At 55.1% G+C, this 128,352-nt stretch overlaps 9 protein-coding genes across 10 annotated transcripts; 5 read left to right on the forward strand and 4 right to left on the reverse strand.

Moving 5' to 3' along the window:
* Positions 1–5,914: 5,914 nt before the first annotated feature.
* Positions 5,915–27,607, reverse strand: IQGAP3 (IQ motif containing GTPase activating protein 3). Its single transcript, XM_054292736.1, has 38 exons — positions 27,583–27,607; positions 26,480–26,567; positions 25,774–25,930; positions 25,038–25,115; positions 24,784–24,860; positions 24,589–24,656; positions 24,230–24,343; positions 23,177–23,355; positions 22,444–22,522; positions 22,020–22,183; positions 21,328–21,415; positions 21,043–21,206; positions 20,094–20,254; positions 19,751–19,875; positions 19,176–19,336; positions 18,402–18,492; positions 18,159–18,322; positions 17,915–18,046; positions 16,700–16,870; positions 16,128–16,211; positions 15,609–15,680; positions 14,951–15,020; positions 14,433–14,641; positions 13,180–13,332; positions 12,531–12,694; positions 11,824–12,048; positions 11,600–11,740; positions 11,045–11,129; positions 9,991–10,223; positions 9,779–9,911; positions 9,392–9,494; positions 9,105–9,246; positions 8,881–8,968; positions 8,051–8,263; positions 7,784–7,950; positions 7,527–7,628; positions 7,071–7,179; positions 5,915–6,028 (listed from the first exon to the last, which is right to left on the reverse strand). Exons 1-38 carry the CDS (start codon positions 27,605–27,607, stop codon positions 5,915–5,917), a joined length of 4,893 nt encoding a protein of 1,630 aa, XP_054148711.1.
* A 305-nt stretch (positions 27,608–27,912) lies between these two features.
* On the forward strand, positions 27,913–34,364 carry TTC24 (tetratricopeptide repeat domain 24). The gene is made up of 12 exons (XM_054292690.1): positions 27,913–28,058; positions 30,352–31,043; positions 31,116–31,328; positions 32,151–32,279; positions 32,371–32,492; positions 32,573–32,674; positions 32,772–32,842; positions 32,940–33,004; positions 33,111–33,243; positions 33,467–33,525; positions 33,601–33,643; positions 34,265–34,364. Exons 1-12 carry the CDS (start codon positions 27,913–27,915, stop codon positions 34,362–34,364), a joined length of 1,875 nt encoding a protein of 624 aa, XP_054148665.1.
* Positions 34,365–34,886: 522 nt separating this feature from the next.
* On the forward strand, positions 34,887–36,938 carry NAXE (NAD(P)HX epimerase). The gene is made up of 6 exons (XM_054292739.1): positions 34,887–35,068; positions 35,289–35,397; positions 35,778–35,888; positions 36,016–36,129; positions 36,215–36,362; positions 36,443–36,938. The coding sequence occupies exons 1-6, from the start codon at positions 34,887–34,889 to the stop codon at positions 36,643–36,645; spliced, it is 867 nt and encodes a 288-aa protein (XP_054148714.1). The 3' UTR covers positions 36,646–36,938.
* A 77-nt stretch (positions 36,939–37,015) lies between these two features.
* LOC128948144 (G patch domain-containing protein 4) lies at positions 37,016–39,928 on the reverse strand. Its single transcript, XM_054292737.1, has 7 exons — positions 39,807–39,928; positions 38,803–38,876; positions 38,631–38,723; positions 38,345–38,452; positions 38,152–38,252; positions 38,008–38,058; positions 37,016–37,912 (listed from the first exon to the last, which is right to left on the reverse strand). The coding sequence occupies exons 1-7, from the start codon at positions 39,880–39,882 to the stop codon at positions 37,228–37,230; spliced, it is 1,188 nt and encodes a 395-aa protein (XP_054148712.1). The 5' UTR covers positions 39,883–39,928; the 3' UTR covers positions 37,016–37,227.
* Positions 39,929–43,809: 3,881 nt separating this feature from the next.
* Positions 43,810–56,774, reverse strand: UBQLN4 (ubiquilin 4). Of its 2 annotated transcripts, XM_054292776.1 has the most exons (11): positions 56,621–56,774; positions 54,360–54,511; positions 52,051–52,256; positions 51,494–51,756; positions 49,859–50,017; positions 48,986–49,211; positions 48,510–48,649; positions 47,996–48,079; positions 47,307–47,422; positions 46,561–46,738; positions 43,810–45,021 (listed from the first exon to the last, which is right to left on the reverse strand). In XM_054292776.1, the coding sequence occupies exons 1-11, from the start codon at positions 56,771–56,773 to the stop codon at positions 44,869–44,871; spliced, it is 1,830 nt and encodes a 609-aa protein (XP_054148751.1). In that variant the 5' UTR covers position 56,774; the 3' UTR covers positions 43,810–44,868. The 2 variants fall into 2 exon arrangements, with proteins under 2 accessions (XP_054148751.1, XP_054148752.1); XM_054292777.1 differs by lacking the exon at positions 47,996–48,079.
* Positions 56,775–57,169: 395 nt separating this feature from the next.
* On the forward strand, positions 57,170–59,267 carry LAMTOR2 (late endosomal/lysosomal adaptor, MAPK and MTOR activator 2). Its single transcript, XM_054292778.1, has 4 exons — positions 57,170–57,268; positions 58,435–58,597; positions 58,713–58,802; positions 59,056–59,267. Exons 1-4 carry the CDS (start codon positions 57,201–57,203, stop codon positions 59,110–59,112), a joined length of 378 nt encoding a protein of 125 aa, XP_054148753.1. The 5' UTR covers positions 57,170–57,200; the 3' UTR covers positions 59,113–59,267.
* A 2,059-nt stretch (positions 59,268–61,326) lies between these two features.
* On the forward strand, positions 61,327–65,199 carry RAB25 (RAB25, member RAS oncogene family). Its single transcript, XM_054292744.1, has 5 exons — positions 61,327–61,366; positions 62,608–62,803; positions 62,913–63,106; positions 63,767–63,847; positions 65,069–65,199. Exons 1-5 carry the CDS (start codon positions 61,327–61,329, stop codon positions 65,197–65,199), a joined length of 642 nt encoding a protein of 213 aa, XP_054148719.1.
* Positions 65,200–66,615: 1,416 nt separating this feature from the next.
* Positions 66,616–75,222, forward strand: LOC128948095 (ras-related protein Rab-11A-like). The gene is made up of 6 exons (XM_054292691.1): positions 66,616–66,655; positions 71,221–71,342; positions 72,424–72,497; positions 73,346–73,539; positions 74,392–74,472; positions 75,083–75,222. The coding sequence occupies exons 1-6, from the start codon at positions 66,616–66,618 to the stop codon at positions 75,220–75,222; spliced, it is 651 nt and encodes a 216-aa protein (XP_054148666.1).
* Positions 75,223–89,275: 14,053 nt separating this feature from the next.
* Positions 89,276–103,170, reverse strand: MEX3A (mex-3 RNA binding family member A). The gene is made up of 2 exons (XM_054292775.1): positions 102,702–103,170; positions 89,276–90,384 (listed from the first exon to the last, which is right to left on the reverse strand). The coding sequence occupies exons 1-2, from the start codon at positions 103,168–103,170 to the stop codon at positions 89,279–89,281; spliced, it is 1,575 nt and encodes a 524-aa protein (XP_054148750.1). The 3' UTR covers positions 89,276–89,278.
* Between the last annotated feature and the right edge of the window lie 25,182 nt (positions 103,171–128,352).

A 128,352-nucleotide genomic window follows, 5' to 3' on the forward strand; every position in this document is an offset into this window, starting at 1 on the left:
CCAGCCCTTTCCTGGGTCCCCGGCCTGCATGGAGCACGTTCCCAGAGCCCAGCAGTGGGAATTTGTGTTTATTTGCACTATAACAATGACCCCAGGACTTGGAGGAGAATGAGTCAGCTTCCAGTTCAGGGCAGGATTCCTCATCAGGCCTGTCTGTTAAAAAAATCACCATTTGGAGATGCAGCAATTAAACAATCCAATTAAACTGGCACTTCTGACCAGTGAAAGGCTGAAACCTTTTAGTGCCAGGCAGAGCCTCCAAACCACTGAAATCCCTCCCCAAACCCCAGGATCTGCAGGCTCTGGGTGGATGGCAATGCCCACAGCCCTGAGGAGCCCCTGCACTCATCCCTGCAGCCCCCAAAGGGTTAACCCTCATCTCTGGAGCTGCTCAGAGCTTTGCTGGCTCCCAGGGGCACAGCCCTCACCCAGCCCTGATTTTAGGACAAATCCCTCTCTGGGATTTCAGCATTCCTATATTCCAATGTATTCCAATATTCCAACAGCCCTGTATTCCTGTGTTCAATATTCTAACATTCCTATATTGCAATATTCCTGTATTTCAATATTCCTAGTTTTCAATATTCCTGGATTTCAATATTCCAACAGCCCTGTTTTCCTAAATTCCAACATTCCTAAATTTCAGCATTCCTATATTCCAATATATCCCAATATATTCCAACATCTTCCAATATATCCCAATATATCCCAATATATCCCAATATATCCCAATATATTCCAATATTCCAACAGCCCTGTTTTCCTAGATTCCAACATTCCTAAATTTCAGCATTCCTGTATCCCAATATATCCCAATATATCCCAATATATTCCACTATATCCCCATATATTCCAATATATTCCAATATTCCAATATATTCCAACATATTCCAACAGCCCTGTATTCCTGTGTCCAATATTCCAACATTCCCATTTCCTAACAGTCCTGTATTCCTATATTGCAATATTCCTATATTTCAATAATCCTGTGTTTCAATATTCCTAGATTCCAATATTCCAACAGCCCTGTTTTCCTAAATTCCAACATTCCTAAATTTCAGCATTCCTGTGTCCCAATATATCCCAATATATTCCAACATCTTCCAATATATCCCAATATATCCCAATATATCCCAATATATTCCAATATTCCAACAGCCCTGTTTTCCTAAATTCCAACATTCCTAAATTTCAGCATTCCTGTATCCCAATATATCCCAATATATCCCAATATATTCCACTATATCCCCATATATTCCAATATATTCCAATATTCCAATATATTCCAACATATTCCAACAGCCCTGTATTCCTGTGTCCAATATTCCAACATTCCCATTTCCTAACAGTCCTGTATTCCTATATTGCAATATTCCTATATTTCAACAATCCCGTGTTTCAATATTCCTAGATTTCAATATTCCTAGATTTCAAGATTCCAACAACCCTGTTTTCCTAAATTCCAACATTCTTAAATTTCAGCATTCCTATATTCCAATATATTCCAACATATTCCAACAGCCTTGTATTATTATGTTCAATGTTCCAACCAGAATATTGAACCAGAACCCACCCCAGACCATGGGACGGGAACCAGAACCCACCCCAGGCTCTGGGATGTGAACCCACACTCACCCCAGACCATGGGATGGGAACCAGAACCCACCCCAGGCCATGGGATGTGAACCAGAATCCAACCAGAACCCACCCCAGACCATGGGATGTGAACCCACACCCACCCCAGATACTGGGATGTGAACTCACACTCATCCCAGACCATGGGATGTGAACCAGAACCCACCCCAGGCCATGGGATGTGAACCAGAACCCACCCCAGGCTCTCCAGGAGTGCAGGAGCTGAGCTGGGCCCCAAATGTGACCCCACAAATGCCCTGCCCAGCCTCACCCAGCAGCCCATGCCCAGCTCCTCACCATGCTGTGCTGGTACCCACCGTGCTGCAGCCTGGCATCCCTTGCCAGCGTTGCCACAGCAACCACAGAAACACAACAAACACCAACAACACACAGCAGACAGTCGGCAAACATTCCCTTCTTATTTTCTCCTTGCTTTGCTTTGTGCTTTTTCCCCCTCTCCCACAAGGAAGCTGCTGCCATCAGAAGGGAACAGCAGAGTTATCCCTCAGAGCAGCCTGTGCCAGCCGTGGGGCAGAGGTCCTGGACACCCTGGGGTTTGTAGGGACACCCTGGGGTTTGTAGGGACACCCTGGGGTTTGTAGGGACATTCTGGGGTTTGTAGGGACACTCTGGGCTGCAGGACTCCAACCAAACCAGCCTGGTGAGATGTGAAAGGCTGAATGCCTTTGCTGTACCCAAATTTCCTCTCCCTCTCACACATCTCTCCACATGCACCTACTTACACACACAGAGTTTTCTTAACCCTCCCTCTGTCACAGGCACGTTTTATGGAAAATCCTTTCCTTAGGATTTTTCCTTCTGAGAATCTGAGAGGCCTCAGGAACAAAATGTAAACAATGGTTATCTGCTGCTGTGGAATGCAACAGGTGCATCTGGGATTGGTCTCATGGGGTTGCTTCTAATTAATGGCCAAACACAGTCCAACTGGCTCAGACTCTGTCTGAGACACAAACCTTTGTTATCATTCCATTATTTTTCTGTTCTTAGCCAGCCTTCTGATGAAATCCTTTCTTCTATTCTTTTAGTATAGTTTTAATATAATATATATCATAAAATAATAAACCAAGCCTTCTGAAACATGGAGTCAGATCCTCAACTCTTCCTTCAACCTGAGACCCCTGTGAACACCGTCACACTCCCTCATTCCTTTTCTTTTTTTTAACTTTATTTTTTTTCCCCAAAGTCCACCCATCTGGCAGGTCCTTTGTGCTCCTGGAGGCAATTCTGGCAGTGAGTGAGGAGGGAGCAGGAGCAAGGCTGGAGTTGCTGAGGGACCTGGGGAGGTGGCACCTTCAGCACAGCCCTGGGGACGCTGTGTCACAGCTGGGTGTGCAAGGGGTTAATGCAAGCACAGTGATGCCCTTTGGGGGCATTAATGCAAGCACAGTGATGCCCTGTGCCATGCAGGGAGTGCTGGTGGTGCCTGGGTGCTGGACAGGATGTGCTGGGGATGGTCCAGGTGAAACAAAACCTCCCTGTGCCCACAGAGGGACAGGACACAGGGCAATGGTTTCCCACTGCCAGAGGGCAAGGTTAGATGGGATTTTGGTAGGAAATTCTTCCCTGTGCGGGGGCTGAGGCCCTGGCACAGGTGCCCAGAGCAGCTGGGGCATCCTTGGGAGTGTCCAAGGCCAGGTTGGATGGGGTTTGGAGCACCATGGGATGGTGGGAGGTGTCCCTGCCCTTGGCAGGGGTGGCACTGGATGGGCTTGAAGGTCCCTTTGAACCAAACCATTGTGGGATTCTCTGGTATGAAACACGAACCCCAGAGGGAGCCAAATTTTCTCCTTTTCCCCAATAACCACCTCAGGATGGTGTCAGCTTGGGGCAGGAGCTGCTTTTCCTCACAGATCCCTTTCTGTGCCCCAGGGCTCAGCAGGGGCTGTGCTGGAGCTCCTGCACCTCCAACCCTCAGCCCTGGGGGATCCATCCTTGGAGCTGGGGCCACCCTGAGCCTCTGCAGCCACTCACAGGGCTGTGCTCACCCAGCACTGAGTGCTTCTCTCCCCAGCTTGCAATGACATCTAGTGGAGCTCAGCCAGCCAGGCCTCCTCCAGCACTCCCAGGCATTCATTTTCCCCTCCCAGCTCCTCTCCAAAGCGTGTGGGCAGCAGGCAAGAGGTGGCAACCTGATTCTGAGTCATGGCTGGCCACAGCACGACTTCCCAGGAGCCAAAAACAAAAAAATAAAAATCACATTTTCCACAGCAACACCGAGTCCCCTGCAGCCCATGCTGCAACCGTGCTTAGTGAATAGCTGGGATTGGTGTTATGAGGTGGAGTTCTTTACCTCAGGGTTCCCCTCCATCCCCAAAGCACCCCAAAAAAGGGGGTTCAGCTGGCCAAATGCTGCTGGTGCAAAGCCAGTGGCTGCTTGGCTGCTGAGGGAGGAGGCTGGCAGCAGCAAACCACAGCCAGAGACGTGCTGGATCCTCCTCTAAAGGCAAGCAGGGAAAAAAAAAATAAACAAATATGGTAAGCAGAAGATAAAAACCCACGTGGTAATGGGAATTGTGCAGCAGCAACTTCCCCAGGATCCTGTCCCTGCAGATGGTGCAGCATCCAACAGGTTAATGGCAGCCTGGTCCTATTTTAAACACAGCAAAGTGCTGCAGCTTGATCCCACTTCATTCCTGTAGAGATATAATCATAGTCTTTAGGAGACGTAATCATAGTATTTATTTAAGAATTAAGTGTGTCTGAAAGTGGCCTAAATTCCCTTCAGTGCAAGAGCTGAGCTGGTGCCTCAGCACCTGACTCTGCACTGCTGGGAGGAGCTGCTCCCTGGCCAGGGGCTGCAGGAAATGTCAGCAGCCTCAAACACCCTCAAACAAAGGGAGAGGAGCACAGGGAAATGATCATCCAGAGAAATCCTGCATTTCCTGATACATCTTTATTTTTACTTCTGATACGTCTTTATTTACATCTTTACAAGCAGAGGCAGCACAGCAGCAATCCAGCGTGGATGGGGATAGAAAAAGCACAGTTCGAGGCATTTCTATTAGAGGAGGGAAAATAAAACACATAAAAACCTCACAAACAAACATCACTTTCCAAAGACAAAACAGAGCTTGGATGTCAACAGATCAGGTACCCCTGAGCTGCCCCAAGGTCCCATGGCAGTTATTGAGCAGAGAGGGAGATTCCAATTCCCAAAAAAACTTCCTCTGCAGAGCAGCTTTGGGAATCCAGCATGGATGGGGATAGAATAAGCACAGTTTGAGGCATTTTTGTGAGAAGAGGGAAAGAAAAAAACACATAAAAACCTCACAAACAAACATGACTTTCCAAAGACAAGACAGAGCTTGGATGTCAATAGATCAGGTACCCCTGAGCTGCCCCAAGGTCCCATGGCAGTTACTACAGCATTTTACAAACCAACACTTCACATGTGTAAACCTTTGCATAAAATTAAAATTTTTCTGTTGAACCTCAATGTACCAGAGAAGAGCTCACAGGTGTCTTCACAAGCAGTTATTGCCTCTCTGTTCTGGCCTCTCATTAACCCTCCATATAAAACCTGATTCTGACATTTCCCAAGCCTTAGTGTGAGGAAGAAATATATTTATATAAGAAATATATATATATATATCTATATTTATGTATATCTATCCATATCTAGATATATATGGATATTAAAAAATATATATATATTTCTTATATAAATATATTTCTATATTCATATATAAATATAGATATGGATAGATATCCACATCTATATTTATATATATGTATCCATACATATAGATATGGATACATATATATAAATATAGATATATATCTATATATCAATATATAGATCTAGATATCAATATATACAGAGATAGATCGATAGACAGACAGATAGATAGATAGATAGATAGACAGATAGATATATTAGATATATAGATAAATAAGATACCTTTATTATCTCAGTAAAAGCTGTGTAGTGTCCAGAAATACAGAGTGGGCAGCTGGCTGTTGGCAACACAGGAATTAAACAGCCAAAACACCCAGATAAAATAGATTTTAAAAGCAACACGTGCTGCAGAAGCTTTGGCAGGTGCATCCTCCTGCAGGGAGGTTGGGCACTGGTTCAGTACCAAGCTCAGGGTGCCCATGGCTGGGGCTGGGCCCTGAGTTCCTCATTCAGGCACTGAATCCATGCAGGAAAGCTCCATGGCCAGCAGCAGCTCCCCTGCCCTGGCACCACCAACCCTGAGGTCTCTTTGGCAGGTTTTTATTGCCCCCCTTCCCTCCAGCCCCACCCCTGACCCTGTTATTTCTTGAAGAACTTCTTGTTGAGGAGGAAGATGAGCAGGTTGACGTTGACCTTGGCCTTGTGGAACATCTTCATGACCGCTACACCCTCGTACTGCAGCTGCAGCAGGTCCTGTGGGAGAGGGGGCTGTCACTGGCACTGTGCCCTGCCAGGGAAGCCCTGCTGGGTGCCCAGCCCGGGCACAGGGAGCTGGGTTGGTGTCAGAACCCAGGAAACTCCTCTGGCTGCCCTGGAGGGCTCCAGACCCTGCCAGGGGGCCCAGAGACCTTAGCATGAAGCCAAAGACCCCTGTGCCTTTGATTTTAACCCATGGAGAAAATCACCAACTTTATGTGAAGATTTACAAGCCAGCAGAGTTTAAGTAGAATGATAGTTAGATTGTCACAGGGTGAAAAATTAAAACTTTGGGGTTTTTAGAATGGGGGTTCAGATGCCAAGATGGAGGGATTTGGGTGTGCCTTGTCCTTCTTCTTTCTTCTTCTTGGCCTCCATTTTCTGCTGTGATGCTGACACTTCTGGATTGGTTTAGAGTAGAAACTCACTGTCTAACATAGGTGATAGGTATTGGGAAATTATTGTGAATTATTGGGAAATTATTGTGAGCCAACCACAGCTTCCAATTGTAGTAGAATCCACCCCACTCGCCAACTTTGAAAGCTGATCCTCTCTAATATCATCCTAATCATTAGGAAGCTATGAACCAGAATTAGCCTTTTAAACTAAAGAAAGAGGGCTCTCCCCTTCCTTAATGGTATGCCTCAACTAAACCCTAGCCCCTGATTTTTTATCATGTACACGTAGTTTTAAGTATAAAAAGATTAACTCCACCCTGAGGGCAGTCAGTGTGCCACAACCTGACCTGCCAGACAGACCTCAGCAGGCCAGGAAAAGAATGTTAGAGATAACAGAGAATAAACAACCTTGAAAACCACAGCCAAAGAATCCTGACTCCTCCTTCAGTCTCAGGGCTGGGAAAAAGAGACTTTGTGACACCTTGGGGGTCATCTCAACCACATAAACCCCAAGAGGGCAGGGCTCCACATGGGCTCCAAGTCCCCACAAGAGCTGCAGGTGTGGGGACAGCAGCCAGCCCCACATGCCCTGGCTGTCCCCATCCCTGTGAGCCCCAGGGGCTGCAGGACAGGTTTCCCACCTGGTAGTGCAGCTGGAAGTCCTCCATGTCGATCCCCATGAATTTGGCTTTCACCTGGAACCTCCCTGATTCCTCACAGGGGATGATGTCAAAAACCACGTTCTTGAGCCTGAGAAGACAGAGCCACTCACTGCCAAAAGCTTTAACACAGCCAGGGAGCAGCTCACCCACGCAGTGCATCAGCACAGCAGCCAGACCAGATCCACAGCCCAAACCCCACTGCAAATCCCAACTTTCCTACACAAAACTTGTCCCACATGGCAGGACAACAGTGGCCCACGTGCATCCTCCTCCTCCTCAGTTATTTTCCTCTACCTGCCCAAATTTTCATAGAATCATGGAATATCCTTAATCAGAAGGGACCCACAAGGATCTCTGAGTGCATCAAGTCCAGCTCCTGGCCCTGCACTGAATAACCCCAAGCAGGAGCTCCTCCCCTGGGGCAGGGTCACTCACTGGCTGGGTGGCAGGTCCTGGATCTCCAGCAGCACCCCCTTGTCCCACAGCTGGGCTGCTGTGTAGTGCAGGGATGGCAGCTTCTTGCTCTTCCCACTGCCCCTGGAAGAGAAGGGAGCACATGCTGAGAGCTCACCTCTGGCCATCTGTGACCCCTTGGATCCCCAACATCTCCAGGACTCACAACAACCAGAGAGCAATGAAAACAAATGACATTTTTCTTTAAAAAATTGCTGATTTTTGGTAAGGAACCTCACTTGTTGCTGGCTGCCAAGTTGTCAAGGCAGGTCTTGATGTACTGATCGTAGTAATCAATTTGCTCCTCATAAAACAGAGTCTTGGCATCGAGGCCCTCCAGGGTGTGCCTCAGCTTCAGGAGCTCCCTGCGCCGCTGCTGCCGGTGCCGCCGCTGGTTCCGGATGTCCTGCAGGAAACAGCAGCGCCAGAAAACCAATGTTTGTCATGAGCAACTTAACCAGAGCAGCATCTCTGGGCGTTTAGGGGTGATTCCCAGCTCAGCACACCTTGGCCAGCTCATCAATGAGCTCCTGGTAGTGGTTGGCAGAGCGCACCAGCCCCAGGCTCTCCAAGCGCCGCAGGTTGCGGATGACCTTGCGCTTCTTCTCCTCCATGGAGAGCTGGCTGTTGGCAGCCAGGCAGGGGTGGTGCTTCAGCTGGGCAGAGGGCTGGGCATCCCACAGAGCTCGCTGGCACACCAGGTGCTCATGGGCAGCTTCCTAAAGATGAGAAAGGGTCAGCCTGGAACACAGCTGGAATGGGGTACAGAGATGGAACAAGCGAACTCTGCGGGATTAACATTCTCTGAACCTGAGAGAAGCAGAGGAAGGAATGATCAAAACAATTCTTATCTCATTTGCTGTGCCTGTGTTGTGCCAAAGTGGAATGCAATATGGAGGTTGTTTACCCAAAGTGATGGTGTTTTGTTTTTCTTGACCAATCTCTGCAAACTGTGTCCTGACAGTCACACGATTTTGTGCAGTTGAGTGCTTGTGCAGTTTCAGCTTAGAATAGTGTAGTGGAGTGTAGTCTATAGTGTAGAATAATACAGTATAATTAAGTAATTAATTAGCCTTCTGATATCATGGAGTCAGATTAATCATTTCTCCCTGCCACAGGGGTCACCTTGAATTTACCATAGAACTCCTTCACCCACACTTTGATGTGGCCCACAACAGGTGATTTTTCTGAAAAAACAGAGTCCAGGCACTGCTGGATCACAAGAGCAGTGGCCAAACCTCTGAGAGGAGCAGGGCAGCTTTTTGCTGAGAACTTTTTCACCCTTTGCCCACCAAGTTTTTCAGTTCATCCCTAGCAGCAGCCTCACACTTCCCACCTCATGCTCTGAGGCTGGTGTCCACAAGATGTCTGGGAGGGAATCTCCTGCTTGGCACTGGATCAAATCCACCAGCATCTGCTTGGTGCTAGAGACCAGAGGGAGATGTGAGCAATCTGCTCCAGACCATCACCCTCCACCCAATATTCAGTTGCCTCCCAAGGGTTTTTTGCCCTCCTTGAGCATCCCAGTACCCTCCTGATGCCCCCAGAGCCCATCCTCACCTCAGCAGCAGGCTCCTCGTGTCACTCTCCTCGCTGCTGGCCACTGGCACCAGCTTGTTGGTGAGGGTGAGGGAGATCTCTGTTCTGCTGAGCTGGGAGAGCTGCTCAGCACTGCTGTCCCCCAGGCTGCCAACACTGTCCCCTGTGAGGGCACAGAGAGCCCTGCTAGCTGTGTTGGGCTCTAGAGGGCTGGCTTTCCATGCCCAAAGCAATCCAGCTCAAGCTTTGTGCAAGGAAAGGGTGCCCATGTCCACCCTCCTCCCATCAGATCCCAGAATCCAACCTACCAAGAAGGGACTGGACTGTAGGGAGCTCATCAAGATCCTCCAGGAGCTCGTGCAAGGGGTCACTGGGGTGTGATGTGATGGAGTCTTGGTGCTCCAGCAGGAGCTGGACAGTGCAAGGGATGAATCAGTGGCAAAGGAGGATGCAAATGGAGAGTGAGGGAGGGCCACCATTCACACCCAAGAGGGGATGGAGAAGATCTGAGGTTTGCAAAAGGACAAACCTGCAGAATCTAGGTTATTTCCTTGCTTAGGAGAGAATAAAAGGGTCAGGAAGAGAGAAGCTGTGCCAGGGGTGGAATACAGAAGAAGAATGGGAGGAAACCCAGCAGAAAGCTCAGGGGGTGGGAGCAGAGGAAACAGAGCTTGCCATGAGCTTTATGCCCTGACCTTGTGTGTGTTGATGAGCTCCCCCACGGTGATGTAGATGACTGGTTTGGCCACTGCCACCATCTCTGAGTACTCATCCATGTTAAACCTCTCCTCAGGCTCAGGGACACAGCAGGCAGCAGAGATGAACCTCCTGCAGGGACAGACCCCTTTGCTCAGCCCCAAACCCCTACCACGGGCTCCAAGCCACCCTCCCACCCCATCACCACCACCTGAACTTGCTGTGGGTGTGCTCCAGGTACTGGTTGAGCCCGCAGAGGTGGGCACTGTCCCCTTGGAAGGCCTTGTGGGCAGCAGCGTGCTGCAGCACCTTGGCGATGGCGCCCAGGCTGCGGCGCTGCTCGGGGCGCAGGGCCACCCCCGCTGACATGTCCACGATGTCAAAGCCATCAGGGGCCACCACTGCTGGGTTCATGAAGCGGTAGTAGAGCAGGTTCCCCACAATCTAGGATGGAGACAGGCTGGGGAGCATTTGGGTTAAGGCTCAAGAGAGGTGACACCTCAGCAGGGAAGTGTCGCAGACATCTTTTATAAAAATTCTTTCCTTAGGATTTTTCCTCCTGAGAAGCTGAGAGACCTCAGGAACAAAATGGAAACAATGGTTTTCTGCTGCTGTGGAATGCAACAGGTGCATCTGTGATTGGTCTCATGGGGTTGTTTCTAATTAATGGCCAATCAGAGTCAGCTGGCATAGACAGAGAGCCCCCGAGCCACAAACCTTTGTTATCATTCTTTGCTATTCTATTCTTGGCTAGCCTTCTGATGAAACCTTTTCTTCTATTCTTTTAGTATAGTTTTATTATAATATATATCATAAAATAATACATCAAGCCTTCTGAAACATGGAGTCAGATCCTCATCTCACCCCCAATCTGAAAACCCCTGTGGAACACGGTCACAGGGAAGGACGTTTCATCCTTGGTTACGGCCCAAGGAGGTGACCCCCCAGCAGGGAAGGATGTTTAATCCTTGGTTAGGGCCCAAGGAGGTGACACCCCAGCTGGGAAGGATGTTTAATCCTTGGTTAGGGCCCAAGGAGGTGACACCCCAGCTGGGAAGGATGTTTAATCCTTGCTCTGCATGGTAGGACCCTCCTGGAAAAGATGACAGTGCAGGGAAAAGCCCACCCTTGGCATTTCCTTAGTGGCTCAAGGAAAATGTTGACCTGGAGGTGTTTTTAAGTCAAGAGAAGACCTTTTGTGGTCCTTCATGTACAGATACAGCTGAGCCCCACCCAACCATGCAGGTGCCCCAGCCCCACGGTACCTTATCAACCTCCTCTGCTGGGGCCTTGGGGAATTTCTCCACCAAGGACATCCTCAGGATTTTGGCCATGTAGCGCATCCCATAGCTGAGGAGAGGTAGGGAGAGGACCATCAGCATGTGAGTCCACCCTGATGACCCAGTCCTACTATCCATCATCCAGGAAGCAGCAAACCCCCAGCCCTGGGGTGATGGAGAAGCCCACAGGTAGGATTGGCACCTACAGCACCCATCAGCTGCTTCCCCCCACCCTGCTGCCAATCCAGGCATCTCTGGAGGAGGCCTTCATCCTCTGAGATCACCACAAAGCTGGCATGCATCTCAATGTCAGCAGTAAACTGCCCAGAAACAGAGCAGAAAAACAAAAAACAAGCCAGCCCACGAGGTGCTGCTGATATTTGGGGCTGCCCTTGCTGGCAGTGCAGTAACTCAGTCCTGCAGCAGCAGAGGGGCCAGTAAGCCCCCCCATAATCCAACCTCCTTTCTAAGGCCTTGCTGGAGACACCTGAGAGCCCAGAGCACTCCTGGGGTGGGCACAGAAACCACGGGGATACTCACGGGATCTTGTCCACAGAAGAGGTGATGGCAGAGACAAACTTGTCTGTTACTGCCAGGAGATTGCGGATGGAAATGTCCAACCTCCTTTGGACCTCGGGGTGGCTGAGAGCCTGCTCAGGGCTCACCTCATAGGGCAGCTTGCTGTGAAGGGAGCACAGGACCCCATCACCATCTCAATGCCCACACCCTGTGGCCGAGCCAAGCCTTCCTCCCCAGGCTCTGACCTTCTGTGCCCACTCTGCGACTCAGTCTGGTTGATCCAGGCCTTGTAGATGTCCACGGGGTCAGTGTTGATGCTGAGGGTCCTGTCCTGCAGCACCTCCTGCACGGGGCCAGCCAGGATGTGCCTCAGGGCGCTCTGCCCGGGCAGGTTGCGGTAGAAGCCGACCAGCAGCCGGATCACCGTGGCATTGCCCGTCAGGATGTCATGAACGTGGTCCACCTTGGACCTGGGGACAGAGGGGATGAGGGGATGGAGCAGTGTTTGGGGGTTCTCCAAGCAGGAGGCAGCAGAGATAACAGCATCCAAACTGATGCAGTTCAGCCTTTCCCTGGGCAGGACACACACCTGATCTCCTCCTGCCTTTCCCACAGCAGGACACACACCTGATCTCCTCCTGCCTTTCCCAAAGCAGGGCACTCACCTGATCTCCTCCTACCTTTCCCCATTCCCTGGGCAGGACACTCACCTGATCTCCTCCTGCCTTTCCCTGGGCAGGACACTCACCTGATCCCCTCCTGCCTTTCCCACAGCAGGACACTCACCTGATCTCCTCCTGTCTTTCATTATTCCCACAGCAGGACACACACCTGATCTCCTCCTGTCTTTCATTATTCCCACAGCAGGACACACACCTGATCTCCTCCTGCCTTTCCCACAGCAGGACACCCACCTGATCTCCTCCTGCCTTTCCCTGGGCAGGACACCCACCTGATCTCCTCCTGCAGTGCCACTTTGAAGAGCTGCAGCAGCAGATAAGCCTCCCGTGGGCTGGAAGCATAGTTGTAAAGAGTAAAGATCACCGACTCCATGAATTTGGTGGATTTGTTCTGGGGCATCTGGAAGATCAGCCTGGCCAAGTACACTGGCTGTGTCTGCAGGGAGGAGGGACACCAAGCTAGCTCAGGTGGGGTAGCCAGGGGCCAGGTGCCTGCACTGCCCCTCCAGCTGTGGGGGACACAGCAGAGCCCCCCAGTGTAGCTATGACATTTTCTGAAAAATCCTTTCCTTAGGATTTTTTCTTCTGAGAGGCCTCAGGAACAAAATGTAAACAATGATTATCTGCTGCTGTGGAATGCAACAGGTGGATTTGTGATTGGTCTCATGTGGTTGTTTCTAATTAATGGTCAATCACAGTCCAGCTATCCAGACTGTCTCAGTCAGTCACAAGCCTTTGTTATCATTCTTTTTCTATTCTTAGCCAGCCTTCTGATGAAATCCTTTTTTCTATTCTTTTAGTATAGTTTTAATATAATATTTATAATAAAATAATAAATCAGCCTTCTGAAACATGGAGTCAGATCCTCATCTCTTCCCTCATCCCAAGACCCCTGTGAACACCACCACACCCCAGCCCCACCTGCAGCAGGTAGAAGAGGTGCTGATAGGCCTCCAGCTTCTGCCTCTTCTCCTTGCTGAGTGTCTTGAGGCCCTTCTGCTTGTCCATGGACATCATCTCTGAGAGTTGCTCCTTGTTCTTCTTGGTCAGCTTCTTGCTGTGGGACACCACCTCCTGTGGGGGGAGAGCAGCACTGGGGTCTGCCTGAGGCTCTGGCATTCTGACCAGCTTCTGGGAGAGCCAGAGGCACCCTAGGGTGGAGGGACAGAATGTAGGAGAATAGTGCAGAAGGCAATCTCAGCCCTGAGTGAGAACACAGGAAATTCCTCTGGCTGCCCTGGATGGCTCAAACCCCTGCCAGGGGGCTCAGAGACCCTGGCACAGAGCCCAAGACCCCTGTGCCTTTGATGTTGACCCATGGAAAAACATACCAATCTTATATGAAGAATTACAAGTCAAGATTGTTTAAGTAGACTAATAGTTAGTTTATCACAGGGTGAAAAATAGATTTTTTGGAGTTTTTAGAATGGGGGTTCAGGAGGCAAGATGGAGAAATCTCAAGTGTGTCCAGCCTTTCTCCTTCTTCTTCTTCTTAGCCTCCATCTTCTGGTGTGATGGTGGCATTTTTTGATTGGTTTAAGGTAGAAGTTCACTGTTTAACATAGGTTATAGGTATTGGGAAGTAATTGTAAATATTGTACACGTAGTTTTTAGGATAAAAAGATAACACTGCCCCAAAGATGGCCAGTGTGCCTCTGTCTGACCTGCTGAACAGACCTCAGTGGGTCAGAGAAAGAATTTTATAGATAAGAAATAATAAACAACCTTGAGAACGAGAACAAAAGATTCCTGACTCCTTCTTTGACTAGCAGGCTGGGAAAAGAGACTTGTACCCATCTCAGAGTCACTGTGAGCAGCAGAGATTCTGACACCTGAGGAGTTGCAGCTGTACTAATCACCAAAGATTAGGAACAGGCCTGCCCTTAATAGTCTACAGCTGTGACCAAGAAGAAGAAGAGTGCTACAGAAGAGTGGGTTGGTTGGTTGAGAAGGGAGTTGGAGTTTGTTGGTTGTGATGTGAGGAAGAAGGAGTCAGTGCTGCAAGGAGCTGCCCATGAGAAATCACCACGGAACTTTTGGAATAAAATGACAACACCCTAGTGCTCCCCAACCACTCCAACTGCTTAAAAAGTGAAGCAGAGACAAGCCCAAGCTGTGATGCCATGGAGGGCAGGCTGGCTTGAGGCAGCCAAGTCCTCCCCCTCTCTCTGTACCTGCAGAGTGATCCTGTTCTTGACCAGCAGCCCAATCTTGATGTCCATGAGGTCCAGGTCGCTCTCCAGCTGCCGGCTGGCACGGATCCTCTTCACCACCTCCTCCTGCAGCCTCAGCACCTCTGACTCCTCCCAGAAGTCGTGCTGGCTCTGCTCCAGCAGGTGGATGAAGCGCCGGACGATGCTCAGGGGTGGGCTCTTGGTGTGGACTGCAGCAATGCCCAGTAGGGCCATGAATAATTTCCCCCACCACAGACCCTCAGACACCCCATCCTCCTCCCCAAAAAGCATCTCCTTGCAGCACCAGGGCATGGGACAGCACCCAGCCACATTGCAAAAACTCCAGGAAGTTTTGGGGCAGATGGGCAGTAATCAAGGACCATCAAGGCTCTGTCATGCTGTCCTTGCCAAGGGGCCACCAGCAGCCCTGCTCATAACTGCTTCCCCCTTTTGGAGGCAGAGTCCCCTTCCCAATTAGCCATCACACTCAGAGCAGCAATGAGCAGGCACACACTTACCCAGCAGCCTGTAATCCCCACGGGCCTTGTTGGCTCGCACAAAAGCCTGGATTTTAATTACAGCTTTAATCTGCCAAGACAAACAAGAGGGTGGGAGGTGTTTTTCCATAGGGTCCCTAACACACATGGGGAGTGAAGGAGTGCTGGGCAAGCACATTGCTGCCTGGTCCCACTGCCAGGAATGTCTTAAGGCCTGGGATGAGGGTCTTGACAAATCAGGAGAGATTTTGGGATTCTGTCCTTCTCAGTGGTCATTCCCCTCCACTCACTGTATATCAGAAGCTGCAGCAACTCCAGGAGTGCAACTTCACTTCCTACAGCTGACACCCTCCCCTTTCCTCCCCCAAAAATTCGTTCCCCTTTTAATGGGCATCTTGAAGTCGTTGTTGCTTTTTGATGGAACTGGAGTGGTTTTGCTCTCCTCACACTTCACAAAACCTGAGAGTTTGGCTTCCAGACCCACCAGGTACCTATTCCTTCCCATCTGTCCCCCCTGCCAGGATGAATCAGTTCTTCCAGCTGCACTGAGAGCACTCAGGGACAGGGATCCAACTGCTCCAGATCATCCCCCTACATCCACACCAACAGAGTTCCAGGAGCTGTTTGACTCCCATCCCATCCCCATCCCATCCCATCCCATCCCCATCCCATCCCTTACATTCTGCCTGAAGTAGCGCAGCCTCTCCTGGTACTTCCTCCGTGCCTGCCACATCCTCACAGCTGCCTGGATCTGGGAGAGATGTTCAAACATTTGGATTCTGGATCATGAGAACTTCCAGGGGAGGTTTAGGTGGGATATTAAGGATAATTTCTTCGTAGAAGGGGTGGTCAGGCATTGGCACAGGCTGCCCAGCAATGTGGTGGGTTCACCATCCTGGGAGGGATTTAACACCCATAGGGATGTGGCACTTGGGGACACGGTTAGTGGTGGCCTTGGCAGTGCTGAGATGGACTCAGTGATATTCAAGGGCTTTTCCAGCCTCAGTGAGCCCATGGTAACAATTCTATTGTATGATTTTTTTCTCCCCTGTGCATTCACACACTACCCTGGCCCAGCTGCCACAATCCCCCCTGGCTCCTCTGCGCTGGGCAGGGGTAGATGCCACCCTCACAAGCTGAACAAGCAGGTGACAATGCCCAACATGGGAACAAAGGCTGAAGAAAGAATCCTCCAAACCTTGATTGCAGCCTCTGTGTTGGATTTCAGGTAGTGCAGCCTGTCCAGGTAAGCTCTGCGCTGCCTGTACCCCCTCCAGCAAGCCTGGGCACAAGAAAACACCTGAGTGAGGTCACTGTGACTCCATTGGTTTTTCAGGGAGCACATGAAGAAAGAGAATAACACAGCATGGGGAAAGAGGAAAGCAGCAGCCATTGTGAGAGGAACAAGCCCCTCACTGCTCCCTGCAGCACCTCAGGGGTCCTGGCAGTAAAACCAGAGAGCAGCAAGGACTGACCCCTCTCTACACCAGGTAGAGAGACCTGGGTGAGATCATTGTGACTGCATTGGTTTTTCAGGGAGCACACAAGAAAAGAGAATAACACAGCATGGGGAAAGAGGAAAGCAGCACCCAAAGCAGCCACAGTGAGAGGAACAAGCCTCTCACTGCTCCCTGCAGCACCTCAGGGGTCCTGGCAGTAAAACCAGAGAGCAACAAGAGCTGGTCCCTCCCAGGGCTGCGAGGCGCTGCGAGCAGCTGCCCCTGCTTTGTGTGGCTGTGCTGAGAGCAGGGACAGCCCTGGCTGTGTCACCTGGATCCTGATGGCAGCTGGCCTCTGCTCCTGCAGGACGTGGCGCCGTGCCGCGAGCTGGCGCCGAACGAGGAACCCGCGGAGCCGCGCCTGCAGCTTCACCACCAGCGCCACCCTGGATGCCCACAGGCGCTCCCGCTCGTGGGCCAGCGTCACTCGGGTGATGACAGACTGCAAGGACACCAGGCAGCACCAGCTCAGTGCCAGCGCTGCCCACCTGTAGCCAGGATATTTTCTGAAAAATCCTTTCCTTAGGATTTTTGCTCCTGAGGAGCTGAGAGGCCTCAGGAACAAAATGTAAACAATTTATTGCTGCTGTGGAATGCAACAGGGGGATCTGGGATTGGTCTCATGTGGTTGTTTCTAATTAATGGCCAAACACAGCCCAGTTGTCCAGACTGTCTCAGTCAGTCACAAGCCTTTGTTATCATTCTTTTTCTATTCTTAGCCAGCCTTCTGATGAAATCCTTTCTTCTATTCTTTTAGTATAGTTTTAGTATATTATATATCATAAAATAATAAATCAAGCCTTCTGAAACATGGAGTCAACATTCTTATCTCTTCCCTCATCCTAAGACCTCTGCGAACACCATCACACTCCCTCATTCCTTTTTTTTTTAACTTTTTTTTTTTTTCCCCAAAGTCCACCCATCTGGCAGGTCCTTTGTGCTCCTGGAGGCAATTCTGGCAGTGAGTGAGGAGGGAGCAGGAGCAAGGCTGGAGTTGCTGAGGGACCTGGGGAGGTGGCACCTTCAGCACAGCCCTGGGGACGCTGTGTCACAGCTGGGTGTGCAAGGGGTTAATGCAAGCACAGTGATGCCCTTTGGGGGCATTAATGCAAGCACAGTGATGCCCTGTGCCACGCAGGGAGTGCTGGTGGTGCCTGGGTGCTGGACAGGATGTGCTGGGGATGGTCCAGGTGAAACAAAACCTCCCTGTGCCCACAGAGTCACAGGACACAGGGCAATGGCTTCCCACTGCCAGCAGGCAGGGATGGATGGGATATTGGGAAGAAATTCTTCCCTGTGAGGGTGGGGAGGTCCTGGCACAGGTGCCCAGAGCAGCTGGGGCATCCTTGGAAGTGTCCAAGGCGAGGTTGGATGGGGTTTGGAGCACCATGGGATGGTGGAACATGTCATCTCTTCCCTCATCCTAAGATGAGGTGTTTGCATCCCTGCAAACACCATCACACCCACCCAGCCCATCCTGCCATACCTGCATCTCCTCCCTGCTCAGGTGTGTGGTGTGGAAGCTGCCATGGCGTGGGCACTGCCAGCTGCCCTCCAAGGTCTGCAGGTTCAGGTAGAACTCGGCCCCATCCAGCAGCCTGTGCCTGACCCAGCACGGCTTCATGCTCCCTGCGTGCCAGGATGGATGGGAGCTGCTGCAGGGTGCTGCTCCCCCAGAACACCCTGGCCAGGGGTAGGGGAGGTTTTGCAGCCCCCAGGGTTTTACCTGCTCGTCCCTTGGTGGCCATCAGAGCCCCCAGCTGCTCCTGGTAGGGTTCAGCACAGGCACTCACCACCCCATGCAGGGCCACGTCAGGGTTGCACAGCACCCTCAGAGTCTGTGATGCCTTCCCTTCCTTGATGGCCTGGTTGATGGCAGCTATGCCCAGAGCCACTGTGGGAGCAGAGGGGCTCACATCAGCCCCTTCTTGGCCCCCAGCCTCCAGCAGCACCCACATGGGGAGAGCACTCACTCCTCCTGGCTGCCACTGTGTCCTGGTTGGCCTGGCAGACCCCTTCCTGGATTTCTTCCCAGCAAAGAGCAGCTCCACTGTCCTGTGTGGCCTGGGAGATGGGGGAGATGGGCTCTGGTGAGCTGGGCACCTCCTGCTTTGATAATAGTAATAGTCATAGTAGTAGTAATAATAATAATAATAAATAATGATGTGTAAATATAATAGTAAATATATACTAATATAAAATATAATAATAATATAACAATGATGATAATAAAATGAAATATAATGATAAAATATAATATAATATAATAATGCAATATAATAACTAATAAATAAATATAATAATTAATATCTATATATATTATAATCAATAATAATAGGAATTATGTAATATAATAACTACAATAACTAATATATAAATATAATAATATATAAATATATAATGATATGTAAATCTAATAATAAATATATAATCATAAACTATAATGATATAACAATGATAATAATAAAATGAAATATAATAATAAAGTATAATAATGTAGTATAATAATGTAATATAATAGTAACTAAGAAATAAATATAATAATAATTAATATCTAGATATATTATAATCTATAAATATAATAGTAAATAATGATAATGATAATAATAATAATAATAATAATAATAATAATATCAATAATAATAACCCCAGGGGGAGTTATTTCACAGTCTTGTGACCAAGGCACAGTCCCAGGGGGATGCCATGCTGCCATGGAGGGTCCCCACAGCTGATGACCCCCGCCCCACCTGGATTTTCTGCCTCCGTGCCCGGACCAGGACGCTGTGGTAGCGCGGGGCGGTGGGGAGGGCGACATTGGGCAGGGCTGGCACCAGCAGCAGCGCCGCCAGTGTCACCTCAGGGTCCTCCTGCAGCAGCGCCTCGTTCAGCAGCCTGAGCGCACGGACACCTGCGGGCAGGGAAGGGAGGACACACCTTTCAACCCCTCCGATCTCCGCCTTTCAACCCCTCTGATCTCCGCCTTTCAACCCCTCTGATCCCCGCCTTTCAACCCCTCCGATCTCTGCCTTTCAACCCCTCTGATCTCCGCCTTTCAACCCCTCCGATCTCCGCCTTTCAACCCCTCCGATCTCCGCCTTTCAACCCCTCCGATCCCCGCCTTTCAACCCCTCTGATCCCCGCCTTTCAACCCCTCTGATCCCCGCCTTTCAACCCCTCCGATCTCCAGGCGCCCAGGGAGTCATAGCCCAGGGTGGTGTGAGATTCTCCCGGTGGCTTATCGGGGATGGAATCCCAGTGCAGCCTCCCTCCCAGGATATCTGCCACCCCCTGCATGCCCAAACTCTGTGTGGGCAGCACTTACGGTCGTTTTCATCCTGCACTGCTGAGTTGGTGTTGTTGATGCTGTTCTGAATGTCGTTCCAGCTCAGGAACTCGGCTCCTGCTTTCCTCGACTGTACTTTCAGCTGCAGCAAGTCATCAAAGTACCTGCAGGAGAGAAACGAGGCAATGACCTGAAGCATTCCAAGCAGGGCTCAGTGCACTCCAAGGAGGGCTTGGTGCATTCTGAGCAGATCCTTCAGAGGGGAGAGGCAAGGCACAGGACAGGGAGGCTGCTGGAATAAGCCACAAAAAGCCCAGGCACCGTGACCAGCCCTTTCCACAAGATTTCTTCACCCCAACCCCTAACACAGAGCCCAACTCACCGCTGTGCATTTGCATCCTCAACTCCTGAGAGGCCCAGGGCAGGGCTGACCAGGCTGCTCCAGAGCCTGCTGGGGTTCCTGGCATCCAGGGCTTGGTTAACCAGTGCCACAGCTGAGAGCATCTCCACAGCCACAAACAGCTCCTCCTGTGCCAACTCACCCTGCACAGGGCAGGCAGAGACACTGAACCCCCATAACCTCCTCCTCCTCCAGGCCCAGCTTCCCCAGGGGAGCAGCAGCAAAGGAAGCACCCCAGACCCAGCAAGGGACCACCCACCCACTGTCCAGGGCACCCATGGCCCATCCCTGGGTGTCACAGACGTCTTTTATGAAAAGTCCTTTCCTTAGGATTTTTCCTCCTGAGAAGCTGGGAGGCCTCAGGAACAAAATGTAAACAATGTTTATCTACTGCTGTGGGATGCAACAGGTGGATCTGTGATTGGTCTCATGTGGTTGTTTGTAATTAATGGCCAATCACAGTCAGCTGGCTTAGACAGAGTCTGAGCCACAAGCCTTTGTCATTCATTCTTTCTTTTCCTATTCTTAGCCAGCCTTCTGATGAAATCCTTTCTTCTGTTCTTTTAGTATAGTTTTAATGTAATATATATGATAAAACAATAAATCAAGCCTTCTGAAACATGGAGTCAGATCCCCATCTCTTCCCTCATCCTCGGACCCCTGTGAACACGGTCACAGCTGGGGTGCCTCACCCAAGGGTGCTGGCTCTGCAGCAGGGCAGCTGCTGCTGGTACAGGGGGGCAGCAGGGCTGTGCACATCAGGCAGTTGGGCTGCAGGGTCCAGCAGAGCTTCCAAAGCTTTTCCACCTCCTCGTCCCTCCAGGCCCAGCTTCCCCAGGGGAGCAGCAGCAAAGGAAGCACCCCAGACCCAGCAAGGGACGACCCTACCCACTGTCCAGGGCACCCATGGCCCATCCCTGGGGTGTCTCACCCGTGGGTGCTGGCTCTGCAGCAGGGCCAGCTGCTGCTGGTACAGAGGGGCAGCAGGGCTGTGCACATCAGGCAGTTGGGCTGCAGGGTCCAGCAGAGCTTCCAAGGTTTTGGCTGGCATCCCTTGGCGGACAGCAGCGTTGATCCGGCTGACAGCCTGCAGCACTGAGGGACACACAGGGGGCTGGCACAGGGGGGCTGTGCCCTGCCTCAGGGCCAGGCTGCCAGCATGCCCAGCAGCTCCTGGGCAGCAGAAGCTGCAGTAAGAGTTCACGCAGGCACTCACTGGCTCGCTCCTTCTCGTCCCTCCGGTTGGCTGTGAGGATCCCTGCCTGCACCTCCTCCTGCTCCAGCAGCTCCAGGTAGCCCAGCTCCTGCAGCAGGCAGAGAGGGCTGTCAGCTCTCACAGCTCACCATGCTTGTGCTCACAGAGCAGCCATGCTCAGACCCCTGGCAGAAAGCTGCCAACTCCCCAGCCCATGTGTCGCAGACATCTTTTCATTAAAAATCCTTTCTTAGGATTTTTTCTTCCTGAGAAGCTGAGAGGCCCCAGGGACAAAATGTAAACAGTGATTATCTGCTGCTGTGGAATGCAACAGGTGCATCTCTGATTGGTCTCATGTGGTTGTTTCTAATTAATGGCCAATCACAGCCCAGCTGACTCAGACAGAGAATCTGAGGCAGCTGCCTTTGTTATCATTCTTTTTTTTTTCTATTCTTAGCTTAGCTAGCCCTCTGAGATGAAACTTTTCCTCCTATTCTTTTAGTGTAGTTTTAATGTAATATATATCATAAAATAATAAATCAAGCCTCTGTAACAGAGTCAAATCTACATCTCTTCCCTCATCCTAAGACCCCTGTGACCACCGTCACACCCAGGAACCTCCCTCTTCCTGGGGAGCACAGGCTGCCCCCCAGCACCAGCACCCTGCACCCCAGGTCCTGCCAGGCCCTACCAGTGCTCCTGCCAGCCCCTACCAGTGCCTTCTCCTCCCTGTCCGTGCTGAGCTGCTCCAGGTAGAGCTCGAGGTTGTCACGCTTGACGCAGCGCAGGGCCAGGCTGGGCTCCTGCAGTGCACAGTGCAGTGCCAGCACATCCTGTCTCTCCAGGGCATTGTCCACCTCTTCCAGGGCTCCACGCACTGCAAGAGGCCAGTTCACCCCAGAGGTGAGCAGGTAAATCATCCCACAGGGCTGCAAGGCAGCTATGGCTAAAGCCTGCATACCCGTCATTTTAATTTCTCCTTGGAAATGCACACCCAGCCCTTCTCCCCACTAGGTCTGAGGCTGGCCTGAGCAGACTTCTTTCTGCTATGCCCACCACTCTCCCCATGCCCAGGGCTACCATGGTCCCACCATAAGCCCTGGAGAACCCCCAGAGGGAAGGCCCAGCTTTGCTCACCATTCACTTTGTTGATGCTGCCTTGGATTTCAGCCTGGGTCAGACACCAGTCGTAGACATCCTCTCCTTCAGGGATCACCTGTGGGCACTGGACAGGGACTCCCCAGCTTGAGCTTTCTGCCCAAGCACACCCCACCATGCACAGTGGGGTCCCCTGCAGATGCCTGGGCTCATTTCCCAACCCCAGCCCCTGGGTGAACTTGTCACAGACATGTTTTATGAAAAATCCTTTCTTTAAGATTTTTCTCCTGAGAAGCTGGGAGGCCTCAGGAACAAAATGTAAACAATGGTTATCTGCTGCTGTGGAATGCAACAGGTGCATCTGTGATTGGTCTCATGTGCTTCTTTCTAATTAATGGCCAATCAGTCAGCCTTTGTTATCATTCTTTCTTTTTCTATTCTTAGCCAGCCTTCTGATGAAATCCTTTCTTCTGTTCTTCTAGTATAGTTTTAATGTAATACATATCATAAAATAACAAATCAAGCCTTCTGAAACATGGAGTCAGATCCTCATCTCTTCCCTCATCCTCAGACCCCTGTGAACACCGTCACATGAACCAGCCCCCAAAGAGGAAACATCTCCTGCTGAGATGATTCTGCTCAGCACAAGGGCTCCCAGGCTGTGTTTCAGCCAGCAAGCCCTATGGTCTCTGGCCAAGGGACCCCTCCTCATCAGCAAAGGGGCTGCTCCTCTCCCATCCACCCCAGAGCCCCCTGTGCCCCCCTCACTCACCCTGTTCCTGGCACTGCTGCCCTTCTCCAGCTTGGCCTGGTGCAGCACCTCCTGGTAGGCACCTGCCAGCTCCTGGCGCAGCCCCACCAGCATGGCGTGGGGGTTCTGCAGGGTCTCCATGGTCTGGGCCACCACCCCTCGCTCCACAGCCTCGTTGATGGCCAGCACAGCAGCGTGGACTGCAGGTGGGGCAGGGAGGGACACAGAGGGTGAGATGGGACACAGAGGGGCAGGAGGGACCCTCTGCTTTATCCCTGCACGCAGTGGGACAAGACATTCCACAGGCAATGGTGGGAACCCACCCTTTCTGGGACCCAGCTGGAGTTCTCACCACCTGAGAAGTCTCACAGAAATCCAGGGAATGCAGAACTGCCTAGCAATGGCTGTGCCAGCACCTGCAGCCTTGTGCCAGGCTCAGAGAGAACAACCAGGTGCCTCCCACTGCATCCCAGATCACCATCACCTCCCAGGGCACCCCCTCCCAGTTTGCTGGCCCCAAATTTGGCATTCAGTTTGTCACCGTCATATTTTCTGGAAAAATCCCCTTGCCCAGGATTCTTCTCCTGGGAAGCTCAGAAGCCTCAGAGAAAAAGGGAAACAACATTATCTCATTTGCTTCTCCTGTGTTTTGCTGTTTTGGAATGTGTTTGGAGATTGTTTATCCAACAGGTGGTTGTTTCATTGGTATCATGTGAATTGTTTTGATTTAATGACCAATTAAGGTCAAGCTGTGTTGGGACTCTGGAAGGAGTCACGAGTTTTCATTATTATCTTTCTAGCCTTCTCTCTGTATCCTTTAGTATAGTTTAGTATAGTATATATATATTTATATATATATATATATTTATATATGTATTAAAAATATTTTTTAGCTTTTGAAAATACAATACAATATAGTATCATAAAATACTAAATTAGCTTTCTAAGAACACGGAGTCAGATTCATCATTCCTTCCTTCATCTGGGAACCCCAAAAATACAAGATTCGGTAGCTGAGCCAAAATCCTGCTACAGGGTGACACCCAGCCCTGCTCCCCACCAGGCACCCATCACCTGCTGCTTCATCCACGGAGAGCTCGTTGGCCAGAATGCCTCCAATCTTGCTGAAGGCAGGCAGCTGCAGCCCATACTTCTCCAGCTCCCGCTTCATGTTGTTGATCTCCTCCTCTGGAGCAGAGCAGAGGCAGCGCAGCTCAGCACCAGCCCCACAGCCCAGTGCTGGAGCAGGGGCAGCCAGCAGAGCCCCCACTCCCCTGCCAGACCAAGAGGGGTGCAGAAAACCCCCACACTGGGGTGAGCATCCCTGAGGCAGCTTTGGCAAAAGGCATCCAAGGCTTTCACTCCACGGGACCCCAGAGCACTGGTGGCAAACCCCCCTTGGCAAGTCCCAGCCCAGGTGTCCCTGCACATACCTGTGAAGTTCACTTTCCCATACAAGTCCTGGATCAGAGGAGCCAGCCCCAGCTTGAAGAGGTAGAAGCTGAAATACAAACCTACATGGTGACATCCCTCCTGACGCTTCTGTGTCACCTGAGGCTGACAGGTGACACCACCAAAGGGCTGATGAGCATGAACACGCTCCATGAGAGCCAGGCCAGGGCACCCACCTGAGTGCATGGATGCAGTAGACCACCCGGGGCATGTTCTTCTTGTCATAGATGTCAGTGGTCTCTGGGTGGAAGATCTGCCAGCAAGACAGAGACACATCAGGGACAATGGCAGCGAGACAGTCCCCAGGGTTGGCTGGTGTCAAAGAGTGAGGGCAAAGACAAAGCCCCCCTGCCATATCAGCACACCCCAGCAGTGCCACAAGGCAAAGGCCAGTGCCCCTAGGCTGGGGAGAGCAGAGGGGAGGCGTTACCGAGGGAAGCCCCACGTGGCTCATGGCATCACGCCAGTGGTTGATGTTATCCGTGTGCCGAAAGTGCAGCCCGGCTGTCTGGAAGAGAGGAGCTGAGGTCAGGCTGAACCCCACTTTCCCCATCCCTGGGGTCCCCCTTGCCCCCAGAGCAACCCAGCCAAGGCAGGAGGTCAAAGGCAGAGGCAATGCCTGTGATCCCCAGCTCAGGGACCCCATTGCAGCCCCCCTTACAGAGCAGTCCCTCAGTGACTGCTGTCTGACGCAGACATCTTTTATGAAAAATCCTTTCTTTAAGATTTTTTCCTCCTGAGTAGCTGAGAGGCCTCAGGAACAAAATGTAAACAATGGTTATCTGCTGCTGTGGGATGCAACAGGTGCATCTGGGATTGGCCCATATTGGATGTTTGTAATTAATGGCCAATCACAGCCCAGGTGGCTCGGACAGAGAGCCTGAGTCACAAACCTTTGTTATCATTCCTTCTTGTTCTATTCTTAGCCAGCCTTCTGATGAAATCCTTTCTTCTATTCTTTTAGGATAGTTTTAATGTAATATATATTATAAAATAACAAATCAAGCCTTCGGAAACATGGAGTCAGATCCTCATCTCTTCCCTCATCCTAAGACCCCTGTGAACACCGTCATAGCTGTCAGCGAGTCCCTCCTCACCCTGCACTCACCAGAGAGGGAAAGTAACCCTAAGAGCTACTACACCTTCCTCTGGTGCCACAGCCTTACCTTGTACCGTGTCTGTTCAGGGTCGTAGATCTTCTTCAGTGGCACAACAGCAGGGGCAAAGCAGTGGCCCAGCTTGGCCAGGAGGACCCCGTTGCGCAGGGTCTCCTCCAGCTCCGTGGGTGGGGGCAGCTCCTCACCCAGACAGGCTTCCATCCAGCTGCCAGGGCAGGGACAGGGCATGGCAGAGACCCCCAGAGAAAAGCACCCAAAGGACATTCCCCTCACAACTCCATTCCAATAAATCCCCCCTGGCAGGGGAGCTCAGCCCTCAGGCTTTTGCTGCTGGGTGGTTTTCAGTTTGGGTGGAGGGCTGAGTGTCCCCCCACAAAAAACCACAACCCCCCAACCAGCTTTGAGGAGCCATAAAGCCACAGGATCCAAGCAGCATTCTGCAGGATAAGCCCCAGGACAGGATTCCCTGGTTCATTTCCATGAAAATCCCATCACACCTCACTGAGTTTCATCACCCAAAACCCACTGGGCTCACTCAGGATCTCAGAACAGCCCTAAAATTCAACATAACCCTAAATCCTGCCTTGAAGGGGAACAACTTCCCTCAGCTGCTCCCTAAAAACTCTGGATTCCCCTAAGAAACTTTTGCTTTTCAAAAGCTAAGCTGCTCCCCACCCATTCCCCCCATCCCTCCCCTTACCACCCCTTTTCCCCCCAAAACGTGAGCTCGAGGATCTCCCCAAAGCAGCCCCACCGCTTGGCTTCCTCCAGGTGACACAGGTACTGGTAGGCCACGTTCTGCCTCCTCTGTTCGTCCATCTCATCGGCAGTCAGGCGCTCACCTGGGCACAAAGGAGGTCTCCCATCAGAGCCCCCTGCTCAGGGAGGCTTTTTGAAGCCCCCATGGCCACTGAAACTATGATTTGGGAAAGGGAGTCAGGCTTTGCGTGCAGTAGCCTCTCAGAGGCGCCGTGGGAGTGGCACCAACGTCACAGTCCTGGCAGTGGAAGGGAAGTTTCCAATTTCCCTTTTTCCCAAATAACGGCCATCAGAGCTGGCACTGGAGTGGGGGAGGGCACAGAGCAAGCATTCAAGGGAACACAGCTACAGGTTTGGGGTCCTTTTACCCTGCTGCTGGTGCTGGAGGCACCCATGACTTCTGGGGGGCACCCGGCTGCCTCCCAACAAACTATCCCTCAAAATATGGCACCCCCCGTTTGTCCCCAGGGCCTGGCACCTTGCCACCGCCATCACTCTACCCACATGTGTTCCCCCTCAACCCCCTGCACCCCTAAATCCGACTGATCCCCCCATCCCTCTGCACAGCCAGAGTCCCTGCCCCCATGTGCACCCCACAGCTGGCCACACATCCCCCTACCCCCCCAGCCTTACCTGTCCCCCATCCCTTGCCCCCCAGCCTTACCTGTCCCCACATTCCCCTGCACCCCAAACCCGCCTGTTCCCCCATCCCCTGCCCCCCCAGTCTTACCTGTCCCCCCACATTTCCCTGCACCCCAAACCCTCCTGTTCCCCACATCCCCTGCCCCCCCCACCCACCCTTACCTGTCCCCACATCCCACTGCCCCCCCAGTCCTACCTGTCCCCTCACATTCCCTTACACCCCAGGCTTGTTGGTTCCCCTATCCCCAACCCCCAACCTTACCTGTCCCCCCACATTCCCCTGCACCCCAAACCCGCCTGTTCCCCCTTCCCTTGTCCCCCCAGCCTTACCTGTTTTCCCCCAGCTCGCTGTACCCCAGCCTTGTCCCCCTCCCGTCCCCTGCGCCCCGGACATTCCCGCTCCTTTCATCCTTGTGCCTCTCAGCCCGCCGGTGCCCCCCGCTGCCGGTCACTCACAGCGCCCCGGCCCCGCTCCCTCCATGGCCGCGGTGGCTGCGGTGGCTCCGCCCGAGGTTTGAATCTCCCGCCGCCCACGTGGCTGCGCGCGGGGCCTGCCGGGCAGCGGGACACCGGGACACCGGGGCACGGGACACGGGACATCGGGGAGCGGGATACCGGGACATCGGGGCACGGGACACTGGGACAGCGGGGAAGGGCGGCACCGGGACACCGGGACCCCGAACCCCGGGAAAGCGGGACACGGGGACCGCGGGACCCCGACACACCGGGGGACGGCGGCATTAGGATCCCGGGACAGCGGAGCACGGGGACTCCGGGACCCCGAACATGGGAAAATGGGACCCCGGGATAGGGGGACAGCGGGGCTCCGGGGAGCAGCGGCACTGGGACCCCGGGATAGCGGGCCACGGAGACCCCGGGACCCCGAACCCCGGGAAAGCGGGACACGGGGACCGCGGGACACCGGGACACCAGTGAACGGCGGCACTGGGACCCCGGGGACAGCGAGGCACGGGGACTCCGGGACCCCGAACCCCGAGAAAGCGGGACACGGGGACACCGGAGGGGGAGAGCGTGGGACACATACGGGGGAGCTCAGGGAGCACTAGGGCACCGGGAGAGTGGGGAGCAGGACACCGGTGTCGTCCTGATTTTTTAAGATTTTCTAAGCTTTCTAAGCCTTCTGATGTTTACATTCTTTTAAGGAACTTTCTCACAGACTTTCTGTAAATAACTCATTGTTTTGCATTCTTTAAGGAGGAGGAGAAATTTGATGGACTGTTGGTTTGTCCAGTGTCATTGGAGGGGTGGCACTGTCACCCTCCAACTCACTGTCGCTTTTGGAAACCTATAAATGTTGGAGTCAGAAATGAAAAATCCCTTTTTACCTTGAAAAGAGCAGTGTGTCCAAGTCGTTTCTAATTAATGACCAATCACAGTCTAGCTCGGTGAGTCACAGGATTTTGTTATTCTTTTTCTATTCTTAGCTGGCCTTCTGATGAAATCCTTTCTTCTATTCTTTTAGTATAGTTTTAATATTTTATATATATATATATATATATATATATATATATATATATAAAAATAAAATAATAAATCAAGCCTTCTGAAACATGGAGTCAGATTCTCGTCTCTTCCCTGGTCTTGGGACCCCTGTGAACACCACCACAGTCCACCACACAGTTTTCCCATCCCTCCATCCCTCACAGGGCTCACACTGGCACTGCTGCACCGAGTTGCCATGGCACTGCACGCCACGCTGGTGACAGGGCTGAAACTGGAGCCAGCGGGGCCATTGTGGGATGTGCTTTCCCAGGAACAGGGCTGGCTTTGTCCCAGCCTGTGCCACCGCCTGCCACGCTCCTGTCTCAGAACTGTGACCTGCTCCAGGCACCTTTCCAGGCAGCCCAAGCTCGGAGGTGCCTCAGACATCCTCCATCCCTGCAGCAGAGGGCCCTGGCTGGTGGCAGAAACGCAGCTGCGGCGCTGGGGATGCCTCATCTCTCTGCTCCCTGCTCTCAGCACCCTTTGCACCTGAAGAGAAAACAGTGAGTGCAACCCGTTATCCTGCCTCCCAAAAAGGCACCCCAGCAACATCCCACTCCATGCTGTGGTGTCCCTCCTCCTCCTCCCCCAGTGACCTCTTTCCTCTCTCATGGCTACCAAGGTTTGTGGGGTCCTCCATGGAAAGGCCTTTTTCCTTCCTGAAACTTAATAGCAAACGGGCTACAAGCCATCCCTAATTTTCATAAATAATATAAAATAATGCTGCTCACTTGAAGTGCTGGACCATGCTGGCTTGGCTGCCTAAGCACCTCTCTCTCTTGCAGGCAGGCTGCTGCCCCTGCCCATGGATTTGGAAGAGGCTGCTGAGCTGGAAGTGCAGCCCACAATCCCCACACACCCCACAGCCCCCACACACCCCATTGCCCCCATAGTCCCCACAGCCCCCACACACCCCATTGCCCCCACACACTCCTCTGCCCTCACACACCCCACTGTCCCCTCTGACCCCACACACCCCACTGCCCTCTCTCTCTCCACACACCCCATTGCCCCCTCTGTCCTCACAGCCCCCACACACCCTACTGCCTCCTCTGCCCCCTCTTCCCCCACACACCCCACTGCCCCCACACACCCTACACTCCCCTCTGTCCCCACAGCCCCCACACACCCCATTGCCCCCATAGTCCCCACAGCCCCCACACACCCCACTGTCCCCACACACCCCACAGCCCTCACACACCCCATTGCCCCCATAGTCCCCACAGCCCCCACACACCCCATTGCCCCCACACACTCCTCTGCCCTCACACACCCCACTGTCCCCTCTGACCCCACACACCCCACTGCCCTCTCTCTCTCCACACACCCCATTGCCCCCTCTGTCCTCAAAGCCCCCACACACCCTACTGCCTCCTCTGCCCCCTCTTCCCCCACACACCCCACTGCCCCCACACACCCTACACTCCCCTCTGTTCCCACTGCCCCCACACACCCCTCTGCCCCCTCTGTCCCCACTGCCCCCACATACCCCTCTGCCCCCTCTGTCCCCACACACCCTACTGTCCCCTCTGTCCCTACTGCCCCCACAGCCCCCACACACCCCACTGTCCCCTCTGACCCCACAGCCCCCACACACCCCTCTTCCCCCACACACACCTCTGCCCCCTCTGTCCCCACACACCCTTCTGTCCCCTCTGTCCCTACTGCCCCCACAGCTCCCACACACCCCACTGTTCCCACCACCCCCGCAGCCCCCTCCAGCTGCAAGAAGAGCCAGAAGAAGAAGAAGAAGGCGGCTGAGGCCAGGGCAGGCGCTCAGGAGGGAGGGGATGAGGCGGCAGGGCGGGTGGGCGCCATCGAGGCCCTCACACGGGCCGGACACCGGGCGCTGGCCCTGGGCGCGGCGCGGGAGGCAGTGGGGTGCTTCAGGAAAGCCCTGCTCCTCTCCAGGGACACAGCGAGCCCCCGGCTCCACAGGGCTTGTGCCTTCAACCTGGGAGCTGCCTACGTGGAGACTGGGAAGCCCAAAAAGGGCTTTGAGTTCCTCCTCCAGTCCCAGCCCTCAGAGGCGGAGAGCGGGGACCACTCAGGGAGCCTTTATTTCAGCGTCGGGGCGGCTCACGAAGGGCTCCAGGATTTTCCAAAGGCTCTGGAGTGTTTTGAGCAAGTCTCCGGGCACGCCGGTGCTGCTCAGGCTGGCAGCCGAGCGGGGACCTGCGTGCAGATGGGCTGCTGCTACCTGGGCATGCGGGAGCCGGCGCGGGCCGCGCGGTGCTTCCTGGACGCGGCGCAGGCCTACGCGGCGGCGGAGAGCCCCGGGGCCGCGGCCGTGGCTCTGAGCAGGGCGAGCGGCTCCATGCTGCAGAGCCGGCGGTTCCGGGCCGCGGACATCGCCGGCGTCCTCGCCCGGTGCCGCTCGCTCTGCGAATCCATCCCCGACCCGGCCCTGCGAGGTAACGCCGCGCCCTCCCCTTTCAGGGCCCTGCGCGGCAGCTCCCACGCCTGCTTTTCCTCTCTGCCCTCAGGGAAACTCTACAGCGACATCGGGCTCGGCTACTCGCAGCTGCACATCTTCTCCCTGGCTGCCGAGAGCTTCGAGCGGGCGCTGGGGCTGTGCGGCGGGGAGCGGGACCGGCAGCGGGAGGCGGCGCTGCTGCAGAACCTGGGCGCGGCCCTCAACGCCCTGCGCAGCTTCGGCACCGCGCTGGGCTGGCACCGGCGAGCGGCCGCGCTGCACGGTACCTAACACACACCGGTAACTCACACACACCAGTACCGCACACCGGTACCGGGCACCGGTACCTCACACACACCGGTACCTCGCACTGGTAACGGGCACCGGTACTGCACATCGGTACCCCAAACCGGTACCTCACACACACCGGTACCTCACACTGGTACTGTAGACCGGTACCTCACACACACTGGTACCTCGCACTGGTAACGGGCACGGGTACTGCACACCGGTACCCCACACCGGGACCTCACACCTGTACCTCACACTGGTACCTGGCACTGGTACCTCACACCAGTACCGCACACCGATACCTCACACCGGTACCACACACCTGTACCTCACACCAGTACCCCACACCAGTACCTCACACCGGTACCCCACACCGGTACCCCAGACCTGTACCTCACACCGGTACCCCACACTGGTACCCCACACCTATACTTCACACATATACCTTATACTAGTACCTCACATCAGTACCCCACACCGGTACCCCACACCTGTACCTCACACCTATAGCTCACACCAGTACCTCACATCAGTACCCCACACTGATACCACACAGTGGTACCCCATACTGGTACCTCACACCAGTACCTCACACTGGTACCCCAGTACCGCACACTGGTACCTCACACCAGTACCCCATACTGGTATCCCACACCAGTACCTCACATCGGTACCCCACACCGGTACCCCACACCAGTACCCCACACCGGTACCCCACACCAGTACCTCACATCAGTACCCCACACCGGTACCCCACACCTCCATCCCTGCCCTTGGCTGTGCCAGACAGCTCAGCATAAAATTCCCATTCCAGGTGCTCTGGGGAACTGCAGGGCTCAGGGGCAGAGCTTTGGGAACCTGGCGTTCGCCTGCAGCCAGCTGGGGAAGCACGGGGATGCTGCCGAGAGCTACCTGCACGCCCTGCAGGCCTTCAGGGACTCGGGTGAGGGCAGGCACATCCCACAGCCCAGCGGGCTCAGGCTGGGCAATGCTGCCTGCTGGGGATCTCAGCTGAGCAGCCCTTTGCCTCCCAGGGGACTTGCAGGGGCAGTGGCAAGCGTGTGAGGGGCTGGGTGCAGCGTATTTGCACCTGGGACATCCCCAGAAAGCCATCGAGCACTATCAGGAGGCCCTGGTTTTGCTTTCCCGCTGTCAGGTAAGGCATGATGGGGCACTGGCCTCAGCCCAGGGTGCACACACTTAGCCCATCACACATTCGGGTTCTCTCCATCACAGGACAGCCCCAGAGCTGCCCACAAACGGGTGGTGCACAAGCTCACAGATGCCATCCAGCACCGACTCCACCTCAGCCACCTCTCCTACCCTAACCCAGGCCTGGTGAGCATCAGCCTGGGCATGGCACGCTCTGGAGGGCTGGGAACTGGGACCCCAGTAGGGCTTTGCTGGGCACATTAACACATGTTCGTCCCATCAGGAGCCCAGCCAGCTGCGGTTTTGCTCCACACTGCCCCGTGCCAGTAGGACACAGCTCCAGGGGAGCAAGGTGTGAGTAGCAAAGCTGCCATCCTCTCTCTCTCCTTCCTCTGGAATGAGTTTCCAGATCAACCAGGAGACAAGCCTTCCTTCACTCCATGTCCTTCAGGGGGAAAGCCCAGGCTGAGGACGAGCTGTACTGGTGTGCACCAGGAGCACATCCCAGGTATTCAGGTGAGAGGCTGCAAATTAAACATGGGGTTGAGCCATCAGGCAGTTCCTGGTGGAGCTGAGTCTTTGGCACAGTCTGATACTGTGCTCTTGTCTGTTTGTCCTGGAGGCACAAGAGTGGCCCTGACTGGTGGTCTCTCACTGGAGCCTTGCAACCCAAGTGGCCTCCTGGGCACCTCTGGGGAGGATGATGATGGTCCCAGCTCAGCTCCAGGGTATCACAGTGAGCCCCAGGCTAACAGGTGGGTGGGCAAGGGGGAGGCACCTCAGTACAGCCCCTGGAACCCAAATACCTCTGCAGCACAAGGGACCTCTCCTGTTTAACAGTGAAAACCCAGAGATTTTTAGATACATAATTCTGGGAGTGTGTTTGGGGTCATTCCAGCTGGATCCTGGGGGGGATCCAGCCATGATGTGACAGGGGAGCTGTCCAGAAGCCCCACATGAGGTTCACTTGTCTCTCAGCACGAGGACCACCAGCCCCCTGCCCCCGGCCAAGCTGCCCCATGCCAGCCTCCAGCTCCGTAAGTACCACAGACCACCAGAACATCAATTCTGCAGTGAGCCCAGGCCTGAGGGTCTCACACTGCATCCCACAGGGCACCAAAAACACCAAACCCTCCATCAGAGGCCTCCAGAGAGGTAGGTGATGCCTTGGGGGAGTGGGCAAGGGAGGCTTGGGCTCCAGAGGGGAGGAGGGTTCATGAGTGGAACCTCATGAACCCAGCAGAGCTGTTTCTTGGAATGGACATGATCCCAAGCCAAAAGTCACAGGGGCTGGGGATATTGGTACCTCATAGCCCACACCAAAACCATACCCTATGGATGGGACAGCAGATCTAAGGGTGGTTTCCAGTCCCCTGGTATGAACCTCTTGCCCATTCCTGCCTTCCAGTGCTTAAAGAGGCTCCAACAGAGCTGGAGAGGGACTTTGGACAAGGGCTGGAGGTACAGGACAAGGGGCAATGGCTTCCCACTGCCAGAGGGCAGCGTTGGATGGGATATAGGAAAGGAACTCTTCCCTGTGAGGGTGGGGAGGCCCTGGCACAGAGAAGCTGTGCCTGCCTCATCCCTGGAAGCGTTCCAGGCAAGGTTGGACAGGGATTGCAGCAACCTGAGACAATGGAAGGTGTCCCTGCCCATGGGAGATGGGCTTTAAGATCCCTTCCCACCCAAACCAGTCAGTGACTCCGTGATTTGATTATTCCATTTTGCATCCTGCTGGACACCCTCACTCCCCATTACGCCTCCATGACCTTGCAGCCGTGACAATGACCCCGCTGCTACTGCTGCCGGCTGCTGGTCCCGCCGGGGACCCCGCACGGCCACCAGGACTCTGTCCCTCGTCTGTAGCCTCGTGTGACCGGGAGGACACCAGGGAAACGCCGCTTCTCGGGGGGCTGTGCAGGCCCAAACCGGAGGGGAGGGTGGGCCGTTCAGCCAACACGGTTCTGACCCCGCTCTGTTTCTGCCATCCTTTGTATGTCACGGGGAGGAAAGGAAGGGGCTAGGGGATCGCGGAGAGCCGGTGGGGCCTGGGGGAACGGCGGAGAGCCGGCAGGGCTGGGGGATCGCGGAGAGCCGGTGGGGCCTGAAGGGACCTGGAGAGCCGGCGGGGCTGGGGGAACGGCGGAGAGCCGGCAAGGACTGAAGGGAGCCGGAGTGCCGACGGGGCTGGGGGAACGGCGGAGTGGCGGCAGCGACTGGAGGAACCGCCGAGTCCCGGCGGGGCCTGCAGGAAGCGCGGCCTCTCCGCGGCTCCTCCCCGGGCCGTGAAGGGCGCTCCGCCCCGGGGCGGCCCCGCGCCTGCTCCGTGGAGCTCCGGCCGTGCTGGGCTGTACCGGGCTGTGTCCGCTCCGGGGCTGTACCGGGCCGTGCCCGCCGCATGCCGGGCCCGCGGGCGCTGCTGGGCCTGGGGCTGCTGGTGGCGGCGGCGCGGGCGGGCGGGCGGTGCGGGGAGCGCGGCTGGAGCTGGGGTTTGGACCGGGAGCGGTGCCGGTGCCTGCCCCGCCGCGCCATGCACGTCCCCAGCCCGGGGGCCGGCCCGAAGGGGCTCCGCTTCCTCGGGTAGGAGGAGGGAGGGAGGCGGGAGAGGAGGCGGGCGGGCCCCGGGGGCGCCGGGCCGGGGTACGGGCGGGCTGAGGAGGGGTCGGGGATGGGGTGCGGGTGTACACGGGGGCTCGGCTCTGTGTGTCCCCCCCGGTCATGCAAAGGCGAGGGGATCACAGCCCCCAGGCTGGGCCTGGCCGGGTTTTGGGGTACCCAGCGGTGCCGTGTCCCACCCTAGGCAGGAGGAGGCCCAGGCTATCGACCAGGAGCTCTTCACTGAGTACAAGTTCAGCGTGGATCAGCTGATGGAGCTGGCGGGGCTGAGCTGTGCCACTGCCATTGCCAAGGTGGGGGTCCTGGGGGGCAGAAGGGGGTCCTGGCACTGTGGGCTGAGCTGTGCCATTGCCAGCAGCGAGGTGGGGATCCTGGCATTGTGGGCTGAGCTGTGCCACTGCCAGGGTGGGTGCCCAGGAGGTGGGTGGAGGTCCTGGGAGAGAGTTCCAGCACTACAGGCTGAGTGCTATCCCCACCACCATCCTGGGGGTCCTAGCATTGTGTACCAATCTGTGCCACCACCAAGATGGGCACCAGGGAGGCAGATGGTGATCCTGGGAATCATCCCAGTGCCATGGGCAGGCCAGTCCAAAGTTGGGGGACTTGCAAATCCTGGCTCCATGGTGTGAGCCCACTTCCCCATCCTAACCCTGTGCCTCTTGCCCCCCATCAGGCCTACCCACCCAGCTCCTTCACCACGAGCCAGCCTGCTGTGCTGGTGGTCTGCGGGCCAGGGAACAACGGCGGTGATGGGCTGGTCTGTGCCAGGCACCTGAAGATGTTTGTGAGTCTTGCACAGGATCCCCGTGAGGGTGCTGGTCCTGTGCACCCCTGTGGGCTCCAGGGTCCCACTCCTCTGGCTGCTGCTGGTGCCAGAGTGGGATTAGTTCAGGTTCCTTCTGCTCTTGCAGGGCTACCAGCCGACTGTGTACTACCCCAAGCGCTCCAGCAAGCCCCTCTTTGAAGGTTTGACCACCCAGTGCAACAAGATGGATATTCCCTTCCTCCCCGAGTTCCCAGCTGAGGTGAGGAGCAGCCCCCAGCTTGGCAGCACCTGCCCCTGGAGCTGTGGCCAGGACTGCTCCTCACCTGCCACCATCCCCACCGCAGGCTGAGTTCATTGATGAGCTCTACGGCCTGGTGGTGGATGCCATTTTCGGCTTCAGCTTCACGGGAGCGGTGCGGGAGCCCTTTGGCAGCATCCTGAGCACTCTGGAGCGTGTCACGGTGCCCATTGCCAGCATTGACATCCCCTCAGGTGAGTTGTGGCTGCACCTGCTGCAGGATGGTGCCCAGCCAGGGTGCTCCCAGCTCCAGCCTGGCCGTGGCTCGTTGCAGGCTGGGATGTGGAGAAGGGGAAGGCAGACGGCCTCCAGCCCGACATGCTCATCTCCCTGACGGCGCCCAAGAAGGCAGCGATGCATTTCACAGGCCGGTACCACTTCCTTGGGGGCAGGTTTGTGCCCCCTGCGCTGCAGGAGAAATACAGCCTGAACCTGCCGGAGTACCCTGGCACAGACTGCGTCCTGCAGCTCACCTAGAGCTGGCCCAGAGGGGCTGGGGGCCAGGCCTGGCTTCAGCACTGCACACCAGGGCCAAATTCTGCCCAAGCTCTGCCAGGAGGGTGCTCAGCACCTCACTGGGCTCTGGTGTGAGCCTGCAGGATGGAAAAGCCCAGCAGGTGGGAGTGGTGAGGGGCTGCTCTCTTTGGGGCTGCTGCCTAATGCAAGTGCTGCAGGTGTAAGGTGATCTGGGGTTCTGCCACTCATGGCACCACTCACGCTTTGGGATAAGCTGATCACAATAAAGATTTATTCATGCCCTTGAAAAAATACTTTAGTACTCTGCAGGGTACTCCTTGTGTCCTTCTGTGACAGGCCCATGATAAATGGGTCCCTGCCCCAGAGCCTGGGGGGAACCAGGGTCACTCCTGAAGGTTCAGGTGGTGAAGTCAAGCTTGATCCAGCTCCAGACCAACTTGTCCTAGCTCAGCATCCCCAGGCAGCTGGGCCACAGTGCTGGGCTCCGTCTGGAACGAGCTCAGAGCAGCCCATGGCACCCACCAGCACCAGGATCAGGACCCTTACAGCCAGGTGGGACTGCATGGCAGCCATGTCACTGGCTCACTCTGGCTCCTTCTTCCTCTTCTTCTTCTTCCTCTTCTTTGTAGGGCTGTGTCCCAAGTTTGGCTCATCTGTCTCTTGTAGAGGTACATCTGTTTCAGCTGGCTCTTCTTCATCCTCCTCTTCCTGCTTCTTCTTCTTCCTCTTCTTTGTAGGGCTGTGTCCCAACTTTGGCTCATCTGTCTCTGTTTCAGCTGGCTCTTCTTTGTCCTCCTCTTCCTGCTTCTTCTTCTTTTTCTTTTTTCTCCTCTTTGCAGCCTTCCCATCCTCTTCCACCACCTCTTCTTCTGTGCTTAGCTCTGGTTTCTTCCTCCTCTTCATGACCTTCCCCTCCTCTCCTGATACCTCTTCTCCACACGGCTCCGTGATCACCTTCTTCTTCCTCTTCTTTCTCATGACCTCCTCCTCTCCTGTCACCTCCTCTTCTCTGCTTGGCCCCTGCTTCTTTTTCTTCTTCTTCACAACCTTTTCTTCTTCCAACACCTCCTCCTCTTCTGTGTTTGGTTCCTGGCTCTGTGGCACCTCAGCTCTATCCCTGGACCGTTTCCTTTTCTTCTTTTTGCCCTGGCTGCTCTCTGGGGGCTCCTGCTGCTGCTCCCGTTGCCGGTACGTGGCCAGGAAGGCTCGTTCCTGCTCCTCCAGGCGTGCCAGCTTGGCACTCATGGTCAGGCCGTGCCGGGCACCCCTGCAATGACCACAGGCAGTGAAGTTCCCCAACAGGAAGGTGTTCCCCAGCCCAGGCTGCGAGGAGGGGGCAGCCCTGGCCCCCCAGGCACTCACTTGTGTGCTGTGCGGCCCCCGCACGCCTGCACCAGCTCCTCGTCCGTCAGCCTGGGGACACAGACAGGAGCTGTCACCCCAACATCTGTGGGGAACACAGCTCCTCCTTTCAGGCCTCGTCCCTCCCCGTGAGCCCAGCCTCACCTCCTGACCGAAGAGAGGTCCAGCTTCTCCTCCTCCTCCTCCTGACTGCTCTCAGAGCTGGCTGGCACTGACTCCTCCCCACAGGCTGTGAGCGTGGCTGACTGCAGCACAGAACAGAGGGACTGTGAGAAAGGGGGACAAGGAAAACGGGGTTCTGGGGCCACAGCAGCCCAAAGCTCCTGGGGACAGTCACCTTCACAAAGCGGCCGTACAGCAGGCTCCCGCTGCTGCCAGCCTTGCGTGGCTTCTTATTGCTGATGCTGCCTCCCTGCTCAGAAAGTGCCTTCACAGAGATGCCATCCTGGGAGAGAGAAGGCAAAGCCTTGGAAATGATCTGTCCAAGCTGCACCTTTCCACCACAACAGCCCCTGTGCAAGGTGCTGCTTCCTGACAGGGCCTGTGGGATACGGTGGCACTACAAGAGTGACCAAAGGAACCCAAACACCCTCCAACCCTGCCTTCAACCCCATCCCTCCAACCTGCCCGGCCTGCACAGCGATGTTGGCAGCCGCCTTGTTGAAGACGTGGTCCCACCAGTGGAAGGTGAAGGGCTCTGCCGCGTCGTGTCCCACCTGCGGGGTGCAGAGAGCTGCCGGAATGGCTGCACCGGGCAGCGGCACCGGGCGGGGCAGGGCGGGGATCGGGACTCACCCCGGCCGTGTCGCATTTCACCTTCACCCGGATGGCCTCGGCGATGCCGTCCTCCCGCCTGCCCAGCCCCTGCCCTGCACACAAGGCAGCGTCACCCCCGCACGGCCCGGGACACCGGGGGCACCGGGGCTGCAGGACCCCGAGAGTGGGGAGAGGTCCAGACTGGGTGCTGCAGGGAGGGGGGCGGGCTCTGGGACCATTGGGGTCTGGGGTGAGGACCGGGGGGCTGCAGGGTCCCGGGGCTCTGGGGACCATTGGGGTCTGGGGTGAGGACCGGGGGCTGCAGGGTCCCGGGGCTCTGGAGTGGGGACTGGGGTCTGAAGGGTCCCGGGGCTTGGGGAACCATTGGGGTCTGGGGTGGGGACTGGGGGCTGCAGGTCCCGGGGATCTGGGGACAGGACTGGGATCTGCAGGGTCCCGGGTCTCTGGGGACCACTGGGGTCCGGGGTAGGGACCGGGGGGCTGCAGGGTCCCGGGGCTCTGGGACCATTGGGGTCTGGGGTGGGGACGGGGGGCTGCAGGTCCCGGGGATCTGGGGACAGGACTGGGATCTGCAGGGTCCCGGGGCTCTGGGGACCATTGGGGTCTGGGGTGGGGACCGGGGGCTGCAGGGTCCCGGGGCTCTGGGGTGGGGACTGGGGTCTGAAGGGTCCCGGGGCTCTGGGACCATTGAGGTCTGGGGTGGGGACGGGGGGCTGCAGGTCCCGGGGATCTGGGACCATTGGGGTCTGGAAGGTCTGCAGGGTCCTGGGGCTCTGGGAACGGGACCAGGGTCTGCTGGGGTCTGCAGGGTCCCGGGGCTCTGGGGACGGGACTGGGAGGGTCCTGGGGCTTGGGGATAGCTGGGGCCCGGAGGGAGCTGGGGAAGATGGGGCTTGGGGGGCACTGGGGACAGGGGGCTCTGGGGGGGATCGGAGTCTGGGGGAGCCGGGGGCGCTCAGGGGGTCCCGGGGCTTGGGGCGGGACAGGCCGGACCGCGGTGCGGGGACCCCGCCCGGCCCCACCTCGGCGCCAGCCGTGCCGCCTCAGCTGGGTCTCGGCGAACAGCATCCCGCGGCCCGGCGGCTCCGCGGCGCTCATGGCCCGGGGGGTCTGGGGGATCCCGGAGGGTCCCGGGGGGAGTTCCGGTGTGGGTCTCGGTGTGTCCCGGGAGTCCCGGGGAGGGTCCTGGTGTGGGTCCCGGTGTGTCCCGATGACTCCCGGTGCGGGTCCCGGCGGGTCCCGGTACCGCCGCACGCGGCCGGGGCGGAGTCACGGCCGCGCCGCCCGGGAAGGGCTGTGCGCATGCGCGAGGGGCGGGGCGGAGATGCGTCGAGAGTGGGGCGGGGCAGAGGGACAGGGACAGGGGGACAGGGGGACAGGGGGACAGGGATAGGGGACAGAGGGACAGGGGGACACACGGACATGGAGACAGGGATAGGAACAGGGGGACAGGGATAGGGATATGAGGACAGGGATAAGGACAGGGACATGGGGACATAGGGACAGGGATAGGGACAGGGGGATATGGGGAAATGGGGACAGGCATAGGGATGGGGGACATGGGGATAGGGATATGGGGACAGGGGGACACATGGACATAGGGACATGGGGATGGGAGCGCACAGACATGGTGACAGGGATAAGGACAAGGGAACATACGGACATGGCAGCAGGGATAGGGACATGGGGATGGGGGTGCATGGACACAGGGATAGGGATATGGGGACAGGGATATAGGGACAGGGAGACACACGGACGTGGGGACAGGGATAGGGACATGGGGATAGGGGGACACATGGACACGGGGACACAGGGGACATGGCGACATGAGACATGAACATGGAGGTGTGGGATACACAGGACAGGGATACACAGGCATGGGGACACACGGACACGGGGACATGGGGGAACACACGGGCGTGCACGCACAAACAAAACCATGCACACACGTGTGCACACAGACCCGTACCCACAGCTGCAGCCATGTCACACACAGGCACATGCACACACACACAGAGCTGACCTGTGCACAGACAGACAGACAGACAGACACACACACACAGAGCTGACCTGTGCACAGACAGACAGACAGACACACACACACAGAGCTGACCTGTGCACAGACAGACAGACACACACACCACACACACACACACAGAGCTGACCTATGCACAGACAGACAGACAGACACACACACACACAGAGCTGACCTGTGCACAGACAGACAGACAGACACACACACACACACAGAGCTGACCTGTGCACAGACAGACAGACAGACACACACACACACAGAGCTGACCTGTGCACAGACAGACAGACAGACACACACACACAGCTGACCTATACACAGACAGACAGACAGACACACACACACACAGAGCTGACCTGTGCACAGACAGACAGACAGACACACACAGACACACACACACACACAGAGCTGACCTGTACACAGACAGACAGACAGACACACACACAGAGCTGACCTGTACACAGACAGACACACAGACATACACACACACAGAGCTGACCTGTGCACAGACAGACAGACAGACACACACACACACACAGAGCTGACCTGTGCACAGACAGACAGACACACACACACACACAGAGCTGACCTGTACACACACACACACACACACACACAGACACACACAGACACACACACACACACACACACACACAGAGCTGACCTGTGCACAGACAGACACACAGACACACACAGACACACACACACACACAGACATTTTTGAGGTTTGATTTCAAAGTTGGAAGTGTTGCACCGGGACATTGTGGGGAAAGGCTGTGGATCCCCTCCAGGAAAAGGGGGAGGAATGAAGTACTGTTATATCCTTGACAGCAAAAATCTCTCCCAATCAATCAGCTGGATTTGCCACTGCCTGCTGCAGAAATTGCTTCATCCATTATGCTTTAAAATAATTAATTCTATGTATCAGAGGAAAATGAGAGGAAACAGTCAGTGGGAACACCTTGGGGCAGTTCCTTGGGGAAGGAGGGATATGGGAGCGAGGAAGTGCAGTGGTTCCTTTGGAAGTGGGCCTTTGAACAGCACATTACCAGGGATTAGGGAAAGCTCTGGAGGGGATTAAGATTTCACTCAAAGGCTCCTTCCCACCAGCCTTCAAAGCTCCTTTTCCTCCAGAGCCTGGGAAGGATCTGCACCCTGTGGGTACCAAAGATCAGACCCAGCTGCATCCACCTCCCAGCCCTGTCCCAGTGATCCCAGGCTCGCTGTCCCTCCCCTGAGGAGGCTGCAGGCCCAGGAGCGTTTGAGAATCCCAGAAAGGTTTGGGATCCCAACTCTCCTTCCTGCACAGAGCAGAGCAGCAAAGCCCCTGGCAGCAGCGTGGGACGGGCAGCTCTGCTGGGGAGGTGGCACTGGATGGGCACCAGAGGCTGCCCTGGGTCTCTATTCCAGCATCTTGGGCTGGCAGCAGGGCAGGAATGATCCCAAAGTGGCACAAGAGCAGATGGTACAATGTGGAGAGACAGGAAAAATCTGTTTTCCCACTTAACCAAGGACTGGACAGCCTTTGTGGCCTTTCAGGAGTTAAAGAGAACTTGCTAAAATGATGGACCAACTCTTTTTATATGGACAGATAATGATGACCCGAGGGGAAATGATTTTAAACCAAAAGAGGAAAGATTTACGCTGGATATTGGGAAGGAATTGTTCCCTGTGAGGGTGGGCAGGCCCTGGCACAGAGCAGCTGTGGCTGCCCCATCCCTGGCAGTGCCCAAGGCCAGGTTGGACAGGGCTTGGAGAAACCTGGGATGGTGGAAGCTGCCCCCATGGCAGGGTGTGGGGTGAGATGAGCTATGAGGGCTCTTCCCACCCAAACCTTTCTGGGCTTCTCAGACTCCTGTGGATTCCCCTCAGTGCTTCACAGCACACACTGCAGAAGGGTTTTTCCACCATGCAGGGACTTGTTCCAGCCAGCTCTGGAGTCACCAACCTGCTCCAGCCCTCCAAGGCCCTGTTCCAGCACACACACACAGATCCCTTGCACTGTGTCACTGACACCACCATGTCACACCTTGCTGACACACTGAGGGGGTGCAAGGACCATTTCTGCCTGGCCAGAAACACAATTTTGCTCCTCGGGGATTCAAACTCACTCAGGGCTAGATCCCCACTGCTTGTGACCCTGTGCATCCTCCCTTCCCTGCTTGCTCGCTCCATCCATCCATCCATCCATCCATCCATCCATCCATCCATCCATCCATCCATCCATCCCTTACCAGAGCTGGCTTGTGCAGGTTTTAGGGCTATCAAGTGACCCTGAAGAGGTCCCAAGGCTCACATAGGCACTTTCAGGAGCCTGTTTTGCATTTGGGAAGCATTTGGGAAGAGCATTTACATTTGGGAAGAGCTCTGACCCTTCCAGTGCCAGCTGGGACCTCCAGCCCCATCCCTACACAGCTCTGTGCAAACTTCCCACGTCTGAGCAGAGGCTGCACAAAGCACTGCACACATTTGTGCACAGCCTCCAGAAGAGGCTGAAGCTGCTTTCTAAATCCTCCTCCAAGGGATGGCAGCCTCATTAGGATGCACACACAGAGGCAGGAGTGTTCCCAGCCCCGTGTTTTCTCCACCAGCAGCACCACCCACACTCTCAGCAACACCAACACCCATGGATGATCCCAGTTCCAGCTGGGTGCAGCAGGTTTTACAGGTATGCAGCAAACCTCCTGTTCCCTCTCTGCCCAATCCTCCCACACTGAAAGAAACTCTAAACTCTCAAATAACACCGACTCCCAGCTCTCAACAGCTGCTAATTACCAATCCTGATTCAAAGGGAGCTTCCAAAGCAGCACTTTAGGGCCAGTGTTGCATTCCTGAAGTGTCAGAGGGTTCCTGGCCAGGAGGGAGGGGGTGATTCCCCCGTGCCTGCACCGAGCTGAGCTCGGGGGAACAGGACAGCACAGATTCATCCCAAGTGACTGGGAAGTGGCCCAGCTGAGCCAAAGGCAGGCAAGGATGAGACAGGGATGCAGGGAGACAGATGGTTGTGCGCATTTATTTTCCTCTTGATAAAAATGGTGTATGCAAATTACACAGCCATGGAGGCTCCTGGGAAACACCACCCTGCTGGTCCTGGGGAGGCTCTTGGACAGTCTGAACATTCAAACACACCAGAATGGAAGGGGGGGTGGAGGATGGATCTAAACTGGGAGGAACATGAACTTCCAACATTTTCCAGTGAAGCGAAAAGACCGTTAGCTTATTTTTCCATTTCCTTTTTAGTTTTTTCACACTTGTACAAATGAACCCACTGAGCACAGGAGGCGATGCCCCTGGACACCTCTGACCAGGAACCACACGACTTGGGCAGAAACACACCTTCCAAACACCTTCCTCTGCACAGCACCTTCAACTCAAGCTCAAGAACAGCACACCTGGTCACTGCACACCCCTGGGTTCCATTACACCACCCCCAGCCTGTAAAGAGGCCACACTTCAAATGCAGGTTTCTCACCCAATAACCCTCTACCAGGAGATTGGAGGCACCTGTGAGTGAGGGACACGGGCTCGGTTCATCCCAGGAAACATTAAGACAAATGACATCAGAAATTCTCAGGTAATTTCAATTTTTTCTTTTGATCCATTCCCAATAAGACACTGAGAGAAATAACCAATCCCCAAACTTGGCTCAATTTTTTTAAATATTTGCCTGAAAGGAGGGCTAGGGGAAGGAATCATGTACAGTTAAAATCAAGCTACTCAAAACACAATCATTCAGGTAAGTAACTAGAAGTATCGCCTCTACCATCTAGAGAGAGAGAGAAGAGTGTCTGAGACAGGGCATATTTAGGAAAAAATACACATCTGAAGTCTCTGTGGCCACGATGAGAACTGGAATCCACATACAAGCCAGTTAAAGAGCATTTCAACATGAAATCTTAACTTAGTAGGAAGGTCAGGGTTAAGCTGTATCTTTTTGTTTTAAATACATGGACAGCTGTCAGATATGAAAATGATGGCGGGCTTTCCGGAAAGATCCCCTGTGCATGTGTATGGATGCGTGTGCTGACGTCTGTGGGGCAGCAGGACAGAGCTTAGGAAGGCTGGGAGCCCAGCAGTCTCTCGATAGCTGCGTTGATGTCCCCGCCGGTGGCGATGAGCGCCTGCAGGTTGGCCTCGCGGTTGATGAAGCCCATGGCATTGAGCTGCTCCAGCTGCTGTTGGAATCGCACTTCGGGACTCTGCGCCTGCGGGGGGAAGGACACGGAGCCTGGGGTCAGGGAGAACACAGAGAGCGCACTCAGAGCACACTCAGAGCCTGGAGTTAGAGAGCAAAGAGCCTGGAGTTAGAGAGCGCACTCAGAGCACACTCAGAGCCTGGAGTTAGAGAGCACTCAGAGCACACACAGAGCACACTCAGAGCCTGGAGTCAGAGAGCACTCAGAGCACACACAGAGCACACACACAGACTGGAGTCAGCACACACAGAGCCTGGGGTTAGAGAGAACACACAGAGCCTGGAGTCACAGAGCACACAGAGAGCACACTCAGAGCCTGGGGTCAGAGAGCACACACAGAGCACACTCAGAGCACACAGAGCCTGGGGTCAGGGAGAACACACAGAGCACACACAGAGCCTGGAGTCACAGAGCACACACAGAGCCTGGAGTCAGAGAGAACACACAGAGCACACACAGACCGGGAGTCAGAGAGCACATTCAGAGCCTGGAGTCACAGAACACACAGAGAGCACACTCAGAGCCTGGGGTCAGAGAGCACACACAGAGCACACTCAGAGCACACAGAGCCTGGGGTCAGGGAGAACACACAGAGCACACACAGAGCCTGGAGTCACAGAGCACACACAGAGCCTGGAGTCAGAGAGAACACAGAGCACACTCAGAGCACACAGAGCCTGGGGTCAGAGAGAACACACAGAGCACACTCAGAGACTGGGGTTAGAGAGCAAAGAGCCTGGAGTTAGAGAGAACACAGAGAACACACAGAGCACACACAGAGCACACAGAGTCTGGGGTCAGAGAGCACACACAGAGCACACACAAAGCACACTCAGAGCTTGGAGTTAGAGAGAACACACAGAGCACACTCAGAGCACACAGAGCCTGGGGTTAGAGAGCAAAGAGCCTGGAGTCAGAAAGAACACACAGAGCACACTCAGAGCACACATGGACCCTGCAGTAACAGAGCACACACAGAGCCTGGAGTCAGAGAGAACACACAGAGCACACACAGACCGGGAGTCAGAGAGCACATTCAGAGCCTGGAGTCACAGAGCACACTCAGAGCACACACAGAGCACACACAGAGCCTGGGGTCAGAGAGCACACACAGAGCACACTCAGAGCACACAGAGCCTGGAGTCAGAGAGCACAAACAGAGCACACACAGAGCCTGGAGTCAGAGCACACACAGCATCCCAACACGGGCCCTGCCAACAGCCCATGCAGGAACCCCAAGCTCAGCTTCAGGGTCATGTGGGACAGTCTCCACGTCCCCTTGGGATGTGGCACAGCAGCCACACCAGAGTCAGTCCTGGTTTAGTACCAACAGTGGCAGCAGCGCAGGCAGAAGGATCCCCAGCATGCAGAACTTAAACCTCTTAAAGGTTCAACACCCCAAAGAGTCAGCCAGACCCCAACACCAAACCTGGCCTAGAGCACCAGAGCCACAAGAGACTGTTGGGGACCACATGCCCTGAGTGGGGTGAGGTGGGGACCCCCCTGGAGACCTCCCTGGCCATGCCAGCACCCCCGGGTGTTACGTACTTGAGAGCTTCCTCCGGCCAGCAGCTGGATCATCTGCTGCATGAGCTGCTGCTGAGGGTTCCCACCCCCAGCTGGAGAGGCACTGGCCGGCGTCGAAGCAGAGGGAACGGGGTTCTCCGGGATTGTGCTTCCTCCTGTGGAGGACGGGGGCATCCGGGGCATGCCGAAGGAGCCAAGGCTGCAGAGGAAGGCAGGGCATGATCAGGGTGACACTGGCACTGGGCACCCCCCAGAGTGGGGCAGCCAGCAGGAACAACCCTCACTGAAGGCCCTGCTACAGGGCAGCTCTGCAAACTGAACCAGCTGCACCCATGTTCTGGTCACACATAGCACTGGGAGTGAGCAGAAGCCTCTAGAGAACTGTTGTGACAGTACGCAGAGAGCTGAGGACTGCCAGTAGATCAGCCTGCCCCAGCACACCCACCCAGCCTTGTGTCTGTGTCTGTCCATCTCATACTGTTCTCCAGAGATAAAGCTCTTGAGTTCAGTCCACACTAAATGCCGCAGACAAAGGATGGGGGAAGGACCAAGTGCATTTCAAACCTTTTCTCCAAAAGCAAAGGGTCAATGATTTCCCAGTGAAGGACAATCAAGCAGCAAGTGCTAATTAGCTCGCTCAGAGGGGCCTGCAGGCACAGCCCAGCACACCATGACAGACTGCCCTAGGCAGATCTCCTGGATGAATGCAGAGCCAGCTCTGCCTGCTGGGGCTGGGCACAGCAGTTCTGCTCTGGAGCGCTCCATACCTTGGCACTAATCCGGGCGCCTCCGTCTGCAGCGTCTGGAGCCCCTGCTGGATCTGGAGCAGGGCCTGCATGGCGCGGGGGTTGGTGAGGATGGACAGCGAGTCCGGGTTCTGCATCTGGGGGGCAAGGCAGAGACAACACGGTACCAACCAGTGAGAGCTCAGGCAGCCAGAGCTCCAGCACTGCCACACCTGGGCTGGCACCAAGCTGCGCCTCCTGCCCACAGCCAGGGCTGCCCTTCGTGTCTGGATCCTCCTCTGAGGCTCCATTCTGCAGGGCTTGCCTGCAGGGACACGCACAGAGCTCACAGCAGGTTCCTAAATGAACTGGGTGAGTCAGATTGGAACTGGGGACACTGTTGGATTCTGATTTACCTGAGAACCAGCTGCTCTAGCACAATTAACTGCGTCATTTTTGTAAACTCAACACAGGGGTTCCAAGTAGCTTAACAAGCCTAAACTGGAGTCCACCTTTCAATAATTCAGATGTGTTAAAATTCAGATTACCTTTTCTAACCATGTTCTTCCTCTTTGTCTCCCCTGTGCAACCCCTTCCTTGCTCAGCCCAGCCTCCCAAGCCCACATGCTTCCTCCTAGTGCACTGAACCAAGATCCTGCCTGTGCCACAGTGGGGGAGAAGCTCTGGAGCCAGGGGCTGAGGGCAGCACAGGGCCAGCCAGAGGCCTTTACCTGCTGCAAGAAGACAGGGAGCTGAAGGCGGAGCTGTTCTTGAAGCTGTGGATTCCCAGCAAAGAGGGGGACATTTACCATGATCTAGCAAGAGACAGCACATGTAGGTAGGGTCAGAGGGTTGCTGCCACTTGCTGTTAAACCCTATGCAACTAAGCCATGAAGAACAGGTCACTCCTGGGGCCCCTGACTCCCTCCCTGGGCTTTAAACATGCTGCCCTGCTATGGGGGAATCAACATGGGACAGCTCAAGTTCTGACAGCAGTGTTGAACAGAAAAAGAGAAGGGCCATTCCCATGTCGCTCTGAGAGCCACCTCTTGTGCCAGGGGCTCTGCAAAACACACAGGGCTCAGAGCTGGGGCTGCCTTCAGGCTATTGAGAAATACAACCAGACTGTGTATTCACTCTGCTCCAGGGTCTGCAGGAGGAACCAGTCTGACTCCAGAGCAGACTGACACCTCACACTGAGCTCATGGCCTGCCTGGCAACAGCGGGCAGCTGCAACACTTTTACCTGTGCTGCAAAGTCCGGGTTCTGGGCAAGAGTTTGCATCATGCTCCGCATGTAAGGGGCAGAGATCATATTCTGCATCAACTGGGGGTTTTCAGAAATCTGCTGCAGGAGTCCTTGCATCTCTGGGCTGTTGAACATGCCTGCAAGGGGAAGGGAAGACAAAGGAAAACATCTGATGAGCCTGAGCACCACTGCACTGCCTGAAACACAATGTGACAGGTGACAGCACTGCCTGTACTCCATCCCCTAGCCAGCAGCAAACAGGGCTGTGGACAGCCATGGCAGTGCCCTGCTGGCCACTCTCCTGCTCCTGAGAGCTTCAGGGACAGCAGAGTTCCCAAAGGAACCGTCCAACAAGTGCATCAGAATAATTCACTGGTGGGTAACAGCCACAGACAGGGCTCAAATGCCAGAGGAACCAGCCCTCCAAGGAAGCCTGGGTGACCTGCTCAGCCAGCAGCACCCCCCTTACGTACCAGCACCGATGCTGGCAGCATTCAGCCCAAAGGGGTTGGACACAGTTGGGGTGCCCTGGGTGGTTGCTGAGCCCGTGCTCCCTTCACTGCTGGGTGCCTGACTCTGGGAAGCAGGGGGTGTGGGGCTCCAGGGGTTTGGCAATGGCTCTCTGTTCTCCGTCCGCAAAGGCTGAGAGCTCGAGCTGTCAGAATTCCCCGTCAAGGAAGAGAAAGGATTGCTGCCAAACTAGGGAGAAAAAAAAAAAAAAAAAAGAAACAGATGGAATCAGTTAGTCCCAGCAGACCAACCCCAGCACTGAGCGAGCCAGGGAACAGCAGATCATATTCAGCCAAGTCCAGAATTTGCTCAACATGTGCCATGATCCGCCTCCTGAGAAATTTGCAATCCACAACACACCTCACTCACAAAAAGACCAGGCTCAGGAGTGGCCACAGCCTCAGATTCAGCTCCCAAATGCAGGGCTTCAAAATGCCCTTGTAAAAGCAGCACCCGGACACAGCAGTAGGTATTGCTGGACTGGAGCATGCCTGCACAGCCCTCTGCAGCCAGGCCTGTGCTCCCTCCTCCTGCACCACCAGCCAGCTGGATCCGAGCCAGCTCCGTACTGAAGGCATCAGGCTCCAGCTAATCCAGGGAGCAGAGGGCTGGGCTAACAGTGACAGGGCCTGCCTATCAGTCAGGCTGCTGGGGGACTGCAGGAGCCAGAGCAGGTCTCTCCTCTGACACCCCAACCCATGTCACAAGAGGTATTGCTCCATGTCCTCCAGCCAGTGCCTGCCTGGAGTGGAGCCACGCTGCGGAAAAACTGCCCCATCAGCAGAGGGGACAGAGAAAGACCCCCTAAAGACCCCCTTCCCACACTACAGCCATACCTGCTCCCTGGCTGCACTAAACATGGGCTCCTGGATGTCCGTGTACATCCGGCGCAGGGCGTTGTACCCTCCTGGAATGCTCTCGAGGTTACTCAAAGCACGGTCCTGGTTCCGCATCATCTCCTGCATCATGGCAGGGTTCCGAGCCAACTCCATCGTCTGCGAGGAGGAGGAAAAGGGGGAAAGCTCAAGCTCCTCTCCCAGGAGAGAGAGGGGATAATTAAATCAAATTTGCAGGCAGAGTGCAGAGAGATCATTTCTACAAGCAGAGAGACCAGGGATCCAGGCTCCTCCCCAGCCCTGCTCCATTACAGCGACTTGATGAGAGCTGGGGTGAGAGAAGGATGAGAATCTTGTTTGATGATCAGAAGGTTGGATTTATTGATATATAATACATTATAACTATACTAAAAAGAATAAGGAGAGAAGTTTTAGAGGCTGCTAAGCTAAGAATAGAATAGAAAAGAGTTTATAACAAAGTTTTGTGTCTAGGGAATCTTTTTCTGAGCTTGCTCTTGTGATTGGTTTTTAATTGTACACATGGAACATGAACCAATCACAGGTGCATCTTATTGCATTTTACAGTAGCTGATAATTGTTTACATTCTCTTTCTGGGGCATCAGCTTCTCAGAAGATGAACAAGTTTTAAAGAAAGAATTTTAAAGAAAAAATGTCTGCGACACTGCTCAGCTCTCTTCCTTCTCAGCCTCAGTTCAGCTTGATGAAATTGTTCTGTTCCTAAGCAGCATCAGGACACCCAACACCCATATGTTCCCACTCACACTGCATGGACTACATACAACAACTGGGAAGATGGATCCTGCCACCCTCTCCAGACTTTGATGGGTCTCCCCTGCACAAAAAATATCCAGGTCTCATTTAAAGAACTGCTCAAGCACAGATTATTCACAACTTAGCCCTGCAGCTCTGGAATTTCATGTATGGCCAGCACAGCTGAAAGCAGAATGACTGAGAAGCAGATGGGAATGAGGCCTGTTCAGCACAACCCTCTTGACAAGCCTCCCCAGTAAACAGCAGAGTCCTCTTAATGACTATTAACATTAATGACTATTAACACCCAGATTCTCACTGATCCCTTAGGATTCCCTTCCAATGAACCTTTGGTCTTCCAGCCAGTCCTTTTGGACATAGGCCAACTCTGCTCAGGGAAAAGTGACAGCCCTCTGGGATCCCAGCCTACACTAATGCTCCCCACTGATACAAGTAGTGAAACATTCACTGTACAGCTCTGGAGTCTCTACATAATCTGTCAAAAGAACTAGAGAGAAACAAAGAACTTTTGCAGTAGCTTCACTTCTCCAGCACTGTTTTACTCCCATTCCTGAATCACAATACAGTGGCCTTGCTAGGAAAATCCCAGCATCCCTTTTTTTCCCAATACACCATGGATTCAATAACTCTGGAAGGAAGAAGAGTTGCAAGGATGTGGGTTGAGCATTTAGTATTCACATAACTCAAGACCACCATCTGTTTGTGGGGAGCTCACAGCAGGAAGGAAGAGATCTCCAAAACCACTGCTCTGCCATTCCCACTCCTCCTCTGCAGTGCAGACACTGATGTTAGTCCACAAAGACTCTCCTCAACACTCTTTACTGAGCCCTGGTGTGACTCACCTGCCTCATGAGCTCTGGGTTATTGAGCATGTGGCTTATCTCTGGATTTCGCTCCATGAGCTGCTGCATCTGGGGATTGGCCATGATCATCTGCCTCATGAGGTCAGGGTTAGACATCATGTTCTGCACCAAGGGATTCTCCATGATCTGGGAAAGCATCTCTGGGTTGGACATCAGCTGCCGCTGCATCTGCTGCTGGAGCTCCATGAAGTTGGCAGAGCCCATGCCAAGGTTGCCCAGCCCAGTGATGCCACCGAAGCCAGCTGGAGAGGGAACGACACAGGGGAAGAGAGGCATGAGTCAGGAACTGGCAGAGAGGACAGGCACAGCACTGCCTCCCCACAGATCCAGGGGTACCCTGTGTTCCTACAGCAGCCAGCTCTGAGTAAGGACACCCCTACACACACACACACTTCACCAAGTGGCATTACCCTGAGCAGAGACAGGGGTGTGCCATGGGAGTGACTCAGCAAAACCCACGGCAACAACAGGGGCCAAGAACCCCAACTCCTTGGTCTAACCCTAGACAATTCTTCCTTCTCCCAGTGCCCACTTACACAGGATGGATGCAGCACTGTTGGGGCCTCCATCTCCAGGCCCTCCCACGCTCCCTGAGCCGCTGCTCCGTCTGCTGCCGCTCCCTGCGTCCGGGCCAGCACTGCTGGATGTGGAGGGCTGAGATGGGGCAGCAGGAGAAGAAGGGCTTGCATTGGGGGCAGAAGCAGCATTGGGGGCAGAAGCAGCAGATGTTGAATCTTGGACCCTGCAAAGGATAAAAGGTATTAAACTGCTGGTACTGGGGAAAGGGAAGGGGAGTGCTGTGTGGGGACACAGGGTGTGCACCCCACAGTGAGCAGGCCCCAGCACAGCAGCCAGCCCAGCTTGCACCCCGTGTCTGCCTGCACTGCTGCACAGCTGTGCTCCCAGATGCCTTCCATCTGCTGGGATCTGCCTCCCTCCTGAAGCACTGCAGCCCCTGACATGTCCTGGCCCACGCACAGCTCCTGGATGGGTCTTACCCTGAGTTGTCTCCAGCTCCTCCTTGAATCCCACTGAACTATTTACTGCGGCCATATCCTTGAGCAAGGAGCGTGCTCCAAACAGCAAAATCCTTCTGCTGCTCCCACAGAAACCACAGGAGGTTACAGCAGGGCTAGTGCATGGGGTAAACAACAATGTTCACTTCTGAATATTCCTAGCAGTGCTTCTGGGGCAAAAAGAAGCATCAGCATTACTGTACAAAGAGGGAAACTGAAGCACGGGGCAGCCAGCACCTGTCTCACAAAGCCATGGAATGTTTCTGGCCAGCTTGGCTCCAAATTCTCAGCTCTGCCACTGGCTGCACCTTGATGCAAAGCTCCTGCTCCAACACAATTGTCTGGAGCTTCTTTAAACCCACCCACACAGACACTGTGCTGTAACCACCATGCAGCAAGTGCAGGACATCAGCTTTGCTGAACGCACCAACCCAGGTTAGTACCTCCTTACCACAGTTATCCTCAAGAGTGTGTTACAGGAATTTGGAAGAGAACATTTAAAGATTTTCTGAAGCCCCTGCAGTGACAACAGTGAGCCCTGGACTAGTGTTGAAGAGCTTTCATTAAATTAGACCACAAAATTCACTTTACCCACCTCAATAATGCTGTTATGCCTCTGACAATAATACCAATGATTTCCTGATTTTTTTTTCCCCCAAACCAATAATTATTCCTTTTCTCTATCTCCCTTTCTTTTTCACTCTTCTAGAACTTGAAAAATCAATGCTGAAGGTCCCTGTCCACTGTCCAGACAGACCTGACTGCTGCTGAAAACCAGTGGCCACTGAGAGAGGCAAAGAGTGGGGAAACAAAGCAAATGGGAAGCTGAATAAGAAAGGAAGAAGGAAGCCAGAGAAAGGGCACTTGGTTTCTCTGTAATGTCTTCAGTAAGGACTTTTCTAGAACTATTAGCAGGAGAAAAATGAGCAGCCCAGGGCAGCTCTGATTCCCTCTTTGAAATGATTTACCAATACCACATTTATAGTGGAAACAGCAGAAACAGCACCGGGCTCTCAGGCTACCTGGAGAGGCAGAATCCAAGGAGAGGCTGCAGAATCTGGCAGCAAACTTCCTTGTGTTTGTGAAAAAAACAAGTGGAATAAAAAAAAAAAGAGGGAAAAAACCCGTCTTGATTAATGCAGCTCCCCCAGGGGATAGAAGATCTGCACAGGGACACAGCCCTGGGAGCTGGGGCTCACTGTGGCCAGAGCCTGAGGCATGGCTCTGAAGGTCCTTCAAGATCAATGAAATGTGGCTGCAACTAAAGCACAGCAGCTGTTCCCAAACCCTTCCATGCCCACCACCCCTCTGGAAAGTGCTGGGAAGAGCTAAACCTGCAGGAGCCTGAGGTCAGCCCCGTGTCCTGCTCTCAGTGTGAGGTCTGTGGTGCCCCTGAGCCACATCCTGAGCACAGGGAATGCACCCACATGAGTGAACCCCACAGTGCCCTGTGCCTGCCCCAGCCTGGGCAGCTGTGCCTGCAGGGCATGTGTGCCCCTGTGGCACCTCTCAGAGCCTGAGGAGGTGACAGAAAACCCAGGTACTAACACAAATTCACTGCGAAAGTAATTCCTTTTATCAGCAACTTTTCTCAGAACTCTTGCAGGTTTGCCAGAACCAGCATCCATTTCTGATGGGTTCTTCCAACACAGACACACACATTTAATGTTAAAGGACCAGCCCCTCCAGGTACCTGCCGTACACCATCACAGCTGTGCCATCCATGGACAGGTTAGTGACAAACCCCACTGCTGGGGCAGGGAAAAATCATCACAATCAGTAATTCCCACCCCCATTTGAGCCCAGCCTCCCCAAGACCAAGCTCTTACTTCTGCGGAGTCTTAATGACCAAGTGAACAGTGAGCCCATCTTTGATCCCATGTTGATTCAACGTGTCTCCATCCTTCAGGATCTTCCCAGCAAAGATCAGAACCAGCTGATCCTGTTTGGCTTTAAACCGTCTAGAAATCTCTTCTTTGAACTGAAAAACAAACAGCATTTTTCAGGCAAAGGATTGGTACCAGGAACACAAAGCTCCAGGGCTCACATGTAGTCTAGGAAAAACCCTCAGAGCCCATGAAGGTACCACACATTCACCAGCTGTTGATGATGTCTGAGGTGTTAATGAAAACCAAACCAAAGCAAAGACAAGCTCTGAAATCACAAATTATGGAGAAAATCTCAGAAAAAACAGAGCCATTCCCTCAGAAGAGGCTGAAGGCTTCCAAAGCCAGACCAATTTGCTTCAGGCCTAACCCAAACACATCTTTTATGCTGAATGACTGAACTGGTTTCATGTGCTCATCTGATTTTTTTTTTTCCTAAGGAAAGCCAAACTCTGATTTAATACAGGACAGAGCTCTATGGAAAAGGCAATAATCCTTTATCAGCCAATGGAAATAAACTAGGTCTTCTCCAATTCCTATTTCTGCAACTGAATTCCCTGTGAGCATGCCACAGAGCATGGACACCTCATCCTTACTGTGTGCTGGGATTTACACCTGCAAACAAGACTCTCACTGCTGGCCCTGCCAGGGCATCCCCAGATGGATTGGGAGGAAATAAAGCCTTGCACTTGGAAAACACAAACTAAGGGGAATTCAGAGGGGAAGGCCAGGATGGAGAGTGAAACACACGCTGGTTACAGAGGGGAAGGGAATTTGATGAAAACACAAAACTAAAGGGAATTCAGAGGGGAAGGCCAGGATGGAGAGTGGAACACATGCTGGTTTCAGAGCTCTCAGCCTTCACAACTCTAAAATCAAGGCTGGGCACAGCACAGCCCTGGCCCCAGATCACCCTGTCTGTTCTCCCCCCACATACCCTGCCTGTTCTCTCCGCACATACCCTGTCTGTTCTCTCCCCACATACCCTGTCTGTCCTCTCCCCACATACCCTGTCTGTCCTCTCCCCACATCCCCTGCCTGTTCTCTCCCCACATCTCCTGCCTGTTCTCTCCCCACATCTCCTGTCTGTCCTCTCCCCACACACCCTGTCTGTCCTCTCCCCACACACCCTGTCTGTTCTCTCCCCACCCCACACCTCCCTTACCAAGGGATTCTTTCCCGAGGGAAAGGATCAGGAGGGCCACACGTGCCCAGCTCCTGCCCACAGCATGAACTGCTGCCCAGAGCTCCCTGCCAGGCCCTTCACACGCCGACCTCGTGCCCTACGCCCGAGCGAAGCGCCAGCCAGCCCAACGCAGAGCCCATGACACCTTGTCCCAGTGGGCATCGCCGCTTCCTCAACGCCAGGAGCGGCCCTAGAGCCCGCCCCTGCCAATGGCAGCCTTTGCTAAGCGCAGTTCTCGGCATTCCCGGCCCTCTCCCGCTCCCTAGCAGGTGCACAACACCCCCCAGCCCACCCGATGTTTCCTTTCCTCCACCTCATTCAACGCTGGCCCCAAACATCTCCCCGGCTCCTCGCCTGGAGAATTTCCCTCCAGAGAAGCGCAGATGCACGCCAGGACCCCCAGATATCCCCCGGGGCAGCCCCCCACGCTCTGCCCACAACCCCAGCACCTTTCCCACCCCTCCGCCCAGGGAACGCTCTCCCCCGCAGCGCAGCGCAGCCCAGCCCAGCCCAGCCCACGGGCCGAGCCCCCAGACCCCACCCGGTCCTTCCCACTGCCACCGCCCCCAAAGCCGCTCTCCGAGCCCCTCACTAATTGTGGTTCCCACACCTACGACCCCTCCCACAGGTGAGCCCCCCAAACCACCTCCAGACCCCGCCAAAGGCCTCCAGCACCTGCCCTCCTTCAGATCTCCCCGCTCCCTCCCACCCTGGCTCCAGCAAGGCCCAAAGGCCGGGGCTGCCCCGAAAAGCCCCCGAACGCAGCCCCAGCCCTGATCCGGCTCTCCAAGAGGCCTCCCGGACCCTCTGACCGCCTCCCAGCCCACAGCACCCTTCCCCCGCTCCTCAGGCACGCCCGAAATTCCTCCCCGGCCCCAAAAACTCAGGTTCCTTCCCAAAATCCCTTCACGGCACCCCCGGATCCCTCAGCCCCCGCGGAGCAGCCGCCCCCGCCCCTCAGCACCCGCGGCAGCGCCCCCCAGGCCTCTCCGCCTCCCCGGCCTGCCGCCGCCCCCACCTCGCGCACGGAGGCGCCATCCGCGATAACGATCTCCTCCTTGTCCTTGGGGGTCTTCACGGTTACGCGGATGAGCGCCCCGCCGGGCCCCGCCTGGCCTTCCCCGCCAGACCCGGGGCCGCCGCCGCCGCCGCCGCCACTCGGCTCCGCCATCTTCGCCGCCCGCCGCCAGCCCGGGCCACCGCCACCACAGAGAGCCGGGAGCGGCGCCACAGCACCGCCTGGGGCCGGGACAGCGCCTCCCGGCGGCGCGGAGGAACAGCGGCAGCGCGGGGCGCGGAGGCGGAACGGGAGCGGAAAGAGGCGGCCGGAGGCTGGGGAGGGGGTGCTGCCCGCCGGTGTCCCCACCGACCTCCCCTTTCACCGACCCCATCCCCGCTTCCCGCGGTCACCGAGGCCCCGCGCCTGCCCCGCGCTCCCTTCTGCTGCCGAGGCCTCTCTGGAGTCCCGGTGCCCACGGGGACAGCGGCGGGGCCGGGCGGGACTACAGCCCCCAGAATGCTGCGGGCCCGGCGCGGCCCCGTGACGGCGCGGCCCGGCGCGGCCGCACCCCCGCCCCGCGGTGCCGGCGGCGGCGGCCATGCTGCGGCCCAAGGCCCTGACGCAGGTGCTCAGCCAGGCCAACACCGGCGGCGTCCAGAGCACGCTGTGAGTGCGGGGGGCCGGGCGGGGGGCGCCTTTCCCCGAGCGGGCACCGCGGGCACCGGGCGCTCCGTGATGCGGGGTGACGCCCCTGAGGGGAGATGCTTTCCCTGCCCGGGAATGGTTCCCTCGTACCGACCCCGGCGCATACTGCCGCTGTCCGTGCCCCAGGGGATGCTGCTCCTGCCCGGAGATGCTGCCTGCCATTCCCCTGTCCCTGCCCCAGACCCCGTCCGTGCTCCTGCCCGTGTCCCTGAACCTGCCTCGGCCGTGCTGCCCCTGTCCCTGCACCGGGGGATGCTGCCTGCTCCTGCCCTGGGAATGCTGTCCGTGCCCAAGGATGCTGCCTGCTTTTCCCCAGCCCCTGCCCCTGCCCTTGCCTGATGATGCTCCTTTCCCTTGCCCCTGCCCGGGGATGCTCCTGCCCCTGTCCCTGCACTGGGGGATGCTCCTGCCCCTGCCCTGGGAATGCTGCCCCTGCCCAAGGATGCTGCCTACTTTTCCCCTGCCCAGGGATGCTCCTTGCCCTTGCTCCTGCCCCTGCCCAGGGATGCTCCTTGCCTTTGCTCCTGCCCCTGCCCAGGGATGCTCCTTTCCCTTGCTCCTGCCCAGGCATACTCCATTCCCTTGCTCCTGTTCCTGCCTGGGGTTGCTCCTGGCCCTTGCTCCTTTCCCTTGCTCCTGCCCCTGCCCAGGGATGTTCCTTGCCCTTGTCCCTGTCCCTGCCCAGCATTGCTCCTTGCCCTTGCTCCTGCCTAGGGATGCTCGCTGTGCCTGCCTGGGGAAGGCAAGAGGCCCTTCCAGGAGCAAGAATGAGACTGAGACCACGCACCCTGCATGGAGCTGGGCTGCAGATGGTGCTGGCACTGTGCACAGTGTGTGGGGCTCCCGGTGCCTGGTGCACAGTGCAAGGGCCACGCACAGAGCTGGGGCTGTGCACAGTGTTTGTCCCCTGTGGCAGGTCCTGCTGCTTCACCAGACAGATCCCGCACTGCCCTGCTGGGGCCTGGGGACACTGCAGAACTTTCTAGCTTTGAAGCCCCCAGACCCCTGCAGAGTGGGAGTGTGTTGGGAGCAGTGCTTGGGACTGGTGGGGAGGGTTTGTTCTTCCCCTGGTGCTGAAAGGGTTCTGGTGTTAGAGGCATCAGTTTGCCCTGCTGTGTCCTTGCCAGGCTGCTGAACAACGAGGGCTCCTTGCTTGCCTACTCTGGCTATGGGGACACTGATGCCAGGGTCACTGCAGCCATCGCCAGCAACATCTGGGTGGCCTACGACAAAAACGGGCACCAGGCCTTCAATGAGGACAACCTGAAATTCATCCTCATGGACTGCATGGTATGTGGGGCTGGAGCCCGCCCTGCCCTCCCTGGGGCCGTGCCCGTGGTGCCAGGGCCCTGCTGGGGCTCCAGGCCGAGCTGGGGTGCCATGGGTGCTGTTTTTCTCTGGGCAGGAGGGGCGAGTGGCCATCACACGGGTGGCAAACCTGCTGCTCTGCATGTACGCCAAGGAGACGGTCGGGTTTGGGATGCTGAAAGCCAAGGTAAGGGCTGGGGAGGCTGCAGGGCTGCATCCCTGCTTAGATGTGGGAAAGAGCTGTTGAAGTGCATTGGGATGGAAGGGCTGGAGGAAGCTGGGACACTCTTTGCACCTTGCAGAAACTCCTCTGTCTCCCTCCCCACCCTGTGACTCCTTTTTAAGGTTCTAAACTGAAATATAAATTACAATAAACAAGCGAGCAGTGGGCACACGTGTTGCAAAACCCACCTGAGCGTGTCTCATGCCATTCTCTGCAGGCACAGGCACTGGTGCAGTACCTGGAGGAGCCACTCACACAGGTGGCTGCATCGTGAGAGGCAGTGGAGAGCTCTGACAGCATCACCATCACCACCGTGGGTTGGGCACGAGTGGCCCCGTGGGCATCACAGAGCTCCAGTGTGGTCTGAAAAATAATGTGGCAGGAATCCAGAATCTGGGGTGAATAAAGTGTGTTTGATGCTTGTGTCCATTGTGTCTGTTGTTGGGGGAGCTGAGGGGTAACACAGCCAGACTGGGCTGTCTTGGTTTCAAAGGACAGGTTTGTCTAAGGAATGCAGGAGCTTCTTCTGAAAAGGAAAATGTAACCCACTCCCCCCCTTTTTTTTCCAAATTGCTATAAATTTTAAATTAAGGGGCACTTAGGCAAAAAATATGGGAGCAGGGAATAACAGTTCCCTTTAATAGGGAAGAAAATAAAAAGTAAACAGTGCAGTAAACTAAAACAACACTGACCGAGGCAGAACACCACCTGACACCCTGTGGGTCAGGGTGTTGGCAGCAGTCCCATTGGAATTGTGGCTGCAGCCCTCCTGAAGTGCCAGGTGTGGTTCTGTTGGAGCAGGGATCCTGTAGAGAAGGTGTAGGCTTCCTCTAAAGATCCAGGGGAAGAGAGCAGCTATTCCTCTGGGGAAATCCAGCGGAGAAAAGCCCTGCTGGTGTTCCAGAATCTCCACTTTATATCTGGGTAGAATGCTTGGCTTTCCCCTCTGGGCTCACATCTCACACTGGGATGCTGTAGTTCTTATCAGTCATGCAGTGATATTCAATAGCCTGTTATCAGCAGATGTCTCCCCAGTTGTGGAAGAGATAAGGAACACTGCCCACTTAACAGAAGACAACTGCCACACAGATGGGAAGTGGAATACAATTTGCTTGACAATCCAGGACACTGGGCAGTGTTTGGGAGGTGCCCATCATTGCCCTGGGGAAAGACAAGAGGTTGCAAGGGGCTGTTGTCAAAGGAGAGGGGCTCCAACAGAGCCGAGCCCCGGCACAGCCCTGCTGGTCACCCTGGGATAGCTGAGGGTGCTGGGGGCTCCTTCCCATCCCGATTTCCCTGCCTTTCACACGATGGCAGCAGAGGCGAGGGAACATTCGGAGCGGCGGGAGCCGGGCTGGGCGGGGGTTCTGCTCCTGGCACAGCTGCCCTCGCTGCCATCCCACCCCTACCCCACAGTGCCCCGCTGTGCCTTTGCTGCCATCGCTGCCCCCGATGCCATCGCCGTCCCCTCGCCGTGATGCCCCCCGTGTCCTGCCCTCGCACCCTCCCTGTCACTACGGGACACGAAATGACACGACGCGCACACACTGCTGTTCTCAAGGCCAAAAAGGGACGTTTATTTTCTGACTCCAACATTTACAGATTTCCAAAAGCGACAGTGGATTGGAGGGTGACAGTGCCACCTCTCCAACGACACCGGGCAATGCAACAGTCCGTCGAATTTCTCCTCCTCCATAAAAGAATGCAAAACAATGAGTTACTCACAGAAAGTGAGAAAGTTCGTTACAAGAATGTAAACATCAGAAGGCTTGGAAAATCTTAAAAAATCAGGGCGACACTCTCCCTGCCGCGCTGCCCGTGATGCCCTCTGTGTCCTGTGCGGGCTGCCCGTGCTGTCGGTGCTGCCCTCGTACCCTCCGTACCCACGGTGCCCGTGCTGTCGGTGCTGCCCGTGATGCCCTCCGTGCCCATGGTGTTGGTGCTGCCCTCGTACTCTCCATGCCCACACTGCCCGTGCTGTCGATGCTGCCCTCCATGCCCATGCTGCCCGTTCTGTTGGTGCGGCCCTCGCTGCCCGGGCTGTCGGTGCTGCCCTCACACCCTCCGTGCCCTCGCTGCCCCAGCCTGCCCGCTCTGCCCTCGCACCCTCCGTGCCCACGCTGTCCGTGCTGCCGGTGCTGCCCTGGCCGCCCCAGCCTGCCCGCACTCGGATCGGTCCCTGGCTCCTCCTCCCGCCGCCCCGTGACGGTCCCAGGGGTGACATTACCTGCCCAACCTGCGCTGCGACACCCGGTCCCACCCCTTGAGTCAAGCGGCCGCGCTGTCGCCAGCTCGGCCTCTCCCTGCCCGCTGTCCCGGACCCTCCGCTGCCCCGGACCCCCCTCTCGCTCCCGGCACAGAGGAACCTCCGGTGGCTCCGTGCGCTCCCTCGGTGCCTCCGCCCCGCCGGGTGCTCGGGGCTCGGCAGAGGGAAGGAGGAAAGGCACAGGCAGGGCGGCCCTGCAGGGCGGGCGGCGGCCGGGGCGACATGGGCAGCGCCGAGGAGGATTATAACTTTGTCTTCAAGGGTGAGTCCTGCGCTCCATGGGATCCTCCCTTCCTCAGAAGGAGGGGAGCAGGAATCCAGGGGTTGCGGGGAGGGAACGAGGGTGCTCTTAACCCAGGGTGGCTGTGCCCTGAGCTGGCACCGTGTTGATGGTTCCCTGCAGCTGTGGTGGGCACCGGGAGCTACGGAGGTTGAGGGCACTGGGGGGCAGGCAGTGAGGGCAGCCAGGGCTGGTGAGCAGCAGAAAGGTCCACAGAGACCCAGGGAGATCTGCACTCACCCCAAGGCTGAAGGTGTGCAGTGCCAGGCAAATTGCTGTTATGGGATAGGGGGGGTGTGAAAGCTGGGGCTGAGTGTATGAGACAAATGCCATGAGAGCCTGTAAGCCCTGAGACAAGTGGGCATTGAAAAGTCATTTTCTGCAGCGACCTGGGCAGTGGCACATGCACAGGACATGGGGGTCAAAGCTGAGCTGGAGTAATGTGGGCACAGCCTCACACCTCCCATGCTGAGCTCCTTGGGCCCACCTGGTCACTGCCAGGTGCTGTTGGCTGGACTCTGCTTGGGCTCAGTGCCCCCTTTGGGCGAGTGGGGACAGACAGGCTCTGGTGTGCCACCTGTCCTGGGTGCCCACTGCAGCAGGGGGACCCAGGGCTCACCAACATCCTTGCCCTGCTCCTGCTGCCCAGAGGCCAGCAGCCATGACCCCTCTGACCAGCACTAGGGAGCACAGCTGGCCTCCCATGGGGACCCTGTTTGCTGAAGGAGGGACCCCATCAGGGGTTAAACCCAAACAGCTGCCCAGGCTGGGGCACCCGACAAAGCGAGCAATGCCCATGCAACCAGTGCTGGTAGCTGAGGCAGCACAGTGAGATTTCTTTTCTTTTCTTTCTTTTCTTTTCTTTTCTTTTCTTTTCTTTTCCTTTCCTCCTTTCTTCCTTCCTTTCCTCCTTTCCTTCTTTCTTTCTTTCCTCCCTTCTTTCTTTCTTTCCTTCCTTCCTCCTTTCTTTCTTTCCTTCCTCCTTTCTTTCTTTCCTCCCTCCTTTCTTTCCTTCTCCTTTCCTTTTCCCTTTCCTTTTCCCTTTCCTTCCCCCTTCCCTTTCTCTCTTTCTTCCTTCCTTTCCTCCTTTCTTCCTTTCTTTCTTTCCTCCTTTCTTTCTTTCTTTCCTCCCTCTTTTCTTTCCTTTCTTCCTCCTTTCTTTCTTTCCTTCCTCCTTTTCCTTTTCCTTGCCCTTTTCCTTTCCCTTTTCCTTCCCCCCACAGTTGTGCTGATTGGTGAGTCAGGGGTGGGCAAGACAAACCTGCTGTCTCGTTTCACCCGCAACGAGTTCAACCACGACAGCCGCACCACCATCGGCGTGGAGTTCTCCACGCGCACCATCCTGGTGGGAGACGCCGCGGTCAAGGCTCAGATCTGGGACACGGCCGGGCTGGAGCGCTACCGAGCCATCACCTCCGCGTAAGGACCTCCGAGCCGGCCCTGCTGGGGCTTGGCTGCTGCCCCAGGGGTGACAATGGGTGCTGGGGGAGGATCTGGAGCAGGGAGTGATGGTGGGGGTCTCTCACAGGTATTACCGGGGGGCTGTGGGTGCTCTGGTGGTGTTTGATATCACCAAGCACCAGACGTACGACGTGGTGGACCGCTGGCTGAAGGAGCTCTACGACCACGCTGAGGCCAGCATCGTTGTCATGCTGGTGGGGAACAAGACCGACCTCGCACAGGCTCGAGAGGTGCCCATGGAGGAGGCCAAAATGTTTGCAGGTACAGGCTGGAACTCCCCCACAGGGCTGGGGGCTTGAGAACCTCCCCAACAGTGTGGACCTGCACCTCTAAAGGTGCTCCAGATTGGAGCCATGGGGCTGAACACCTCTAAAGGTGCTCCAGATTGGAGCCATGGCACCTGAACACCTCTAAAGGTGCTCCAGATTGGAGCCATGGCACCTGAACACTTCTAAAGGTGCTCCAGATTGGAGCCATGGCACCTGAACACGTCTAAAGGTGCTCCAGATTGGAGCCACGGGGCTGAACACCTCTAAAGGTGCTCCAGGTTGGAGCCATGGAGCTGAACACCTCTAAAGGTGCTCCAGATTGGAGCCATGGCACCTGAACACTTCTAAAGGTGCTCCAGATTGGAGCCATGGGGCTGAACACCTCTAAAGGTGCTCCAGGTTGGAGCCATGGCACCTGAACACCTCTAAAGGTGCTCCAGGTTGGAGCCATGGCACCTGAACACCTCTAAAGGTGCTCCAGGTTGGAGCCATGGAGCTGAACACCTCTAAAGGTGCTCCAGGTTGGAGCCATGGCACCTGAACACCTCTAAAGGTGCTCCAGGTTGGAGCCATGGCACCTGAACACCTCTAAAGGTGCTCCAGGTTGGAGCCATGGGGTCAGCATCATCTCAGGGGTCTCCTCTCCTTGCAGACAACAACGGGCTGCTGTTTGTTGAGACCTCGGCGCTGGACTCCACCAATGTTGAGGAAGCATTCGAGACCATCCTGAAGGGTACAGGCACTGGTGCTGTGCTGCAGCAGGTCCCAGGGATGCAGGGCTGGGCAGATGATGTGCAGCACTTCTCTCCCTGCTCCACTTGAGCTATTTGGGGCTATTTTCATGAGGTCTTTTGGCGTTGCCTCTCTGTCTGCTTTGGTTTTCAGCCTTTGCTGCTGGGCGTTTCACTCCCCACACCCGAAACTTTGTTCTCACGGCCCCTGGGCATCCCTGAAGCCCCAGGAGCTGCTTCTCCCCCATAATCTCCAGTCTCCTTCCTGTTGTCCTGGGCTCATGACTTGGTGTCTCCAGCATCCTGCCAAACCGGCTGGGGGGACCTGGGGGGCCAGGGATGGAGTGCAAGAGCAGCAGCTCTCCAGGAATGCAGCATCCAGGCAGTGAGGTGTGCCAAGCCATGCAGTGCTATTCCGTGCCATGCTGTGCTATTCCATGCCATGCTGAGCCATGCAGTGCTGTTCCATGCCATGCTGAGCCATGCAGTGCTGTTCCATGCCATGCTGTGCTGAGCCATGCAGTGCTGTTCCATGCCATGCTGAGCCATGCAGTGCTGTTCCATGCCATGCTGTGCTGAGCCATGCAGTGCTGTTCCATGCCATGCTGAGCCGTGCCAAGCCATGCAGTGCTATTCCATGCCATGCAGTGCTATTCCATGCCATGCTGGGCCATGCAGTGCTGTTCCATGCCATGCCATGCTGAGCCAGCCTGGCCCAGTGAGCTGCCAGCCCCAGCACAGGGTGAAGCACTAATCCCAGGTTGGGCAAGAGGAAATGGCCCAAGCACAGGGTGTTCCCCAGGCGCTGCAGGGATGCAGGCCCTGTCCCTTGTTGTTTTTATCTTATTGCAAAAGTTCCATACATCCTTGGTGATTTCTCATGGCCAGCTCCTCACAGCACTGCCAACAAACTCCAGCTCTCTTCTCAACCATCTAACCCACTCCTTTATAGCACTCATCCTTATTGTGGCCTATTAAGAGCAGGCCTGTTCCTAACCTTTGGTAATTAGCACAGCTGCAACTCCTCAGTTGAGGGTGAGATTGCCTTCCGCACTATTTCTTACATTCTATCCCTCACACCTTGTCACCCCTGTGCTGTGCAGAGGTGAAGGGGAGCCACCAGCACACCCAGCAGTGGGGGCTGCAGGCTTGAAGCTGCCCCTGCATCCCCAGGGGGCTTTGCCTGACACAAAGACCCCTCCCCAGCACTTCTTCTTTTGCAGAAATCTTCCACAAAGTGCAGAAGCAGAAGCAGAGGAGCAGCCAAAGCAACACGGTGTCACTTGCCAGTGAGAGCCCTGCGAGCACAGCCCCAGCACAGGCGGAGAGGCGCCCGTGCTGCGTGGCCCTCTGAGCACCCCAGCACGTCCCCAGGGACCCCCACAAGCCCGGGACACACCAGCCCAGCTGGCGTCACCCTGCCTGCAGTGCCACCCCTGTCCTGGTGCAGTGGGGTCCAGCAGCCTGGACAGGGAGGGGTTAAATTGTGCCATAAACAGTGAGAAGCAGCAGTTGCAGGAGCTCTGTTGCATTTTTGCTGGGCCCTGATTAGCATCACCATTGTCACCAATTGTTTCAGCCCTTCTGGACCTGCAGGGCAAAATGACCGGGACACCCTCTGGGGAAGGAGCCAGGAGGTTCTGGAGGATCATGCCAGCAACAGGAGCCTCTCTGATTACCTGTGGCTCCTGTAGGGCCACCCTGTGCCCTGCACTGAGATGAGGCTGCCCTGCAGGTGTCTGTCCCACCAGGGACTGCTCTGGGGTGTGAAGTGGCAGCACTCAGCCCTTGGCTGTCCCAGCAGGGCCCGGTGCCATGGGGCAGGGAGCAGCTCCGTGTCCAGCAGGGGCGTGACACAATCATTAAAGGACTTGTGAAATGCAGGTTTACTGAGCTGGAATTCCTGCGTGTTTGTGCTCCACGCCCTGGGGCTCCCCACCTTCATAATGTGCTGAAGATCGTGGCCTCCAAAGCTGCCCGGCTGGATGCCACGGCTCCCCTGTGCCACCTCCTACCCCCATGTCATGGCCCCCTGTGCCCATTCCCACCCTGAAGCTGGGTTCATCCTGTGCCCCCTCCCACCCTAAAGCTGTGCCCCCTGTGCCCCCTCCCACCCTAAAGGTATGCCCCTTGTGTCCCCTCCCACCCTGAAGCTGGGCTCATCCTGTGCCCCCTCCCACCCTAAAGCCGTGCCCCCTGTGCCCACTCCCACCCTGAAACTGGGCTCATCCTATACCCCCTCCCATCCTAAAGCTGGGCTCATCCTGTGCCCCCTCCCACCCTAAAGCCGTGCCCCCCGTGCCCCCTCCCACCCTGAAGCCGTGCCCCCCGTGCCCCCTCCCCACGCAGCCTTTCCCAGTTTAGCTCCCCTGTTTGATCTCTATCAGTTCAGACAATGACGCAGCCTCTGCCGGCTATCTGAAACCCCTGGGAATAATTCTAAAAAACAGCCCCAGGGATAATTCCTGCTGGATTCTCGTGTTTTCTCTGGATTTCCCTTCGCACCAGCCCCGCTCCGTGTCACACCCGTGGCTCTGTGCGGGGCGCGCTGTCCCCATCAGGAGCGCACACAGGCGCTGCCGTGTCCCTGCCCCCTCACCTGGCCCAGGTGAGCACACCTGAGTGTGACGGGCAGCCCTGGCCGCCAATGGGTGCGGAGCAGGAAAGGCTGTGGCCACCAATGGGTGCCTGGGGACAGCCCCGGGCCGGGCTGGGAAGGGCCGGAAATCCCAGTTGGCCCAGTGGGAGCGGGGCTGTGGAGCTGGGAGAGATGCGGGGCAAGGACGATGAGTACGATTATCTCTTCAAAGGTGGGTCTGATGCCCGTGCCCGCTGTGCCCGTGCCAGGTCTGAGCCCGCTGCGGGCACCCCTGGTGTGGGACTGGAGCTGGGGCTTGGACTGGGATAGAACACTGAGCCCCCAGTTCATGGGATGGGGAACTGGGGCTTGGACTGGGATAGAGCACTCAGCTCCCAGTTCATGGTGGGGGCTTGGACTGGGATGGATAGAACACTGAGCCCCCAGTTCATGGGATGGGGAACTGGGGCTTGGACTGGGGTAGAGCAGTCAGCTCCCAGTTCATGGTGGGGGTTTGGACTGGGCTAGAGCACTCAGCTCCCAGTTTATGGGATGGGGGGCTTGTACTGGGATAGAGCACTCAGCTCCCAGTTCATAGGATGGGGGGCTTATACGGGGATAGAACACTCAATTCCCAGTCCAGGGGATGGGAGCCTGGGCTTGACTAGGACAGAATACTCAGCTCCCAGTTCATGGGATGGGAACTGGGGCTTGTACTGGGATAGGACACTCAATTCCCAGTTCACAGAGGGGGGCTTGGACTGGGATAGAACATTCAATTCCCAGTCCAGGAGATCGGGAGCTGGGGCTTGGACTGGGATAGAGCACTCAATTCCCAGTTAATGGGACAGAGAGCTGGGGCTTGTGCTGGGATAGAACAGTCAGCTCCCAGTTCATGGTAGGGGCTTGGACTGGGATAGAACACTCAATTCCCAGTTCACAGGACAGGAGTGGGGGGCTTGCTGTGGTGTCTCACTGTGCTGTGCAGGAGGGTGGGTGCTGCTGAGGCTGAGGTGGTTGGAAGGTTTGCTAGAGCTGCTTCTGTGGTTTGTGGTCCTGATGCTCATCACAGCTGCTCTTGGCTCCTGAGGAGGGGGCTGCAGCCCCAGCCCGAGTGTGCAGTGCCCTGGAGGGTGGCTGTGGCCAGGACAGGGTGGCTGTGGAAGGGTGGCCAGGGCAGAGTGGCTGTGACTGTGACCAGGGCAGGGTGGCCGTGACCAGGACAGGGTGACTGTGACCATGGCAGGATGGCAGGGTGGCTGTGACTGTGGCTGTGACCATGGCAGGGTGGCTGTGACAGTGGCAGGGTGGCTGTGACCGTGGTTGTGACTGTGGCCAGGACAGGGTGGCTGTGACCATGGCAGGATGGCAGGGTGGCTGTGACTGTGACCAGGGCAGGGTGGCTGTGACCATGGCAGGGTGGCTGTGACTGTGGCCAGGACAGGGTGGCTGTGACCATGGCAGGATGGCAGGGTGGCTGTGACTGTGACCAGGGCAGGGTGGCTGTGACCATGGCAGGGTGGCTGTGACTGTGACCAGGACAGGGTGGCTGTGACCATGGCAGGGTGGCTGTGACTGTGGCTGTGACCATGGCAGGGTGCTGGGGAGGGCTGCTCCGTGGGACTGTGTGGGTGCTGTGTCAGCCCCTGAGCACCCATGGGTGCTCTGCTCTGTGGCGCCGGGTGAAGGGAGCCCAGCTGAGAACTGAGTGATCTCCCCCAGGAGAGAAAGCCCTGCTGCTCCCCAGCATCCAGGGACCCTTCCTGGTGCTGGTCATGCTCTGACCTCTCTGCTGTGCCCAGGGAGGGTGGGGGACAGGGACAGACTCTTGGAGACACAACATTGGCATTTCTGCCTGGTACCCCCATCCCTGTGCATGCCGTGCACTCTGCTGTGGCCAAAGCAGTGCTGGGGAAGCAAAGGGACATCCTGGCAATGCCACAGCTGCCTCCTGAGCTGTAAAATCCAGGCTGTGAGCTCACCTGTGAGTCAGCCTGCAAGGCCCTCAGTAATTCCAGCCACCACAGGACGTAATTCCAGCCAGCCACGCTCTGGTAGCCCCTGGCTCCCTGCACACCTCCCCTGGCTGCTGCCCAGGAAAATCCTCCTGCCTGGAGTCACTCTGGCACCTGAGATGGGGGAAACTCTGATGCTGGGTGGTGCCTGCAGTGGGATGCCCAGGCAGGAGCTCCCCCAGCTGCTTTGTTCTGCATTTCCCACCCGGTGCTGTGCCAGCTGCGTGGCTCTGAGGGGCCTTCAGCTCATGGTCCTTGTGTGTCTGTCCATCCCTTGTTGTTCTTTCCCTGGGAGCAGCTCACCACAGGCTCTTCAATCCCCTCCTGGGTCTCAGGGTGGTCTCTGGAGTCCTTAAAAGAACAGAACTCAGTTTTCAATGCAAGGGCAGCTCATCCCTTCCAAAGCAGGAGCAAAGTCAAATGGAAATGCAATGTTCAGGGGCTTGGAGCTGGGCTAGAGATCCCAGGGTCCAGCAGCTCTCCCCCACGAGAAAAGGGAGATTGTCACAGCTGGACGCAGCATCATCCCCAGTTCCACTGAGGTGGGAGCATCAGCAAAGCACAATGCACATCCCAGCTGTGCTGTGTCCCCTCCTGTGCTGCTGGAGGGGCTCAGGGTGGCTGAGGAGCTGCTCTGGCCATGGCTGCTCCTCACACCCTTCCCTGGGGCCCTGTGAGGAGCTCCAGGCTGATTCCATCCCTGCAGTGAGGACAGAAAGTGCCAAAGGCCTTTGTGCCTGGGCTAGGGGGTGCTGCTGCAGCTCCTGGAGCCATTCAGGCCCAGGGACAGGGGGCTCATCATCCCCACAGGCTGCAGCACCCACCCTGCACCCCTGGGGTGCCCAAAGCCCTCTGGAGCCTGCCCTGGGGCATGGTGGCACTGCCAGGATGGGCACTGTGGCAGTTGGGCTGGGGAAGCAGCAATTTCCTGTTGGTAAAAAACCGAGCTCTCATCAAAACTTGGGAGCTGGGAAAGCGCTAACGAGCCTGGCCTGCATTTCCTGCTGCTTGTCCAGGGCAGTCCAGGCTGCCATGGTGCTCTCAGCCCTCCCTGCAGTGGCAGCAGCTGAGAATTCTCCCCAGCAGCTGGGAAAAGGGTGAGGGGTGTGACAGTGTTCACAGGGGTCTGAGGATGAGGGAAGAGACGAGGATCTGACTCCATGTTTCAGAAGGCTTGATTTATTATTTTATGATATAAATTATATTAAAACTGTACTAAAAGAATAGAAGAAAGGATTTCATCAGAAGGCTGGCTAAGAATAGAAAAAGAAGGAATGATAACAGAGTCTGAGCCAGCTGGGCTGTGATTGGCCATTAATTAGAAACAACCACACGAGACCAATCCCAGATGCACCTGTTGCATTCCACAGCAGCAGATAATCAATGTTTACATTTTGTTCCTGAGGCCTCCCAGCTTCTCAGGAGGAAAAATCCTAAGGAAAGGATTTTTCATTAAAGGTCTGTGACACAGGGGAGATTCTGCCCCTCTCCTCCACTTTGGTGAGACCCTCCCAGCACAGGAAAGGTCCTTGAAGAGTTCAGGAGGTCACAGAGATGCTCCAAGGGCTGAGCCAGGCTGGGGGAGCTGGGGATATTCAGACTTTGCTCCCGCTTTGGAAGGGATGAGCTGCCCTTGCACTGAGAACTGAGTTCTCCTGTTCTTTTAAGGACTCCAGAGACCACCATGGTCAGAACCCAGGAAACTCCTCTGGCTGCCCTGGAGGGCTCCAGCCCCTGCCAGGGGGCTCAGAGACCTTGCCACAAAGCCACAGACCCCTGTGCCTTTCATTTTAACCCATGGAGAAAATTACTAACTTTATGTGAAGATTTACAAGTCATGAGAGTTTAGGAAGAATGATAGTTAGTTTGTCACAGGGTGAAAATGTTAAATTTTGGGGTTTTTGAATTTGGGGGTTCAGAAGGGAAGATGGAGGGGTTTGGGAATGCCCTCCTGTCCCATGAACTGGGAATTGAGTTGGGAACAGGGGAGATGTGTTCCACAGGTGGGTGAAGTGTCAGAGTGCACCTGGGCAATGAGCAGGATAGGCAGTGAAGGAATGAAAAAATAACTTAAAAATTAAAACCAAAACCTGTTGAGTCATAAACTCAACAAACTAGACTGGGGAGGTGTGTGATAAAGCTCCTCCAGAGCCTGTTTCACCAGGTTTTACAGGAACCCAGCGTGATCTGGGACAGGCACAAAGTGCATTTAACCCACACCCAGGGACTTCCCAGCTCATGGGCTGCAGCAGAGGAGGAGGAGGATGCTCCCTTTCCAACCATGTCTCTGAGTCCTCCAGTGTGCCCTCAGGGTTGGCAAGAGGAGCCCCAGCTCTGCCTGGCTCTCCCTCCATAGTCCTAGTCCTGCTTTTCTGCCCATTTTGGGTACATCAGTGCAGATCATCAGTGCTTTCCCATCTTGCTGTGGGGGAAAGGATGGGAGAGTTCAGCATTCCTTTAATTAAATTTTATAACAATGGTTTTTCAGGCCATAGATCTCGGAGAGAGGAATTTATGATAGAATTTGTTTTATTTTTAGGGTTGTGTTTTGTTTTAGGGGGGTTGCATCTAACCCCTCCACTTCTGGTAACATCCCAGTGATGGCAGGGATTTTCTCAGGGGGATTTACAGGCAGCAGTGACGCCGCTGGGAGGGATGGAGGCAGCTCCTCCTGCATGAGATGGAGGTGCGGGGATAGATGGGGGATTCCCATCCCTGCCAGGCTGTGGGATGTGGGTTCCCCTTGCCTGGCAGAGCTGACCCTGTGTTTGTGCCCACCCAGTTGTGCTCATCGGGGACTCAGGGGTGGGCAAGAGCAACCTGCTGTCCCGCTTCACCCGCAACGAGTTCAACCTGGAGAGCAAGAGCACCATCGGGGTGGAGTTTGCCACCAGGAGCATCCAGGTGTGTGGTGGTGTTTGTGTTTGCAGGGGTCCTGGGATGAGGGAAGAGATGAGAACGTTGACTCCATGTTTCAGAAGGCTTGATTTATTATATATATTGATTTATTGATATGTAAATTTATTGACATGTATTGATTTATATATCAATAAATATATATTATTTTTTGATTGATAACATATTCATAATATAATATATTGATATTATAAATATAAATATTTACATGGATAATATATTTTGATAATATAATATATATTAATAACAATTATATTGATAATACAATATATTTATATTATAAATATAAATATAACTATAAACATATAAATACTCGATATACATATATTGTATTTATATAAATATAACATATTATATAATATCTATATAATATATAATAGCTATAATATTTTTATACTATATTATATACAATTTTTATATAATATTTATATTTCTAATATAACTATTACATTAGAAATATTATATAAATATTAGAAATAAATATATATTTCTAATATCTTTCTATTTAAATATATTATAAACTATATAACTATATAACTATATATATAACTATAATATAATATATTATATTTAATATGTTATATTTAATATATTATATTAAAACTATACTAAAAGAATAGAAGAAAGGATTTCATCAGAAGGCTAGCTAAGAATAGAAGAAGAAGAAATAACAAAGGTTTGTGCCTGACTGAGACAGTGCAAACAGCTGACTGTGATTGGCCATTAATTAGAAACAACCACATGAGACCAATCACAGATGCACCTCTTGCATGGTCAGGTTCAGGGGCCAGTGCTTGGAGTGATGGGTGGTTTGCTAGAGGGGAGTTTATTGATACGAATGACAGAAGTTTGGGTTGGATAATTAAAGAGCAAGTGAGTCATGAAGTGTGCATGGGGCTGGGGTTTAGTTGGGGCATATCATTAAACAGGGGGGAAACCATGTTTCTTTAGCTTAAAAGGCTAACAGCAGCAGATAACCATTGTTTGCATTTGGTCCTGAGGCCTCTCAGCTTCTCAGGAGGAAAAATCCTAGGGAAAGGATTTTTCATAAAACATGTCTGTGACCTAGGTGGACAACAAGACAGTGAAGGCTCAGATCTGGGACACGGCCGGGCAGGAGCGTTACCGCGCCATCACCTCCGCGTGAGTCTCCTTCTCTCAGCTTGGAGCCCTTGCCTGGGGCCCTGCTGTGACCCTGTCCCCTCCCTGTGCCCAGGTGTGACCATGTTCACAGGGGTCTGAGGATGAGGGAAGAGACGAGGATCTGACTGCATGTTTCAAAAGGCTTGATTTATTATTTTATAATATATATTATACTAAAACTATACTAAAAGAAGAAAAGATCTCATCAGAAGGCTGGCTAAGAATAGAAAAAGAAACAATGATAACAAAAGCTTGTGGCTCAGACAGACAGCCCGAGCCAGCTGACTGTGATTGGTCATTAATTAGAAACAACCCCATGAGACCAATCACAGATGCACCTGTTGCATCTCACAGCAGCAGATAATCATTGTTTACATTTTGTTCTTGAAGCCTCTTGTGGGAATCCACAAAATCAAAGGGTTTTGGGAAAGCTGCAAAAGGCAGGCCTCAGAGACAGCAGAACTGTGAGTAGAGCTAAGCAGCAGCCATGAGATAGGTCAGCAGAAAAATTATTTAAACTGTAGAAAAGCAAGGACAAATAGAACAATGGTCTGTGTATTAACTCAATATGCTTTTGCTTTGTGTGATTGGTCGAGAAACTTATAAAGTTTGTTGAAACATTAAGTTCTTAGTCTGCTGCCTGGGATGTGAGCTGCTGGCATCTTCCCATTGTCATAACCATGTAATGAGACTGATGCTGGAAAATAAACAGCTCAAGGCACGTTCCGCAGCAGCCCACATCCCATTTGTGATTTGTACATAGTCCCCATGCCAGCCACACCTCTCAGCTTTTCAAGAGGGACAATCCTAAGGAAAGATTTTTGATAAGAGATGTGTGTGACCCCCAGGTACTACCGAGGGGCAGTGGGGGCCCTGCTGGTCTATGACATTGCCAAGTACCTGACGTACGAGAACGCCGAGCGCTGGCTCAAGGAGCTGCAGGACCACGCTGATGCCAACATTGTCATCATGCTGGTGGGCAACAAGAGCGACCTGAGGCACCTGAGGGCTGTGCCCACCGACGAGGCCAGGAGCTTTGCAGGTATCTTCCTGTTGTCATTACACTGCAAGGGTTCCATATTGCCAGAGTTTCGCACCTCCTTCATGTTTCTTGTGGGCAGCTCCTCTAGTGACTCTTCCTTGTCCTCACAGCAGCCAACTGAGTCCAGTTTTCCTCCACCCACCAATCTACTCTTTTATAACACTCTTCTTATTGGCTAGAGGTGTGGCCTGTTAAAATCAGGCCTGCTTCTGATTTTAATAATTAAATACTTAATAATAATAATAATAATAATTAACCCAGCTGCAACTCTTTAGAGGGTAAGATTACTTTCTATATTACCTTTATTTACTTATGTTCGATCCCCCTACATCTTCGCCCATCCTGTGCAGCCCCTCCCTGTGACCCCCCAGCAAAGGGAGAAGCTGTGGCTCTTCCATGGAAAGAGATGAGAACAGGAGCTGGGGGGCCTCTGGGGAGTCCCAAGGAGGGGACACCAGGGATTTGGGGGTGAGGGCAGGGATGGGTGTGGAGGGGACACTGGGAGCATCCTTACCCTGCCTGCTGAAGCCAGCAGTGGTGTGTCCTGTGATGCCCTGTCCCTTCATCCCTGAGAGTGATTTTTCCCCCCAGCAAAGGGAAAAGCTGTGGCTCCTCCATGGAAAGAGATGGGAGCAGGGGCTGTGGGACCTTTGGGAAGCCCCAGGGAGGGGACACCAGTGATTTGGGGCTGAGGGCAGGGGTGGATGTGCACATGGTCCTTCTGCACAGCTCCCTGTGTGGGAGCCAGGGTCAGCACTGGGGACCCCCTCAAGGCCCCCCTGGCATACCCCTGCTCCATTCCCACCTGGCTGGAGATCCTGGCACCCACCTGAGCTCACGCTGTTCTTGCAGAGAAGCATGGGCTGTCCTTCCTTGAGACGTCCGCTCTGGATTCCACCAACGTGGAGACGGCTTTCCACAACATCCTCTCGGGTAAGGGGCAGCCAGGAAAGGCAGGGAAAGGAGTGTGGAAATGGCTTTGGACATTGTGGCCTCTCAGGACAGCCCCTGGGAGCCTGGGTGGGGTCTGGCTTGGAATCCTGCTGCCCTTCTTGGGGAGAGGTGGGCAGCTGTGTGTTTGTGGAGGGGGTGACCGTGTTCACAGGGATCTGAGGATGAGGGAAGGGATGAGGATCTGACTCCATGTTTCAGAACGCTGATTTATTATTTTATTATATATATATTATATTAAAATTATCATGAAAGAATAGAAGAAAGGATTTCATCAGAAGGCTGGCTAAGAATAGAAAAAGAAAGAATGATAACAAAGGCTTGTGGCTCGGGCTCTCTGTCTGAGCCAGCTCACTCTGATAGGCCATTAATTAGAAACATCCAACATGGGCTAATCCCAGATGCACCTGTTGCATTCCACAGCAGCAGATAACCATTGTTTACATTTTGTTCCTGAGGCCTCTCAGCTACTCAGGAGGAAAACTCCTAAGGAAAGGATTTTCCATAAAAGATGTCTGTGACAGGAGGGAGCAGATCCCCCACTAAAATACATATTTAAAGAGCTTTTTCCCTTCCGCTCTCTCTCTGGCAGAGATCTACCACATCGTGTCGCAGAGGCAGATCACAGGACAGCCAGAGTCCGAGTTTGGCCCCTCCACCTCCATCGAGCCCATCCAGGTGCTGCCCACGCAGCAGGAGGGCAGGCAGGCACCGTGCTGCCAGAACATCTGAGCCCCTGGGCTGCCCCCACCGTGCCCCCCAGCTAGCGGTGGCATCCCCAGCCTGCAGCTGTGGGCAGGGCAGTGAGCTCTGCCTGCTGTTTGTGCACCATCCCCTGCCCATGTGCATCATCCCCCTGCCCTTGCGCTGCTCTGCCCGTGTTTGTGTAGGACCAACAAAAACAGGGGGGAGGCAAAGCAGGAGGGTGTCCCCCCTCTCCCCATGCCATCCCCTGTGTCCCTGCTCCCTTCAGCCCTGCAGGCACGCTCACTGGGTGGCACTGAGCAAGCCTGAGCGTGCTGAGTCCCTGTTTGGTGACACCCTGGGTGTGGAGGGGGACACTGGGTGCCTCCTTCTCCTGCCTGCTGAGGCCAGCAGTGATGCGTCCTGCGGTGCCCTGTCCCTGCATCCCTGAGAGTGAATTTTCCCCCAGCAAAGGGAAAAGCTGTGGCTCTTCCATGGAAAGAGATGGGAGCAGGGGCTGGGGGGGCTCTGGGGAGCTCCAAGGAGGGGACAGCAGGGATTTGGGGTGAGGGCAGGGATGAGGTGCACATGGTCCCTCTGCACAGAACCCTGTGGGGGAGCCAGGGTCAGCACTGGGGACCCCCTCAAGGTCTCCCTGGCATAGCTGGCCCTGCCCTGCTCCAGTCCCATCTGGCTGGAGATGCCAGGAACTCCAGCTCATGCTGTTCTTGCAGAGAAGAATGGCCCCCCAGCAAAGGGAAAAGCTGTGGCTCCTCCATGGAAAGAGATGGGAGCAGGGGCTGGGGGACCTTTGGGGGGAGCCCCAAGGAGGGGACAGCAGGGATTTGGGGGTGAGGGCAGGGGTGGGTGTGGAGGGGGACGCTGGGAGCATCCTTCTCCTGCCTGAGTGATGTGTCCTGTAGTGCCAGCCCTGTCCCTGCATCCCTGAGAGCTGGGAGTGCCTCTGGGTACTGCTGGGGCCGTCCAGGGAGGGGTTTGGGGGTGACCCCAGCCAAGGGAAAAGCTGTGGCTCCTCCATGGAAAGAGATGGGAGCAGGGGCTGGGGGACCTTTGGGGGGAGCCCCAAGGAGGGGACAGGGGACAGCAGAGATTTGGGGGTGAGGGCAGGGATGATGTGCACATGGTCCCTCTGCACAGAACCCTGTGGGGGAGCCAGGGTCAGCACTGGGGACCCCCTCGAGGTCCCCCTGGCATAGCTGGCCCTGCCCTGCTCCAATGTGTGGCCACTGTGGCTGGGGACATGCCACCACTGCATGGGGTGCCTGCTAAGCAGGGTGACAGTGGCATTGTCCCCTGCCTGAGGGACAGCAGCCACCCCCAGGGCACTGGGACAGACCCTGCTGAGCCCCGTGCTGCTGTCAGGGTGATTGGCAGGTGTCAATCAATGGGGTGCAGGTGGGAAGGCCAGCCCCATTGATCAGTACTGGGAGTGTGGCCCCTGCCAGTGGGGTTTTGGGGGATCTTTCTCTCCACAGCTGCCCCCAGTGTCTGCATCTCACTTGGCTGTGCCAGTAGGATCCGGGCCACAGTCCCCCCTTGGGGCACGAGTTGTCAATGAAACAGAAATTGAGGCAAAATCCCCAAATAAAGCTGCTGTTGGAACCTCTTCTCTCTCTGCCAGGTCTCTCCTTGAGGCAAGAGCAGTGGGCAGCAGGGAAGCACCCACAGGCAATGGAGGGAGAGGAGGAGGAGGGCTGGGAGGAAGATATGGCTGTGTCCTGCTGGGAGGCCCGAGGGGAGAGCTTGAAATTCAGGATTGGAACAGGTTGGATCCTGCTGCCTGCACGGGGATGCACAAATGGGGTGCAGAAGCAGCCACACCATAGGGGGGTGCCCCTTTTTACCCACCCACTGCCCCTCCAGAGGCAGCCTGACCCCTGGGCTGGCTCCGCTGCAAAACCCTGCCTCTGCCTGCAGCTCTGGGGCCTGTCCCAGGTTGGATGGTGGCAGTGCTTCACCCCACGCCCACCTCAGCTGGAAAAGCCCTGGAAACGTGCAGGAAAAGAGTGGGAAAAAGTGCCAAGCACCACCTCCCTCCTCCCACACCATCTGCCCACAGCACGGTGCCAGGAGGTGATGTCAGCCCCAGGGGCTGGAGAGGTGGGCATGGAGGGCAGGGATGCTGCTCCACAAAGGGACAGGGCCGTGCCAAGCGTCCCTCGGGCCCCTCTGCCATGGGATGTGCCATCAGGGCTGGTGGGTTCATTTATGGACTCATGGAGACACTTTTGGACTCGGTAACTCAGTTTTGTTCCAGGTTTTCCAGTTTTTGGGTGGTTTTTGCTGGGGTGGAGGAGTGGGAAGGGTGAAACGTGACATAGATGTGGAACCTGCTATCCCCAGCTCTGGGAGAAGCAGCTGCCTTGGGAGGCTCCTCATCTCACAGGGGCTTTAATGAACCCCAAGAAGTGCTGCCAAAGGCAGGGGGCTGGTGGGACACACAGGAGGGGTGGGCATGGAGGGCAGGGATGCTGCTCCACAAAGGGACAGGGCTGTGCCAAGCGTCCCTCGGGCCCCTCTGCCATGGGATGTGCCATCAGGGCTGGTGGGCTCATTTATGGACTCATGGAGGCACTTTTGGGCTTGGCAACAATTTTAATCCAGGCTTTCCCGTTTTTGGGTGTTTTCTGCTGGGATGGAGAAGTGGGAAGGGTGAAATGTGGCACTGGGGTGGGACCTGCTATCCCCAGCTCTGGGAGAAGGAGCTGCCTTGGGAGGCTCCTCCTCTCACAGGGGCTTTAATGAGCCCCAAGAAGTGCTGCCAAAAGCAGGGGGCTGGTGGGACACACAGGAGGGGTGAGAGAGGGAGGTCCAGCCCCACTGCCCTGGCCCTTCCTAAAGTGTGAACAGACACAAATCAAGAGCAGACACCAAGTTTCTTAAGTAATAATACTTTAATAAAATTAAGTTCTTAATGTAATTTAGCACATTTAATACATTAACCCTTTCCCTTCTTTGTTTTCTACAAGTTGTGCAACATCATTATTTTAATTTTATTTTATTTTAATTTTTTTTTTTCCTTCTCCCATTATACTATATGCCTCAAAACTCAGACAACAAGCCTAACTCTACTTCTATGTTCGGTTATATCTCTCTCTCAGGCCTTTATTTTTGCCAGAGAGAGATGAAAATACCTGGATGGAACATGTGATCGGTTTCCAATAGTAACAATCCCGACTACAGGTTTCCTATGATGTTAAAAGAAAAGAGGAAAAAAACAACAACAACAACAAAAAAAGCAAACACAAAATAAAAATACTAGGGAATGGACTTTGAATGGAAGGGGCACGGAGCTGGCGTGGCAATGCCAGGGGACCCCGTGCCCAGCTGGCTCAGCATGAGGTGGGAGAAGCGTGGGGCAGGAGCTGTGCCAGCCTCAGAGCCCAGGGAGAGCGGGCACACACCCCTGTGTGCGTCATTCTGAGCAGAGGAAGCCAACGTGGTGCTGTGCAAGCAGAGCCATTTGCTTAGCACTGCTTTCTAACTCAGGAGCAAATCCCATACTGCAAAACAGGATCCAGCCCCTGGCCTTTTTATTTCCCCCCCCTTTTTTTTAAATGATTATCTTGAAGAGAATTCATAAAGAAAAAGGGAAAAAGGAATGCTGATGGTTTCACAGATAAGCAAAACAGCCTGTGACCAGTTTTGTGCCCCAGCTCCTGGGAGCCAGCAGCAGATCTCAATGGCCACACCACACTGCTACCTCTCACTGCTCCTTTTCTCTGCAAGTTGTTTCAAAAGCATCATCGTAAGCCCAGAAAGCACATCCTGCTGTCAGCAACCCGGTGCCACCATGGGAGGGGGGCTTCACTTTCACACAGACAGTAGTGGAACTACTCCAGATTTTACATTAGTGTCACTTTACTGGGGGTGACTTTCAATTTGCTCCATTAGCAGCCCTGAAGCGCTGCTGGAGCAGATCCAGCAGCGATGCTGCAGCCTCCAGATTCCAGATTCCAGCAGAGAAACCCACTGGAACAGGGGGGTCACAGGGGAGGGAGGCAGGAGCTGCATGGGCAAACCAAATTCTGCCCCAGCACAACCCCAGCTGAATTTTCCACTGGGTCAACTGACAGCAGAACATGACTTCAAGTTTCTACAGGATGTGAAAACCCACACTAAAACACAGAGATTGCTCCCTAAACATCCTAGAAAGGGTTTTTGGAAGAACCAGCCCGTGCTGGCTCTGCTGCCACACCAAGGACACCTGGCTGGGGCTCGCACGGGTGGGATGGAGCCACTGTGACACACAAGTGACAATAAAGTGCATCCACTCTCCAGTCCAGGGGCACCACAATGCACAATGTCCATCACTGACGCTTCTTCAAGTATCAAATTAAAAAAACAAAAACAAAAATGAGGTAAAACAAAACTGAAAGAGCAAACAGGCTGCCTCGCCACCCCGGCAGGGAAGGACCAGGCGCTTGATTCACCGAGCGTGAACCCCTCAGAAGTGCAGGAGCCGCCCTGCCCCGCTCCCCAAAACACCCCAGCACCAAGGAGGGTCCCAGGGGAGGGATCTCAGATTCACAGTGCTATTTATGCTCAGAAACCGAATGAGAACTGTCTTCATTCCTGTCCTGACCTATTGCATGGCTTTGCTGAGTGATGAATGCTGGTAAGGGCCCCCCCGGCCCCCCGAGGCAGGCAGGGGGCAGGGGGAGGCCACCGTGCTCCTCAAGGCATCTGTGTGGATGCTCCCAAGCTGCAGGAGATCCGTGGGTTTGCTACAGCTGAGCCACAGCTCAGAGGAGAGGAGCAAAGGCTAAACCCAGAGGGAAGCAACTCCCAAGGGGGTTTTCTTTGCTAATCCACGTCGCCTCGTGGATGTTTCTTTCTGAGTTCTCTCCTTCAAGCAGAGATTTTGGTGCAGTGAAAAGCATCCAGAGAGAAGTGCTGGCCTCTCTGTGGAGTGAATGGAGCAGCTGGCAGGGGTATGGGCCACGTCCTGCCCCAGCGCTGGTGCCAGGGGTTCAGCATCTGAACCCATCTGCCACCGCATCACCCCCAGCGCTGGTGCCAGGGGTTCAGCATCTGAACCCATCTGCCACCGCATCACCCCCAGCGCTGGTGCCAGGGGCTCAGCATCTGAACCCATCTGCCACCGCATCACCCCCTGCCCGCTGCCAGCTCCAGGAGCCCTTGCTCCCGCCCTCAGCACTGCAGGGACTCAGATCCATCCATACCCAACAGCTAAGAGCCCTCAGCCTCCTGTGTGCTCCTGCAGCCAGACCCAGGCGGGTGCCACCAGTGCCACTGAGTGCCAGGGCAGCTGCCAGGGAGCAAAGCTGGGGGATCAGGGACGTGGTGGCCCCATCAGGGCTGTGAGAAAGCCCTCTGGGGCCAGCAGGAGCTTTCCCAAACATCTCACAGCAGCTGCAATGCTCAAAGCTGATGTTTGGAGGCAAAGAGACGCCGGACAAAGCAAATCTCCTGGAAGACGCCGCGCGCGAAGCGATGAGCCCGTCTCGAGGCGCGCGGCACCGGGGTGAGAGAGAACCAAGAAAAAGAAAGAAAACAAAGAGGGAACAAAGCAACCCTAACGCCCTGGCACTGCCCAGCGCAAGGGCAGAGCCTCCTCCTGGCACCTCGCTGCCCTCGAGCTCTGTCTGTCACCTTACAGAGGGGAGATCGCCCAAATCTTCCTTTCCTTCTCCTTCCCGCCTGGGACGGCCCCACCTGCCCAGCCCAGGAGCTTCCCACACCTTTGGTGCTTGGAGAAGTTCAAAAACCAACAACGGCCCAAGGAAAGTAACAGCAACTTTGAACATTTTTCTGCAATTTCCTGCTCCAAGCCCAAGGCTGGAAGTCAGAATAAGGCAAAAATTAATGGCCTAAAACTTCCTTATTTTGTTCCTTGACTAGCCAAATCTGTCTATTTTTATTAAAAAAGCAACATAAACCCCCAAACGTATCTTTTTAAAAAAATACATATTATTAGATCCCTTTTTTTTTTTGTCTTTTTTTTTCCCCTCTATAAAAATAACTTCAGGACTTTGACTGACAGAAGGTACCAGTTGGTGGTTGTTATTTTGTTAGGCTTTCGGTCATTTATTTGTTTGCTTCAGAAAAATAGTACCAAAAAAAGATGGAATTCCTGGGGAAGTTAACAATGATCGTGTTCACAAGTTTATTTTACATTCTGCTCTGTCTGGGATCACTTGGATCTACTATAGATTAAACAATATGGATAGCATCTACTATTTGAACTAGTTAATTTTTTTTTTAATCTTTACTCTAGGATTATATGAAATAAATTTGAGTGTTTATTATTATTAACATTTTTTTTAATACCCATCAAAGCAAACTTTTTTTTTTTTTCTTCTCATTTTTGGTTAAAAACAAACAAACAAACAGGAAAAAAAAATCTTATTTTAAAATGCTTCTTTGAAAGGCAACAGAGCAGAAACATCACCCCATCATCCTGCTGCAGGGCACGGGCTGGATTTGGGGTGTGAGGGGGACAAATTTCTCCCCATCCTCAGCCCACAGGGAGGTGGTGGCTGCTCAGCACACCCCTAAAGCAGACGAGATGCTGTGAGACCCCTCAGGATGTGCTGGAGCCGTGCTGAAGTGCTCTCCTGGATTTACAGAAGCTCAGAACCCATCGGGGGCACTCGCTCTGTCCCTGGCTGTCCCTGCCATGGGTGTCCAGCAGGAGCTGTGCCCACACTGCCCTGGGGAGCAGATGGGGTGATCTGTTCCCTCCTGGGATGGGCTGGAGCTGGCCAGGAGCTCTGTGTGAGCTGGACAAAGCACCAGGACGAGTGCAGGGCTCTGGTGTGGCACAAGCTCCAAAGGAATGACCAGGGATGGTCTCAGATCCTGCCTGGCCTCAACACTGGCACCGAACCCTCCTGGTCCCTGCAACCCACCCAGCAGAGGAAGAGACAGAGCCAAAGCCCAAAGGGGGGCACCAGAGACCACCCAGAGCCCCCAGGAGCGTGTCCAGGGGGTGTCTGTGCCAGCAGTGTCCGTCAGTCCTGGCTGCAAGGCCGGGGAAAGCACCACAGATCCTGGCATTACGCTGGGCCCTCTGCAAGCAGAGAAGGACAAAACTCCTCTGGCTCCCTGGGCTGGCAGCAAGGAGGAGGAGGAGGGTGGGAGCTGGCAGTGCCAGCTTTGCCCTGCGAGCACCCAGCTCTCCACGAGCCCCAGGGAAGCAGAGCAGGAGCAATCGCTGCTCCCCAGCCTGGCAGGTGGGGTGGGAGCCTGGGATGGATGCTCAGGGTGCCCAGGAAGGGCTGTGCCACCCAAAAACTGCCCCGATCCCAAATCCACACCTCAACCCTTTCCAAGGGGGTTCCTAGATGGAGCAGCCGCAGGATGGGGGCACAGGCTTGGGTTCATAGTGGTTTTTTCTCTTCTACTTCTCTGTTTTTAATCACCTTTTTTTTTTTAATCTTTTTTTTTGTTTAAATACATCCAACTGTGTTAATTTCTTATTTGTGGAAAGGGCTATCTGCACCATAACTATCACCTTTACATACACACACGCACACACGAAAAATGAAACATATATTAAAAACACTTTTTAAGCAATACTCTGGATACAAATGTATTTTTTAACCTACATATATTCTAAACCTTCTAAACTTTTAAGGATCACTTTATCATAAAATAAAATATCCTTTTTTCTTATAATAAATTACCTAATAAAAAGTATTTTTATTAGCCCAGTTCCTTGCTACATTTACATGTAATAAATGCATTTATTAAAATAGAATATTAAATTATAAAGAAATGTTCTAATTTTAAAATCTTAATCTTTTTTTCCCTCCTCTCTCTCTCTTTAAAAAACACCAGGAAATGCATCAAAATAAACCCTTCAAACACCAAACAAAACAGGTTGGAGTATTTTGATTTCAGAGGTTAACAATATTAACAGTCTGAGCCTTTGTACGTATGAAGATTATTATTTTTTTTTTAAGAAAGAAAGAAAAGAGAAAAAAATAATAGATATCCCTCCAGCTGAAAAATACTTTTGCAAATGGGAGCTAGGACAAGATATTTTTATAGTATCTCCTCATTAACTATAAATCCAATTTTGGTTCTTTTTTACTTTCTTTTGTTATGCATTATAATACACACTATTCTCTATATAATTTATGTCGATGAGGATGACATCACAGAATGATATTACTTTTTCCCTCCGTTTCCCTTTGTTATTTGTCACCCGCTCCCCTGCACTGTCCCTTGTCCAGCAGTCGCTGTCCCCCCATGGCAGCTCTCAAACACCACCCCAAAACAGAATTTGGGGACATGGCAGGACCCTGGCATGGGAGCAGGGAGCTCCCACAGCCCTGTCACAGCTCACTGCCACCCTGGAGGTCACATCCACAAGGAAAAGCCACAGGATGAGTCCCAAACCCAGCACAGCCCCAAGCCCCCACACTTTATTTGCAGCCGGGGCTGAACTCGGCGGCGGTTTGGCAAAGCACGAATGGAAATCCCAGCGCTGAACTGGGTGGGCACCCCACTACAGCCCCTCTGTCCTCCCTTGGGGCTGAGCCTGCCTGGACCTGGAGATGTTCTGAACAAAGCTGGACACGTCCTGAACAAACCTGGACAGGTCAGGAACAAACCTGGACAGGTCCTGAACAAAACTGGACAGGTCAGGAACAAAACTGGACAGGTCCTGAACAAAACTGGACACATTCTGAATAAAGCTGGACATGTCTTGAACATACCTGGAGACGTTCTGAACAAAGCTGGACAGGTCCTGAACAAAGCTGGACACGTTCTGAACAAAGCTGGACAGGTCCTGAACAAAGCTGGACATATCCTGAACAAACTTGGACAGGTCAGGAACAAACCTGGACATGTCCTGAACAAAGCTGGACAGGTCAGGAACAAACCTGGACGTATCCTGAACAAACCTGGACAGGTCCTGAACAAAGCTGGACATGTCCTGAACAAAGCTGGACAGGTCAGGAACAAACCTGGACGTATCCTGAACAAACCTGGACAGGTCCTGAACAAAGCTGGACATGTTCTGAACAAAGCTGGACATATCCTGAACAAACTTGGACAGGTCAGGAACAAACCTGGACGTATCCTGAACAAACCTGGACAGGTCCTGAACAAAGCTGGACATGTCCTGAACAAAGCTGGACACATCCTGCCTGGACCTGGAAACCTCCTGCCCATACCTGGACATGTCCTGAACAAACCTGGACCTGTCCTGCCCACATCTGGACATGTCCTGCTCACACCTGGACACATCCTGCCTGGACCTGGACCTGTCCTGCTCACACCTGGCCGTGTCCTGCCCACACCTGGACGTGTCCTGCCCACACCTGGACGTGTCCTGCTCAGACCTGGCCATGTCCTGCCCACACCTGGATGTGTCCTGCTTACACCTGGACGTGTCCTGCCCTCACCTGGCCATGTCCTGCCAGCAGCTCAGCGCCTTCCAGCGCAGCTCTGCCCTCTCTGCTCCCAGCCCTGGGTTTTGGGTACCTGCCCTCAGTGCCACTGCGTGTGCCCTCGTGTCACTGCCTTGCAAATATCGCCACCACCATCACCACACATATCACAGCATGGCACGGGTCACCTCGGTCCCCACCCCAGCTCCAGCAAATGCAAACCCCAAGGATCTCCCCATACCCCAGCCAGGCCAAGGGGAATCCAGCAGCACCCACTGGCATCAGCCCCCCTCGGGGGTGCCACTGTCCTGTCATCACTCCCAGGAACCCACCCTGCTTTGCTGGGACGTGATTTTGCAGGATGGAGGTCTCAGGGACCAGGCTTCCCACAAGGGTCTTGCTGCTCCTACTCCAGAGGGAGGAAGACCCAGTTTGGCGTAGGGGTCCCAGTTCCACCTGCCTCCCTCCAGCCCCCCACGGCTTCAGCACCCCAAAGGGGTATCCCAAAAGCCTGGGAGGGATCGTGGGGCAGCTGAAGCCAGCCAGGTTCAGGCCAGTTGGTTCACACTGCAACAAGGGGTCACCAAGGGCATCCTCGAGGTGGGAGGGAAGGGGAGAAGCGCAAGGACCCGGCTCGGTGGGCGCCGCAGAAAAGGGATGGGTGCAGGAGGAGGGGGCTGTATTTAGTTATCATTATTGCTGGTGAATTAGACCAACAAGCCATTTTTAGTCACCTATCAAGGAAGATACAAGTCAGAGCAAATAGTTAAGGTCATGGGCATTTTTCTTGTTTTTTGTTTTTATTATTTTTTTTTTAAAGATTTTTATATATATACATATATTTAAAAAGAGGAAAAAAAAAATTACGCAAATTTTTGTTGTTCAAGCCCCGCAACCGGGCTCCCCATGGATGCCAACAGGCAGGGCCCGGGCTGCCCCTCTCTGGGTGCCCCATGAGCCCCCCGAGTTCCCTGCAGCCCCCACTCGAGGCAGAGGTAGCTCTCGGTGCATTTACAGCGCCTGTTTTTTCTTTCTTCCAAAGTTGCTACATCAAAATATGGAGTCGGTGGGGGGTACAGCGGGAAGCAGGGGACAGGGGGAAAAAAAATCAAAATAAAAACAGGGGCCGAAATACTTCTATTCGTTTTAAACTAGAACTGCTACATCAAGCTTTTTTTTTTTTTTTAATATATATGTATATGTATATATATATGTGTATATATATATATATATATAAAGGTTATTGGAACTGAAGATTTTATTAAAGGCCAACTTGGAGACTTGAGTAGGAACCTCATCTGCAGAGAGGGGCAGCCCCCCCAGGACAGCCCCACTCCGGTTCCCAACAGCAAGCATTGGACGTTTGTTTGGGTCATGATTCTTCTTTTTTTTTTTTCCCTTCTTTTTTCTTTTTTTTTTTTTTATTTTTTAAAGAAAGGGGTTTTGTCTTTTTCTCTAACATTTTTTTTTTTCAGCATGCAGGAGGCTTTTACATCGTTTTCTCTTGTTAAGGTGAGGGAGGAGCTACAAGGAGCAGAGCTGAGCCCCCTGTACCTTCCCCATTCCCCACCCCCTACAGTCAGTGCTAGAACAGGTCCCCCCACCCCAGGTCCCCAACACAGGGGTCTCCTTCCCCCCTCCCCACTCCCACCCACCTCTTCACAACCTGGCATCGAATAAAGACATTGATCAAGAACTTGCTCACATTACCACGAACAGACTCCACTCAGCCAAGAACGACTACTCACTCACTAACACAGCGGCCGAGCCCCCAGCTCAGCCCCTCCAGCACCAACACCAACGTTTCTGAACGCCCCTCCGAAGGGTGGCTGAGCCCCCTGCCCACCCCCCGACCCCCACCCCCCGCCCCCCAGCTCGTGCTTCCACCACTCTCTCTACACCAGCGGGAGAATTCCACGCCACGAAGGGATCCGGTGCAGCCCTGGGGCGGGGAGGGCGGCACGGCATGGAGGAGGGGGCACTGGGGAGGGGAGAGGTTCCCAGGGAACGGCCATGTCCCCCTCGCCCTGCCCTTCCCTTCCCTTCCTTAACTGGGACCAAACTGAGGCCAGATTTTGAATGAGAATGGGGCAGTTTTAGGAAGGATGCGGCCAGCGCTGGCCGGGGCTCCTTTGCTGAGGACAGGCTGTGCCCCAGGAAAATTCGGGACATGGGGGCTCTGGGGGTTCATCCAGAGCACCCCAGACCCCATCACCCCACAGGCCCCACACCAGAGGGTGCAGAACACGGCGCCTTCCCCCAGGAAGTGTTGGCATCCCACCCCTCTCCTGGTGTGAAAGGCTGCAGGGCTGGGACAACAGCCTGGCCAGGGATTTCCTACAGCTTTGGGGAAGAGGGGAGTACCAATCCTGCCTGACAGTGTCCCATTGCCGCAGCATTTTAACTTTTGTCTTTACAGCTTCCAAAACATCAGCATCCACTACAGCCTGGGAACATTGTCCACCCCTCCAATCCGCCCCTACGGAATACATGACTGTCGATGCAAAAGAGTGGAGGCATCCCGTCATCCCACCACCATTTCCAACCCTCCAACTGGTATCTGAAGATCAAAAGTGGGTTTTTATCAGCACAGAGCACCAGCAGCACCTGCCCCAGCACAGTGAGCTCAGCCCTTCAGTGACTGTGCCCCTGAGCCCGCTGTGCCAGGGCACAGGCAGCAAACCAAGCAGAAGGGAGGATGTTCCCAGGAACATTACCACGATGAAAAGAAAGTCTCCTGTAACTGAAGGGAATAAAAAAAAAAATCTCAGGTGATTTTTTTTTTTGTTTGTTTGTTTGGGTTTTTTTTTTTTTGGATGTTAGAACTGTCTGTGCCAAGTTGTGAAACTTGTTGGTTCAGTTCTAAATCAGGGTCCAGGATCTGTGAGCAGAAGTTGAGGGGTAGGAAATGGGGAAGTGGTGGTAGTGGGAGAAAAATTATATATATGGGTTTATATACACACATATATATATATATAGGTGCTTGATTAATTAAGTGCCTATATATATATATACACACATATATTTATAGCTGGGTGTACTGGTACTCAATAGGTCAATCCAACACATTTTTAACATCACAGCATTTTGGCATCCACAGACCAGCTGAACAAACCTGATGGAGTGAAGGTGCTGGCCTGCACCTTGCATGCGTTGGCACGGGAGCCAGATCTGAAGCCCATCCTCTCCCACTTCCCAATGGTTTTAAAGTATCTCATTTAACAAAACCAGGAGTCTTGAAATGATTAAAGGATGTTCAACAAGGCAATTTTTTTTCTGTTTTGTTTCGTTCTGAAAAAAATATAATATATAAAAGTGGCCAACCTCAGGAAGATCCAGGAAAAGGACAGCTGAAGAGGTTTTGGTCCATAAAGAAATACTTTTTCTTCTTTTTTGTTTTTTTTTTTCCCCTACTTGGTTTGGGTAACAAAAGTTTTGGTCCAGTTTAAAAACGACGACAACAAAATTATCTCTATAAACTCAGGGTTTTTTTTTTTTTTGCTCTCTGTTGGGATGCATGTTGGTTTCACATGGGCTCATTTGCCTGTATTGCATGATCGTCTCTCTTAGGTTTTGGTGCAATAGGTATGTTTTTTAAGAAAAGAAAAGCACAATGTTCTCTGTGTGTGTGTGTGTGGTGTGTGTAGCTGCAGCTGGCATCACTTGGAGGAAAGAATGAAGAGTGACCTACGGAAACGTGGAAGTCGATGCACTCCCCCCATGGACGGGAATGCTTTGGAAATACCCTGTTAGTGACTCCTGATTGGACTGATGAACAAATCCCTGCTTGGATAAGGAAAAAAGAACAAAGTTCCAGACTCCACGGTGGCTCAGAATAACAAAATAAATGCTCGTCGCCTGGTGTGATCCCAGTAGGTTCTTCCAAACCTTCTTCAGTTTCACGGGCGTCGTTTTTTTATTTCTTCACCTTCTTTTTTTTGATTTTCTTTTTTTTGTGTTTTTTGTTTGGGTTTTTTTTAGAAAAAAAGGAAAACAATAAAAGTTCTTTAGCTGTGATTTTTTTTTTTGTTTAAATCTTTGAGGTAATACAGTTGTGCCCTCGTTCTAACAGGTTCCCAGAGGTTGATGGTTTCTTTCTTGTTCTTCCAAATCCCTGTCATACGTTTTCCTTTCTTTCTGTTGTTTCTTTCTGAGCTCCCAGTTGGGCCGACAACCCTGGGGGGAGGAGAGTGGGGGCTTCAAGCCAAGACAAAGGTTGAAGGTGGCTGGAGAAAGGCTGGCAGGGCCCTCCCTGCATCCCTGCTCCCTCCCCGGTCGATCCAGGTGGCCTGGCTTGGTCATCGCCAAGAAGTCCCAATCTCACCACCAAAAAAAACTGAACTAAACTGCTTTGCTTGCGAGATCCGAGTGTGCGTTCTGAGTACTTGGTTTACAAAAGACATTGCAGGCTGGAGCATTGTTCGCCCTTCAAAATTTCTGGCTTTGCTATTCATTTTAATTTTATTATTCACTTATTATTTTTTTAAAAAATAACATACATTGCTTGTAAAATAATTTCATTTCTTCTTTTTCTTCTTCTTCTTCTTCTTTAAATTAATTTATTCTTTCATTCTTTTTTTTTTTGTTCTTCAGATGTCATTATTATTATTATTATTATTATCATTATTATTATTATCATCATCATTTTTCTCTCATCCCACCCGCTCTCCCTTCCTACCCCCACCCCCCCCCCCAAATGCCCTGCTCTGTCTCTTTTAGGAAAATATTCTAATGGCCTGAGTGGCTGCCGCGTGGCAGACGGGGCACTCGGGATCAGTCCTCTCGCAGATCCTCACGGCGCACTCCATGCAGAAGAGGTTGTGGCCGCAGGGCACCAGCGCGGCCGTCACCTCGCTCTCGAAGCACACCATGCACTCGCGGCTGCTGCCCACCGACGTCCGGGCGGCGGCGGGCGTGCCCAGCTTGGAGAAGCCCTGCAGGGGCTCCCCCTGCGACCGCCGCGGCAGCCCGGACAGGCCGGGCTCGGGGATGGAGGAGGAGGGCGAGCGGTGCGAGTTGGGGTGGATGGCGCCGGTGCTGCTGGAGCGCTGCTGCTTCGAGAAGAGCACCGAGACGGGGTTGGTGTTCTCCTGCCCGGCCCACATCGGGGCGCCCGACTCCGGCACCCCGTAGTACAAATCCTGCTTGTTCACACCGTAGTTGGGGAAGAGGTAACCGTAATTGAAGTCGTTTTGGTCGTTCAGCCGGGGGGTCTCGTAGACGGGGTCGACGGAGCAGTCGCCGATGCAGCCCAGGCTGTTCTGGCGGAAGGTGGAGAGGGGCTTGCAGCCCGGCGCCGGCGTGTGCACCCGCCAGGCCTCCGAGTAGCGGTTCTCCATGCCGGAGTCGGGGCTGCTGGAGAGGAAGTCGTTCTCGTTGTTGTACTCCAGAATCTTGCCCGTCCTCACCGCGATGTGCGTCTCGATCTCCTCGCGGGCGCGCTCCACGTTGCCCGGCGCGCCGGTGATCTCGAAGACGGGGTCCCGGTCCCGGCTGGGCGTGATGATGTAGGTGTTGGTCTGCTGCTGGATCCTCTTGATGGTGGCTCCCTTGGGGCCCACCACCAGCCCCACCACGCGGTAGGGCACGCGCACGCGGATGGTGACCTGCCCCGGCAGGGTGGGCGCGCTGCCGAAGGTGGTGCCCGCCTTGTTGCGCGAGGCCCTGATCATGGAGAAGTGCTCGGCCGCCGAGATGATCTCCCGCCGGGCCATGGCCACGTCCTCCCGCCGCCCCGTCACCATGAAGACCGGCTCCTCCCCTCGCACCGGGGTCTTGATGTAGGTGTTGGTCTTTGCCCGCAGGGCTTTGATCTTGCAGCCTTGGGAAGAGAGAGAAGAAGGCACAGCAGTTAACGAGGCTGCCCCACCAGGCCACAATCTCCTGTGCCACCTGGCAGCCACTGTGCAGGACCTGGAACAAGGGAAAGGCCCCTAACCCTAAGGGGAAATGCCAGAGGGAAGTCCACCCTCACCATTCCCAGACTCCCTCCCTCAGGAGTGCCATGCTCCCTCATCCCCCAAAACAGGGATCACCATTTTGTGTGCTGCAGCCCACCACACCAACCCCCCCGACTGCCTTCCCTCAGCAGTCATCCCTTAAGATCTCCCCTCCATCCACCCCAACACCACGGAGCAATGGGGGATCCGCCCCAGGTGTCAGTGGTCTCTGTGACAAGGCCTGTCCCCAGAGCCCCAGGGTGGCCCCCCAGTGACAATGGTCATCCTTGGGCTCTGGGGACAGGGCTGATGCCCTCATGGGGCAGCCTGGAGGCCACAGGAGAACAGAGAGATGCTGGTCCCACAGCCTGGATTGCCAATGTGGAGCCTTTGGCCACCCTGTGCCAGCTCCCAAGGGGAGTCACCTTGACTCCAGAGGATTTTGGTACTACTGAGGAGGTTTTGGGGTGAATACCATGAACTTCAGGGGGACAAGTTTGGAGGGGAGTTGCAGAGATGCAGCAGTTTGGGCCTCCCCACTGCAGATATGGCAGGACTGCAAATGCCAGCAGAGCTAGATGGCCAAGGGTAGCAGGAGGCCAGGATTTGCTTTGGGGCTGAAACAGCAAGAAATGGGGCAGGGCTGCCCTCCTGTGAGCCCCACAGCAGGCGTGTGCAAAGACTCCTGCTCCAGGTGCTCAGACCCTCTCCTGAGATCCCTGGCCAAGTGGTGCTTCTGTGTACCAGTATCCACATCCCAGAACCCACTGAGCCCATTCCCCAAATCCTAGAACCCACCGAGCCCATTCCCCAAATCCTAGAACCCACCAAGCCCATTCCCCAGCTCCCCACAGCTCAGAAAACAGCCTTCTGCTTTCCCAAAAAGGGCAAAAGACTTTCCAGTGTGTTTTGGCTTCCAAATGATTTTTTTGGAGCGTCTTGATCCAGCTGGTTGGCTTCAGGTTCCCAGATGACACCAGGATGCCATCAACAACTAAGAGTTCTTACAGATGTGGCACAGTTCTGTAAACCACACCTGGAGCCCTCCTTGCTGCTGTCCTGCCCCTCAAGAAGCCTCACTTGGTGCCCCAAGGCATTTCTGGCACAAGCTCCAGGGCAGGCTGGGGGTTCCTCTGCAGGAGGTGTGCTCTGAGCTCAGATCTCAGAGGAAAGTTAAAACCTGTGATTCTCCAGTGCAGATGAAGCGAGGTGAGCACTTTGCTGCGGTTTCCTGAGGATTTGGGTGTCTGACAGAACCAGAGGATGAGGACACAGCACTGGGACCTCTCTGAGGTCCCCCAACACCTCCTACCCCACCTTCCCTCCCCAGAAAAGACCATTTTCCTCTGATTACCTGACACCAGCAGCTTTTCCTCCACACACCCCACTGACACCACACTTCAACACACAGTGACCTGCAAACGCTGCCTCTGCAACCACCAAATGCAGATTCCTCAGCTCCCGGGCTGGATTTTATTATTTCTACAGATCCTGATAAATAACAGCACCTCTCAGGCCGGGAGCTCAGGGCTGCCACTCATGCTCAGTGCCTCTGGTGAGACACAGGCTGGTGACATCGGGGTGCCCCCTGGGATGCCAGCAAGAGCTGAACCCACACCTGTGGCACTGGAGCAGCCTGGTGCCACGAGAGCTGGCACAAACAGCTCCCTGGGCTCACAGGTGCCAGGGCAGCCGCTGCATCCAGCAGTGCCCGGCGGGGAGCGCGCTCAGCCCGACCAGCTGTGCTCACAGTGCTGGCACCGCATGGGCACCGGGCATGGCATGGGCACGACACCACAGGGGCATGGGGCATGGCACCACGTGGGCACCCGGCATGGCACAGCAGGGGCACGGCAGGGGCATGGGACAGAGCACAGACACAACACCGCACGGGCACGGCATGAGCACAGCATCACAGAGGCATGGGGCACAGCACCACATGGGCAGTGGGCATGGCACAGCACGGGCACCAGGCATGGCACGGCATGGGCACCGGGCATGGCACAGGAGGGGCACAGCACTGCAGGGGCATGGCACCACGTGGGCACTGGGCGTGGCACAGACACAGCACTGCAGGGGCATGGGGCACAGCATAGACATGGCACCACATGGGCACCAAGCATGGCACGGCATGGGCACAGCACCACAGGGGCATGGGGCACAGCACCGCATTGGCAGCGGGCATGGCACGGCAGGGGCACCAAGCATGGCATGGCATGGGCACCGGGCATGGCACAGGAGGGACACTGCAGGGGCACAGCACCACACAGGCACTGGGCATGGCACCGCAGGGGCATGGGGCATGGCACAGACATGGCACCGCACAGGCACTGGGCACTGCACAGCAGGGGCATAGCACAGCACAAGAACCGGGCACAGCATCACTTGGGCACCGGGCATGGCACAGGAACGGCACTGCACCACACAGGCACCGGGGACAGCACAGCAGGGGCATGGAACCGCACGGGCACTGGGCACAGCACCACATGGGCACCGGGCATAGCACAGCAGGGTCACGGCACCGCACAAGAACCAGGCACAGCACCTCATGGGTACTGGGCATGGCATGGCACAACACCGCACAGGCAGTGGGCACAGCACAGCAGGGGCATGGAACCGCACGGGCACCAAGCATGGCACCATGTGGGCATTGGGCATGGCATGGGCACGACCCTGCACAGGCGGTAGGCACAGCACAGCACGGGCATGAAACCACATGGGTACCAGACATGGCATCATGTGGGCACTGGGCATGGCATGGGCACGACACTGCACAGGCGGTAGGCACAGCACAGCATGGGCATGGAACCACATGGGTACCAGGCATGGCATCATGTGGGCACTGGGCATGGCATGGGCACGACACTGCACAGGCGGTAGGCACAGCACAGCACGGGCATGAAACCACATGGGTACCAGGCATGGCATCATGTGGGCACTGGGCATGGCATGGGCACGACACTGCACAGGCGGTAGGCACAGTACAGCAGGGGCATGGAACCACATGGGTACCAGGCATGGCATCATGTGGGCACTGGGCATGGCATGGGCACGACACTGCACAGGCGGTAGGCACAGCACAGCACGGGCATGAAACCACATGGGTACCAGGCATGGCATCATGTGGGCACTGGGCATGGCATGGGCACGACACTGCACAGGCGGTAGGCACAGCACAGCAGGGGCACGGAACCGCACAAGCACCGGGCGTGGCACCATGTGGGCACCGGGCATAGCACAGCAGGGGCACGGCACCGCGTGGGCATGGGGCATGGCATCACATGGGCACAGCACTGCACAGGCACTGGGCTCAGCACCACGTGGGCAGCAGGCATGGCACCACACAAGTACCAGGCACGGCACGGGCATGGCACCACGTGGACACCAGGCACAGCACGGGCACCGTGTGAGCACCAGGCATGGCACAGCACGGTCACGGCACCACACAAGCACTGGGCACAGCATGGGCATGGCACCGCAGGGACACTAGGCACAGCACAGACACCGGGCACAGCACGGCACCACATGGACACTGGGCACGACACCAGGCATGGCACAGCACAGGCACCGGGCACAGCACAGGCATGGCACTGCATGGACACCAGGCATGGCACAGCACGGGCATGGCACCATACGGGCACCGGGCACAGCCCTGGCCAAGTGCAGCCCCACACAGCCCCTGGCACAGCCGAGAGCCCGCTGCCCCTCAGAGGGTCTTGGCAGCAGCACGGGACACACGCTGGTAAATCAGAACTTCACTGTCAACTCCTGCTGTGATTTTGAGCTCCTCAGAGCCACCTCAGCTCCCCGAGCCTCATTTCCCATTTCTGGAGCAGGAATCGCTGTCTCCTGCCTTGTGCTCCCACAAAATTCCCTCTCAGCGCTCCACATCACGGCGCTGCTGCACTCAAGCCATCCCTGAAACTGGAATTCCACATTCCTGGGGAACGGAAATGCCACAAAGAAGGATCTGGGAAAATCCCCAAATCCAAACCAAATCCACCCCTTGCCAAACGCAGCATAGCTCATGGGTTACTCCCCGGAGTTTGCACCCTGAGGTGCATTTGTGATGCTTTGTTGAGTAAAGTTTGCAAACAGCCCATGTGGAGCAGTGGTCACGCAGTGGCGTGCTGTCAGCTCCAGGAAACTCAGAGGACAGGACCTCAGTGAGCCAGGCACAACTCAACTATAGGAAAAAGGCACAACTCAACTGTAGGATAAATTATAATAAATAATAAAGGTGCATCCCAAGGAGAGCTGCATAAATCCCCGAGAGGTCACCCGTGCCCTCTGGCAGCCCTGGCAGGGTGGGCTGTCCCTGCCCCACCGCTGGCAGACATTTCCCTGCCCCTCTCCTGTGCTGCTCCCTCCCTCTCCAAAGAGGGAGATTCCATCTTAGGAAGATTAACCGAGATGCCACCATTTCCCCAGGGATATCACCAGAGCATCGCGTGGAAAAGACAGGGGGGGTGTTCACAGCGAGCATCGAGCTGAAAATGCCTCCCCGTGCATCACCCCGGGCTGCAGGAGCTCCGTGGAATTCCGCAGTGACCCGAGCTCTGCCTCTGGAGCCAGGCTCGCTCTCCTGTGCAGAAAAGACCTCGGGCAGGCGTGTGGCATGGATGGGATTGGGGCTGAGATTGGGGCTGGGATTGGGGCTGGGATTGGGGCTGGGTTTGGGCTCCGTGCTGTTCTCAGCTAAGGGGACAATGACAGCATGTGGGGGACAGGGATGTGAGCCCGGCAGGACAGGAAACAATCACAGAGCCGACAGGGAGGGTCAGGCAGGCAGAGCTGTGACAAAGGACCAGGGCTCCACGCTGGGGACAGATGGAAGGGAGCAGTGGCAAGGAATCCACACGAATGAGGGCAAATGTAAGCACGTTGCGCGAGCTGGAGGAGCGGGAGGGAGTTGGGCACGGAGCAAAGGTGGTGGAAATCGAGGGAGAGGCACACCCTGATGCCTCCGAGGGAGGAGGAGAATGAGGTGTGTGGGAGCAAAGCCAAAGACACCCCAAAAGGGCAAAAGGAAGGTGGGCAAGGAGAGAGCACGGCGAGAGGGAGGGGAAGGAGGATGTGGAACGGACAAAAGGACGCGTGGTGCAGTCGGTGGTGTGAGAAGGGGGGGAGGAGGGAGGGTCTCTGTGCAGGCCTGCAGACGGGAAAGCCAGCTTTGTGGAGACAGACAGATGGGGATCCTGTGCTTAAAAACAGGAGAAAATCACCTCCTAGGAAATTAGACCAACCCCAGCAAGCCCAGAGGGCTCAGCAGCCCTGACCTCCAGCAGCTCTGACCTGGCACAGACAATGGGCAAACCATCAGCAGCCCAAATCCAGAGAACTCCTCAACTTCCAGGGGTGCTGCACTGGTTTTTTACATCAGCTAAAACCAGGCTGGGCTTACATGTGATTTACTCACTTAGTGCCAAGGCTCAGGGCCCATCTCAGCCCCATCCCTGACTGCTTTGCACACTAAAAAGGGGCTGAGCCTCCTTTGAGATCCCCCTGCTCTGATGGAGCTCAGCTGGATCAGGATGTGGCCCCAGCCAGATGGGCAGCACACCCCGATGTGCTTATTCCAAAGAAAATTCATCCTGCATGGGGTGGTTTTTGACACTTTCCCTTCGTGCATAACTGAAATTTGAAAACGCCGTGTAACAAAGCATTTTACTCGGGGGATTATTCAAAGGGAGGGAGGTGGAAGGGAGGGGATTGCCTGGCAGGTGGTGTCAAAATGAAGCTGAGGGAAGAAAGGGACCCATAAAAACATAACTTGGTCTATGTCTGTGGCAGCACACAGACATCAGTGTGTCGATCCCTGGCAGACCCCTGCCACTTAGATTTTTATATTAAACAGAGAATTAAACCCTTTCTCATTGTGTTTCCACAGCCTACCTTCTATTATCCTGGGTTTTGTCAATAAAGCAGATCCCAAAGCATTCCATGAAGGAGGCTGTAAGCTCAGTTCCTCCCCTCATCCTTTTTTCTCTTTAATTTCACTGATTACCAATTGACTCAAAGTAAACGTGTTTGCAAATTACCTGGGTACATCACAAACATTCCCACACAGGACCAAACCCTGGAGGAGTGGAGAGCCTCTGGTGCCCAGACCAGTCAGCTAACTGGAATTAATCCGCAGAGCAGCCATCTCTGGCTGAAAACACAGAAATAAATTGAGTCTAGACATTGCCAAGATGGGTGGTGGGGGGTCAGGGGGAGATCTGGATGCAGGGCGACCTTCTCTCCCTCCCTTTCCCCTGCATCAGGGCAACAAATCCATCAAAATCAACAGAGAATGCTCCAGGAGCTTGGTTCACCTCTCCAGCAAAGACAAGGGACACCAGGGTGCTGATCTAGCTGCCAAACCCATCCCAAATGCTCTCACTCTGAGCAGCCCCAAACCAGTGTGTTTTCACAGGGTTTACCCCAAGGTGCTGCTCCATCCTTGGGCAGAGGATGATCAGAGCATGGAAGGGATGTGCCCAGCACAGCACCACGGTGACAATGCCACCAGGACAGTGCAGTGGCACACTCAGCTGTGCCTGTCTGTGGAGCAGATCCCCCAAATAATTTCACTTGGGTGTAAAAATTCAGAGTTAGACCTGCTGATGACCTTCTCCTCGGTGCTGGGACAAGGCCAGACCCTGCACAGGTATATTCTGCCACTGATGCAGACGGGAGGCTCCCACCTGGCACCAACTGGCACCTCCATGCCAGGAGCATCACCCTGACCCTGGAATCACCAAGGGAGCTGTACCAACCACAGCAAACAGCTCCAGAGCCAACCCCAAGCTGCATCTTTTTGTTTGATCGACTGTGTTGTGGTTTTATTTTGGAAAACACACCCCACAAATCACTCCAGGTCCTGATATTTCATGTTTTCATCAGATACAAAGTAGTCTCTGCAGACAAAAGCTTTTCAAGCCCTCTCCTCCTTTCTGGCAAGGCGCAGATACAAATTACACCTGCAAATACCCCACCAGTCCCTTCTGGCACTGCTAGTGGGGTGCAAGAGGGTCTAAGGGCAAATTAGAACTTGGTCTTTTTTTTCCGTTGTAGTCATAAAATTGAAGAGGATCATAAAATAAACAACCCTCAGCTACCTCGGGTAAGGTGGGGCATTCTTTCCCCCGTTAACATGAAAGCCTTGTTAAAAGACAAGCACACAAAGAACTTCACAAATAAACCCTCCTGACGGCCTGTGGGCTAAGGTTTTGCTGCATCGAAAACCCGATGAAAGTGGTGTCAAAAAAACCCCACAAATGCACACAAAAGGACCACGACCGACCAACTAAATCTCTTTGCACGGAGGGTTTATTGTCCTGATGATGCAAGTTGTGTTTACAAGAACGGGGAAAAAAAAAACACCACCCAACGCACACCATGCCAGGAAAACCAGCGACTGCCTCATTCCAGCGCGGCGATTTTTACGCTTTTTCACATTGTGATGAAAGTTGTTTATGAAACAACAACAACAACAACAAAAAAAAAAAACCACAAAGAAAAAGGGGAAAAAACGCTAAACAGCATCGAGCCTAGAGGCACAGACAACCCGGAGCAAAGTTGGGAAGCGGAGCCCCCGGCGCGGAGTGGGTGTGCCCGTGGCACGGCTCGGTCCCGCACGGCTCCAGCCGAGCCGGGGCCGGGCGGAGCGGGGGAAGCGGGGCACGGCGAGCGCGGGGGGACGCGGGCAGCGAGGGAGGGGGCTGCCAGACAAAGGCGGGGGCCCCCACCCAGTGCCAGCGCCGCTTGCTTCCCCACTGCCCTAGATTCCGGGCGGCTGCGCTGCGGTTCACTCGGTCAGCGCCGCGCCGGCCGCCCGAGCGCTGCGCGGGGAGCGTGCGTGGCTCCCTCGCAGAAAATTCCCTTTGTCTCCCTCTCCCTCTCCCTCCCAGAGCCGTTCTCTCCTCCCACCTCCGGTTCAAACGGCACAAAGTCGCTGCCGCTCCGCACTTTTCCCCCCCGCCGGTGTAAATTCGGAGTAATTCTCGTTAACACTTTGCAACAACCCGATACCGACGGCAAATCTTTTCCCTCCCTTTCGGGCCCATCCCGAGCTGCTGGAGCAGCCTTCAGAGCCCAGCAGATCGGGTGGATTTCGAGCCAAGATTTCCATGAAACAAGGAGACAAGAAGATCTGCCCCCCTCGCTGCTCCTCGGATGCTGTACATACATCCACCTCCACAGGGTGGGTGGGGGAGCTGCCATCATCAGACTTCCTCAATGGAAAAGGCTTCCTCGGACTATTTTTAAATGCTGAAAGCATTGGAGCATGTTTGGAGCTACACAAAGAACCCAATCACCTTGGGTTTAGTGGAGCCTCTTGTTATTTGACTTCACCTTGCCAAGAAAGAGCAATTTATGTTAAGATCCTCTCTCGCATAATCTTCATTCCTGGTGACAACAGGCTGGTTGGAGCAGGCTGGGAGATGCTGCATCAAAGGGTGTCTGTGAGTACAGGTGACAATGGATGCTATTACTGTGATGAGACCAAGAACCCTTAGAAGGACCAAAAAATCCTTAAGAGAGTCCAAAAATCCTTACAGGGAAAGTCTTATCTGGGAGTGGGCGCAGCACGAAGCCAAAGCAACCCCACGGCTTCTCCCGACACCTGCACACACCAGGCACACAAAGAACCAGCACCATGTCTCCCTGCCCACAACATCTGGCCTCAAACGTGCCCTTCAGCCTCTCCCCTGGCTGCAGCGACAGCAGCCCAGCTTGCCTGTGGGAGCAGGCAGAAAAGTTGGATACAAATCTTCATCTGGCTAATCCACACCCACCTCGGGTCACTTCTAGGGAAGAGCTGCAGCGCCTGATGATTTCTGCCCCTTCCTAATTTCAGCCTGCACAACCAAAACATGATGCCCTTCAGACACTCTGCATTGCTCCCAGCACCCACACCCCATCTCAGCCCACATCCCTTGATGCCCCACCATCTCCAGAAAAACCTGCTGCAAACCCCTCCAGTGCTTTGTCCTTACAATTTCATGGGCATGGCCGTGAGAGCCAGCAGAGCCATGGACAGGCTGTTGCAGGCAGGACACCCACAATGAGGGGTGGCAGGAGGAACACAAGGGCCACCAAGCTCCCTGATGTGCCACACAGGCCCCAGGGAGCACTGGCCGTGCCATGGCGCACACCAGGAGGTTTGGTCACCCAAACCCAGCACAGCTGGAGCTCACACACATGCCAGGGGAAGGGGGGTGACCTGCAGGAGCCTTGACTCAGGCAGACTCACCCCTGATATGTCCCACAGAGGGACAGGTGTGAAGGGGATGTCACCACCAACCATGCCCAGTCAAAGGGATTCTTGTGACTTCATCCCCTCCTTCTTCCTTTCCCGGTTTCCTGCCCTCCGGGTTGCAAAGCAGCCCTTGGCACACCCCACCAGCCACCCAGCTCTTTGCCACGGACCCTGGGGCACCAGCCTGGCCAGTTCCCACCAATCCCCCTTTCCACAGCCCACCACCACCTCACCCCAGGCCAGTCCCCCACCCCAGCCGGCTCGTGGCTCAAATTCAGAGCACAAAGCAGCCCCAGCACAAACCGGAGCAAGGATTCCAGCAGGCCATTGGCTCCTCCAGGGCACGTTCACAGCTCCTGGGGAAAGCAGGAGCTGCCAGGCTCAGGTCGAGTTCCTGCAGCATCCTTGCTTGGAGTGAAACCACCCCCCTCTGCCACGATTACACCTCTTCACAAACCACTCTTACAGGCATTCCAATAAAAATACATCGGGCTTGAGCATTATTTACACTTAAGTGCCTTTTCAGTGCTTTGGCAAAGTGAGGGGTGGCCTGATAGCAGGTGGAATTCCTGTGGCCAGGTCCCTGTGCCCAGATCCAGGCCTCTCATATCCACACCTGCCTGTGAGGAACACTTTAATAGATGGTTGATATCATTATGAAATAATCTGAAGGGATAGTGTGTTTCTTCAGAAAATAATAAGTTGCAGAAAAAGCTAAACCCTGTTACCAAGTAAAGCTGTGAAATAATTTTTATTTCATTATTACTTTTTCCCCCTCCCTTTTTCAAGACGTTCGTCACCCTGCTCAAAGGTACCCATAAACACAATTGTTTTCCTAGAAAACCATCTGCAGCAGGAGCAGTACCACCAAGGGATGTCAATCTGGCATTCTGGGATTCCTGGTCAGGCATCCATGAGAGTGCAGGAATCAATCCCCCGGGGAGCCCCACACCCAGCTCCAGACCCTCTTAATCCGGCCTTCTACACAAAAACAAGGCACGGGAGACAGCAGAGACATTCCTGCAGGCCTTCAGAAACAAGTGTGGGCCACGATGTGTGCTGGAGTGAAGAGCCACAGCTCCAGGGACCGTGCTGAAGGAGCCCCCAGCACAAGATCCATCCCACCCACCTCCGTGGTGGGGCACAGGCTGCACCATCTGCCCCACCAGCCAAAGGAGCACAGCCACAGCTGCATCCCCCCAGCTCCCAGATGTGGGAAAACCCTCACACACACACACACACAAAAAAAATGGTGGAAAAAATCCAGGTCTCCACGTTCCTCTCCATGGCTCTGGACACAAGAGGCACGTGCTGCGTTCTGAGCACACACCCCCTTCTCAGGAGTCTGGGGCAGCGCTGAGATCCTGCAACAAAACAGCCCTGGCACATTTCCCCCTCGGTTCCGCCTGCCGAATCCTCTTTCCCAACTTTATTAAACAAAGGGGGCCTGATTCTCCATGGCCTCACACACACACAGCAGCGCAGAGTTGGTGCTGAGCCCCACCGCGCCTGCAGAGCCAAGGGAGGATCGGGATCGGGACCAGGACCAGGACCAGGACCAGGATCGGGGCCAGTGGGGTCTCCTGGGCCAGACCTTCACCCCTTCCTGCCCATCTCCCCCATCCCGGTGTGAACACCACAGCAAGAGCTGCTCCCTCTGCTGCAGATACCCCGAGTTTTGGGGAGATCAGCACCCCCGCACTCTGCCCGCTCTCCATCCCGGAGAACCGGGACCGGCCCGTGGAACCGGACCTCGCTCCAGGGCTGGGAGCAAGCAGAGCCTCCGCAGGCCCCATTGTTCCAGCCGCACGCCCTAGCGTCAGAGATGTCCAGCACGGAGCCATTCGTGTCCCTCTCCCGTGGCTTCCCCTCGCCCACTTCAGCCCTTCTCGGGGCACTGGGGGTCATCACCCCCCGTGTCCCCCCCACAAACCCCCTGCTCAGGGCCCTTCCATCCCAACCCACAGGGGAGCATCTGCCCATGAAGCCGCAGGCTCTGCCCATCGCACTTCCAGAGCGTCAAGTTACTTGTTCAGAGAAAGAAAGAAAGAAAGGAAAAAAAAAAGCCCAACACTTAGCCGCACTATTATTATTTTTTTTTTTTTCTCTGTAGCGACACAAAACTTCTCTCGGCAGCGCCGTGCCCCGACTCCCGCAGTGCCCACGGGAGGCGCGGGGCCCCGCACCGCACACCCGGGAGTGGTGGGGGTGGGCGAGGGGTGACTTAAGAGTGGGTGTGGTATGGGGATATATATATATATATCTATCTAGATACATATATATATGTAATTTTTTTTAAAGCCCTCCTCCATTCCACCTCGCTCCGAACGGAGCCGGGAGAACAAAAGCATCACTGTGGCGGCGCGCGGGCAGCGGCCGCGGGGGGCCCACGCGGGACGGCGGCTCCCGCTCCGGGGTCCCCTCGCCCCGGGGTCCCCCCCGTTGCCGGGGGGCGGCGGGAGCAGCTCGGCAGCCCGGCTCCCAGCCGCTCCAGCGGCCGCTCGCACCGAGCCCGGCGGCACCACCACACCCCCTCCGCCCGGCCAACAAAGGGGGACTCCGAGGCGCGGGGCCGGGCTCAGCCCGCACCCCCCGCCCTTCCCCCGCCTTATTCCCAGGGTTTTTTTCTTTCTTAAGCAGAGCGCGGTCGAGCTCGGCTCTCGGGCAGAACCGGGGAGCGGCGCGCGGGGCTCCGGTGCCGGACAAGCCCCCGCAGCGTTCCCGCAGAGCCCCCACGCCACCGTTCCCCAGCACCGCCGTGCCGGGAGCGCGGCCGCCCGCCCACATCCCGGGAGCCCCGGGCTTTGTCCCCGGCGGGGCCGAGCGGCCCCGGCCCCGAACAATGGGCGGGAGGGAGCGGCGGGGCCCCGCGGCCGCGGGGGGAGTGTCCCGGGGCCGGCGAGCGGCGACACACCGGGGCGCATCGCGGGGTACCGGGGGCCCGGCGCTCACCTTGCCGTCCCACGATCTCGGCCACGTGCTCGGAGCTGGGCACCGGGACGCACTCGGTGGTGTTGGAGCTGCTCTTGAGCCGCAGCTCGGCCTCCTTGTAGAGCGCGCACAACTTGGGTTCCGCCGCCCCGGCGCTGGGCGCCGCCGAGCCCTTCGGGGCCGCCGGGGGCGGCGGCGGCGGCGGCGGCGGCGGCTGCTGCGGCGGCGGCGGCGGCGGCGGGGGCTGCTGCGGCGGCGGCGGCGGCGGGTTATTGTTGTTGTTGTTGCTGTCCTCCACCAGCACCACGGCCGAGGAGGAGGAGGAGGAGGAAGGCTCGCCTAGCCCCAGCAGGCAGAGCTGGTCCAGGGCGAGCTGCAGCGCCCGGTCATCCTCAAGCAGCGCTCTGTCTTTGCCGCTCCCACCGAAACAGCCTAAATCGCCGAAACCCCCGTTCCTTTCCATTATCCCTGGGACTACCAGGCTAGGCATGGCTAACAAAGGCTTGGGAGGGGGCTGGGGGCTGGGGGGGGGGGGGGGGGGCGAGAGGAGGGGAGGGGGGGGACACAAAGAGCTCGGGAGGGAGAAGGGAAAAAAAAAGGCAGAGAGAGAGAACGAGAGAGAGAAAAGGACCCTCCGCCCCCCGCCCCCCGCCTGGCCAAGCCCCTTTCCCGTGTAACCCGAGCCCCGCGCCCGCCGCCTCCACCGCGGTCCCCCCGCCGCCGCCCCCGCCCCCGGCCGCCGCCGCCGGGGGGTGCGGGGGGTGCGGGGGGCGCGGAGCGGAGCGCGGCCCCGCGGGGGGAAACTCTTTTGTTTGAAGGCGGCTGGGCGCTGCGGGAGCGGCCCGGCCCGCGGGCTCATGGGGGATGTAGTCCGGTGGTGGCACACCCCCGCCCGCGGCGGCGGCCACCGGGGCGGCGGGGACCGGCGGCGTGCGGAGGGGGACCCGCGGGGACACGGGTGAATGTGGGATGCGGGATGGGGGGGACAGGCTGTGACACTGCGAGGGGGATGCGGGGACACGAGGGGACACGGGTGGATGTGGGATGGGGGGGACAGGCTGTGACACTGCGAGGGGGATGCGGGGACACGAGGGGACACGGGTGGATGTGGGATGGGGGGGACAGGCTGTGACACTGCGAGGGGGATGCGGGGACCCGCGGGGACACGAGTGGATGTGGGATGTGGGATATGGGGGACCGGCCAGGACACGGTGAGGGGGCTCCAGGGGACCCGCTGTGACACTGCGAGGGGGATGCGGGGACCCACGGGGACATGAGTGGATATGGAATGTGGAATGGGGGGACCGGCTGGGACATGGTGAGGGGGCTCCAGGGGACCCGCTGTGACACTGCGAGGGGGATGCGGGAACCCGCTGTGACACCAGTAGATGTGGGATAGGGGATATTGGGGACCGGCCGGGACACGGTGAGGGGGCTCCAGGGGACCCGCTGTGACACTGCGAGGGGGATGCGGGGACCCGCTGTGACACGAGTGGATGTGGGATGGGGGATGTGAGGGACCGGCCAGGACACGGTGAGGGGGCTCAAGGGGACCCGCAGTGACACGAGTGGAGAGGCACCCACGGTGACAGGGGTGGAGGGTGGTGTGGGGACCACTGGGACACGGAGGGGAGGCTGCTGTGGGGACACACATGGTGCAGAGGGTACACACGCTGTGTCACGCGTGGAGGGGCTGCAGGGGGACCGCGCGGTGCCACCAGGGGAGGAGGATGCAGGAGGATCCACCGTGTCACCGCTGGAGGGGCTGCAGGGGGACATGCCATGGCATGGGGATGGGGACTGGGGGGTCCCTGCTGTGACACGGGTTAGGGAGGTGAGAGGGGACCAGCCATGGAGGGGACTGCGGGGAAGCCACCGTGACCCAGCTGGAGGATGATGCACATCCAGGTGTGCTCAGGTGTCCCGAGCCGTGGCCAGATGTGCACACACAGGAGCACAACCCCAAAACGCAGATGTGCCCCCCAAAATGCGGTTGTGCCCCCCAAAATGCAGATGTGCACCCCAAAACGCAGATATACCATGCCATGGGTGGAAGTCTGTGGTGGGATCATTGTGGAAGGGTGGGGTGGGCTGCAGTGGGATGGATTCCCTGTGTCACACGGGGAGGGGGCTCCTTGGGGACCCACCATGCCCTGGGTGGGTGTAGGGGCTACATGGGGACCCACGGGGACACAGCTGTAGGGGCTGCATGGGGACCCACTGTGGGTTCCATGAGCGGCTCTCTGTGCACACCCTGGCAGAGAGGGGTCCCAGGAATGAGGGGTCTGTGAGGGGACCCACTGGGTGCAGCCAGCATGGAGGGCCATGAGTGGAAGGGGTCTCTGTGGACACCCACCATGTGCCCCACACTGTGGAGGGGTCATGGGTGAAGCAGGGTTTGTGTGGGGACCTGTTGCTGCCCACTCCTGAGGGGCGTTACAGGGGTGTCCAGGGCTGGGATCCATCCAGAGACCCACAGGGACTGGGTTGGGTCACACCTCTGGGATCCATGCAGAGACCCACAGGGACTGGGTTGGGTTACACCACTGGGATCCATGCAGAGACCCACAAGGATTGGGTTGGGTTACACCTCTGGGATCCATGCAGAGACCCACAGGGATTGGGTTGGGTTACACCTCTGGGATCCATGCAGAGACCCACAGGGATCCCTGGTTGGGTTACACCACTGGGATCCATGCAGAGACCCACAGGGACTGGGTTGGGTTTCACCACTGGGATCCATGCAGAGACCCACAGGGATTGGGTTGGGTTTCACCACTGGGATCCATCCATAGACCCACAGGGATTGGGTTGGGTTACACCACTGGGATCCATCCATAGACCCACAGGGATTGGGTTGGGTTACACCACTGGGATCCATGCAGAGACCCACAGGGATCCCTGGTTGGGTTACACCACTGGGATCCATGCAGAGACCCACAGGGATCCCTAGTTGGGTTACACCACTGGGATCCATGCAGAGACCCACAAGGATTGGGTTGGATTTCACCACTGGGATCCATCCAGAGACCCACAGGGATCCCTGGGAGGAGTGGTGGCTCGGCAGGGACACTTTGGGGACAGGCTAACAGGGCACCAAGGTCAGCAGGGTGGCACAATGGGCCAGGACCCCCCTCCCATGGACAAGGAGCTCACTGCTTTGTCCTTGTCAAGGAGGACATGGCCTTCCAAAAGGGCTCCCCACAAACATGAGGACTTCAATCTTGCAATGGGAAGACCCCTGACACAGCCACAAGCATTGAGGGACAACACTGCAGGTCCACCAGGCCTGGGAATGATGGAAACAAGAAGGGGGAGCCCCCCCAGTCCCCCAAGGCCTTGCAGAGGCTCCAGGCTCGGTGAGGCTGCTGGGGCTCAGCTCCCCACCCTTGGCTCTGCGCCCCAGCCAAGCCCCCTCCTGCAGACTGGGAATGCTGGGGGGGAGCCGTGGGACAGCCCTGCTCCCGGGCTGGCCTTTCTCATTGAAATGAGGAGGATTCAGCGCCGAGGGAAGGAGGGAAGCATTGACAATCGCTGCCCAGCTCCCAGGCAGCCGCGCTGGGCGCTGAGCGTGTGAGCGCGCCGTTCCCCCCTCGCCCCTTTCTTCTCTTTGAATCAAACCAGATGTCTCCCATGAAATGAGATTGCCGGAGCTCACACTGGAGAGGGACAATGCAGAAAGGGATGCGAGGCTCCCGCCGAGCCGCACCGCGCTGCGCAGCGCTGGCAATGAACGCGGGGTGGTGGCACCGCTGCCTTGTCACCGGGGCTCGACATTTCCACCCTCCCCACACTGCATCCTGTGCAGATTTGCTCTCTCTGGCTCTGGGATCCTTACGGGAAGGTTTTTTCTTTCCCCCCCACCTCCCCTTTCTGGGTCTACCAGCAGAAGATCTCAGCTGCGGCTGAACTCGGCAGATGGGGCAGCCAGCACAAGGAGATGGCTCATCCACTGACTCAGCCGGTAAGGTGCTGCCGGAGCTCTCCCTGTGAGTTTGCCCAGGCACTTTGGGAAGGGGGAATTTTTTGCTTTCAGTTTGTTTTTTGGCATCCAGGTTTGCCTGATGTGCGGTGCAAACTCAGGGAGATGCTGGGAGGGGCAGGGCCCCTCTGCGCAGGAGCCGTGCTGTGGGTTGGAGCTTGTGCATAAAAAAGAGGGGAAAAAGTAAAGTTAAGGGCAGGAGAACCCCTCCACTGATGTGTTTCATGCAGCTCATTTTTGTCAGTGTCCTGATTTGGGATTTATTTCTTTTTTCACTGTTGTGAGGTGATGGGAGTCCTGAGAGCGGCAGTTTGGGATGTTTTCCTTTGTGGCAGTTTGGGATATTCCTTCTTCTAAGAGTTCTGTCTATATTGGGATGTGTTGGGTGGTGGTTCCACAGGGCACACACACATCCCATGGCAAGTTTTAACACAGGCACTTGGCTGGGTGTGCCCCATTAAATGGCCAAAAATGTGCATTTAATGCACATGGACGTTCACACACACACACTGCTGGTTCCCTTCACACACCTGCTGGCTGTGGTTCACACTTACAACCAGGTGAAACCCTTGTGTGTGTGTGTAAGCACGAGTTACAGGTGTAACACACAGAATTATGTACACAGAAATATCCCATAAACCACACGTGTTCATGTATGAGGTATTTGTGTGCACACACGTCTCCATGCAGGGAGTTCCCAGTGTGGGTGAGGATTGTGTGCACACTCATGTGCTGGTGGTGGGAATTTAAAGGTGTTCTGCCCTGTAAATTCTGGACTTTTCTCTTGTCCAGGTTGGATCTTATGCATGAGGCTGGTAGCAATGCCTGCTCTGGAGGCAGCACCTCATTTTAGGGACATGGTTTTGCTTCCACCTCCATTTTAAGTTCTGGCATGGAGGTCCTGGGAGAAGAAAGTGCTCCTGGAAATCAGAAAGTGAAAGGAAAAAAGGGAAAAACTGTGGACCTCCAAGCTGTGAGCATTCCAGCAGCATGAGCCAGGCCCAGAAATGACCAAACTGACTAAAAAGTTTGTGTGACTCAAAAAAAAAAAAAAAAAAAAAAAAAAAAAAAAAAATTGAGTTTCTTCTCATTTGCCTTCTCCTGGGGCTGTTGGATTTCACTCTGGTTACATCACCTTGCTTTTCTGCACAGCCACAAGGTCTAGAAACTTACTTTAAAAACCAAAAATTCATACTCAGGCAGATTCACATGACTCACAGAGCTGGGAATTTAAGGCAACCAGAAACGCTCCTAGGAAAAAAAAAAATCACAGGAATTGGCAACATGGGCAGTGACTAATCCTGATGGGTCCCTGATAGCAGCATCTCTCAGTTCATACAATATTTTGGGGGCGTAGCTGGGCTACAACCAAGACTTTGATCCTCTTCCCAGTGATAGCAGCTGCTTGGGAATGATCTTACCTCCCGTCTGGCATCGCTGCCTCTGGGGAAGCTGGATTTCAGGAGTAATTCAGGTTAAAGTTAGCTCTGCCAGGTGGCTTGGAGCTGGAGTAGGTCATAGGGGCTCACAGGGGGCTGGATCATTCCCAGCTCCATGGATGGAGAGGTAAAAGGTTCTTTTTGGGGGGCAGGCAGTGCTGGGTTGCGAGTGAGGGTTCCACCATGGGTGTAGTCTCCGCACAGCTCTATCCACTCAGCGAACGCCCCGCCGAGGGTTTGGCAGAAACTCAGTGTTTCTAGTTAAAAAGCGGGTATTTCCAAATGTTTTAAAATCCACATCCCCGAATTACTGTCAGAAGGGGGAAAAAAAAGTATTAATTAAAGCCAGGGACGGCGGCTCGGAGCAGAGAGGTTGGGATCAGGCAGAGGCATCACGTGCCCCTTGCCGAGGCAGGAGGCTGCAGAAGGATCAAAGAAAAGGGAGAAACTGCAAACTGCAGCTGCTGCCGGTGCCAGAGCCATCGGGAGGGGTGGCCGGGCACCAGGGCTGGTGGCAGAAAGTTCTGTGGGAGGCAGGAATAAAGCTGACACTGGCTGAGGAGGTGCCAGCAGCCTGTCCTCAGGCAGCACTGAGAGTCACCACCAAGAGCTAACGCAGGGAGAAAGTTTCTGGATGAATTTGTGTCCTCGGTGTGAAGGCGAATTTGGCGCTTCCCAGTGCTGCATCCCCCTGCCCACCGACAGGACACAAGCCTGGGGAAAGGTGGCAGCTCCTAGGAAAGGTTTGATGCTGTGGAGGCATCCCATGTCCCATGGACTGAGGTGATGAGCTGGTGGTGGGGAGGACAGGGGGAGCAAACACCACCTTGGAACCAGGACACTTTTTTTAGGCTTTTCTTCATTTTCATCTTGCATAGAATCATAGAATATCCCGAGGTAGAAAGCTCAAGCTGGGATACCATCACCACGAGTGCTTTGAGACATCATCTCCCTGTCCCTGGACAGGTCATTTCAGGAACTGCTCAGGTGCACATGAAACAGAAGCATCCCAAATGCTGGGAGGCTCTCAGGGCTCCCTCCCACTCTGAGCCCACGTGCTGGCCATTCCCTGTAGGACACGGATCAGGGGGGACTCCATGGTGGCCAATCCCCCTGGGATGTCTCTCCATCCCTGTCTGTGCCCATACAATTCATCTGCTGCCCGTTGACATTAAACCTCTTTGCTTTGTCAATGGCACTGGCAGCAAGAGGAGTCTCACTATCCGTGCAAGGATCCTGAAGTGCTTTGCAAACATTTGTTAATTAAGCTGTTCTACGAGATAAGTAAATTAGCGCAAAGCCTGATCCAAAGCTCCTTGAAGTCCATTGGTTTTGGTGAGCCCAGGTCCATGGGATCAGGCCCAGGAGAGCAGCTTTTAAAACCCCTCAATTTTGTTAAGAGCTCAGCATATTGGCTGCAGATGGGTGCTAAGCTACAGGGACAATCTGGCGCTGGGATGGCGGTGCTGCACCCTTGGCAGGCTTGGTGTGTTCATAACGTGGAGAGTTTGGACTTCTCATCACCAGGGGTTTGTTTGTAAAACCTGCACTAAGGTTGCTGGAGAAACTTCTGCTGAAATCTGGGTAATTTCAGGTCCGGGGTCAAAAGGGAGTGCTCAATTTCAAGGTCACACTCTGCCCTTATTCCTGCTGCGTATACATGTGGTTCATTTTCCAAGGAACATGCTTTCCTCCTGTTGGAATCCCATCTCCTGCAAGCAGATAATTCCCAATTTCAATTTCTAAACCATCACCATGAGTTTCCTTGGGTATATCCCTTTTTGACTTTTGTCCAGGGGCACGTTGGGGTTTTGGCACTCACCTGTGTCCGAACCTCCAGAAATCAGCCCAGGAATGCCACGGATCAGCTCTGTGAGCATCACACCCACCTCCACCATGGTGCCAGTGGGGCTGGGCTCCTGCACGTGCTCCCTCTGCCTGCCTGTTGCATCCACCATCACTCAGATGCTTCCTGGACATGTCAAGCCCGAGGCCCATGTGTTGGCCAGATGGTCCATGTGTGCCCAGCAGATCCAACACGTTCAGGTGTGTTCATTGTCAAGCTGTGCAGCGCATGTGCGCGTATTTCTGTCCAGGAGATCTTGGAGGGGAACATTTCCCCATCCCAGGGACTTGCCTGTCTCCTGTTATCCTGACAAATGAACCCTCTCTGTAAGGGGCCACATGAGAGAGAGGGATGGGCCGTGTTCTGAGGACAAAGGGAAGTGGTTTCAAACCAAAAAGAGGGAAGATTTATATAAGGTATTAGGAGGAAATTCTTCCCTGTGAGGGAGGTGAAGCCCCATCCCTGGAAGTGTTCAGGGTTGGATAGGGCTTGGGATAGTGGGAGGTGTCCCCACCCATGGCAGGGAGGTGGAACTTGATGAGCTTTAAGGTTGTGTCCAACACTACTCACCCCAAGACTCGGTGATTCCGTGAATTCCAGTTTCAAGACAGGAATGTGAGTCATGGAGTCAAACCAACTTGCACTAGGTGCAGCAAGGCTGGCACTGGCATTTCCGTGAGCTGCACGAGAGCTCCCTCAGCACAGTCACATCTTCCCACTTGGAGGCTCAGTGCACCCACTTTTAATGCTCTTTCTAGTTATGAGTTATTTTAAATGAAAACAGGGCAAGTTTATAGGAGGGGTGATGCCCAATGACATCCCATTCTTTCAGGAACATGGATGTGGGTGGTGTTGGCTATTTTTAGCCAAAGAAGGCCAACAAAGAGTTTTGAAGCATGGATTTGGTGCTGGAGAAGAGTGACACTGATTATTCACACTCACAACATATACAGTTAAATACATGTAAAAAAGAGATTTTTTTTTACCTTTTATCTGGGTGTTTTCTTGCTGTTTATAAACCTCGGGTGGAGCTGGCATGCACGATCCTCAAGCCTTTTGTGTCTTTCTAAGCAATTTGATTGAAGTCATGCAGCAGGTCCAGGGCACAACCTCTCGGGTATGATTGTCACACAGGGCGTAGTCCAGAGATCCAGCATCCTGTTTTTCCTCCTCTGTACAAGTGTTATCACTCCAATTTTGTGCAGAAGCACTTCCCCTGTCTCACTGCCTCACTTTTCCCCATCATATTCCGCACCGGTCGTTGCACATTTTGACAGAGACGAGGAAAGCCATTACGTTGCAGGTGATGCCTCCTTTCCAGGGAGGCTCTAATCATCCTGTCGTGCTCCAGAGCTCTTCCTGTCGCTGCTAATTTTAGTCTCCTGGTGGAAGTTGCTGCCGGGTGCTGAGCTGGGATGGAGCCTGAGCCACGCAGGTGTGTTGCAATCCTAATTTTGCTCTGGCATCCTGCACAGCCCGGCAGTCTGGCTGTCAGGCCTGGCTGGGAAAAGTCTAAGGAGCGCATCTCAGCACTTTTTTAGCCATTTTGCACTTGCTTGTGCCAGCCTAAGGATGGTTGATGCCTCTCCAGAAGCGCAGCAGGGACGGTGGGGACCTGCTTTTCCAAACAGCTCAGTCTCATGCAGGCACCTAAACTCAGAGCCAGGTTTTCCCAGGTGTTCACATCCTGGCTCTGCCTGTCTGGGCAGGCTCCTGTGGGAATGCTGAGCGATTCTGAGAGAGCAGGTCCCTGCTCTGCCGTGCAGAGGAGACCTTGTCAGCACAGGGGCTTTGGGCACAAACAAGCGGGTGACGCTGTCAGGTCTTTGCATTGATTTTCTCTCTGCAGTTCCACATCCTTTTGGGAGCATCTCACAGCTTGAGAAGAGGGTGTTTTATCGTGGCTCTGGGCTCAGCCTTGCACTGCTCTGCTCTGGACACTGCTTTTGGAGGTGTAGGTTGATGAGTGGGACACAATGAGAGAGAACAGAGCAGAGGGACCCAGGGAAGCTGTGGCTGCCCCATCCCCTTGGCTGCAACCAAGTTCTAAGGGGACTTAAATCTCATTTTGTCCCAGCCCCTCCCATGGACAGGGACACCTTCCACTATCCCAGGTTGCTCCAAGTCCTGTCCAACCTGGCCTTGGACACCTCCAGGGATGGGGCAGCCACAGCTTCTCTGTGCCAGGGCCTCACCACCCTCACAGGCAACAATTTCTTACAAGTATCCCATCAAACTCTGCCCTCTGGAAATGGGAAGGCATTCCCCCCTGTCCTGTCCCTTCAGGCCCTTGTCCAAAGTCCCTCTCCAGCTCTGTTGGAGCCCCTTCAGGCACTGGAAGCAGCTCCAAGGTCTCCCTGGAGCCTTCCCTTCTCCAGGCTGAATTGGAGCACATTCAAAGTTTCTCAGAGTTCCCTTCACCTCTGCCTCCCAGGGGTTAACAGTTCTGGAATTACTCTGATTTCTAGGTTAAAAACTGGGAGGAACCAGGTCTTTGCCTAGCCTGGCACAGACTCCTGCTCTCAACCCACCTCAGTTTTGCCCGGGCACCACCACCACCACCACCACCACATGCTGCTGCACCGAGCACACAGAGAGGCAGAATCAGGCCCTGAGCCAATTTACCCCTTCTTCTTATCAGTCTAGACATCCTCATTATCCAGATAAAAGTCTGATCCCTCCCTGAATCCCACTAAGCCCCTGCCTGTGCAGCACTGAAGGCAGAGGGCACTCGCCCTCAGCCAGGGCTCCCCTATGGGTGGGAGATGCCGCCCCCAGCCCCAGCTCTGAGCTGGGAGCAGGGCACAGGGTGAGTGTGCATTATTCCCAGCGCTTTCCCAATTACAAGTCATTACTAATGCTTTTATTACCATTATTTAATAGATGGTGTTAATTATTATTATTAATTTGCTTTAAAAGCAGCGTTTCCATAGCAACAGGGAGACGTGTGCTGCTTTTCAGGCACATCAAGTGGACACTTTCCCGTCTCTTCCCCAACGGGCTGGCAGCCTGCTGCAGGGCTGGGTGATGGTGCTTTGGGCCATCCAGGGAAGGTGAGAGCACCATCTCTGTCGCTGGAGAGTCCCTGGTGCCATCACGGAGCTACTGTGGGATGCAGACTTTGTGCCTAAACGCTGCAGGTGCCCCAAGAGAGCAGAGCAGGTGTGGTGATGTTTGTGCCTCGGTGGGACCCAGGAGTGAAGGTGCCAATTCCCACACTGCTGATTCCCTGGGCTCCTTCAGACAGTGCCTTGTCTCCTTTTATGTTTTCCAGTCAGCTGCAGAAGGAGCAGGGCTTGGAAGCCAGGCCGGAGGGCAGCAGACCTGGCTGCAGGAGGGCTGCACTGAGCTGGGGGCTGCTGCTGCTGTGCAGGGAAGCTCTGAGCCTCAGCAGGTGCTGCTGTGGTTCCAGGGGTGATTGAAGGACCATCCAGGACGCCCAGGTGCCACTTCCCAGTCCAGGTATCCCTGTGGTCAGAGGGAAACACAGGGGTTGGTGCTGGTTCTCCTGGGGTGTGGTGAAAGCTTTGCCAAGGCTGGGAAGTGCTCTCTGCTTTGAAAATTTACACACTAAAGGGGTTTAAACATTGAACTCATGTTTAAATCTGGCCTCTGGCCCTGTGCCTTCACCCCACACTGCCACAGCCACTCATCCCAGGAGGGATGTGCCTCATGCACAGCTTGTGGGGTGTCATTTGGTGGGGACTGTGTCCTTGTGAGAGAAGTTTACAGCAGAAGAGCTGCAGGTGCCCAAGGTCAAGCTCAGCCAGGAGAGGTCTGTCAGGGCGTGTTCTGAGCCCCAGCACTGCTCAGGGAGAGCCCAAACCCAGCGATCCCTCCGAAACAAGCTGGAACACTTAATTGCTGCCAGCCCGAACACAAGGCCCAGCACCGCAGAGCCCACGGGGGGACCACGGCTCCATCTGCCCAACCTAAAGAGTCCCTGGAGGGCTGGAGCCAGACATGCTGTCACCTTATCCCGGTCCAGGTGGCCCCGAGGGCTGCTCCGGGAGCAGACAAACATCCCCAGCCCGGCTGGGTGCCCTGCCTCTGCCTCCTGCTGGCAGCTCATCTCCGTCTAACTCACCCACTGCTTTCTGCCTTGCCAAATCCATCGCGCTCATGGAGGCTCCAAAAGCCAAATCCTCCACCCAGCAGCTCCTCAGTGCTGTTTGGAAGCTGCAGCCTTAGGGAGGTGACAGCCGTGACACCAGGACAAGCAGCAGCACTCAGGGCACTTGCTGTAAAGATAAAAGCATTCGCATTCCACCCCATTCCAGTTCACCCTGCTCTCCTGGGTTCTGTGGGGCTGGGAGAGGGCATTACCCAGCTCAGCCCTGCAGAGCAGCTTTTTAGGGGTCAGAAACGCGGGTGGCAGGTGGCTGGCACAAAGCCTGGTGTCACTGTCACCCCCCGTGCCAGCCCGCAGGGTTCGGGGGGCTCTGGCTGCCCCGATGCGGCTCGGGGGGTGCAGGGATGTGCAGATGGGACTGGTGGCGCTGCGGGGACATCCTGCAGCCAGCTCGGGCTGCACAAAAGCTGCCGAGCGAGCCCGCGCCTCCCCCTGCTCCAGGAGAAGTGAAGGAACACAAAAGAGAGAAGGCAGGAGGGCTGGGAGCGGTGGGAGAGAGGGAGGGAGGGAGGGAGGGAGAATCCCCCGTGCCCGGAGCTAATCCCAGCTCCTCTAGGAGAGGGATCTCGAATAACAAGCGGCCGTGGTCGAGGCCAGATGGATTTGATTTAATAACAAAGCAGGGGGGCTTGGGATGGTTTCGGAGCCTGGGCAAGCAGCGCAGAGCCGGCCCGGCGGTGTAAACCCGAGCGGGAGCTGCAGTTTGCTTTTTCCCAAAATGCCGGGATTGCCTCGGCTGTGGGGACAGCCCCGAGCTCCCCCAGTCCTGGCCATGTGTGGGGCACGGGGGCTCTGTGCTTTTCACATGTACAGAGCCAGCAGGGAGAGGGGAAGGGGATTGGGAGGCAATTCCTGAGGTTTCCACAGCCCCAGCTGGGGGGGTCTCACCACCCAGTGTTGCCCTGGGCTCAGACCCCTCTATGGAGCACAGGGCAGCTGCTTTGGGATGTCCAGGAGGCCCCCAGTGCACCCCACAGGGGCTGAAGCCTCCCACTCTTTAGTTTCAGCATCTTAGAGGCAGGGAAGTGGTCCAGGACAGTGTCACCCTGCTGCTCTGGGCTCAGACCCCTTTATGGAGCACAGGTCCTGTTTTGGCAAATCCAGGAGACCCCTACAGGGGCTGAAGCCTCCCACTCTTCACTTTCAGCATCTTGGAGGCAGGGAGGTGGTCCAGGACAGTGTCACCCTGCTGCCCTGGGCTGAGAGCCCTTTATGGAGCCCAGGTCCTGCTTTGGCAAATCCAGGAGACCCCCAGTGCACCCCACAGTGGCTGAAGCCCCCCACTCTTCAGTTTCAGCATCCTGGAGGCAGGGAGGTGGCTCAGGACAGTGTCACCCTGCTGCCCTGGGCTGAGAGCCCTTTATGGAGCACAGGGCAGCTGCTGGTCCTGCATTGGCAAATCCAGGAGACCCCCATACGGTCTGAAGCCTCCCACTCCTTCATTTCAGCATCCTGCAGGCAGGGAGGTGGCTCAGGACAGTGTCACTCTGCTGCCCTGTGCCATGCCGAAGGAGGAGGGTGTGGGGTAGGAGAGGAGGGACACCCAGGGCAGCAATGCTGATCCCAGGTGTTCCCCTGCTCCTGCCTCAAATCCCACCTTGGGTTTGCCCTGGAGAGGGTGGGTGAGCACAGGGAGGAGTTTCCAAGAATTCAGCATTTGGGCAAAGATCCCCTCAAGCTGCTGAGGCCCCTCCTGCCCTTTTAAGACACACGAGGCCCTGTTCCTGACCCTGTTTTCAGGGGATACACTGGGTACCTTGGGCCATGCCTTGGAGCAGCACAGAGCCAGCACCAGCAGGTGGGTGCTGGCCACCATCTGGCTGGAGCAACACCAAAATCCCACTGTTCATTCATTCCTGTCCCTCCCCCTCGGTCCTCTGGGATGCTGCAAAGGCGACAGAGCCGTGACTGGCAGGGCTGTGGTGAGTGGAGCAGCACCTCGCGTGCCACGTCTGCCAGTTGGTGCTGGGGCCAGCAGCTCCCTGGAGATCTGGTTTCTGGAAACCGGAGCAGCCCCGAGCAGCGGGAGCTGCTGCCAGCCCGACACCTGCGGCAGCCCAGCCTGCCCCGCTCCGTGCCCAGCGCCTGGCGCCGTGCCGGGGGAGCAACGGGATCCCGGCCGTGGGCAGGGGCAGGAGGGCTGATTGCTGCTCAGGGAGATGCCAGGGCTGTGCCCGCAGCAGGGCTGATTTCTGCTCCAGGGGATGCCAGGGTTGTGCAGGGCTGATTGCTGCTCAGGGGGATGCCAGGTCTGTGCCCACAGGAGGGCTGAATTCTTCTCGGAGCATGCCAGGGCTGTGCCCAACGGAGCAGGAGGGCTGATTTCTGCTCGGGAGGATGCCAGGGCTGTGCCAGCAGGAGCAGGAGGGCTGATTGCTGCTCAGAGGAGATGCCAGGGCTGTGCAGGGCTGATTTCTGCTCAAGGGGGATGTCAGGGCTGTGCAGGGCTAATTTTTGCTCCAGGGGATGCCAGGGCTGTGCCCGCAGGAGACATGGCTGTTCCTCAAGGGGATGCTCCCCCAATGTTCCCCCCATGCTCCCTCGATGTTCTCCAAATGTTCCCCCAAAGTTCCCCCGATGTACCCACAATGTTCCCTCGATGTTCCTCCCATGTTCCCCCCCATGTTCCCCCCCATGTTCCCCCGATGTAGCCCCAATGTTCCCCCATGTTCCCCCCATGCTCCCCCCAATATTCCCCCCATGTTCCCCCCATGTTCCCTCGATGTTCCCCCCATGTTCCCCAATGTTCCCCCGATGTACCCCCATGTTCCTCCCATGTTCCCCCCATGTTCCCCCAATATTCCTCTGATGTTTCCCCCCCATTGTTCTCCACATGTTCCCCCCATGTTCCCCTGATGTTCCCCTGATGTTGCCCCTATGTTTCTCCCATGTTCCCCCCATGTTCCACCCATGCTCCCCCAATGCTCCCCCCATGCTCCCCCGACGTTCTCCCAATGTTCCCCCAATGTTCCCCCAATGTTCCCCCATGTTCCCCCCATGTTCCCTCAATGTTCCCCCCACGTTCCCCTGTTATTCCCCCCCATGTTCCCCTCATGTTCCCCCAATGTTCCCCCCATTTTCCCCCAATGTTCCTCTCATGTTCCCCCATGTTCCCCCCATGTTCCCCCACTCGGGGTGTTCACTGCCTCAGGGACAAGCGACAAGTGCTGCTGGCAATGAGACCCCAACAAGGGATGGCTTCTCCCCTCATCCCCTGGGGAATCCTCCAGCCTAGAATGGCAGCTCGGGAGCTTTTACTGCCAGCCCTGCTTCTCCCTAATGAGAAGCATCCTTCGGGCTTGGCCCCGTGCCTGTAAAAATGAAAATGTGCTTGTGCCTTCGGTGCCACGGCCAGAGCTGGGGGTCCGTGCCAGGGGGTGGCACGGGACAGCGAGGGGTGGCACGGGAGAGAGAGGGAGTGGCACGGGAGAGAGAGGGTGTGGCACGGGACAGCGAGGAGGTGGCGTGGGATAGCAAGGAGGTGGCATGGGATAGAGAGGGGGTGGCACGGGATAGCGAGGGGATGGCACGGGACAGCGAGGGAGTGGCACAGGACAGAGAGGGGTGGCACAAGACAGCGAGGGAGTGGCACAGAACAGTGAGAGGGTGGCACGGGACAGCGAGGGGATGGCACGGGACAGCGAGGGGGTGGCACGGGACAGCGAAGGGTGGCGCCCTCGGGCTGCCGGGGGCCTCCAGGCTCTGCACGGCGGCCGGACGATCGCCTCGCCGCTGCGAGGCTCCAGGCTGGCACTTGGCAGAGCCGAGTGACACCGCTGTCCCCAATCCCTCCGGGGCACGGGGTGAGGCTGCCCGAGGGTCCCGCCCGCCGGGACGCGGAGCCGCCGTGGGCAGCGCTGTCCGGGGCCGGGCTCCCCGCTCGGTACTGCGGGGATCAGACACGAGATGGAGCTGCCGATCCCTCCTGTGCCCTGCCGGGCTCGGGATGCGCTCGGCCCAGCCTTGGTCCCGGCCGGGCCACGGAGTGACCTTGGCATCACCTCCGGGGATGGAGGCTCCCCTCGGGGGTGCGGGAAGGGGCATATATTATATTATATTATATTATATTATATTATATTATATTATATTATATTATATTATATTATATTATATTATATTATATTATATTATATTATATTATATTATATTATATTATAATGTTGTATCAAATAATATAATATAATATAATATAATATAATATAATATCACATCATATCATATGTTATACTATATTATATATAATATTATATAATATAATATCTATAATATTATATTATATTTAATAATTTCCATATTATTCCATATCATTTTTATTATATTTACTATATTTATTGCATTATAATTACTATATTATGTTACATTACATCGTATTTTATTATACTATATAATATATCGTATCATATAATATATCATATAATATTATAAGAAATTATATACTAAAACTATACTAAAGAAAAAGAGACGTTACAAGGCTAGACAAGAATAATAATAAAAACCTGTGACTGACCAAAGAGTCTGACACAGCTGGACTGGGATTGGTCATTAAGTAAAAACAATTCACATGGAATTCATCAAAAATGCACCTGTTGGTAAGCAACTTCTAAACTACATTTTAAGTAATCAGATAATTATTATGATGCTGAATTATCATGAATACATTAATAATTATCATTAATAATACACTGCTTTATTTTCATTGTGGTCATTTCCAGCATCCTCATAGGAGAGCAGAGCTTTGCAAGGAGCCGTTCATGGAAATCCTATAAAGAGGACAGATAAACCATGGCACCTGCTGGTCACCAACACAGGTGAGCTCATGAGCAGCATCAGGATTGGAGGCTGCAGGGACCACACACCAGTGGAGCTCACAGCCCCGGGGGATGTGGGACGGGCAAAGATTAGGACAGAACCCTGAATTTTAGGGAAGCAAACTGCAAGCTGGTCAATGGGACCCCTAAGAAACTGCCCTGAGGGACAAGGGGGCAGAACAGAATTAGTTAGTTAGTTAGTCGGTTAGTCAGTCAGTCAGTCAGTCAGTTCTCTTCAAGGACTCTTTCCATGGAGTGCAAAAACTCTCAATCCACATGAGAAATAAATCAGAAAAGGAAGAGAAGAGACTGACATGGATAAGGGGAGACCTGCTGGTAAACTGGAAGGGCAAGAAGGAAATGGACAGGCAGTGGGAGCAGGGACCATGGAAAGAGCACAAATGGCAACAGATTTAAAGTTTAAAAGAGCAGGTTTAGTTTAGATATTCAGAAGGAATTCTTCCCTGTGAGAGTGGTGGCAGCAGCCCAGGGTGCCCAGAGAAGCTGTGGCTGCCCCTGGATCCCTGGAAGTGCTCAGGGTTGGACAGGGCTTGGAGCAGCCTGCTCCAGGGGAAGGTGATGCTGCCCATGGCACAGAGGTGGAAGGAGATGGGCTTTAAGGCTCCTTCTACCCCAATCAGTCTGTGATTCTGAGATTCTGCATGCCTGAAGAGACCACCTCTATGCAGGCAAAGCCCCAGGAGTTAAGCGAGTCATGGAGGAATGGAAAAATGGCAGAAAGTGCTGAACCCAGACTGGCAAATGGAGGCGTGGAGCTCTGCATGGTTGACAGATGAGCTCTGAAGACCCCACAGCTCGCTGGAGGGTGCAGGGGATGCTTTAGCACTTGGGCTGGGCACTGCAGAGCAGGCAGATGTGAGCATGCAGTGAGTGGGGCCAGGCTGTGCACAGAGAAGGGCAGAAGGTAGAAATGGATGCAGAGGAAAGAAAAACTCACCTCCAGCATGGAACAGGAAGGCAGTTTGGTGCTCTCTGTCTTTGTCATTGGAGCCAAGGGAGTTTTCTGATTGCCCATGAGTCATTCCCAGTGGGATCTGTCCTCCAGCCCTCCTTGTACAGTGGTTCTTGGGGCTGGTGTGTGTCACAGCACCCTCTACTCCTGCTCCCACAGCCTCCATCCTATTGCTCCCTGCAGCTCCTGGGCTCTCCAGCCAGCACATCCCCCTTTGCTGCCACCACAGGCTCCATCCTGCCCATTCCATCCCCACCCTGTGCTCTCAGCTCTGCCCTCAAACCACAGCAGGGATCCCCGGGCTCCCCATCCCAAACCCTCCTGAAAGAGTGGCTGAACCACAGGGCTCAGAGATCCCAGCCCACAGCCACGGGGCCCTTGGCAACAGGCAAACAAACAGCTCCTCACTGCCTCCGTCACCGCCTGGTGATTCATGGTGGGGCTTGGCCACTGGGCCTCTCCTGGCATGGAGAACCTTTTAATCATGCTTTTGCTTTGATGTTAATCTGCTCGCTTCCAGCCTCTGCTGCCTTTTACGTGCAAACCCCATTGGGAGAATCCTGCTGCTGGCCTGGGGGTGCTGCAGGAGCAGCTCCAAGGGGCAGCACAGCTGAGCTGCTCTGGCTCTGCCCCGTGCTGCCAGCCCCGGGTTCCCCCTGCAAAACACAACTCAGGGTCTCCCTGGGGGCATTTTGGGGCTCCAGAGCCAGCACACAGAGCTTTCTGCACCCTGCTTTGGGAAAAGATTTCTACCTCCTCAGGGAAAAGATTTCTACCTGTGCAGGGCTGATAGAGAGTCCCACACCCCCTCTGCACCATGCTCTGACTCCAGCTTTGTGCAGCCTCCTGCTCTGACTTCTACAACTGAGCCCAGTTTCGTTTTCTCCTTTAATCTGAGGGACTCTCCCACCACTTAGGTTCAGTACTATTTTGAGTGTAATTTTTTTTTCTTTTTAAATTTGGCTTTTTGGATCACTGAATGTGGTAAAGCCAACCAGTCACACCACGCTGCCCTCCACCCCAGTGGCAGCACTGAGCAGGCCAGGAGGGAGAAGGGCAGTGAGCAGCAGAGAACAGAAGGGACTGGGGATGGAAAGGAATGGAAGTGGCTGTGGACACACCTGGCAGGGTTTGCCCCGTGCAGCTTTTCCTGCTGATGGAATATGGGCAGCAAATCCCCAGGAAATAGAGTGGAGAATGGGAAAGGTGCTCAGCACCCCCATGGCCATGGACTTGTGTCCATCATTGCCGTGGGCTGGTGTCCGTCCATCCATCCATCCATCCATCCATCCATCCATCCATCCATCATTGCCCTGAGTTGGTGTCCATCATTGCCCTGGGCTGGTGTCCATCAAGGCCTTGGGCTGGTGACTGACCATCCATCCATCCATCAGTACCCTGGGCTGGTGTCCATCATTGCTCTGGGCTGGTGACCATCCATCCATCCATCCATCCATCCATCCATCCATCCATCCCCTGGGTCGGTGTCCATCATTATCCTGGGCTGGTGTCCATCATTGCCCTGGGCTGGTGTCCATCAGGGCTGGTGTCCATCCATCAGGGCTTGGGCTGGTGTCCATCATTGCCCTGAGTCGGTGTCCATCAGGGCCCTGGCCTGGTGTCCATCATTGCCCTGGTTTGGTGTCCATCAGTGCCCTGGGCTGGTGTCCATCAGGGCCTGGCCGTGCAGGACCCTCCCCAGAGGCTGCAGCCCCAGCACTGAGGTCTGGCTGCCCTGAGCAGCTCTGCTGAGAAGGAGCCAGGGGATGCTCAGCATGCTGAGAGCACAAGGAGCACTTGGGACAGGGGGAGAATTCCCCCAGGGAAGGGCTGGAGCTGTGCCAGGGAGGTTTAGGTTGGATTTCAGGAAAGGTTCTTCCCCCAGAGGGTGCTGGCACTGCCCAGGGAATGGTCACAGATCCAAAGCTGCCAGAGCTCCAGGAGGGTTTGGACACTGCTCCCAGGCACAGGGTGGGATTGCTGGGGTGTCTGTGCAGGGCCAGGAGTCCTTGTGGGACTCATGATCCTTGTGGCTCCCTTCCAGCTCAGGATGTTCCATAATTCTGCAGCTTTCTCATGGAATCCTGCTCTCTGAGCTTGTCAATATTGCTCAGAGCTGCCTCCACAGCAGCAAAGGTGGAAGGAAGGGAAGGGAAGGGAAGGGAAGGGAAGGGAAGGGAAGGGAAGGGAAGGGAAGGGAAGGGAAGGGAAGGGAAGAAGGAAGGAAGGAAGGAAGGAAGGAAGGAAGGAAGGAAGGAAGGAAGGAAGGAAGGAAGGAAGGAAGGAAGACTTCCCTGTCCCTGTCATTCTGAGCTGAAATGAGCCAACACCACCTTTTAGATGAGAAAACATCTGGGATGTTCCTGGCAGGCTGTGCTGGCACTGAGGTGCTCACTGCTGTCAGCTCCAGGGTGGTCAAAGGACAAACAGGGATAAGATGCTGGCTTTGGAGGAGCAGTGAGCTTATAAAACGTCTCTGGCACAAGAAGACCTCAGGATGCTGAGAGCTGGGTTTGCTGATATCTGGATTTGCTGGGGCTTGATTCCCTTCTGCCAGTGTGGAATGCTCCAGATGCTCTGCTCCCAGCTGTGCATGCACATCTGCAGACCTGGCCCTTTCCTGAGGAGCTGCAGGGACACAGGAGGTGTGTGAGGCACCACCTGAGGAGCTGGGACAGCATGAAGGCTGCTGGGGACATGGGGCGCTGCTTGGAGCACGGAGTGTGTCAGCTCTGTCCCTCTGCACCGAGGACCCCAGCAGGGACTTGCCAAGGCCTCTCCCCCTTTAAAGGCAGTGAAGAGGGATGGGAATACCTGCACAGCAATGTGGGGCTCCAGGTGTCCCACGTGCCCTGTCCCTGTCCCCATCCCTTCCCCAGGGCAGCAGGGAGGAGCGAGCCAGGCCTGGGGCTGAAGCTGAGCTTTAATCCCTGGCGCAGAGGGGCAGAGCTGGACACTGTGCACAGGGACAAAGGGTGGAAGAGGAAAAGGTCACTCTAGAGGGGGGAATAGCTCATCCTGAAGCTGTTCCTGGAGATGATTTTTCTTGTGGGGTCCTTAAAGCCCCAAGCACTGGAGACCCTTGAGCACACGGATGTTTCACTGCAGGAGCCCTGGGCTGCAGTTTCTTACATCAAGACCCATCCTGGGCTTCCCCAGGACAGAGTGAAGGTGCCAGGAGCCCTGCCAAGCCCTCAGGCCAGGTTTGGGGCTGGGCTGGCATCCTGGAGGGTGCTGGCAAGCTCAGTGGGGCTGTGATGGCTTTTACCCACCTTCAGTGTGGCACTGGGGAGAGCCAAGCTCTGCCCCTGGCCTGGGTCCTGCCCAGCTCTGTTCTGCACAAACATCCCCTGGGCACCTCCAGTGCCCTGCAAGGAAAGGGGTGAGTGCAGCCTGGGGGTTCCTCTGGCCTGGCATGAGGGTGGGCAGAGCCAAATCCTGCCCGTGGCAATGCCAGCCCTGCTGGGGCTCAGCAGCTCCGGTGCCCTGTGTGCCAGGGTGAGCTGGCACAGCCGGCAGCAGGAAACCTCCAAAAATCACAAATGCACACTGCCTGCAGGAGGAAACCTGCAGAAATCACAAATCCACACTGACGGCAGCAGGAAACCTCCAAAAATCACAAATCCACATCATCTGCAGGAGGAAACCTGCACAAATCACAAATCCACACTGATGGCAGGAGGAAACCTCCAAGAATCACAAATCCACATGGACTGCAGGAGGAAATTTCCTCAAATCACAAATCCACATTGACTTCAGGAGGAAACCTCCAAAAAATCATAAATCCACATTGACTGCAGGAGGAAACCTGCACAAATCACAAATCCACATTACCTGCAAGAGGAAATTTCCTCAAATCACAAATCCACATCACCTGCAGGAAGAAACCTGCACAAATCACATCCCTGTCCTGGCATCCCAAACATCCGCAAATCACAAATCCACATTGGAGGAGGAAATCTCCAAAAATTACAAATCCACATCACCTGCAGGAGGAAATTTACTCAAATCACAAATCCACGCAGCCTGCAGGAGGAAATTTCCACAAATCACAAATCCACATCATCTGCAGGAGGAAATTTCCACAAATCACAAATCCACATCACCTGCGGGAGGAAACTTACACAAATCACAAATCCACATTGACTGCAGAGGAAATTTCCTGAAATCACAAATCCACATCACCTGCAGGAGGAAATTTCCTCAAATCACAAATCCACATCACCTGCAGGAGGAAACCTCCACAAATCACAAATCCACATCACCTGCAAGACGAAACCTCCAAAAATCACAAATCCACATTACTTGCAGGAGGAAACCTGCAAAAATCACAATCCACACTGACTGCAGGAGGAAACCTCCAAAAATCACAAATCCACATCACCTGCAGGAGGAAACTTCCACAAATCACAAATCCACATGGACTGCAGGAGGAAACCTCCAAAAATCACAAATTCACATGGACTGCAGGAGGAAACCTGCACAAATCATATCCCTGTCCTGGCATCCCAAACATCCATAAATCATAAATCCACATTGCAGGAGGAAACCTACACAAATCACAAATCCACATCACCTGCAGGAGGAAATTTACTCAAATCACAAATCCACGCAGCCTGCAGGAGGAAATTTCCACAAATCACAAATCGACACTGACTGCAGGAGGAAACCTCCAGAGCACCAGCTGCTGCACCAACCTGCTCTCTCCAGGGCTGAGATGACTCTGCTGCTTCCCACAAGCAAAGATTCATTTCCAGCTGTGCTGACAGTCCCCTAATTTACCCCAGATGTCCGGGCAAAGCTCAAAGGGATTTTTAACTCCTTTGAGTCCCCCCTCAGGACTGACCCCATCAGTCCCTGCAGGCTTGGGGGCTGTTCCAAGCTGGCATTTCATGGGGCTGGTGCTGTGTGTGTGAGCCTCCATCCCTGTGACCCACACTGGCCTGGTCTTGTGCCAGCCCATTGTGTTTTGGCTTTTCCTGCAGGCACCAACTCAGAGCTTTGGGAGAGCTGGGCATGGGAATGTGAGCCTGACCCAAACCCACAGGGCTGGGGGATGTGGGAGCGGGAAAATGGGGCTGGGGGCTGTGGGAGCAGGAAAATGGGGCTGGGGGCTGTGGGGAGAGGGAAAATGGGGCTGTGGGAGCAGAAAAATGGGGCTGGGGGCTGTGGGGAGTGGGAAAATGGGGCTGGGGGATGTGGAGAGTGGGAAAATGGGGCTAGGGGCTGTGGGGAGCAGGAAAATGGGGCTGGGGACTGAGGTGAGCAAGAAATGAGCTGGGGCCTGTGGGGAGCAGGAAACTGGGGCTTGTTTGGGACCTTATATTCAAAACCATTTATTTCAGTGAAATGGGATGTTTGAGCAGATGCTTGTGTGGTCTAGCGTGGAAACTTCCACAAATCACAAATCCACGTGGGCTGCAGGAGGAAATTTCCTCAAATCACAAATCCACATGGACTGCAGGAGCAAACCTCCAAAAATCACAAGTCCCCATCACCTGCAGGAGGAAACCTCCTCAAATCACAAAGTGAATCACAAAGTTCCAGCCTCCATGGAGAAAGAGGCTGATGCTGCTTGAGAGAAGGATCAGCAAAGCTGGGAAGGGGCTGGGAGGGCTCAGCGCCCCATCCCTGATCCCCCATGTGCTTAACCCATGAGCTGAAACCACAAAGCAGCCCACGCAAAACCAGCTTTTCCTTTAAAGGGGAGGGCTCTGGGAAGCCGTGAGCTGCATTTTCCATTGGGTCACCCCTTGCCGCTCGGCAGTGTGAGCACAGCAGCCGTGCTCGGGGTTTGGGAGGGTCTGGGGGAGCTGGGAGCAGGCTGCAGAGCCCAGAGTGCCCTCCCCTCTGCCTGGCATGAGGCTGGGCACCCATCCTGGCACCCACGGGTCTCTCCTAAAGACAGGTTCAGGGATATGGGCATGGCTTTTCTCCTGAAAGGGAAGCGTGGGCATGAGGGGCATCTCCACAGCCATCTGCATGTGCAGGCAGAGCTGTTTCCATCTCAGGATCTCCAGCAGAGCAGAGGGGACGTGTTCCAGTGTCCCCTGGGGACGTGGCAGGGACACTGTGAGCCCCATATTCCCCTTTGGCCTGTCTGTCCATCTGCTCTGCCTCGCTGCTGGTCCTGGGGGAGTTTGCTGGTGCTCAGGTTGTCCTGGATGAAAGGGCAGGAGCAAATCCAGAGAGTTTTGGTGGCTGCTCTCTTTCCCCCTGTTGGGTATCAGAGCAGAGCCAGCAGCACTGCCCTGGCTGCTGCGCACTGCCAGTCGCAGCTCCTCGATAAATACAACTGGTAAATCTATTAATTTTACAGCTCTAATTGATGTATTGCTGTAATTACCTTTTATAACAAGGCGATTAAACCCTATTAAAGATTATTAGCTAATTAAAACTCCTCCATGCACACACCCCAAGCCCCTTGTGTGCACAGTTTGGTGGATGGGGGGAACTGGGAGCCCTTTGCAGCTGGGTCTCGAGGTCAGGTGTGGTGTGATGGGTCAGGATGCTGGGTGGGGAGATCATGGAATCACAGGCTTACTTGGATTGAAAGGGACCTTAAAGCTCATCTCATTCCACCCACTTGCCATGGGCAGGGACACCTTCCACTATCTCAGGTTGCTCCAACCTGGCCTTGGGCACTTCCCTGGATCCAGCTACAGCTGCTCTGGGTAAGCTGTGCTGATGCTTCACCACACTCACAGGGAACGATTTCTTCCCACCATCTCCTTCTGTTTTCCAGTTTAAACCCATTCACCCTTCCCCATGTCCCATTCCTGCCTGCTCCACCACCTGTCTGTTCATTCTTGGTGTGTCACCCAGCCAGGGCTATCAGGGATCAGGATTGCTGCTTGCGTCCAACCCAGGAGTTTTCCACATTGACTGCAGGAGGAAACCTCCACAAATCACAAATCCACATGGACTGCAGGAGGAAACATCCACAAATCACAAATCTACATTGATCTGGATTTCTGGGATCAGATGGGAAGAAATGTTGAGGCTGGGATCGTCTCCTTCTGGTGGTGAGGCACATAAGGGTGTAGGGTTAAGGATGGGCCCTAAGGATGGGTTAAAAGGGGAAAAGCCCCACTTGGAGGTGGGATTTGTCTGCCCTGGAAAGGAGAAGTTGCCCTGTGCTGGGAGCAGGATTGAGGGGAATGCATTGGCTGGGGAGAGAATTTGGAAGGTGTCTGGGAGACAGGGGGGGCTCAGCCATGCAAAAGCAGGTGCCAAAAGCTGTGCAGTCTAAAAAGTGAACCCCAAAGGGCCTAAAAGACCTGGAAAGCCATCAGCAAAGCAGCCCCCAGGGACACTGCCTGACCCCACGGCTCATCCCTTCCTGTGCCCCTCCAGTGCAGCAGCCAGGGATGGAGGGGTCCCTGAAGCTCCTCTTGTCCTCCCAGCTTCACCACTGCCCTCACATTGTTTGTAGTACAAAATTGTATCAATTACAGCCCCAAAACTGGGCTGGTTTTGGAGGCTAATTTCAACGGAAATGTGTTGAAATTCCAGGGATGTGGCTGCTTTCTGCCTTCTGAGTCATGTGAGACTGATGCAGGCTCTGCTGAGGGCCTCTCCTCACACCCCAGCTCCTGTCCCCAGTGCCTTGGCCCTCACTGTCCATTATTCTGCTGCATGTTCTGCACCCCGAGTTCCTCAGTGCCCACAGAACCTGGAGAGATCCACGCTGGTGGATCCTGGAGAGATCCAGGTTGCTGGATAATGGAGAAATCCACTCTGGTGGATCCTGGAGAAATCCACGCTGGTGAATCCTGGAGAAATCCATGTAGTGGATCCTGGAGAAATCCATGTTGGTGAATCCTGGAGAAATCAACATTAGTGGATCCTGGAGAGATCCATGTTGGTGGATCCTGGAGAAATCCACATTGGTGGCTTGGAGCACAGCAATGTCCCAGAGCCGTGGAGCACAGCCAGCCCTCCTGGCTCATCTGCTTTGAGTTCAGCCCTCCTGCCTTGCTCAGGAGCCAGTGACCAGCTCAGGGCTGTGCTAACTCCCTGTCCCAGTCCCTGGGGGTTGCTGGGGAAGGGCAGCAGCATCTCCACGGCCAGGAGAAGAGGGTTTGTGTGACAGTGTTGTCCAATGATGAGGGAAGAGACGAGGATCTGACTCCATGTTTCAGAAGGCTGATTTATTATTTTATTATATATATTATATTAAAACTGTACTAAAGAATAGAAGAAAGGATTTCATCAGAAGCCTAGCTAAGAATAGAAAAAGGAAGAATGATAACAAAGGCTTGTGGCTCAAACAGAGTCTGAGCCAGCTGGGCTGTGATTGGCCATTAATTAGAAACAACCACGAGACCAATCATAGACCCACCTGTTGCATCCCACAGCAGCAGATAATCATTGTTTACATTTTGTTCCTGAGGCCTCTTAGCTTCTCAGGAGGAAAAACCCTAAGGAAAGGATTTTCCATAGAAGATGTGTGTGACAGGTTTGCAGAGGAGCAGTGTGGGAACAGCACT

Source organism: Melozone crissalis, unplaced genomic scaffold (genome assembly GCF_028551555.1).
Source record: "Melozone crissalis strain CALT ecotype California unplaced genomic scaffold, PUWL_Pcris_2 ptg000114l_1, whole genome shotgun sequence".
Lineage (NCBI taxonomy): Eukaryota > Metazoa > Chordata > Aves > Passeriformes > Passerellidae > Melozone > Melozone crissalis.

What these genes read in the sequence shown, in the direction of transcription:
- IQGAP3 (XM_054292736.1), bottom strand. Translation starts at nt 27,607, where the DNA reads ATGGAGGGAGCGGGGCCGGGGCGCT. An exon ending in TGGGAAAGTGAACTTCACAG is followed by an intron (nt 24,344 to 24,588) that starts GTATGTGCAGGG and finishes GCTCTGCTCCAG; the next exon opens with AGGAGGAGATCAACAACATG. An exon ending in TCGCAGAGTGGGCACAGAAG is followed by an intron (nt 11,741 to 11,823) that starts GTCAGAGCCTGG and finishes CTCCCTTCACAG; the next exon opens with CAAGCTGCCCTATGAGGTGA.
- TTC24 (XM_054292690.1), top strand. Translation starts at nt 27,913, where the DNA reads ATGGGAAAATGGGACCCCGGGATAGGGGGACAGCGGGGCTCCGGGGAG. An exon ending in CAGCTCCAGGGGAGCAAGGT is followed by an intron (nt 32,843 to 32,939) that starts GTGAGTAGCAAA and finishes CATGTCCTTCAG; the next exon opens with GGGGAAAGCCCAGGCTGAGG. An exon ending in AGCACATCCCAGGTATTCAG is followed by an intron (nt 33,005 to 33,110) that starts GTGAGAGGCTGC and finishes TTTGTCCTGGAG; the next exon opens with GCACAAGAGTGGCCCTGACT.
- NAXE (XM_054292739.1), top strand. Translation starts at nt 34,887, where the DNA reads ATGCCGGGCCCGCGGGCGCTGCTGGGCCTGGGGCTGCTGGTGGCGGCG. An exon ending in CCAGGCACCTGAAGATGTTT is followed by an intron (nt 35,889 to 36,015) that starts GTGAGTCTTGCA and finishes CTGCTCTTGCAG; the next exon opens with GGCTACCAGCCGACTGTGTA. An exon ending in CAGCATTGACATCCCCTCAG is followed by an intron (nt 36,363 to 36,442) that starts GTGAGTTGTGGC and finishes GGCTCGTTGCAG; the next exon opens with GCTGGGATGTGGAGAAGGGG.
- LOC128948144 (XM_054292737.1), bottom strand. Translation starts at nt 39,882, where the DNA reads ATGAGCGCCGCGGAGCCGCCGGGCCGCGGGATGCTGTTCGCCGAGACC. An exon ending in TCGCTGTGCAGGCCGGGCAG is followed by an intron (nt 38,453 to 38,630) that starts GTTGGAGGGATG and finishes TCTCTCTCCCAG; the next exon opens with GATGGCATCTCTGTGAAGGC. An exon ending in TGTACGGCCGCTTTGTGAAG is followed by an intron (nt 38,253 to 38,344) that starts GTGACTGTCCCC and finishes TCTGTGCTGCAG; the next exon opens with TCAGCCACGCTCACAGCCTG.
- UBQLN4 (XM_054292776.1), bottom strand. Translation starts at nt 56,773, where the DNA reads ATGGCGGAGCCGAGTGGCGGCGGCGGCGGCGGCGGCCCCGGGTCTGGC. An exon ending in ATGGCGCCTCCGTGCGCGAG is followed by an intron (nt 54,512 to 56,620) that starts GTGGGGGCGGCG and finishes TTTGTTTTTCAG; the next exon opens with TTCAAAGAAGAGATTTCTAG. An exon ending in CAGTGCTGCATCCATCCTGT is followed by an intron (nt 51,757 to 52,050) that starts GTAAGTGGGCAC and finishes TTCCCTCTCCAG; the next exon opens with CTGGCTTCGGTGGCATCACT.
- LAMTOR2 (XM_054292778.1), top strand. Translation starts at nt 57,201, where the DNA reads ATGCTGCGGCCCAAGGCCCTGACGCAGGTGCTCAGCCAGGCCAACACC. An exon ending in GGCGGCGTCCAGAGCACGCT is followed by an intron (nt 57,269 to 58,434) that starts GTGAGTGCGGGG and finishes TGTCCTTGCCAG; the next exon opens with GCTGCTGAACAACGAGGGCT. An exon ending in TCATCCTCATGGACTGCATG is followed by an intron (nt 58,598 to 58,712) that starts GTATGTGGGGCT and finishes TTCTCTGGGCAG; the next exon opens with GAGGGGCGAGTGGCCATCAC.
- RAB25 (XM_054292744.1), top strand. Translation starts at nt 61,327, where the DNA reads ATGGGCAGCGCCGAGGAGGATTATAACTTTGTCTTCAAGG. An exon ending in TTATAACTTTGTCTTCAAGG is followed by an intron (nt 61,367 to 62,607) that starts GTGAGTCCTGCG and finishes TTCCCCCCACAG; the next exon opens with TTGTGCTGATTGGTGAGTCA. An exon ending in GGAGGCCAAAATGTTTGCAG is followed by an intron (nt 63,107 to 63,766) that starts GTACAGGCTGGA and finishes CTCTCCTTGCAG; the next exon opens with ACAACAACGGGCTGCTGTTT.
- LOC128948095 (XM_054292691.1), top strand. Translation starts at nt 66,616, where the DNA reads ATGCGGGGCAAGGACGATGAGTACGATTATCTCTTCAAAG. An exon ending in TACCGCGCCATCACCTCCGC is followed by an intron (nt 72,498 to 73,345) that starts GTGAGTCTCCTT and finishes TGTGACCCCCAG; the next exon opens with GTACTACCGAGGGGCAGTGG. An exon ending in CGAGGCCAGGAGCTTTGCAG is followed by an intron (nt 73,540 to 74,391) that starts GTATCTTCCTGT and finishes CTGTTCTTGCAG; the next exon opens with AGAAGCATGGGCTGTCCTTC.
- MEX3A (XM_054292775.1), bottom strand. Translation starts at nt 103,170, where the DNA reads ATGCCTAGCCTGGTAGTCCCAGGGATAATGGAAAGGAACGGGGGTTTC. An exon ending in CGAGATCGTGGGACGGCAAG is followed by an intron (nt 90,385 to 102,701) that starts GTGAGCGCCGGG and finishes TCTCTTCCCAAG; the next exon opens with GCTGCAAGATCAAAGCCCTG.